This window comes from Carassius carassius, chromosome 26, assembly GCF_963082965.1.
Source record: "Carassius carassius chromosome 26, fCarCar2.1, whole genome shotgun sequence".
NCBI classification, from domain to species: domain Eukaryota; kingdom Metazoa; phylum Chordata; class Actinopteri; order Cypriniformes; family Cyprinidae; genus Carassius; species Carassius carassius.
This window is the reverse complement of record NC_081780.1, coordinates 15,960,601-16,071,913: the sequence shown is the minus strand read 5'-3', so window position 1 is coordinate 16,071,913 and position 111,313 is coordinate 15,960,601. Positions and strand designations below refer to the sequence as shown.

The 111,313-nt window shown below is 37.0% G+C and overlaps 2 protein-coding genes across 8 annotated transcripts; both read left to right on the top strand.

The window, feature by feature from the left end:
- Nucleotides 1–377: 377 nt before the first annotated feature.
- On the top strand, nt 378–54,947 carry usp6nl (USP6 N-terminal like). 6 transcript variants are annotated; one of them, XM_059511378.1, is made up of 15 exons: nt 378–833; nt 11,755–11,840; nt 34,959–35,032; nt 39,450–39,532; nt 41,050–41,089; nt 41,970–42,050; nt 44,855–44,962; nt 45,389–45,498; nt 46,680–46,728; nt 46,908–47,028; nt 47,185–47,279; nt 49,778–49,843; nt 49,970–50,069; nt 50,297–50,449; nt 52,945–54,947. In XM_059511378.1, the coding sequence occupies exons 2-15, from the start codon at nt 11,837–11,839 to the stop codon at nt 54,333–54,335; spliced, it is 2,475 nt and encodes an 824-aa protein (XP_059367361.1). In that variant the 5' UTR covers nt 378–833; nt 11,755–11,836; the 3' UTR covers nt 54,336–54,947. The 6 variants fall into 6 exon arrangements, with proteins under 6 accessions (XP_059367361.1, XP_059367360.1, XP_059367362.1 ...); XM_059511377.1 differs by lacking the exon at nt 378–833 and adding an exon at nt 5,037–5,240; XM_059511379.1 differs by lacking the exon at nt 378–833 and adding an exon at nt 5,645–5,688.
- A 3,794-nt stretch (nt 54,948–58,741) lies between these two features.
- Nucleotides 58,742–110,480, top strand: LOC132105892 (carboxypeptidase M-like). 2 transcript variants are annotated; one of them, XM_059511372.1, is made up of 9 exons: nt 58,742–58,890; nt 59,855–60,059; nt 67,742–67,839; nt 81,614–81,783; nt 93,956–94,143; nt 95,142–95,312; nt 95,543–95,695; nt 99,033–99,181; nt 109,697–110,480. In XM_059511372.1, exons 2-9 carry the CDS (start codon nt 59,894–59,896, stop codon nt 109,943–109,945), a joined length of 1,344 nt encoding a protein of 447 aa, XP_059367355.1. In that variant the 5' UTR covers nt 58,742–58,890; nt 59,855–59,893; the 3' UTR covers nt 109,946–110,480. The 2 variants fall into 2 exon arrangements, with proteins under 2 accessions (XP_059367355.1, XP_059367357.1); XM_059511374.1 differs by lacking the exon at nt 109,697–110,480 and adding an exon at nt 104,051–104,237.
- Nucleotides 110,481–111,313: the final 833 nt, after the last annotated feature.

Sequence of the window (111,313 nt, the reverse complement as noted above, 5' to 3'; positions counted from 1 at the left end):
CTATTATAAAAAGTTACAAAATAAACTTAAGTGTTCCAAGTATTTTGAAAACTCCAGTTAGAGAAGGTGCCAGGGATTCAGTGCTTGAGTTTGTTTTTTGAATAATCATACAGAGAAGGGATAGTGCACCCAACAATAAATATTCTGTCATCTCCTCAACCTCATGTCACTCGAAATGTGTATGTTATAAATCGCACCTTTTACAATGAAAGTAGATGGGGACTTTGAAGATCGAGCTCTGAATGAGACAAAAAAACACCATAAATGTAGTCCATACTACTTGTGTGGCTATATTTCGTGCCTTCTAAAGAAATACTATTGCTTTTGTGCGAGGTTCAGAATTGATGCCAAAATTTGTATTTTTGGGTGCACTGTCCCTTTAATTCTGAGATTCCACTGAAAACCGTGGTTCTATAGAGAAAATAACATCATAGCACTTTGTTCTTCTGTTGAAAATATTAAGAGGTTTTTGTTGCAGAATATTTTACCACAAAGACACATCTTACTTCACTTTACCGGAGATACAAAGCAGTAAAAGTGTGAGTCAAAACAGTTAAACTTAAAAGTTTCATGTTGGTGCGTTTTCAGACATGACGCTGTCGAAATATGTTCCATCAGAATCACTTCACAAAAAAAGCAGAACTAAGAGAGTCCGTGTCACTGTGTGTGAAAACTGAACTTAGGGCTATGTAAGAAATCAGAAAACTTTTATCAAAGACGTCTGCTGCTGGAACACAGAAGCATCTCTTCAGACAACTACAAAAGATTTTCTCTGGCTCTGAGCTGAAGGAAGAGTATAGAGAGAAAGAAAAAAATGGATCTGACCGATCATGGTAAGACTAAACTAACCTGAAGGATGCATTTTATGTATATAATGCAGCTACAAGGTCGATAATGTGGTTAGGATAAAGCCAAATGTATTCGTAACACACACACACACACACACACAGCTTTTCACTCAGTGCTTTGAATATTCTCATTTTGGCACATTAGGAAGTTATTAGGGTATATGCAATCTACCAATTATGTTGTTACGTTTTTTTTTTTTTTTGACCAGTAAAATAATTGTGAATTCCGTCAATTATGAACATGGTCTTATATTACAAGGAAGTAGGCCTATACGTGAGGTGACAGGTAGCCTATTTAAAGTGAATATTTTGAAAACAATTCATGCAGGCAGACAACAAAATACTACTGAAATGTATAAGTTGTCTGTTAGTATCACGGTTTCTATTAAAAAATAATAAAGTAAATGAAAATAAGCACTTTCAACACACGGTGTTTGTTGCCCTTTAGTGGTCACCGTGCGCAAGTGCAAGTGAGAATGTGGGCATTGCCATATAATCTGGTAAATAGGTACATTCTAAGTGCCTAATAGTTTTAAATGAAGTCTTTATGTAAAACTGTCCAAAAAATAACTAAAAATCTAATAATAATAGTCTGGTCTCTGTTATAACGCTGTGACATATCAGTAATCGTTTATTACCATAGTAGGCTATATCGTAGTATTATAGCAAGCATTATAGAGGCCTACCTTCTTAACGTTAAGCTTAAATTAACTATACAAAGACAAAAAATGGAAGTGCAACACACGACCAAAGAGAAGACGCTTGAAGACGACGGCTTTTCACCGCTGGATCTGTCTAAACTACAGTAAGTTGTCAACTACTACACTAACTAATGTTCCGTGAAGTTATCACTAAATTAAGGATTGTGCGGCACTTTCTCACCTACTATGTAAATGCTGACAGAAATATTGGCTATATGATTCCATAAACCCATATAGCCACACACACACAAAAGAGGAAGAGGATTCTAAGGGTGAAATCTTCCCGGTGTTTAATGGGACACTGTTTTTTATTGCGTCTTTGTTACAAATTGCATGTAAACAGTCAAACGAATGATTAAAAGCAACTAACCTTAACCAAACACGGTAACACTTTGTTTTAAGGTGTCCTTGTTACACGTTACATGTACTTACTATTAAAATAACAATAAATAATGCATAATTACATGCAAGTAACCTTAAGCCAAACCATAGCCTATAAGTACATGAATATTATTCAATATGCCTTAATTGTATAATTACATTGTAACAAAGTCAAAGTCACCTTTATTTATATAGCGCTTTAAACAAAATACATTGCGTCAAAGCAACTGAACAACATTCATTAGGAAAACAGTGTGTCAATAATGCAAAATGATAGTTAAATCATTGTTCATCATTGGATTCAGTTATGTCATCTCTGTTCAGTTAAATAGTGTCTGTGCATTTATTTGCAATCAAGTCAATGATATCGCTGTAGATGAAGTGTCCCCAACTAAGCAAGCCAGAGGTGACAGCGGCAAGGAACCGAAACTCCATCGGTGACAGAATGGAGAAAAAAACCTTGGGAGAAACCAGGCTCAGTTGGGGGCCAGTTCTCCTCTGACCAGACGAAACCAGTAGTTCAATTCCAGGCTGCAGCAAAGTCAGATTGTGCAGAAGAATCATCTGTTTCCTGTGGTCTTGTCCTGGTGCTCCTCTGAGACAAGGTCTTTACAGGGGATCTGTATCTGGGGCTCTAGTTGTCCTGGTCTCCACTGTCTTTCAGGGATGTAGAGGTCCTTTCTAGGTGCTGATCCAGCATCTGGTCTGGATACATACTGGATCCGGGTGACTGCAGTGACCCTCTGATCTGTATACAGACTGGATCTGGTGGCCACGGTGACCTCGGAACAAGAGAGAAACAGACAAATATTAGCATAGATGCCATTCTTCTAATGATGTAGCAAGTACATAGGGTGTTATGGGAAGTGTTTCCGGTTCCGGTTTACCTAATTAATGCAGCCTAAAAATCCTTTAACGGATTTGGATAATAAAAGCATATTAGTATGTTATGTGTATGCCAGGTTAAAGAGATGGGTCTTTAATCTAGATTTAAACTGCAAGAGTGTGTCTGCCTCCCGAACAATGTTAGGTAGGTTTTTCCAGAGTTTGGGCGCCAAATAGGAAAAGGATCTGCCGCCTGCAGTTGATTTTGATATTCTAGGTATTATCAAATTGCCTGAGTTTTGAGAACGTAGCGGACGTAGAGGATTATAATGTAAAAGGAGCTCATTCAAATACTGAGGTGCTAAACCATTCAGGGCTTTATAAGTAATAAGCAATATTTTAAAATCTATACGATGTTTGATAGGGAGCCAGTGCAGTGTTGACAGGACCGGGCTAATATGGTCATACTTCCTGGTTCTAGTAAGAACTCTTGCTGCTGCATTTTGGACTAGCTGTAGTTTGTTTACTAAGCGTGCAGAACAACCACCCAATAAAGCATTACAATAATCTAAACTTGAGGTCATAAATGCATGGATTAACATTTCTGCATTTGACATTGAGAGCATAGGCCGTAATTTAGATATATTTTTGAGATGGAAAAATGCAGTTTTACAAATGCTAGAAACGTGGCTTTCTAAGGAAAGATTGCGATCAAATAGCACACCTAGGTTCCTAACTGATGACGAAGAATTGACAGAGCAACCATCAAGTCTTAGACAGTGTTCTAGGTTATTACAAGCAGAGTTTTTAGGTCCTATAATTAACACCTCTGTTTTTTCAGAATTAAGCAGTAAGAAATTACTCGTCATCCAGTTTTTTATATCGACTATGCAATCCATTAGTTTTTCAAATTGGTGTGTTTCACCGGGCTGCGAAGAAATATAGAGCTGAGTATCATCAGCATAACAGTGAAAGCTAACACCATGTTTCCTGATGATATCTCCTAAGGGTAACATATAAAGCGTGAAGAGTAGCGGCCCTAGTACTGAGCCTTGAGGTACTCCATACTGCACTTGTGATCGATAGGATACATCTTCATTCACTGCTACGAACTGATGGCGTTCATATAAGTACGATTTAAACCATGCTAATGCACTTCCACTGATGCCAACAAAGTGTTCAAGTCTATGCAAAAGAATGTTGTGGTCAATTGTGTCAAATGCAGCACTAAGATCCAATAAAACTAATAGAGAGATACACCCACGATCAGATGATAAGAGCAGATCATTTGTAACTCTAAGGAGAGCAGTCTCAGTACTATGATACGGTCTAAATCCTGACTGGAAATCCTCACATATACCATTTTTCTCTAAGAAGGAATATAATTGTGAGGATACCACCTTTTCTAGTATCTTGGACAGAAAAGGGAGATTCGAGATTGGTCTATAATTAACTAGTTCTTTGGGGTCAAGTTGTGGTTTTTTGATGAGAGGCTTAATAACAGCCAGTTTGAAGGTTTTGGGGACATATCCTAATGACAATGAGGAATTAATAATAGTCAGAAGAGGATCTATGACTTCTGGAAGCACCTCTTTTAGGAGCTTAGATGGTATAGGGTCTAACATACATGTTGTTGGTTTAGATGATTTAACAAGTTTATACAATTCCTCCTCTCCTATGGTAGAGAAAAGACACCTTAAAATAAAGTGTAACCCCAAGCACTAACCCAATAATAAGTAGATATCAATCTATATTACGCAGTACTTATTTGTGTAATTAGTAGCTGCTAAAACGTTTAACCGTGTTTTTAAAGGGAGAGCTGTATTCAGTTACATACTTTGGTCACCAGATGGCCACCTCATTACTTCATAAATTGTAAAAAGTAAAACGCTCATCATGACACATAATCAAGACAGGCAACATTAAGTTATAAAAACAACCATTTATTAAAACATAATTTCAGAAACATCAGTAACAACAGCCAATATAATCACATTTTGTGTTGCTTTATCTATGCTATGCATGATTATATAGGCTATTCAAAAGAAAAACGATATTGAAGTATGATGGTGATTTTTGCTTGACATAAAGCCTCTGGCTGCAGTACTTGTTATAATTTATTCATAACACAATTTATATTAACATACAATTAATATTGATATTCTCGTGACATTTTCCTGTCTAAATAAAGTTATGCTGAACTTGGGCACCTTACATTCATAGTAACTGAAATGGAATGCACAGGAAGCGCTGGGAATCACTGTGATGATGTGGGCACTGGGCACTGTTTGGCGGGCGGCGCGCGAGCACCTGAGCCGCTGCTACTGCAGGGGTTTCCATCGCGAGCGCACGCACGCACTCACTCACTCACTCGCACTCACTTCAGCGGGAACACAGCGGGCTTCCTGATGCGGGACCATGTGTGTTTTCCGCTCACAGAAACGGCTGAAGGGATGTAAGCGGAGCGCGGACGCGAGCGACGAAGGTAAACGCGTATTACTGATCAACTTTGATCGGGAGATATTGATCTGGGTGAAGTTATGTTTGTTTTCTGTGCTAAAGTAGCGCTAGCAGGGCAGTTTTAGCCCTTTGGAGTCAACCGAGGCAGTTAAAGGGTGTTTAAATACCGGTAATAGGGCTATATGCTTGATTTTATATGTTTATGAACTCTTCCAGAGAGAAATACTGCGTTATTTGCTCTAAAGTTGTTTATAATTGTATTCAAAGAGGCCTAGCGAGCCAAACGCTCGGGTGGCCTTCCAGCAGCAGGATTGATGCTGATGGGCTGTTCGCAAACACAAATGACGCGCGCTGATTGGCTGAGGACACGAATGCAGAGCGGTGATTGGCTGAGCGCGCTGTCTATCACGAGGTGTCCCGAACGCCTTTAAATGTTTTGGTACATTAATTTGTGGAGATGCAAGGAATTTCAGGTTTGAAATTTAAAATACAAACGCATTCGGGGTTTAAATCACTATTTATCCAGCATATTGTACTGTAGGAGAACACTGAAATAGGTAAGTCAGCTTACAGTGGTATTATAATATATTTATTTTTTTACTGATTATTTACAGTAGTATTCTTTGAAATACCTTTAAGAACAATGTAAATAGTCTTAATGTGGAAATAATAACAGAGCCATGATTGCTAAATATAATCTTTATGATGCAGTTACAGCTCACCTCATGAGTTGCTGTCTATTTACGTATATTACATTACTAATTGATCATAATTGATATATTTTGTGAGTGTAGTTTATATAATCCAGTGCTGCTGGTCCTATTTAAAGGGTTTGGGTGAGTGTGTGTTTTCATGTCTCACATTCTGCTGAGCTGTGCACGTGCGCATGTGCTGACCACACACATCACTGTCCTCTTATACGAGCAGAGCCCTACCAACATCAGCTTTCACATTGGCAAGAAATTTGTCTGCTTAAATATAATAAATAAACACTAGAAAACAATGGCAAACAAACTATACATTAGTGTTTATGCTTAAAACAATTCGATTTTGTACTTAAATGTCCAAACAATTGCTTAGATAGAATTTACTAGATGATTATAATGTACTTTATTGATCTCATGAGGGAAATTGTGGTGCATTAGCGGTCAGACGGAGTTAAAGCTAGAGTACATTGCAGATTCTTATACATATTTTATGAATGATCGATACAGTGGCAAAGAACAAATTATTCATATATTTATATCAGTGAATGCTGAGCATAAGATATTATTGAATAGTAAACCTTTCAATTTTGGTTACGCAGAGCAACATTTAAGTACAGCGCATTTGATTCCCTCAAAATAATGAGGACAAACTGAAATAAGTAATTTATCTAAATGCACTGCCTTTTTATATTTAAAAATGTAATTATGTAAATATATTACTAGCCTATATGTATTATATTATATATATAATATTATTATTATTTTTTTTTTCTTTTTTTTTTTTTTTTTCTGGAAAACAAGAGAATAAGTTTCTTTCTGCTGTGTGTGAATCTTAAAGCACTGTCCCAGATGAAAATGATGTTGTGGTTTGCTTTAAGACTATTAAAAAGAAAGCGTAGCTCCAGACAGTCACAGCAGCAGTACCCCTGAAGCTTTCATTAGTCTCCTAACTGCTGTCAGTGAAGTAAGAGGGAATGTAATAGTTGAAACACACAGATGTATGATTGGTGGCTTCAGCTGGAGAGGTAGAGGGGAGCTGATGAGGAACTATACTGGTTTAGCCCACAGATAAGGATAGATCACTTCCTGTGTGTGGGGGAGGATGTGCCATGGCAACAAACTGGAGCAAAGCTTTCATAGCTGGTACATTAGACAGTTCTCTGGTGGGCACTGGTGTAGGAAGCAGTTATCACTTGTGTGAAACACTTCCCCCAAAGCCAGAAACACAGACATTGCCATTGTTGTCTTGTTACTTGCCATTTTGGGTGAGTGATATAGCTAACAACATCTCTGTGTTTTCTGCTTTTTTGTTATTTATTTATTTATTTGCTTGCAATAAACAGTTTGTTGTTGTTGTTGTTGCTTTGCTTTAATCTGTGTATTTTGTTTTGTGTGGTTCTGTTTTATTTCACTTTGTTGTGTTCTTCATTTTTATGGTTTTTTGTATGGTTCTGTTTTGTTTAGCTTTGCTCTGCGTTTTGATTTGTATGGTTCTGTTTTATTTAGTTTTGCTTTTTTAAAGTCGGTCACAATAACTCATCTTGCATTGTTGCTTCAACACTTGTTGACATGTAACAGTAATTTGGATTGGTCTGAGTTTCTTAAGGCAGGCAGTGTGTTACATTAAGCTTGTCAGAGAAATTGTAAGGTAAGTGAGCCTGACATAGTAAATTTCATTCATTACCAATAAGGGTACTAAATCAATTATACATATGCTTACCAACAAATCAAAGGTTTATCAACAATGCTTTGACATGCTCTTTCAAATAAAAAAATGTCATTTTAGGTAGAAATGGTTGGTTAAGCTAAAATGGGACACAATTTTCAGCTAAAATGGGGCTGCATACACACACACACACACACACACATTTTTACACAGAAACTGAGAGTGAAAATAGGTTTATAGTCCGAGATATGTATGCATATAAAATCAAGTCTTAAAACAAAAATACAAACACACAGACTACCAGTCAAAAGTTTTTGAACAGTGAGATTAAAAAAAATTGTAGATGTTGAAATATTTTTGCTATTTAAAATAACTCATTTCTATTTTAATGTATTTTAAAATGTATTTTATTCGTGTGATCAAATCTACATTTTCAGAATAATTAATTACATGATTCTTCAGAAATCATTCTAATATTCTGATTTGCTGTTCACAAAACTTTTTTTTTATTTTTTTTATTTAGGAGTCTTTGATGAATAGAAAGATTCAAAGATCAGCATTTCTATGAAATAAAAAGCTTTTGTAACATCAGACACTATACCATTCAAAAGTTTGGAGTCTATATTAAATAGTAAAGATATCTCAAAATGTATTGTTTTGCTATGGCACACTAAAGGCAATATCACAATAAATAGCACAATAAGAGCAATGCCAATTTACTGTTAAAAATGAAATGATTTCAGCAGATATTAGCTGTGTTGTTCTCTTTTTATATTGGCCCATTTTAACTGAAGAGCTGGTCCATTTTACCTGAATGTGGTGCCGTAGCTCAAGAAAGTGCCTGCCGATAATCGAACTCTCATAATTTCAAAATAGTTATACTTTTTGATCTCAAGATCTCATGCATAGCTTATTTGATGGTATTATAAGTCATTTACCAAAACATGGCCCATTTTAACTGTCATCACCCTAATTTAGCAGTAGTTTTCATTTTTGATTTTTACTTTATTTACTTAAAATGGAATCTTGTAATCTTAATATTAGAATTTAAAATGAAATTTTAATACACACATTCACACAAATGTCTATTGGCATGAACTTCAGGAAATGAAATGGGCAACTAAAAAAGTATATTAAAACCAAATTATATTCTAAAGTAAATAATAACAGACTTGAATGACAAATGCTCAATATATAGCACAAAGACTGCGAAAAAAGAGAAAAGAATAGAGGCCCACTTGCATAAAGACACAGCGCTGAAGGTCTTCACATTCCTGAGCTGCTGCCCTGGCGCTGAGGGGCGGCTGGTGCTGGTACTGATGCCCACTGGCAGAGGCGGTCAGCCCACACACACAAATATACACACATATTCAGATCTTAAAAATGATTTGGATGTGTTGAATGTATGAGGTTAAGTTCACTTTTCTGTAGTTGTTACTCTTTGTGTCATGCTATTGACAGCACAGAACATGTGAACATATGGCTGCAGTAATCCCAGCATTAAGATCAGAGTTCTCCCTCTCCCTGTCTCTTGCTCAGCTGGCTGCTGTTTTCATGTCTTTTTGACTTCCATGTGATCTGAAAAATCTCAAAAATGAACATTCTACAACTTTTTTTCTTTTTCCATGGAAGCCAAAAGATGTTTTGAAGACTGTTCAAGCTTTTACATGCAATGAAAAAAGATAGTGACCAGACTAACCAAACTAAAAGAAGGAGAAGAAAGAACAAGAAGTAGAAGAAAGAATGGTAAAAGTTGGTGCAACTTCTACTCAGTATTACAAAACAGTAGTTTTGTGTGAGGAAACGCAGGGAAATTTATGCCTCTGTTCATGTAAAAATGTTCTTCCCACTTTGGTTAATATAAGTCCAAAGCTATGCAATACGTTCATGTAAATTGTATTAATTTAGCTTTCATATGGTTTTCAGAAACATATACAGTTTGTAACAGTGCAAATTAAATCTATCTATCTATCTATCTATCTATCTATCTATCTATCTATCTATCTATCTATCTATCTATCTATCTATCTATCTATCTATCTATCTGTCTGTCTGTCTGTCTGTCTGTCTGTGTGTCTATCTATCTATCTATCTCTATTAACATGAATTATTAAATATCATAATATATCAACACAATTATTAAGTTTACAAATATGGTTAAGTTGCCATGTAATTTTAGTTACTTCATACTGAGTTTGCACTATACGTGACTTTCAAATATTTATGGTATAATAAAATGCATTAAATAGTGCACAAGAAATTTAATGCGGTTATTATTGTAGAGTCGACTAAAACTAAAACCGCAGAAATAAAAAAACTATAGGCATATATAAAAAAAACACTAACATTTTCAAATTAAACTTAAAATGGAAATATCAAAATAAAAGCTAATTGAAAAGAATCACTTAAAATGTAAAATTAAATTAAAAATGTAAAAATAAAAGCTGATTCAAAATAATCACTAAAACTGTAAAATTAAAATCAAATTTAAAAATAAAAGCTAATTCAAAATAATCACTAAAACTTTAGAATTAAACTTAAAATTTAAAAATAAAAGCTTATTCAAAATATTAATAAAAACTATTATCAGTTCTTAAATTAAGACTGTTATGCTTTATTATGCTTTTTTGTCATTTCTGGTCACTGTTTACTTTTATTGTGTGGTAAAGACCGAGGTTTTGGAAAAATGTTAGGCTAAGTAAATAATGACTTTATTATTCTTATTATTCTTTGACTTTATGACTTAATGTTTTGATGAGCTATTCCTTTAAAGTTTGCTCATCCCACAAGCATGTGATGGGAGATCTTGTTCCTGTCCCGGGTCGGCCCTTATCATTTCCTGTCACCTCCACCCGGTCTGCATCATCTTATTACAGTGATTACCTCCCCTCGCTGCTGTCCCATTACTATCCTCCATCCACATACACACACACACATAATGAACCTGATCATTACTCTACTATGGTGAATGGTGACGGCAGGAGGCAGGGGTGGTGTGTAAGTGAGAGGGGTTATTAGTCATCCTAAATGAAGGAGTGAGACGGATAAAATAAGAAAAGGCAGGAAGGGTGGGAGTGGCATGACAGCGAGCCTGATACTACAGTCCTGATATCATCACTGTGTGTGTGTGTGTGTGTGTGTGTGTCTGTGTTTGTATTTGTATTTGGTGCAGGGTTAGAAAATAAGCTTTCATGGATCTTATGTAATAGACCACTTTTTAAAAAGCTTTTAAGCTGCTGTTTATTTTTTTCCCTCCTATCCCAGCTTAATGAATATGCTGAAACTTTTATAACCAATCAGATTACTTTTGCCAGGTGGATGATTAAATTGGTGGAAATTCCCATAGAGTTACACTTAAGGAGGCATTTGAGCCATATCTACAGACTGCAGAAATTTAGAAGATACATTTCAATTGGTTTGCTAATAGCCCCCAGTAGACACACGCATGTCGCATATGTATCTGTGTATAAAATCCTTCTGAAACATGTTCTTAGTTCAAGTTTATATTTGTACTTTATTCTATCTATATGTTCAAATTATCATAAATTAGTCCAGATAGAGTCACATGTATCACAGTAATGAAAATCAAATGTATAAACAAAATAAAATGTATTCACAACAGCAACAAATACTGCTACTACTAATAATAATAATAATTCAAAAAGGCATCTGATCTATGGTTCTTAAATAGACTTTATGCAATTTTTTATTTCAAACTATAATTTTATGTATATGTTATATAATGTATAGTGTTTTTCACAATACACATTGTTTTAAAGCAGCATTACAAAAAAATCATGATGTTTATATTATATTGCCGTGTCAACGTAGTTAAGAACTGGGCAATATGATAGTTTACATTCTGTGACGATATAAGCATGGATATACAAGTAACCTTGAAAAGCTTTTAATAAAGTTAATCCAAATTTATTCTTAAATATTTCTTGTCTATTTAAAACAATAATAATAATAATAATAATGTTGGATGTAGGAATGTTATCTTTGCTCTCTTTGGGAGTAAGATAGCACTGCTTCACCACATTCGGCTGGCCGACGGGAATGCTGTGGTTTTCTACAGGATCATCAGCAATTGCTTGTCATTTTTACATGAGCATTCACAATGGCTTTTGTGTTTTGTTTGTGTGTTATTTGTTGGATATTTATAGGTCATGAGTGCCTTGAGGAGAACAGCTGTTGAGAAGAACCTCACCTGGACCACACAGCCCTACCGACTCCCAGCATCCCAGTATGAGTGAGTACATATATCATAAGCATAACATTCTCTGAACAGAGACTCACCTTGTGTTGAATAATCAAGTACTCAGCAGTGATAAATGTGTGATAAATTAAAAACAGAATTTGCATTTATTAATGGCAGCGGCTATTAGCACTACTGCCGTTTATACTACTTAATGCAAATAATGGCAATTATCTGCACTTCAGTATTGTAGTACAGTATAAAACAATATGCAATAATAACATATTGAGTGTAAATTACAATTTTAATCCTTTTTTTACTTTTTTATTATTTCCTTTATTTTATATATATATATATATATATATATATATATATATATATATATATATATGGTGTATAATCAGAAAATTGGTTGCCTAAGGCAAATATAAGATATTATTATATTATACAGAATTATAAAATTGTGGACCTTTTTTTGAAATTGACAAAATGAAATGAAATTGGTAATTTTATACCATTTAACTTGGTACAGTGAGTCAAAAGAAAGATCAAAAGTAGTAGTTTTGCTTCTCTTCTTCACTCATTGTTTTAATGGTTATATTCCGATAAATGGTCAATTTTATGATTCTAAACCATTTTGTCCAAATTAAAATCCAAATGTAAAATATTTAAAGTAAAATATGTTTTTAACATGATAACTGGATGACACCTGCTAATGCTTATCAAAACTTGTTATAGTGAGTTCATGTTACAAGAATGTAGCATGCTGCATTTATTGTGGCATTTTGCACAATATTACTTAAGCAATATTCTGTGTATTGTGTTCTATGATAAATAAGCACAAGCTAGTGTACCATTCTGTATACAGACAGAGATCAGAAATGAGAGCAGAGGTTTCCGGCTGTGACAGTAAGTAAATGTGATGAGACGTCATAGCATGAAGGCTTTATTTGTAGATACATTGCTCTACAAATCTGTTTTGAAATCAGCTTGAGCTTCATGAGATCTAGTTAAAGAACGTCCCCGATTCACATCAGATCATCTCCGATCCTTCAGTAAGTTCCTGTAAGAACAGGGTTTTATGGGAGTTTGACATGTAATCTCACAGATGGTGTGTTTTAGAGGACGGGAGTGTATTTAAGTGTGTGCAGTTGCTGTGGCGACTATGGGGCGATTGGATTGGTCAGCTGCCATGTCGGGGGGGCGGCTGAGTTGAGAGATTTAACTGGATTACACAGTGTGTCCCTTGTGGAGTCCACACCAAACCAGTAAACAACACTAATGGTGCTACATACTCTCTAGCCAGCTGGACTTTTCTTTTTCTTTTTCAGTAAAGCAAACGATAGTTATCTGATGGCTCATTGACCCTAACTTGATTACACTTTGACAGCATGTTACAAACCTACAGAGGAAGTCAAACTGAAATAGTATATGATGAGCACTTTGCATGCTTAAAGGGGTCGTTAAATTAAGAATGAAAATTGTGTCATTAATTACACACCCTCATGTCGTTCTAAACCATAAGACATTTGTTCATCTTTGAAACACAAATGAAGATATTTTAATAAATGTTCAAGTTCAAGTTCAAGTCTGCTTTATTGTCAATTTCGACATGTACAGTACATACAGAGAATCGAAATTGCGTTACTCCCCCGGTGCCCCCCGGTGCATACAGATAAAATTAACATTAAAGCCTAAAAATCTAGATGAAATATAAAATGTAGATACAACTATACAATAAGGGAATGTAAAAAATAGATAAATAAAATAAAAAATAAATAAATAAATAAATAAAGGGCATATAATAAAATTAAAAATAAAGTTAAATAAAGCAGCGCAAGGCAAATGACAGATATAGTGCAAATCAATGAAGTCAACAACAGTGCAGATAAAAGATTTTTAGTGCAAAAAAATCCCTTATTAAAAATCCCTTATTAAGTCTGATTAAAGTGACAAAGGGCTCGAGCAGTTATTTTATTTAACTGACTGATGAGGTAGTGGAATGACGTCAGTTCCATGCTGAATGAGGTAGTGAGCAGACCAGTGCTGCACAAAGTGACTAGTGCATGCCATCATATAATTAGTGGGGGGGGGGGGTTCATAGTTCAGTGGTGCCTGAGGCAGAAGAGGGGAGGGGGGCAAGTTCGGTAGGGAGTTCAGCTTCCTGACAGCCCTTAGTGGATGAAGCTGTCCTTCAGTCTGCTGGTCCTGGCCTGGAGACTCAGCAGTCTCCTCCCTGATGGCAGCAGACTGAAGAAGCGGTGTGATGGGTGAGTGGGATCACCTGTAATGCAGAGGGCTTTGCGGGTGAGACGGGTTCCATAAATGTCCTGGAGGGAGGGTAGAGAGACACCAATGATCTTTTCAGCTGCTCTCACTATGCGTTGCAGAGTCTTTCGGCAGGACGCGTTGCAGGCGCCATACCACACAGTGATGCAGCTCGTCAGGATGCTCTCGATGGTGCCTCTGTAGAAGGTGTACATGATGGGGGCCGGGGCTCTGGCTCTCCTCAGTTTGCAGAGGAAGTAGAGACGCTGTTGTGATTTCTTGGCCAGTGTTTTCTCTCCCTCTCCTCAAATTCCACTAAAACTTTCATGCTTCCAAAAATTTTGCTGTTCCATAAGCGCCACTTGCTGGCAGCGAGTGAATTTGCATTTTCATTCAGCCAGTCTTTCCTAAAGCATAATTTCATTTGTATCTTTGATATCCAGTTGTGCTATTGTTTGTAATTTGTTGATTTGTTCTTATTTACTGATTGTTTACTTGTCTTTAATAACGTATGGACTTTATATTGGTTAGGCTAGTAGTTTTTGCTGTGGTATTGATATTAGACTTGAGAACTGTATATAAATGTTTGGTGTCATATCAGTTTATTTATTAGAGTGAAGATATCATGGGTCAAAAACAATGATAACAGCAGCTATTTTATTATTTTGTGGCAGGGCCAGTGAAAATATTGTCAGGGCAAGTAAAAAGTGGATTTGTTTTTATTTATTTTTTTCAGTTTACATTAAATTGCTAAGTGAAACATTGATTAAAAACACTTTGGCACCTTCAGAACATCTGTAAAGCAATAAATACTTTTTTTTTCTTTTACAATAGAAAAGACAATTTCCCATATCTTGAGATTAATAATTTTCAATTTTTTTTGTGGAAATAACTTTTCGGCTTTTGATATTGCAGCTCAACAGTTCTGATTGTTTTGGATGGCTATTGGAATTTGTCTTGGATTATTCATTCTTTATTTTTTCTTAAATGGACAAATGATGGTACACTCAAAATATCCTGTTCAATTAACTATTAAATTGCAACTATGGCAAACAATGTGAGCCAGTTGTCAGAGCTGTGGCCTAGCTGACTGCTGCTAATGTAGTGACCAATTCCTGGACTCTCCATGTGATTTGTTTCTTTGTTTGAACCACCAACTGCTATATTTAATGCTGGCAAAAAGTTCTGCATTTAATAATGGAGGTGCACTAGACAGTGACACAATGTGTTTAGTTGCGCAGTACAGAAAAGGTCAAAACAAATGAGATCCAGACATTCTCATCCAGACTCGATTAGATTTCTCAGACTGCCATTGTCAGTTGGTAATTTGCTCTGTAAACAATACCAAAAGCGGTAATTGTGTTCCACTAGACAAATAACAACTTACGGGTGTGAAATGACACAATTGTTTGTTGGGTGAACTATTCTTTGAAAGCGATTCTCAAACGTTTCACCAAAAGCTCTACACGTTCTGGGAATCAAGCCTTTAAGGTGTATATCTGTATTTAAAGCTAGTTACACACCCCACTTCCTACACCTCTCCACTTCTGTTTGCTTGTCTAGTGCTCTACACCTTACGGTCTCAATTCTTTCATCTTCAGCATCAATCAGTACAGAAATAGAGAAATAACACAAAGGCCAGTGACGGTAAAGGCACTTGAAATAGCCAGCCAACCACACAGGAGAAATGTGCGCGTGTGTATTTCCTCAGCCACTCTTGAGGATGTGGTGTAGACAAAATAACCCAGGGAACGCAAACTGCAGCCTGTTTACTAGCTTCCCTGTTTCTTCTGATCTAATTTCAGCTGCTGTTTTTGAGTAGAATATTGGTGGTACTGACAATTTTTTTGAACTTGCTTGTGAGATGTTTTGGTATTGAGGGAGAGAGTGTGTGTGTGTGTGTGTTTGTCGGTGTGTTTGTGTATGTCTTTTGAGTGAATTACCCTCATTACCCCCTGCTCGTACCCCAGTGAGTGGCAGCACGAATGAGAGAAATGACTCATCCAGGATGGACTGAAAAAAGAACCTGAAACGAGGAGAAAGATGCTGTTTCATTTTCCCCCTCAGCATGATCATGTTTCTTAATATATAAAAGATTTGGTCACAATTTATGATTGATGTGAACGATAATGCACTGTGACACAGAGCGGCTTTACCAGCTGCTGACAGAAGATTGGTTTTATGGATCAGATGGCAACAAATGCATGTAGAATGCTAAGAAAAAATTCTGAATATTATGATAATTATGCTGTGCGTTTATTACATCCAACTAATTAGCGTTTGTTCAGCATCAGATTAACATTGAATTATGAATCACTGACAGAAGCATAATGCTGTTTTCTTACTTGTTGACATTAATAGAAAAGCTAGGAGTAATTAGTTGCTTACTGTTCCAAATTGAAAGAGCTCCAAATCTCTTGGATATGAGTATGACTCGTATCCCTGCTTCATTGTAAGACTGTGGGATCTTTGCCAGTTTTAAGTGAAAAATAATTCAGATTGCTTAAAGTAAAAACACAACTCGCATGGTTCAAGGTGTTATTCACTCATAGTGAAAAAGTCAAATATGAGTTACCCACTGAAATTTTATACTAAAGGTTTGGGGTTTGTTCAGATATGTCTTTGATAGTAATAATTGAATTGATGAATTGAATTGATTATTATTGTACTTTTTGGGGGAGGGGTATGAATGAATGAATGAATGAATGAATACACACACCAAGATGCCCTTGTTGAGCATGTGGGTGTGTTTGAACAACTAACTAGATGGATGATCATAGGAAGGAAGTCACTCAGGAATGTGATTACATTTCATGGTAAACAGTGGAACATGAGGAAATGGATCCTGTGCCCTTTTGCTGTGTGTACACACACACACACAGCTCTAACCTTGACAAGGGAAGTAGTTGTTGTTGTTTTTTAAAGGTAGGATGAGACAGTCACATAATTTCGAATATAAAACCTAGCTCTTCTGGTGGGATCTTCTGAAAGGTAGGCATCTTAATTGTGATTTGTGTCTTTTTATGGAAATCCCAAAATGCACTGTAGTTTTTATGAGCTGTTTTGTTGTGTTGTTGATCAAGTTTTAAGAAGTTTCTTACTTTGCTGCAAATGTTTGGTTCAAGGGTGTGCATGTGTGACTCAGTGCATACTCATGAACTCATAGGTGCATGATAGTGAAATGACAGTTGCTCACTCACTTGTAAATTCCTCTTTACACGGTCACTTCCCCAGATGCTTTGATGGACATTTACTATATATGTATAGTATTTTTTTTATCTTTGGTTCATCAAAATAGCATCTTTTGTGTTCAGTATTTGCAAGAAACCTATTCAGGTTTGAATGACATGAGGCAGAGTAAATGATGATTAAAAAGTTTTTTTTCAACTATTCCTTTAATACTGATTGTTATAGACAATCACCCTATAATCAGTGCAAAACTTTCAACAAGCAATAAATAAATTCATAATTCCAGTGGAACAATCACAATTAAACAACCATTTCATTTGCATGTGAAACATAACACTGAGGATGGGAAAGTGGCAAACAGGATATGACAGACTTTTCTGAATCCACTATACACCATCTCTCTCAATGGCATTTGTCCAGTGGTAGATCGTGAATAAAAGAGGGGAAATTCATGCTGGGCATTTTGAGAGGTGCATTATGATCCGTCTTCATCACATACACTCTGGTCGCAGTGCGGAGCTGTGGGATGTTACTGTGCCTCTGCATATCAGAATCAAATGAATCCACGCTTCTTCATGCATTATTAAAGCTTAGCTGAGCCATGCACTTTTCACTTCATTCAGCTTCTACAAATCCAGTACTGTTATCACATCAACATAACACTCCATCATGCTTGTTACTTTTGACATGCTTAGGGTCTGGACTGCAAGCCATACTTGTTGATTTCAGATCATTTCTGCTCTGTCCGCACAGATCAGTTTTTCAGACCCAACCAGAGATCCCCTAGTTGAAAGAGGTGCAAGAATCAGACTCCTTAAGGACAAGATGTAGACCAATACTAGGCCCTCTAAGAGCCAAACCAATAACATATCCCTTAAAGGATTGCTCAACCCCAGGAGTAGAGTATGACTCCTAACCCTAAGGTTGTGGGTTCGAGTCGACTTCGGTGCCCTTGAGCAAGGCAGCGAACCCCCAACTGCTCCCCGGGTGCCGCAGCATAAATGGCTGCCCACTGCGTGAGTGTCCACGGTGTGTGTGTGTGTGTGTGTTCACTGCTGTGTGTGTGCACTTTGGATGGGTTAAATGCAGAGCACGAATTCTTAGTATGGGTCACCATACTTGGCTATATGTCACGTCACTTTCATTTACTAGACCCCTCAAGGTCCATATATAGACCAATCCCAGACCAATTAGAGACTCCTTAAGACCCAAATCAATTTTTGATCTCTCAAGACCCTGATATAGACCAAAGTTTAAACTCCTTGGAGGCCCAGAAACATAGACAACAGCCTAACCACAGCCTTGTCTACAACCCAACCCAATACTGGTCTTGAGTCTTAAAAATTCCCACCAGTAAATGCTAGGAATAAACTGTAACCTACCTTGCCTGAAAGCTAAATCAAAGACCCTGGTCCAAACCAAGACACTGTTTTTATACCAAGTCCAAGGCATTGTTTTTGTGATTCTATGTTTCATAACCAAGACCCCAAGATCAAGATTATGGCCAGAAAGTTGTCAGCTGCTAAAGATAGCTGGACAAAGACATATTCTTGGGTTAGAAAGTCTTTAAGTCAAACCCATTAATTTCACACAAGGCCATAGTGACAGAGACCCACAGATTGACTTGTCTCTGTGTTTGTTGTTTGCTCATCAGTCTGACTGTAAAACATTGTAATTGACGCTCTTTGTAGGGGAACATAATCTTTTAAGGCATAAAGATCAATACCACAAAATTACCAGAGTACCAAAGTATATGTCTGTCTCCCTATCTATCTGTCTGTCTTCATCCCTGAGCGGTTCTGAACAAGATTTCAGAGTTCTGAACTGCATAGCTTAGTAACTCTAAGGGACATTCCAGGAACATTGTAAAAGTATTATTTACTGGTTGCAATAATGTTGGTCTGCAGTTTGGTTAGCACAGGTTTGTGCAGTACTCTATCTACAGTCCCTCGATAGCTGTGGTTAAATCCTGTCACATGGATCTCATGGTTTAAACATGGTTCACTAGTGTTATTTTGTGGTGAGCAGTGGTGATGTAATGCTGATGTATTGTTGTCAGGCTGTTTTGTGTTTTTGACGCTTTTAGCACATTTCAGGGAGGTAGAGGGTAATTAGATCCAAATGAGGCCATTATGTAGAGATTGATTACATCGTAAGTTACATGTGCTGCTGGATGTCTGAACAAGACTCATACACACTGCTGCAGCAAGCCATGATAACACACTGTCCTTCAGCAAGACCGGGCACTGTGAAATGTAAGGTAGATGAATAGCATGCTTGGAGGTGTGTGTGTAATCATTTAGGCATGCATGAGTATTTGTGATTTAACTCTGGGGTTTGGCATAAGATTATACCAGCGCTTTGCAGGTTTGTTGTGTGTGCCTATGTGTGTTGTGTGTTAAGACTTAAATTACTAAAAATTACATCAGCAGCATTTACCTGACTTCAAATCTCTCTCAAATATCTGTTTAATTTCTCTGTATTGTTGGTTGTTGGCGTGCTGTACAAAAATGACTCTTGTGAGAACTATTAGAAAGAATGATAAATGGTCACATTTATGAACACAGTTAGGCCTGTTGTAATTATGTGTTGGCAATCAAATAATGATAATTCAAATAAGTTTTTTATTATTATTATTATTTGTTTGTGTTATATAAAAATTTATATGTAACTCTCCCTTTTCTCAGATGATTTATGTTTGTGCATTGTGAATGCAATATACTAAATCTGTCTGTCTGCATATCTCAGTCTGTTTGTATGCTTGTCTCTATCTATCTCTCCGTCCGTCTGTCCGTACTTGATGATGTTGTGTCCACAAAATAACTTGAAGACTCAAATGCAGCCAAGTTTGTGAATCCAAATCACGCCCGCGATCATATGCGTGTAATGTGCTGCTGTCAATGCGGGAGAGGTGCGTCGGACTCCGGGCTACTTTTACACTGCTGCCGCAGGTTATTATTCAAGTTACAAAATAGAAATAAATAAGTGCTGACAGCAAATGACATTGTGAAAATAGGGGGAAGTATTAACAGTTAGCTAAACATCTACAGAAAAAAATATAACTGTTACCGGATTAACCTGGCTGCCTTCTCACTATACCCTCTGCTTTGCAACACAGTTAATGATATCCTAAGGATAGGATTCATTGAATTTTGTGACGTAGAAAAAAAAAGGCTGTTTCAAACCGCGATTCTGTGACTGCCTTTGGCAAACTACAGTTTTAAAGGGTTAGTTCACCAAAAAAGAAAAAATTATGTCATTAATTAAATAGATTTAGTCCGAGTACTTTCAGTCCCTCCATTGAAGCTGTGTGTATGGTATACTGTCCATGTCCAGAAAGGTAAGAAAAACATCATCAAAGTAGTCCATGTGACATCAAAGGGTCAGTTACAATTTGTTGAAGCATTGAAAATACATTTTGGTCCAAAAATAGCAAAAACTAGGACTTTATTCAGCATTGTCTTCTCTTCTGTGTCTGTTGTGAGCGCATTCACTGCAGTGTATTGATATCCAGTTCGCGAACGAATCACTCGATGTAACCGGATCTTCTTGAACCAGTTCACCAAATCGAACTGAATAATTTTAAACGGTTCGCGTCTCCAATAAGCATTAATCAACAAATGACTTAACTTTTTTAATGTGGCTGACACTCCCTCTGAGTTAAAACAAACCAATATCCCGGAGTAATTCATGTACTCAAACAGTACACTGACTGAACTGCTGTGAAGAGAGAACTGAAGATGAACACAGAGCCGAGCCAGATAACGAACAATTGACTCGTTCTGAATCTAAAATATCTTAAATTGTGTTCTGAAGATGAACGGAGGTCTTACGGGTTTGGAACGACATGAGGGTGAGTCATTAATGACATAATTTTCATTTTTGGGTGAACTAACCCTTTAACCCTCTGGGGACGGATTGGGCGGTACCGCCCAAAATGGCATACTTTTACAAATGTGTAGTTATCTCAAAAACTATTAATGCTAGAGAGATGCGTTTTTTTTTGCCGTCTTCCTCAGATTCCACTGAATATGTATATTAAACACGCTTCCCTTATTGCGCAATACCACTGCGTAAACAGGCCAATGAAAACTATTATGTTAGGCAGATTCAACACGCAACAACCAATGTAAAAACCGCTGGGAGGAATATCTTTCTAACCCAATCAGAGGAAGGTTACCATGATTTATTCTAGCCATTCAGAGGACTCTGTAGCTCTGCTGTAGCCTTGTAAAAGCTGGGCTGGACTATAGTAAAACGACCTCCAGCCAGGTGTAATCAATAACCGATCGGAGAATCAGCATGAGGTGGAGAAAGCAGAAAGCGATCGGAGTGTTACATAGAGCGATCGGAGTATTAGCGAGCACAAAGAGATAAATTCGAGAGAGATATAGCATTATTACAGAATTGTTTTATCAAAATGGCAAGCAGTAAAAGATTTAGGGCAGAACAAGCTCTGGAACAATTACTGGAAAGTGACGAGGGGAAATCTGGAGCAGACAGCTTTTACACAGATGACGAAGTATTTTACCAGGATGGGGAAGGTCCATTTGAGGACTGGTATGTAATTTCAAATAACCTCTTTATCATTATAATTTATTATATCATACATCTTGAGTATGTATATGTTTGGGATTTTTAGTCAGATAGCGATTGAGGCATGAAATATTTGTTTTAGTGTACCATACTACTCTTTCCCTGTAAACTCAGTTCAAGAGTGGTGTGAAATTTGTTTCAATAGACTGACTTACTCAACTAAGTAAACTGCTCAGGTCAAGAGAGGTGAAATGTGTTTTTAGTGTACAGTGGAGTTTCATAGGGTTACATGAGTTTATAGGAGTTATTTTTTCTACATTGAATTTTGACACAAAAAAAGCTTCCAGTTTGATTGTGTATTTGCTCTGATGCAGGATGCAGACAGGACAACTCGCCGCACACCCCTACCCATTGCTCCCTTGGACCCAGCAAACCCTGCACACAAGCCTGCAGATGTCAGAAAGTACTGTGAGCACTGCAAAGCAAGCAAAGTGTACAACAAGACCCCCTGGCAGTGTGGGGCATGCCATGTGCCCCTCTGCAACTTCCTGGAGAGGCCTTGCTTTGCTCACTGGCATGCCTAGGACTGTTTGTAAAAAAAAGTTAATTATTTAATTGTTCTTTACACATTTGCTTAAACAATAACACATTTCTGTCAAGCAAAGAGTTTGAAAAAAAATTTTTTTTTTTTCAAAAACTGTTCTATATTGTGTGTTTTTCAGTAATAAATGACAAAAAAAATCTCATTTTCGTTTTTAAAATTCTCTAGTTTATTGTACAATTTTTCACTCATACTTCCTTTATAAACATATTGCATGCATGCTTATGGTAGCTTAGGGTCTTCTGAATCCATCGATACCAAATACATGGTGGTCCATCATCATTTCATATGGTTTATAAGCCGAAATGTAAAAATAGAGAAAACAGACCAAAAAGGGCTTAGTCCCAAAAATAAAAAAACGCCTAGGACTGTTTGTAAATAAAGTTAATTGAATTGTTCTTTACACATTTGATTGAACATTAACCCATTTCTGTCAAGCAAAGGGTTTGAAAAATATATTTTTGGGTCAAAAACTTTTCACTTTTGTTGTGTGAGGTAGGATTTTCAGTAATAAATGACAAAAACCTCATTTTTGTTTTGAAATTCTCTAGTTTATTGTACAATTTTTCACTCATACTTCCTTTATAAACATATTGCATGCATGCTTATGGTAGCTTAGGGTCTTCTGAATCCATCGATACCAAATACATGGTGGTCCATCATCATTACATATGGTTTATAAGCCGAAATGTAAAAATAGAGAAAACGGACCAAAAAGGGCTTAGTCCCCTAAGGGTTAAGGAGAAAATACTCAGCAATGGTGTTGACAAATGGATTGGCACATGGTTTGTCTAAAAGCATATTAAAAACAACACATAGACAAATAAACAACATAAAAAACTTGATTTTCACCACAGGGCAACTTTAAGGCATCTGAATCATTTAGTTTCCAATCCATAATGTATCCTAGATTGAAGGATTCCACAGTTACAGTCCCATCTGTATGATATTCTGAATATACGACCAGTATTTGCATATTCACATGAAATCCTAAAACAGGAGGAACAGAAGAGAGAAATGATGTGAGAGAACGAAAAAAAGAGGGAGAGAGTTGAGGGGAGGGGCTGTTGTAACAGATGCTCTCTAATTTAAAGCTGGAACGAGTGTCAGTGGTGAGTGGGGCTGTGAAGAATAAACGAGAGAGAGAGAAGAATAGAGTAGAGCTGTGTTATACAGCTTGCCCTAGCTGTATTGATTTGGATGCCAGAGACCCTGATCGAGAGAGAGAGAGAGAGGGAGAGAGAGAAGTGTAGCCACTTTTTCAGATGGTCTCTCCTACCTGAAACACAAACATACTGCGGTTACAGGAAAAATAACTGGACAGTGTCTATCTGCAAAAGAGTGAAATAAACAAGAGAAGAACTGCAGATGCCCGACTCTGCTTGGAAGAAGACCGTGGGAAAGGCAGAGGCAAGCAGCAAGAAATGATGTGAGGAATAAAAAAGACAGATGCGGACCCTCGTGTTTGGACTGGTGGGATCTGGATTGCAGAAAGCAAATTCTGCAGGATTAATTTCTGATTTTAACCCACAACACTGCTTCTGAGCGGATTTGTGTAGCGTTTTTTTCGATGCTGAATAATATATCAATATCATGTGATTTTATTTATGTGCTATGAATTAGTGGTGTGTTTCGATTGGTCTTGCGGACCGAAGCTGCGTTTGGATTCATTTTGTACACAAAATGAAAGGTAGAAACTTGGAAACTAATGGAAAAAACGAGACTAACATCAGGGAAGGGATAAGGGGTGGAGACAGCCCGTGATAAAATGAATGGAAGAATTTTCTACTTATAGTATGTTGGCTGTAGAAATGGAAATCCCACTTTTCTATTAGAAGAACCAGTCATCTTTTTTAGAGTCATCGGCTGCTTATTTACTCTTGAACATGCATTAGCTGGACCAGCCTGAAAAAGGATTTTTTTTTTTTTTTTTTTTGCGTTTGGGCTAAAGATTTATTTGATGTTATATTTTATAATTTTAACAAAGAAAAGTAAATAAATAGTGTTTCAAGATGATAGGAGACTTAATGTTCAAAGGATTTACCAAGATCGCCACCAATTAAACTAGAGTGACAGTCGCACTCAAGACTATTTTGTTTCTAAATTCAGTCTAGTAATGATATTTTCAGTCGTTTTTGTGTGTGGGTGGCAAGAATGAAGCTCTTTACGCTTTGTTCTGCACTGACCCCACCCCCCATCACACCTTCTCTTTTACGCCTTGGCCCCGCCCCCTTCTGATCATGCAAGTGCTGCAGATTGTTAAGGAGCTGGTGTCGCCCTCTCGCCGCCGCGCCAGTAGCCGATTTGCAGGTGTGTATGTGAAACTCTCCGTAAGAGTGTACATTTGTATGTGTTTGGAGTAACTGATTCTGACAAGATTTTGAAAAGCTTGCCGTAATTTTAGTGGTTTTGCTTTAGTGTATTTGAAAAAGTTGTGTATGTCTGTGAGGTTAAGAGGACAAAGTCAAGGACAAAGTAAAAACTCATCTAAATATAAAAGCCGCTTTGTTCTTTTAAAATACACTCACCGTCATGTTGTTCGTGACTTGCATTAATTTTCAAAATAACAACTTGTGCCCTTGTTTTAAGGAAATCGTACGTACAAAATAATAATTTGTTCTACTTCCTGTCCAGATTAGAATGATTTCATGCAACTAAGCAAAGATTTTGAGAATGTTTCTATAGCACATTGACAACTCAAAATAAAACCCAATTAAAGTGTCTCTGTCCATAACATAGCAGCAACTGGAAGTAGAACAAATTATTATAAGTAAAAGGTTTACTTAAGCCGAGAAAACGAATAAGGAAATTGTGTGAACAATTAACTTTTTTTCCCCCTGCATGTCATGTGTGGTACTGCATGCCTTAGTGTTTACCATTCTATTATTAGTTATAGAAAGGCAAATTCTATAATACTTTCTAATATACAGTACAGAATCTTTGAATTTGAATCTTTGAATCTTGAAACCTTCTGTAAAATGCTCTGAAGTGTGCATGTGTAAATTGCAGAAAAGCATGTATTCTGTATTATTCTGTATTAAGTCCATCTGGGTGACTAGGGGTTATGCGCATTAGACTGTATTTGTTAAATTGGTTTCATTGCTTCCGGTTCAAGAGTTTTGCATATGCTTCATTAAATGTGAAGCTGTTTTACTCAAGATGCCTTAAAATTAGATACAAAGATATCATTCAGAAATTGGCCAACAAGAACAGATTTCTGTTCACGCCATTGTTCATTGGCCAAAATTCACGTCATTATTCGTTGAAAATCTTCCCCTGCCACAGTTTTCAAAAGAGCAGCATTCACATTATTCAAAATTAATTTTTTATCCTATTGTGTTCTATGAAAGACAGAAGGTCGAATGAGTTTGGAACAACATGATAATTTAACTGATGACAGATTTTCGACTGAATGTATTAATTTAAGACATGGACTGCACCTTCCAATCTGTGCATGTTTATTTAAGTGTGTGCAGTTGCTTCGCAATGGAGCATCCACTCTTGTGAAACACAGCAACCTTGAATCAACTAAACAGAAGTCTGATTTGCATTGTTCTGTCTTCAATTTCAACCCTTGATTTAGCAATCCACGCAAGTCCCCTGCAACCTGCGCCTATATAGCTCATGGTTACATACTGATGTTTGTCTCAGGGGTTTATTAAGAAAGTATGATGTGATATCTCCATGTTAGTGTGAAATGAGTTCATTTCACCGTTTTTGCATGTGGGGGTGTGTTTTTTTTTTTTTTTTTTTTTTTTTAAAGCTATTCGACATTTTTATATTGTTGTTCACTTCCTCTACCAACTTCTCCATTTATTAGCCTTCCTTTGTGTTTGTGTGTGTGTGTGTGTGAGTTGTAAAACAGGCACCTTTTGTAGACCACTGGATTTAAAGTTACAGTTCCTGGTTGATAATGTCAGCTTATTTATGTTGTTGCATTTGCAAACTCATTTCCTATCATTTTTTTACTAGCTTCCTGGCAGTTGGAGTCTGTGTTCCTTTCATGCTGTTAAATCTTGTATCCTACACTCAAGAGGATTTATGTACAAATCCCATACAAGAACCATTTTTTGGCTCCCCAAGGAACCTGTTTGTAAACACCTCTTAAAATAACAATTGTATTCTAGTGTGAAGAACATTTTAATAGTCTGAAGAACCTTTTTCTGCTTTTTCAGTAAAATTACCAATAATCCCTTGCAGAAGAAGAGAAGTTGGTTAATGGTTCTCATTTGACTTTTTCAGATTTCAGAAATAATGAATTTTAGGGTTATACATTTAGACTGATATTTATTTATATAACATGTATAGCCAATAATATGCCATGGCATATGCCATGGTTGTTCTGTCATCTGATTGGTTAATCAAGCCAAGTGTTTAGTCTCAGGTCAGTGGTGTAACATGAGAAAATGTAGGGGTAAATAATTTATCCACTGCTCTTCTCATCCTTTTCTATTTCTGGTTCTGTTCGTTCTTTTCTGTTCTGACTTAATCTGTAATAGTCTGCCTCCTTTTTTCTTTTCCTCCCACACTGCATTATTACTACAAGGAAAACTCAATCAGTTATTTAAATATGGTAACAGAGCCAAAAGCTAAAACATGTTGTCATCTCAAAGGCAGATTGTTCAAAGGAAACGTTCATGAGGTCTTAAACTATATTTCATTCAAATATAAAAATTATGTGATGTGGCATTTTTTAGGGGAACTAAACACAGACAAATGAGACAATTGTTGACAGCATAGAGCCATAAGAAGAATGTGGATGGTGTCTCATTTTTGATTTTGAATTTTGACTGCACACTTAGGTATCTTGACACATTTTGAGAAATATTTGATTTTAGGAAACTGTATCGGACACATGTTAAGATATACCTAAGAAGTTTACATTTCAACCACTAAGATATGTAATGGATGATCTCTGTGTGTGTGTGTGTGTGTGTGTGTGTGCGTGTGTGTGTGTGCGTGTGTGTGCGCGCACATTCTGTTAAGTGTGTGTGTGTGTGTGTGTGTGAATAGCTCTTGTTTGTTAGTCAGTCTGGTATGTAGTGTGTGGGTCTGAAGCATGACGTGTCTCTGAAGTAAACAAACAGCTATATTGTCAGGACGCATCTCGTTGCCTCCTTTCCCCCTTGCTGTCATCTTTGCCCACCATTCCTCTTTCTTTTCTCCATTTCTTTCTCTTTTCTCCATCGTGTCTTATTTGACTCGGAGCGATAAGAAACTGGATTTCTTTAATTTAGCTGCTGATAGTTGACTTTTATCATGGCGAGTACAGAAAACTGATATCGTGTTAGTGTTGGTGTGTGTGTTCGTCACACTCATGCATGCCAAAAATCTGAATTGCGACACAGATCATGAAGAAATTGAGCCTGGTAAGATCAGATGACATCATCCGTCTCTTTTTAAACTATAGTTCTATCATTACATTTCATTATGATGTCAGTTTTTAGTTTTACCTACTGCTATTTTGACTGATTTGTTACAGAAGTCTGCAGTTTTCCACTTTAATAGGTTATTGGTAGGGATGTCCCGATCAGTTTTTTTTGCCCTCGAGTCTGAGTCAGAGTAATTTGATTTTGAGTACCGTATTTTCCGGACTATAAGTCGCACTTTTTTTTCATAGTTTGGCTGGTGCTGCGACTTATAGTCAGGTGCGACTTATTTATCAAAATTAATTTGACATGAACCGAGAGAAATGAACCAAGAGAAAACATTACCGTCTCCAGCCGCGAGAGGGCGCTCTATGTTTTCAGGGAGAGGCTACAGGAGCACTGAGCAGCATAGAGCGCCCTCTCGCCGCTGTAGATGGTAATGTTTTCTCTTGGTTCTAAATGAATGCGACTTATAGTCCAGTGCGACTTGTATATGTTTTTTTCCTCATTATGACGTATTTTTGGACTAATGCGACTTATACTCAGGTGCGACTTATAGTGCGAAAAATACGGTATCTGCCGATACTGAGTCCCGATCCAATCCTTCTATAATACATTAAAAAGAATAAAGAAGAGCAAAAAAACAGATCCAGGATGTTCAATAAATTACATTTTGAAATATATTCAAATATAAAACAGCTGTTTTAAATAGGATAGTAATTTTTTTTTTTTTACTGTTTTGCTGTACTTTGGATCGAATAAATTCAGGCTTGGTGAACAGAAACTTACTGTTCAAATTTATTTAATTGGCTTATAAATCTATAAATGCTGGACAATAACAATAATGATTTGTTTATATACTACAAACACTGTTCACATAATAAGGCAGAATAGTTTCTATACTGTAATAAATGCTATGTCAATTAGCACTGCATTGTTCATATACTTTATTTATCACCTGCTAAAGGTTACTTGAAAAACAATTTATTGTCGTGATGAGCGTATATGAATGTCTTCGCGTTTGCATAAGTTTCTGTTTTCCTGTGAAAGCCACAGCGATAGCTGGACGCTTTTGTCCATATTAGGAAGTTCCTGATATCACTATCAGCACAAGAGCGCCCTTGGGCTTCGAGTATGAATGAAACACACACCGCAGGAGAGTTTAGCGCTCTGTGATGTTCATCTCGCTGTATTCTGGGTCCGAATGAAATATCAGGTCATGCGCAGACTATCCTGTCTCTTCGCACGCATTGCTGTTTCTGTGTGGAGTCAAAAGGGTCTAACTCTGTGCCACCGCATAACTAAAGATGTGAGAATATATATATCCGAGTCCAGATCAGGAGGTAACGTCCGATTCTGATCGAGTCTGAAACCACGCGATCGGGCCCGATTTCCAATCAGGTGATCGGATCTGGACATCCCTAGTTATTGGTCTATAGATGTTGGAATAACTGATGAATGTTGCATTGAATAACAACTTTATCCATGAATATTTAAAAATGAAAATTCTGTCGTTAATTACTCACCCTCATGTCACTCTAAACCCATAAGATCATCAGAGCACAAATTAAAATATTTTTGATGGAATCTGAGAGTTCTCTGACCCTCCCATCGACATCAATGCAGCTTTAAGTTCCCAGGTCCAGAAACATAGTAAGGACCTCTGTAAAACAGTCCATGTGACATCAGTGGCTCATCTCAGCTATGAGAATAGGCTACTTTTTGTGCACAAAGAAAACAAAAATAATATAATTTATTTAGCAATTCTTCTCCCCGAGTTATGTCTTCCACCATTTTGGAGAGTACGCAAGCACATAATCAGCGTTGCTTACTTTCCTGGGGGAAAGTTTGCACTTGAACGTAATTGGCCCAATAAGTGTAGTATACGCTTAGGGTAAAGTGTGTGTATGCATTGTTATACTCTAGAAAATGGCGGAAGACAGTAACTCGGGGGAGAAGAATTGTTTAATAAAGTTGTTAGTTTTGACTTTGAGCCACTGATGTCACATGGACTGTTTTACCGAGGTCCTTACTACGTTTCTAGACCTGGAAACATTACAGTTGTGTTGTTGTCTATGGTAGGGTCAAAGAGCTCTCGAATTTCATCAAAAATATCTTAATTTGTGTTCTGAAGATGAACAAAGGTCTTACAAACTTGGAACAACATGAGGGCGAGTAATTGATGACAGAATTTTCATTTGGGGATAAACTAACCCATTCATAAAATATTACTTTTCAATATGTTTGAATAACTTAATGTTTAATATGTTAAATCAGAAATAGGATCTAGAAATTTGTGATTGGACACAATCTTGATCTCTTGTTTATATTTGCTCCTTATAGCTGTTCTTTTTATCTGTTTATTAAAAATAAGAGCAAAAAGCAGATACTGACTCTGTTCAAATATGTCATAAAAGATGCAAACTGTGGTGGGTTCTTATGTTTTCACACCATCTTTATTCCTCAATATCTACATTTGAAAGCAATGTGTCACGGTAGAATCATAGCAGCAATAACCACATGAGATTGATCTGTCAAAAATTCGATTTGTTTTTCAACCATGTGCACCCTTGGTCTCTGCTCCATCCTTTCATTAAGGATAAAATAAGGATGAAATGATGTATGAGTCGAGAGGAGAGAACAACAGGCGGGAAATGAGCTTGTCACCAATCAGGCCTGACATTACAATTACTCACTTGCACTCAGATGAGAGAGAGAGAGCAAAAAGAGCTCAGTTTGACTGAGAAAAAGTGTAATGAGTCTCTGAATGCTAATATCTTCAGCACAAACTCATAGTGTGTGTTTATTGCACAACAGTAAATAAAATAACTAATGTTAAACTAATGTTTTTGGCAAAAACAGCATGTACTTTAACTGCGTATTAGGCATTTGCTTTGTCATGGTTGAAAAACTAAAAAATATTACTCCAGTTTACTTTGAATGAATCAAATGTAATGTTAAGTTTGTTTGGCCTCCCATAAATATTCAGTTTGCATAAATAATTAACTTAATTAATTATTATAATAATAATTAATTAATCATTGATTTAATAAATTGTCATATTAATAGACACAATGTTTAAATTAATTATGTGTATTGTAACTTTTAACTCAGTACAATGCCTTTGACTTTCATTAAAAATGCTTTGAACACTTAATAATTTAAATTGTACTGGTAATACATAATCTACATAAATTGTTGATAACAAATTAATTTGTTTGAGTTGCAATTATTACTGGCATAGTGTTTTATTCTTTAGATGGCTTTTAAAACACAGTGTATTATAATGTTTAGTCAAAAAAAACTATACTTCTATTCTAAATGCATTAAACATGATTTTTATGTTTTTTACAAACAAAGGAACAAGCTGAAACTATATAAAAGAACATTGCTTTTAGAGCTCTGATTTGTACAGTTCATCTTTTCCATCGTGGGCTGAACTTGACGTGCAGAAGCTATGATTTGAATGATGGCTTGCTGTTTGCGGCTCGATGCCGCCCATGTACAAGTGTATGAGTGAGCTGTAATGACAGACGCTCAGCAGGGTTGTGTGTGTTAGGAAAGTCATAAAGACCCAGACCATTCATTGACATCACACCACTAAAAATACCACTCCGAGGAAGTTCTGGGTATTTTCACACTAAGGCAGAAGAACATTCTGCAGGAACTGGGGAGGGAGTTTTAAAAGAGGGGAAATTAGAAATAAGTTGATAAAAATAGCCAGGGAATGTCTGCCTGACTGACTTCCTTTTAGAGCTGTATGATTCTTGGTTGAATGGTGTCAGACAGTGTCTCGTGTGTGTGTGTGTGTATGAGAGAGACAATGCTGGATGGCTCTTGAATCTGAGTGGAATCATCTGAGAAGGCAAAGACGCTGGAGTGAAAGAATGAACAGAAGAGCATGTGTTAGTCTTACTGCACACTAGAGAGGTGTGTGTGTGTGTGTGTTTGTGGTTTATTTTGGCTGTGTCCTCAATAACTACTGTACTGCTCACATTACACAACATTCTTTATCGTCATTTTTCTTGTCATCTTTAGGAGTACACTTTGATAAACATGTTTAAGTGATTAATGTATTGCATTCTTAATGACCACATCTGTACACAGAAAAAAAAATCACTGAGAAATCACTAGTACATTTTATACAGTTAGAAAAAAGAGACAAAGAATGATTAAAATTAAATTATATGTGAAGTTCTGAAGTCAAAATACTGAAATAGTATTGTAAAATTTACTAGTTTTTTCTTTTATTTACAACTTTAAAAAAAAAAATTTACATTTCTTCCTTGCACAAAACAACATTGTACATTACTTTGGTTCTCAAATGGTGTTCTTACCCTCCAGTGACCTTCGCTGGTTAGACTCTGGTCTGCATGCAGGTGGTGTGGCTTTGGAGACTAATTTGCAGGGAGGGTGGGATCTTATGCTTTTAAAGCTAACTTGCTATTCCTAGCCTCTCTGAAATTGCCTTCCCTAGCTTTAAAGTGTTAAGCTAATTTTTGAGTTTCTCATGCATATATTTATGCACATTATAGCTGTGACATGTTCCATTTTGAAAATTGAGCATAGCATCATTGCTTCAGTCTTTCCTCCATAATTCACACTAATTGCGTCTCTAGTAAGCTTGCTGCAGTATCTGTGCTAAACAGTGCAGCTCTGGAAATCCTAAGGGAAGATGAGCAGTGATTTCTTCACTCTTATCCATGTGAATGAGCGCTGTTAATCTGACAAATGACCATTTTCTCGTGTACGACTTGTCTGCCGCAGAGGCCTCAGAGAACATTCGCTCATCTCTAAATACGCTTGTGCTCACATACGCTCAGCGTGAGCTGTCAGACTGATGTATGGAGCATGAACGAGATAGTGTTGAGCTGAAACATGGCGCTGAGTGAATGCTTATATGCCGTGGAGGCCCCAGAGCTTTAAGACCATCAGCCATGTAAGCTACTGTCTTGTTTTCTTGTCTCTTCTCGTCTCGATTTGTCTCTTACATACTATCTTTTCTCTTCTTTCATATGCTCTCTTCTCTTCTTCTCATATCTTCTCTTCTCTCATATAATCTTGTATCCTCTTGTTTCATCTCATTTGTCACAAACTCTTCTTTTCTCAGTCTCTAATCTCATTTTCTCTCACATACTCTTTTCATCTCTGTTCAGTTGTCTCATTTTGCCATTGTCTCCGAGCTTCAAAAGCTCTTAAAAAAAGTTGGTGTTCTGTTCCATGTCGGATTGCATGCAGATAACATTGCAAGTTCTCTTTCGCGCTTTTAAAAACACTTACAAATCTAATAATCATTAATAAATCAAGCATGTCCCATTGTGCTCATTTCTTTTTTATAATCCTTTTTTTTCTTATCTAGTATTTTCTCATCTTTTCTCTTCTGTTCTCTACTTGTCTCATGTTTTACATACTCTCATATTTTCTTATATTCCCTCACATGAGAGAACATCACATCTGGTTTCTTTTCTCACATCTTTTATCATCTCACATACTTTCTTCTATTGTCTCCAATGGTTTTAACTCACATTCTTCTGTTACAAACATTATTTTTCTTATATACTTTCTTTTCTCTTCTTCACACACAGTCTCTTCTTATCTAGTCTTCACTCTTCTTGTCTAATCTCATTAATTGCCTCATGCTATTTCATTTTGTCTCATCACATCACATTTTGTCTAATCTCATCTGCTCTATATGTTTGTATTAATTCTACTTGCATCTGTTAAATACACAGAACACACACGGCACACTCACACAAACAAACCGCATCCTTCCATAAAATTTCCATTGACTTTAAAAGCCTATATTTCCAGGAAGGGAATCTGGTTGGCTTTGACCCAGCTGCTGAAAGTTGGTGGAAGCCTTTCTAAGTAAGTGTTGCCTGCGAAATACACTCAGAAAGGGAACCAAGCCAAACAGGGAGTGGCAGTGTTAACCTAATTCCTGGAGAGGAAATGATTGGCCACTCCATGTGATTGGCTGTAATTTCATAGGCTTGCTGCATGAGAAAAATAGACACTGCACTGGCAGCAGGACACATTGAATACACAGAATACCCATCCTACATCAACATCCCCATGGTAAAGCTCTTCACAGGAGAAAGTTTGATTGTGTGTCAGCACACTGTATATTTAACATCAAAGTCCAGACTGGGATCCAGTAGAGTGCTTTATTGCCCTCAAGCACACAGTATTCTCTTATCTCACTCTAGTTCTTATTACGTGCTGCTTTTGTGAGAATGTGGGAGCCAGGTTCGATCCAAGCTAAGCTTTGTCAATAAGCATCACTGAAATACTGTGAAGTACTACAGAAAATCATTTCTACTCATCCCTCAGTTTGTATAATATAATATACAATAAGCTCAGTTGCTGCTCACCTCAATGTGTTTACTGTCTACGGAACAATATATTCTGGAGTGTTATTAAAGCAGAAATGCCATGCTTGTGTTTTTGAAATTATTTGTGGAAATAAACATTAATAACCTTCTTAAGCAGAACACAAAAGATATTTTGAAAAATGTTGGTAACCAGTTTTGGTGGCCATCGACTTCCACTGAATGAATGAATGAATCAAAATTCTCAAAATATCTACTTTTTTTTTTTTGAGTTTCATAGGCTGCTAAATAAATAACTAAATAATTGAATCAAAAAAATATATATTCTAAATTAGATAATCTAAATGATTGTTTTTTTTTTCTTTTATCTTTGATATCATCTGTGGCAAAAGCTCTTTTAAACTTACCAAATGCTGGGTTGTGAATTATTGGCTTCATCTCTTTATTGCTCTTGCAAACGAAAAAGACTTGCTATCTGGTCTCTAAAATTTCTTTAGAAACTGAGGGACACAGCTACAATATCTTCTGTGCATATTGCACAGAATGCACACTGTGTATAATGGACATGCTGTCCATAGAGTTTGTACTGAACCCGGAACCCTCCTATAAAAGCAGACCACAGTTGCTTTGCTTTGGATGTGAATGACGCAGTTTGCCCTTGAGAGCCACATACTGGCTCAGATCTATTTGAACAGCAACTTGTTGCTATGCTGTAGTGGATAGAAACGAGAGAATGTGTGTGTGTTTGTGTGTGTGTGTTTCAAAGTGCAAAGAGGTCTTTTCTCTAAATTTCTGTAAGCCAGGCTTATTAAAGATGATTCACATAGTGGACAGTGAAAATTGCAGCTAATTGGTCTCTCTCTGTTTCTTTTTCCAGCGTCTGATTCAGAGCAGGATGCTGCAGTGAAGTTGGAACAGGAGCGAGCTGAGATACTCGCCAAATATGACAAGGTTAGAGAAAACAGCTGCCATTCATTCACCAACCAAATACCCTCCAATCCACTTCCAAGAAAAACAGAAACACAGTAAACATATACTCTGATCCAAGCAGATATCTCCTCCCATCATAGCAGTTTCCATCTGGAAGATTCTCTGTATTCTCATCTGTTGCTAAAACATTGACTGTCAGATTTTTAGACAACATTTCTGTTCTGTTTCTGATTTAGAATGCCACAGAGAATAGGGCATCAGTAGGGTGTTATTATTATTATTATTATTATTATAACCGCTGTCATGTGAAACACCTGTTCACCGGCCGTTTTGTATATCACTCATGTTGGGAGGCCAACTTTAAAAACTTAGGTCACATCTTGCATTGTATTGTGTATCTTTCCAGAAGATACACTTGTTAAAATACATTTTTGTCAAGTATGTAGGCTTACAGGAAAGAAAGTGGCACTAAAAGTAAAATTAAACCTTATATTGCATGAATGCAATAATGATCGTGGTAATAGATATCAGCTCAGAAAGTTATGACTTCCAGTGACTGTTGTAAGAGTAATGTGTGTTTTCACTAAAGGGTTTCGTGATTTTTTTTTTTTCCCCTCATGAAATCTCTCGCGCGTGTCCAGTTTGTAAATTGATCGTTTAAATTGAGTGTAATCTGAGCTCTCATTATGGCACTCTAATTCTGTAACGTGTCTGTTAATTGGATTGTGATAAGCTCCTGTACACTGGGATTTGTCTCTTGATTCAGAAAGCATAACACGTATGCTCTTATGATTTATTTTTTGTTTTTTTTGCGTACATATTTTTTCACCCTCTCAAATATTAGTTTTACCATTTAAATGTTTAAATTTTTGTAAATTAGCTCCTAATACCCTAAAACGTATAGTAGTTTGAGCAAAAATGAAAAGTTTTATTCTTTATTAGGTTTATTTTAAAAAAGCTATTTATTAACCTTCATGTTATTCAAACCATGTATGATTTTATTTCCGAATAATAACTTCAGGGTTTGGTTATTTATTGGTTGGTTTGGTTTGTTTGATTTGTTTGTTTGTTTTGTTGGTAACACTTTAACATAGGGAACAATTTTCACTATTACGGTAACTAGTTTTGTTAGCATACCTATTATTAACGTATTGGATTTTTATTAGTACTTATAAAGCACATATTCTGTATGACTGAGGAGCGAGGAATGTGTAAACCAGGAATGCACGGATCAATCTGCTTTTAATTCAATAATCCACAGGAATACACGGGGCAGACAGGAACACAGAACACACAAAAGTAGACATACAATCTCTGACAAAACATGAGCTGAATGGACATGGGCCTATAAACACAGGATGATTGGGAAAACACAGGTGCTAGGAATGACACAATCAACATGGGACACGGAACGCTTTGTCTGGTTTGGTGTAGTTTAGTTTTTTTTTTTTCTGTTTGGTTTGGATTTGTGTTTTATGCATTGTTAATGAAAGTAAAAGAGCACTGGAGCTTTCAGGCTCCAGAATTAGCAAACAAAACAGCCAAAAAGCAGTGCATGTATGATTCATGTATTATATTTTTCAGAAGCCAAACAGTATCTTCTACGCACTCACTAGTCTTTTAGTCTTTTACTCACTAAAAATCTCATGAATTTTAATAGACATGCATAGAAAAAGTTGAGATGTCTCATTCATAAAGAAATTGCTCAATTCAGTCAGATTTAACAAAAACAGTCTGAATCATTTGTTCACAGACTGATTCACTGAATTCAACTCACTGATTTATCCTCAGAGTTAAAAGGGATGAATTTAGAGCCCAACTTCCTTCCCAACAGTAACAGTTGGACTGTCAGCACAATAAAATCCTCTCTGAGAAGATAAAAAGCATCGCATGATGGCATTTACAGCTATAAAAGCAGCGCATCTGCAACAAAATGTATTATGTATATCTCGTAACTTCTGTTGTTTAGGCTCTAGATGTGGGTGTTGTCATGTTTTCATGGAACATTTCAGAAGGAAGTAACAGAAGGGAAGTGTGAATGCCACTGAGCCAGGTAGTGGTGTCATTTAATCATTGTTTAACCTGTTAACCTGCACCCTAGGCGTCCTCAACTCCCCATGTTTGCACGTGTCAATATTTACTAATAGATGAAATTAGTCCCTTTTCTTTTAATCTTGACAAACTATATATCACTATGAAGATCTAAGCTTCAAGCATCGACGACAGATCGCGGTTTTTCAATGGAAAGCTTATAAAGACTGTATTTGCTACATTTGTGTAAGCAGTACACATCAAAACATGAAGAATGAAAATGCAGTACATACCAGATCCGTCGTAATAACGAGTCATAAACACATCCACAGCTGTAAATCCCGGTTTAGTTAGAAAGGTAATGGTTTTGAAGTGTACAGTGTCACAGACAGAATGAGACGATCCACAAAAAAAGTGAAAGATAGGCGAAAGATTATTTATTTGAATTTTGGCACTCTCTCGTGACGTGTTCTGACGCACCTGTCAGCTGATGGAGGCGGAACTTATAGCGATCGCCTTTTTTCTTTATTTGTTTTATTTTTCAACAGTTTTTATATATGTGGGAGTGTGTTTTATGTTGAATGTAAATGTATGATTACCATCCGTTTGAGTGCAAATCAGCTCGCTATTACTGTGTATTCACAGCTATCACGGCTATAGATGAACGGCATCTATATGAATAGAGAGTGGTTTATTGACTATATTTATGCGCATTATAAAAAAGTACAGCCCAAAGGGTTTTCTTTCCAAAGACACCAAAATTATCTGTGTAACAAACATAAATAAGGAACTGTTAGAATTTTACGTTAGGTAGGGCACTTTCAGCTGTGAGTCCCATAATGGGGAGTGCTGGCTAACAGGTTAAATGACAAATGTTATCCAAATATCAAATGTAAACTTGTTATTACATGTAATATTGTTCTTGTGAGGTCATTTTCTCAAGAGGGATAATTGAATGCAGAAAGACATGAGAAAAAACATTTGGGGGGGGGGGGGGTGTACATCCTTGGCGCGTGTCGCAGGCCGAAATATTTCCCACAGCCATGTCACTGTGACATGCTATTATCATATCCCACTCTAGATTTATGCCTGTGCCACACACCAGAGGGTGAGACAGAGATAAATGATTGTGTGTGCTTGTGCCCTTGATGTGGCTTCTCTCTATACCAGTTCATATTTTGTCTCCGATTCTCAATTTCTTTCATGCTCATTCTTTTTATGGCTCCCGCTCTTGTTCTCACTTCTCCCGATTGATTCCTCCTGTTCTTTTTCTCATTCTCCATGCTTCCCAGATCTATTAAGACCTTCACATTTGCGTTACATTGAAATTTGCATAGATTTTCTTGCCAACATGACAAAGTGCACATATTGCGTATATAGACAGTTAGTTACTGGCCTGACAGGTTAAAGGCTTTTGGGATGAATGGTTTTGTCAGTGGGTAAAGTGCTCCACCTTTCTTTTCACATGTTTATGTGACACATCTGAAATGTGACTCAAAAAATGTCATTAGTCAAAGTAGATGTACGCAAAGTGTTGAAAATATGTCTATATTATGTATTTATTATTATTAAACTGTTCTCTTATTACCATATTTTATAATTTTTTATTTATTTATTTAGAATATAAATGCATTTTACAAAGTAGTAGGCTACACTATTTTAATATTGTATGTTTATCGGTTATCTATCAAAATCATCGTTGGCTTATAATTATAATTATGAATTTTAACATTGGTGCATGGCTGATGTCAGCCTAATGAACTGAGTGTACATTTTTTATCCCACCGCCTTGTTTTCATTGATAAGCATGGTTCTGCAGGCCAGTCTTAATGTTTTTTAGTTTTTTTTGCAAACGAAAATAGTTCTAAAAGCAGCCACAGACTGGAACTGAGCGTGAAGAGGAGCATCCGATTTCAATCCCCTCTTCAAGCGAAGTAATCAATCTGCACCAGCTCCTCTAACAAATCTTTTTATTATTATTTTCTGCTCTCTAAAGACATACAAAACTAATTTTAAATGAAGTCTCTATGTCAAGTGGCTCAGAATTAAACTGCACTGTTAGACCTTAGAAAAAGTTTGTTTAGAGAGAAAAAAAAAAAAAACTGTATGAGTGGTCAGAACACGACTGTGAACACACTGTACTGTTCTTACTCAAGGATGATCTGTTTCTGCTATAGGCACCCCTCTCTCTTTTACTTCTGCTGTTTGAATTGTTTATTTGTGTTATACTGAACCTGTCCACCCCTCATTACCTGCCTAAAATATGTATGAACAACAAATTCACAGATCAGTAGAACCATACGCTTTGAGAACTCAAGCCTACAGCAACTTCACACTAACACACACATACACACTAAAACAGTGTCTCAACTGTGTACTCACAACTTTGTGTTATTTGTGCTTTCAGGGTAAAGAAAGTGTGGAGGTGGCGCCGTGGGAGGAGGCCAATTTTGATCTGTATAAAGCGGTGGACCGCTTCGGATTCCTGCAGTAAGAAGCATGCATTATTCTGTTCTGTGAGATCTTACATGAGTGAGGAGATGCAGGTACTGGAGAAACCCAGCAGAGAGCTCAAAGAGTCTGAGCTTTCACTGTACACCCTTATCTTGGTGTCTGTCTGCTCCTTTGGCCTCTCCTGTCTTCTCCGTTCTACTCTCTTCTCGCCCTGGCAGGGAGGTTCGTGGCTTACCCAGGCCCCTTAAACAGCAGTGCACTATACCATATTTATAGAGTGCCACATGTGTCTGGCAGATCATGACTCTGTAATTGTAGGGGCAGAGAGACAGGAGGAAAGAAAAAACGGCTACAAAAAAACGTAGCACAGAGAAAGAGGCTGACAAAGATTGAAAGACAAGTTGCAAAACTGGAAAGGTCCAAGGAAGTTTATGCAGATATGAGATAGGCAACACATGCCAGTGTTTCTTTAGTTTTTTTTTTGTTTGTTTTCTTTCTCTGTATTTTATTTATTTATGCTCTATTTTGCATTGTTTTTGATTTTTGTTATTTTTATTTGATCTTAAGTTGTTTGTTTGGATTTGTTCATCTGTTTAAAGTTTTAATTGGTTGCTTTTTTTTGTTTTGATTTTTGTTTGCATTTTTTATTTTATTTTTGTGTATGTTTTTTTTTTGCTTTGTTTTACTTTGCTTTTTGTTCCTGTTTTATTTATTGAATTTTTGACCTGTATCTTAAGTTTTTTGTTTCTTTTGATTTGTTGTCTTTTGTTTTGTATTCGTTTTGCTTTTCTGTTCTGATGTTTGTTTCCATTTCTATTTTATTTTTGTATGCATATATTGTTTTGCTCTGTTTTACTTAGCTTTTTTGTTCTTGTGCTTTATTATTATTTTATTTAGTTTGTTCTGTATCTTAAGTTCTTTTTGTATTTTTGTTAGCTTTTTTTCCTTTGATTTAATGTTTTTGCTTTATAAATACCATATAAACAAAGGGTCACTAATTACAATGATTGAATTGTCATTAACATTGAATTTTAACTAACGTAGCTGTCTACGTAGACCAAAAGGAAGCTCACTACGGTTTGCAACAGAGCCTAATGTCATATCACAACTTCCCTGGGTTACCTCATGGAGATCCCAGATCAGATATAAAATGGCTGCTATGGAAACAGTCATTTCCTGTTTGTGTAGCTGACTAAGATCTCGCACTTTGAACAGATTCAGGGGTGGGGGTCACGGGGGCATCATTACCAATAGTGATGTTTATTTATCCAGCAAGTGGACTTCCTGTGGAACAAAGTAATTCCTTTTTCAGTAATACATGCAAGATTTGACGTCAGCAACATAAACCAGTGTATGATTTATTAATGCGATTTCTCTCCCTGTACGGCCATCATGTTATGTGAACAGTGGGCAGACATTAGTGGCTATTTGAAACCATAAATCTCTGTGTGTTCAGTAGTCTAACTAAATACTCTTGTTTCAACAAAAATGAATTGATTTTAGTCCAAGTGTATATTTCCCTTCTTTAATCTGATGTGATTTGCCTTTCACAGTGAGGATGAGCTTCCAGTGTATGACTTAGTGGAGGAAAAGGTGAGTCAACTGCTGTATTTGTTGTGACACCAAAACTGTGATAAGTTTAAAGCCAACTTGATACTTTCATAGTGCATCTGTGAAAACTTCACAGTGTTTTATCTGGAAAACTAAAGCAAATACATCAGTAGAATGAGAAAAATACTTTTAAATACAGTATAAATGTTTTATCAACCATAACTTTTTATCTCACAATTATGACTTTTTTTTTCTTGCAGTTGTGCGCATTGAGATAAAAAAGTCACAATTATTATTATTATTATTTTTTTTTGGTGGTGGAAATGGTCTTCCATAGATTTCAGCAGGGTTATGTTTTGTAATTTATCACACTAAAACACTTTACTACCGGTGTAGAATTGCTGAATATATAGTATATAAAATAAATGCATGTCATTGGATTAGTTGCATTAACTGTAAAAAAAAAAAAAAAAAAGTTAGGGCACCTGTATGACCTTGAGCAGAATGGATTTCATATTTCTACTAAAAATCCCTTTGTCACCAGTTGGTTAAACTTAAATGCCAAAAAATGAATCAGAAAAGTGACTTTCTTGATTGCATATTTATCATCATGACAGAAAGCACTTAAAGTGTCGTATTGTAACGTAATAATGAGTTTTAAATTGGAGAAACAAAGTAACATCCCTGCCTCAGAGGCCATTATGTTCATGTAGAAGAAACAGCAGAGCAGATATTAAAAATGACTTTTTTTGGGGTAACTTCCTAAATTTTAATATGGCTGTTCTAATATTGCATTCTAGATCTCACTGAAATCCATTTTCATTAAAGTCCACCTAGTGTTGCTTTAGATGAAACATTTAGGTGTGCTTTTGTCTCTTTTGTTTAATTTATTGTACTGTGTGTTTGCACACTGTCTGCTTAGCAAAAACATCTGGAAGTGGAGAGAACGACAAAATGGCTGAAAATGTTGAAGAGCTGGGAGAAATACAAGAACAGTGACAAGGTGCGTGTCCTTCATAAACAGACTGTAACTCTCTGAAGGACTTTGAGAAAGTCAGTTTCTCAGTCTTTCATCTTGTGTGTGTAAATGGCTGCAGTTCCCTTTGGCTGTCTCTGTCCTGTGTATTGGGCGTCATTGGACCATTCCACTAAGTAAACCACTATCCTGCTTCAGCTGAACAAAATCCATCGGTTTCCATTCATCTATGTGTTTGGACATCTTCAGGCAGCTGTTAGTGTGTTAAATTGCATTTCTGTCCATTAACAGTGTCTAGTGTGAAATGAGAAATCTTCGTATTGCCCGAGGTGGAGCGTGACAGTTGTGCAGTTTATTACTCTGAGTAGAACTAATTATTACTTCTTTTTATAAGTCCAATTAGTTTGATTAGACTGTCACATTGCGTCTGAACTAAATGAGCATAAGCAGCATGCTGCAATGCATCAAAAGCACAACAAAACTGTCAGTTTTTTTTTTTTACTGCATAGCTACTCTAGCCATTTGTTTTTATGCATCCATCAGAAATTAAACTTCAGATTACAAATATCTGTATGCTATGAATATATTTAAATAACCGTGTTAATGCAAAACGTTTGCAATTATTTTATAAATGTTGATTTAAAACAATAAAACTATTGTGAAATGACGCCATTTCTATTAACAGATGTCATTCGACTTTTTTCCTCTCGTGATAAGTCATGGCAGCGGATGTTCATGATCATGTGATTGACAAATGATCATGTGACTTTTAAGTACCCCAGATGACCTTTAAATGCAGAAAACTGTTTCAATTGCAGTTTTGTGAAATATTCCTTTTTCGAATTAGCCAGAAAGCCGCCTAAAAGCGAGCGTAAAAACATTTTTTGTGATATATGTACAATTTGTGATATATGTACAATTTGAATGTGTGCAATTTCAGCAATTTTACATTTTTATAATTAAATTATTTGTTTATATAAATCCACTTTAAGATACCCTGCTATATAGTTTCGATCTGCAGGTTTGTTTTGGTTCTGATTTTACTGTACTGCACGCACTCACTCTAAAGACAAAGCGTTTTTATTTTATTAATTTTTTTCTTGTAGAACAGATGGAGTTATTGACTTCTTGCATGTCCGCAATTACAAAACCAATCCCCGTCAACAAACACACAAGCCAACACGCACAGAGACACCTGCTGATTTGTCATGTCTCATTTCATTCAAATAAACAAACAGTCTTAATCGCCTCGTTTTGCTGAGAATGGAGTCAGAAACACACACAATCGTTAGGTTTGTGGCTGTGGGATATGAGCCCACTGCTGTCTGTCAATAATCAGCTCCTCAAGAGCCTCTCGAAGATTATTAATATCATCGTTACCATTATAGTAAGTGAACTACTCAGCACCCATCAATTCACACACACATACACACATGGATTGGCCCTGAGGGCGGAAGAGACGTTCAGGAAATCATTTAGCGGCAGTTATTTGGACAGATGAGTGCAGGAAATGGAAGAGTGTTCATTCCTCTCTTTCACCTCTCAACCCCTTTACAGTCATACATTCTCTCTCTCTCTCTCTCTCGCTCTCTCTCTTCCTCTGTTCCAGCGGGTGAGTTTATTTGTGGCTGAGAGACGATTCACGCCGGCCATTAGCTTTTGTGGTTTCAGCATTTTGCTTTTGAGCTTTTAATCTGCTCTCTGAAGGGAGTTTAATCTTTACTGACTGCACAATTACCTGTGAGAGACACAGACACACAGATGTATTCCATTACTCTGTTACTGAATATGTTTAGACAGAGTTATTATCCATATTGAGCGTGTCCTAATAACCAGGCCAGCAGTATCTGTGGCTACATCATTGAAGTTATATTATATATTGTGTATATATACCCTGTCCAACCCCCACATCCATTTTTTTTTTTATCATTTGCCTATTTTTAATCATGCTTTCTCCTACTCTAAGTTCAGTTTAACAAATTTCACAGAAAATCAGCTCAGGAAATCTGGAAAGTCCACCAATTCCATCTGAGTCTTCTTCTAGTCAAGACAAAGAAACAAAGACATCTGTCTCTGATATAGTTGTCTATATCATGATACCCAGATTAAATGGCATGGTACTTTTCTGTATCATTTTTTTTTTTACAAACATTTAAAATATAATAAAAGTAATAATTAATTAAATTATAAAATATTCATTATAAATTAAATATTAATTCATTAAAATAAAGTAAAAAGAAAAAAAGTGGCATAAATGGTGTGACATCATAATAAAAAAAAAAATCCTTAGTTTATTTAATCTCTTTTTTTTGTTTTGTTTTTTGTTAAAATATTATTTGTTTAATTTAATATATTTTCTATCCATTCATTGAACAACTAATCTAAATCATGTGGTGCAACCAAAGTTAAAATGTTGAAATAAACATTAAGCAGCATAATTATTTTCAATTGCTCATAATAAGAAAGTTGCTTGAGCATCAAATTGGCATATTAGAATGATTTCTTAGATCATGAGAAGAAGACTTCCTGCTTAAAATTTTGCTTTGCCATCATAGGGTTAATTACATTATAAAATATATGAAAATAGTAAAAAAAAAAAAAAAAAAGACAAAAAAGAAAATAGTGTTCAAAAAAAAGTTATTTTAAAGTGTAGAAATATTTCAGAATATCACAGTTTTTACTGTATTTTTGATCACCAGTCTTGGTGAGCATAAGAGGCTTCTTTCAGAAAAATTTAAAACAATATTTATGTTTTAATCATTTCTACAATGTGTTCATGCACATAGTTGAGGTTTGGAGGTTTATTGGATTCTTATCATGCTTTTGTGTAGCTGGTGAGGAGGATCTATAAGGGAGTTCCGCTGCAGCTCAGAGGTCAGGTTTGGTGTTTGCTGCTCGACGTCCCCAAAATCAAAGAGGAGAAAAAGGACTTCTATGAGGTAAATGCAGTTTCTCAATTCAAGCATAGTCATGGCTTTTTTCAGAGCTAGTTTATTCCACAGAAACGTGTGTGTGTGTGTGTGTGAGAGAGGCAATCACAAACTCTTTGCTTAAATATGACTTTCCAAAATAGCCAACCCCTGAGGCTTGCGATGTTACACTTATGTGGTTTGACACACACACCACAGAGGGAAATATCACTCCAAACGGACAATAGCAGCTTTACTAAAGCCCTGCAGCATCCAACTGGACAGAAAACATGATTTTCAGCCTGCATTTGCTTTTAACTGAAGGTGTTTGTGTGGCAGAAATCATGCTGTGGTCTGTGAGCGTGTCGTTAGATGCATTTGTGGCCTGCAACGTGTTGACTATATAGTTAGTAATATTTATTCTGAACTCCATGAACTGTCTCTTTCTTTCCCCAGAAACTGAAGATCAGAGCCAGGGGACTGTCTCCAGATGTCCGTCAGATTGATCTGGATGTGAATCGTACATACAGAGATCACATCATGTTCATGCACCGCTATGATGTCAAGTGAGCATCCAAACACACACACACACACACACACACACACAGAAGAGGTTTAAATGCTGTTGGCCACAATGGGCAATGCCAGCTGACCACTGAGTGCTCCAGGCCCCTCAACATATTGCATCTAGGCCTCTTGGCACGAACAGCACAAGCTGCCCACTATATAGGGTACCTAGGCCCTTTGGCACTTAATGCTTAAAATGATCACTGAATCTTAATTTTAACATGCATGAACAAATGTATAGCAATATAATGCATCTATGCAGCTTCTTCACAACTTTCTTTTTTATTGTTATATGCAATGTGTAATGTATTTGTTTGGAGTGTGTGTGTGTGTGTGTTTTCATGTGTCCAATGATTATCTATTATATTACAGAAATAAAATAAACAAATTATTTGCTTTTATTAGGAGCTTTTTTTTTTTTTTTTTATCAGTTTTTTTTTTTTTTTTTTTTTTTTAAAGTTTTTATGAGCAAGTATTCAAACATTATTGTTTTGTTTTGTTTTGATTTATTTATTTATTTATTGTTTTTTATTGTTATGCTTTGCTTTGTTTTATTTTGTTTTGTTTTTCTTAATTTTAAAAAATAAATTCAGTTAAATACCCAACAATTTATTAGCAAACTGTGGTGTTTTTCTCAGGCTTTCGTACTGAATTGCTTTGCTGATGGAGGCTTTTTTTACGTAGAGCTTTAATCTGTGTCTGTGTAAAATATATATATTTTTTATTTCTCCTCGATGCTTCCATTTCTCATGGCCATAAAACTGCTACATTTAACCAGCATGTGAAATGGAAAAGTTGCGAACGCAATGGCGCGAGAGAAAGATGCCCACACCCCACCATTTCTCTTCGAGTTATTGGTGTATTGAATTGTGACAGGGCTAAAGCGCCCATATTGACTGATGTGGCATTTACCTGTGGAGATTTGAAAGGGTCAGATCATTCTCACAGTGTGACCTTAGATATCCATAAGAACTAAAAACAGCAATGAGACAATGAGAGAACATACAAAAATGTGCTAAACCTAATGACCCATGACATATAATGCAGAAAAACAGACCATAATTGTTTGAGGGGGCGTGTCTGCACACACACACGATTTACCACTAAATATCAGCACTTTTTGGTGCGTCATGTTCCATTTTGGTGTGATTTACTATTTTGTGCTGTTTGTGTGTTTTAGACAGCAGGATCTGTTTCATGTACTCACAGCATATTCTGTATATAACACGGTGAGTAAAAAATGTCCACAAATATTGCCATGTTGATTCCAATTGATGACACAATACTAAATTAAAATGCTACCTCAGTACCAATAATTTTTATGGGTATGTGCTTGTGCTTGATTTATGTGTGGAAAGAACCTACACACTATGGATTCTCTCTCTCGTGTGTGTGTGTGTGTGTGTAGGAGGTGGGCTATTGTCAGGGCATGAGTCAGATCACTGCTCTGTTACTCATCTATATGAATGAGGAAGATGCTTTCTGGGCACTGGTCAAACTGCTGTCTGGACAGAAACATGCCATGCATGGTACACACACACACTTTTACTCATTTTAGAACAGTAGTGTTCAACTGTTGCTCAAAACCACTGAGCTACAACATTCATTTTATGTTCTGTATATTGTAAACATGCAATTTGCTTATGATTTTTGTTCTAAATGTAAAAAATGTTGTGTTTGTCTAGGTTTCTTTGTACCAGGGTTCCCTAAACTCATGCGCTTCCAGGAGCATCATGACCGGATCCTGCAGAAGATGATGCCTAAGCTCAAACAACATCTAGTAAGACAGACAAACGCCTCCAAAACATCATGCAGTACATTCAAAAAGTGGGACATCTGAACTTTAAACCACTTCACTTGTAATACATCACGGTACACACTACTTGCATATAAGACTTTTTAATAGTGTTGATATTAGTTTTGTCCTGATTAATTTTGTCCTGCTTGTCCTAGATGACATTTTTCTCAGTGTCTGAAAAGCTACATATCCAGTCTTATTTTTGGATTCATATTCCATCACTTCTGGTCTGTAATCTTTATTTGTCAGTGTAATGGTGTCTTTTTTCAAGCAAACTTGAGCAGCTGGCCAACGCTGAGCGCTGATGTAACAAAGAATTCACAAAGAAATGCCAGCCTGGGATTCATTAAAGGGCAGAGTAATTAATAAAAGGCAAAATTAATAAATAATGAGATGGATTAATTAATGAATTATTTGTGTGTGAGAGAGCGACAGTCTTTGATGTGAATGGATTAGGAAGAGGATAAAAGAGAAAGATAAGCTTTCACTCAAAGTGTGTGTGTGTGTGTGTGTGTGTGTGAGTGAGAGAGAGAGAGAGAGAGAGAGAACACATGGCTTTGTTCCAAATGGTATGCTGTACAACCATAGTACTTGCACTTGTTTTTGCAGTATGTACACTGTGCACAATATGTGAATCTTCTGCATGCATAGGATACCTGGATGACCTACATTTGCAGTATATAGCTATAGAGCTCTCAGTGTGCTCTTAGTTTAAGAATGATGAACAAGTATAATTTTTTCTCCCTTAAATATTTGATCAGATTGCCAAAAGTGGCTCAAATAATTAATGGAGAAAACTGATACTTTATGTAAAAGTATCTACTTTATGTAAAAGTATATATATATGCATTTTTTTTTTCACATAAAGTTTAAAATAAATAGATAATGTGGCATATGTTGTACACTAGTACAGGTGCTTCTCAAGTTCATTTATTTCAGTAATTCAACGCAAATTGTGAAACTCATGATTAAATAAATTCAGTTCACACAGACTGAAGTAGTATAAGTCTTTGGTTCTTTTAATTGTGATGATTTTGGCTCACATTTAACAAAAACCCACCAATTCATGATCTCAACTAATTAGAATATGATGACATGCCAATCAGCTAATCAAAACACCTGCAAAGGTTTCCTAAGCCTTCAAAATGGTCTCTGTCAATCATTGACACCCTTCACAAGGAGTGTAAGTCACAAAAAATGAATTGCCAATAAGCTGGCTGTTCACAGAGTGCTGTATCCAAGCATGTTAACAGAAAGTTGAGTGGAAAGAAAAAGTGTGGAAGTAAAAGATGCACAACCAACCGAGGGAACCCCAGCCTTATGACGATTGTCAAGCAAACTGGATTCAAGAATTTTAGAGAACTTCACAAGGAATGGACTGAGGCTGGGGTCAAGGCATCAAGAGCCACCACACACAGACGTGTCAAGGAATTTGGCTACAGTTCATGTATTCCTCTTGTTAAGCCACTCCTGAACCACAGACAACATCAGAGGAGCCTTGCCTGGGCTAAGGAGAAGAACAACTGGACTGTTGCCCAGTGATCCAAAGTCCTCTTTTCAGATGAGAGCAAGTTTTGTATTTCATTTGGAAACCAAGGTCCTAGAGTCTGGAGGAAGGGTGGAGAAGCTCATAGTCCAAGTTGCTTGAATTCCAGTGTTAAGTTTCCACAGTCTGTGATGATTTAGGGTGCAATAACATCTGCTGGTGTTGGTCCATTGTGTTTTTTGAAAAACCAAAGTCACTGCACCCGTTTACCAAGAAATTCTGGAGCACTTCATGCTTCCTTCTGCTGACCAGTTTTTGAAGATGCTGATTTCATTTTCCAGCAGGATTTGGCACCTGCTCACACTGCCAAAAGCACCGAAGATTGGTGACCGGGGTGTTGTTGTGATTGACTGGCCAGCAAACTCACCAGACCTGAACCCCAGAGAGAAACTACGGTGTATTGCCGAGAGGAAGATGAGAATCAAGAGACCAAACAATGCAGATGAGCTGAAGGACACTGCCAAAGAAACCTGGGCTTCCATACCACCTCATCAGTGCCACAAACTGATCACCTCCATGCCACGCCGAACTGAGGCAGTAATTAAAGCAAAAGGAGCCCCTACCAAGTATTGAGTACATGAACATACTTTCCAGAAGGCCAACAATTCACTAAATGTTTTTTTTTATTGGTCTTATAAAGTATTCTAATTTGTTGAGATAGTGAATTGGTGGGTTTTTGTTAAATGTGAGCCAAAATCATCACAATGAAAAGAACCAAATACTTAAACTACTTAAGTCTGTGTGTGTTGAATTTATTTAATACACGAGTGTCACAATTTCAGTTGAATTACTGAAATAAATGAACTTTTCCGCGACATTCTAATTTATTGAGAAGCACCTTTATGTAGCCTATAGTATATATGTGTGTGAATGTTTTTTAAGTGTGTTTTGATGTCATTCATGTACAATACCTGTCCTTTGCTTCCCTCTACAGGATAATCAAGAGGTGTACACCAGCCTGTACACTATGAAATGGTTTTTCCAGTGTTTCTTGGATCGGGTATGCACTCTTTAAATGTTATTTAAGTAAATCCAAGCATATCATTATGTTATGTTGAATTATTATCTGTTGTTCATTTTGAAACCTTACTAATTTGACTGCATTAATATGTGTTTTATTGAATAGACTCCATTCACACTTACATTGAGAATATGGGACATCTATATTCTGGAAGGAGAGCGAGTTCTAACTGCAATGTCCTATACCATCCTCAAACTCCACAAAAGTAATTACTCTGATATTATAAAGATAAATACAAATTATTCATAATAAATACAAATGGATGATCAATGTGCAAAATAAACCCTGAAAGGACTTGATCAGGATAGACTATAATAATTGTAACTAGCTATAGTTAGTGTATTAGTCTTCTTATAATTCAAAGATTTTGAATGTCCCATTCTAGTTGTAACTACTTGTATTCTCATTGCTCTCTGTGTGTTTGTGTGTTAGAAACCCTCTTGAAGTTGTCCATGGAGGAGCTTGTGAAGTTTCTGCAGGTGACTCTGTCAAAGGATTTCTTTTTTGAGGATGACTTTGTGATAGAGCAGCTTCAACATTCCATGTCTGAACTCAGACGATCTAAACTGGAGCTGCCACTTCCAGGTACTTTAAACACACACATGCACTGAAATCATAAAATGAGGGACACATCCTACTGCACATACTGTCTCCTGATAATCTCTCTCTGACTCTGTTCCTTTATCTCACGCACAAACACACACTCATTCACTGCTGCTATGTACTGTTTGTCTAATCTGCGTTCTCTCCCTTTCGCTTCAAACATAGCCTCTGCTTACACTAGTGGTTCTGGGAAAGGGGGGTCCCAAGCCACCTACAAAACCAACCGGTGGGCAAAAATGCACTGACTACTTTATCTGTCAATCAACCAATCATTCGTTCGTCTAGCCCCACTGCACACGTCTCTTTCACCTCGTTTGTTTTTCTGTCTTTCACAAAACCTGGATTTGGAGGGTTTCATTTATTTAAAATGTTTGTTTTGAGAATGTCACAAAAATGTGTTGAGGTGTATGTTAGAAACGTAAAAAAGACGGTTAAAATGAATACATTTAACTTAAGCAAATAAAATAACACACTTGTCAGTAGATAAAAGTGTCCAATATTAACTTTTTGCCACATCTGACAATGGAAAATTAATTAAGTAGATGATGAGAATAGAGAACCATAGATATTTCTTATTTCGCTTTGTGTCTGTGTGTGTATATATATATATATATTAATAAGCTGCCTACCTTGTCATAGTTGCACCCACAACACAAAGCCTGTTTAAAAAAAAAATCTAAAAATAATAATAAATAAAAATATTCTAAGCTGACAGAAATGCTGATAATAAACACACTTAGAATAATTCACTACCAAAAGTGAGAAATAAAAATACTTTTAACATGGGTATTTTTGTATGATAGAGTATTGCATCATTAGCTAAACAACATGCTAAATATAGAAATCAATTCGGAGTCAAATCTTCTGTTCGATTTGACTTGTATGAGAAACCATGAACAACGAGTTCTGATTTAAAACGTACATGCCATCCATTGGGTCAGCTTGGCAAATCTTAATTTTGGACCCGAAATATGATAACCAGCACCTTTGGAAGTGTTAATGGGTTTGTGCGTCTTTGACGTTTGCGTTCCTCGAGCCCCTTCGCAATGCACACCAATATCCGCCCTAACCATCAGTATCTGTTTGTAAACGTTCATCACTCCCTTGACGTTTTCTTCTGTTTCCTTCACTGCGAACGTGAATATTGTGCACATACTGTGTGTTCCAAAATGTTACCTAACACATCTTTTCTCCACATGGTTTATATGTTCACAGTCAGTCTTGAACTGTAAGTGTTGTGATAATATTTTCATTCATATTTTTAGCTTCTTGACTCCTCCGTGTTCCCAGTCTGAGCTTTGATTTGACACCAGCCATGGATGTTTGTGCTTTGGTTTTATTTGAAATAAGCGTCAACTGTAACTCTTGTTTTATTTGGCAGTTTGGTTTTCTAAAAGACATTCAGCTGCATGAGTCTTGCACTTCAGTGTTTGTTCATATTCTGATGGTTTAAAGCAAGGGTCTCCAAACTCAGTCCTGGAGGCCCAGTGTTCTGCAGAGTTTAGCTCCAACTTCCCACAACACACCTGCCTAGAAGTTTCTAGTATGCCTAGTAAAACCTTGTCTGTATCCGAAATCGCCCCCTAAACCCTCATTCACTATTCCTTATAGGTCACTAAGTTATCTTACTTGGAGTAAATTAAAATGAGAGAGTGAATTTGGGCAATGAGTGCACCGGCAGGACTGCCACTTCTGTGTAGTTTGTGCTTGTTTAATAATCATTCAAACTGTGAAACTGGCAGCTCCAGTAGTAAGATTTAAGGATTTATCTTTATCTCTGTCATGGAAATCATGTATAAACCCTAGTTAATTTAAAAACCCAGTTTAATAATCAGTTTTCAATTAATTTATTCCTGTGTTAATTACACTGTATTATGCCATGGATGAGTCCTATGTAAAATGAATGGATGGATGATTTTTTCTGCAGGCGCTGTGTTCTGGTGAGATATGGCAATTCATTCGCACTCGACTCTTACAGTGCATTATGGGTATTCTCTAGCTGTTGAGCGTGCAATGGTTGTACACTTGCTTTTGCATTGCATTGTAGGAATGAAAGAGTGCACTCAAGAATGTCCACTACAGTTTCGAACACCACTACAAATGGCTGTTTCTTCAAATAGTGTCCTATTTGTGCGTGAAGGGGGCGATTTCGGAAACAGGCCTAGATTCAGGTGTGTTTAATTAGGGTTGGAGCTTAACTCTGCAGGACACTGGCCCTCCAGGACCGAGTTTGGAGACCCCTGGTTTAAAGACTCCATGAAATGCGGTTTTCCAGAAGAGAGCATTTTATTGGTCAGAAATTTTTATGTGCAAGAGGAGTCATCAATGTTTTGAGCTGTTTCAAATGAAAAGAGAGATTGCACATTTTTAATGATGATAATTTTTTTTATAAAGTTTCAATTTCATGGGGTCTTTAATACTTGACATTTCTGTACAAATGTTAGCACTGATTGGCTATTCCTCTATCACATGTGCAGGTAAGGAGGATGAGTTTCCTAAGAAACCATTAGGTCAACTTCCTCCAGAGCCTCCAGGATTTGCGAATCATGTGGCTAACGGGCAGTCGGTCAGGAAGACAGTTGAGGGACTTCCCCCTCGTGGTTCAAGCCCTGCCACAAGTATCAGTAAACAAGCAGAGTCTGGTCCGGTCACTGATGGAACACCAGAGAGGGACCAAGAAAGTCGGCCACCCAGCTCCCTGGACAAGGTGCCTCATCCAGACAAGAGAGAGAGGAATGGACGTGGTGTGGACACTCAAAAGGAACGGGTCCCAACCCATAGCAGCGCAACAGCTGGTGGGAAGGCACTGTCCAAGAACCAGGCAAATCACAACTCCAATGCTAGATCCAGTATGCGCAGGGACATTGGACCTCGTTGGGTCAAGCCTTCAGGGGACAAACTAGAAGCAGTCAAGAATGCAGCACTTCGGGAAAGCCAGTCGAGTCTAACTATGGGTGTTCCACCCTCGCCCAGCTCCCCAACTCCAGAGGAGGCCACCGGGGAACAGCGTCGACCCCGTTCACAAGCATTTGTTCCAGGCTCAAACCGTGCCTCCAACGCCTCGCAATACGACAATGTCCCAGGACCAGACGGAGGGGTTATGGAGAATATAGAGCTTGAGAAACCACCCTCTCGCCCCCCCTCCCGACCATACGCCGGACCTTCTTTGAGACAGGGAAGTCCCACCTGCCCCCCTAGTGATGGAACTGGTGTCTCTCCCTTTAGAATGCCCAAACAGAGCAAACCAGAAACCCGTGCACCTTTGCACTACCCACCCGGCATGATTCCTGTATACACTCCCTACATTTCAGATTCTCAGTCGGAGGATAGACTATATGGCCAGCCATTCACTGAGCAACTTCATGCAACTACGGGACGTGGCTCGTCTAACCCTTCACCAGAGAAAATGCTGATGAACAACAGCTACTTAACCTACCGACGGCCACCCCCAAACATGCCCCCTCTCAGGATTGCTCCTGTCGAGCTTCCGTCCCAGAAAGACAGTGTTGAAGAGGGTGGGTATAACATGCGACAACCCACCCGACTGATGGGCTCTCCAGCTTACCCGCCCACAGAACTGCGTTATGAGCCACACAGACGGAGAGAGGGCTGGTATGGGGACATGGGGCCTCCACGATCTCCTGTGGGACTACCTCGATCTCCCAGCTTCCAGAAAGCTCAGCTCTCTCCCATTCACCCCGTTCAGGAGTTTAACTTCGCCCCTGCAAATATCTCGGATGCTGTGCTCCATTTCAGAGGACCCTACCAAGAGCACTCTGGAAGACAACAGCTCCCCCCGCTGTTCGGAGGAACACACTACAGGCAGGCGCAGGAGGCCTTTGCAATGCAGGAGTCCATGCTGCTCTAAGAGGGACTGAGATAGAGGGATACACTGTATGAGTGATGGCTAGCAAGCAGTTTTGTGTTGGTTTAATGTTTTTGCGTTCGTTTTTGTTTGTTTGTTTGTTTGTTCATTTGTCTGGCAAGTCTTACCACACAAGAGTTGCCATTTTCAGGCATTTGTACTGATGACTGAAGAATTTACTGTTGCTTTTGTTTGTACATTTCTGTCCGTAATATAACCATTAACTGGCGATGTGAGTAATATAACAAAGCTTAAATGTGCAAAGAGAGATTTTTTTTTCTTTGGTTAGCACACTGAGATATTTAAATAGAGGGTTATGGAGAGTCTTTTTCATATGGACAAACTCAGTTAATGATCAATCATCTATTTTTTTAATGCATTTCAGACATAAGCATGTTTTAGAGGACACTTTATTCCTTGATTGTGAATATATTTTATAAGAACAAAGATTTGTCTAGGTTAGATATGTAAATTACAAACAGCTAACAGTGAACGTAAACACTGTTGGACAGAACATTTCAATGCAGCACTACAGTGTTCAAGTGAAAGTAAAAACCTTGTTTGTAAGGTTTGTTTTTTGAGGTTATATATAAAATGCAGATATGTAATCTTAAATTGAAAGGGAATATTAAGAGGTATGTGCGTTCTCAAAATCTGTTGCACTGACCAGCAAGTAGATCTAATATTTTCATTTCATTGAGGTAACAGATTAATAACTGATTAATAAAGACCAACAAATACCAGAGCTTGATGAAAATTTTGAAAGCTTCCTTGGATGTAGCAAGCAGAATATTACAACACTGTTTTACTGTCATTAAGAGAAGTCTTTAACAAAGGGTGCATTTAAGTAAACTGGGGCAGTTAGAGTGGCACAATTTACACAAATTCATCTGAAGAATGTATGTCTGTGACGCCTAGTGCAAGTTATACAAGTAGTTACTGTATCAAAAATCTATCCAATAATTCAATAATATGGCTGGTAGTTTGTAGCATGCAGTTGCTGTGTAAAGTTGGTTGTACCTGTGCTGTTACCCAGTGGAATTCTTTAAATTATCAATTTATTATAATTTTTTATTTTATTTTATTTTACAACAGATTATCAAATTTAAGTTTAACAAAAACATCTCACTGAGGATCTGTTGGTAAAATCAGTTGGAACCTTTACCAGCATTGTTTCCTCCAACCACATGCATATTAGGTAGACCTGTGTTTATCATTTTATCATCTTAACATTATTCACTAAACATCACTTGCCATGTTCCTTGACGTATACTTGTTTTATTTTATTTATTTTTTTATGGCCAACTTGACTTGATTATATGGCATGACAATACTACCAATTCATTCATTCATTTGTACACACAGATATGTTTGCTACTGAACATGTAGTAGATGAATTATTTCCTATTAAAACACACACTCCTTATGTATCCCTTTGTTATCTTGTCTGCTATTCAGAATCCTATCAATTTATTCCCATGTCTTATTCATGGACAAGCAAGCTAATTTATTCACTGCTCTAGCACCGAATTGTTTTCTTGAACCAGGCTTGTCATTGCAGTATAATAAGTAGTTCAAATTCGAAAGACTGCTAAATATTTGGATGCATGCTCTTCTTACAGCCACCAGATGTCTCTTTCTGCTTAAACATATTGTGCTATTTGATACCAGAGATCTATTTCAAACTTAACAATTCATGAAGTAGGTAAGGCTGGTGCAGGATTTTATTCAGAACAAAGCTCAATATAAAAGTTTAATCTTCATTATATATGACTTTATTGACTCTACTGAAAATAAACTGCAGGCCCAGATGGCAAAGCCTGAGTTTTTCACCCACTAGACTGAACATTTTGGTCAAAACCTTTTCAATTTAAAGAGTCATGGTCTCAATTCTAAGACAAACTTACTAATAAAGCTTCCATATGGAAATGTTTCATAGTTATTTTCAAAACAGTGCATCGCGTTGACAACTAGACAATATGTGTTGCCTGGGCATGATGATAAGAGTGATTGATGTTTTTTATTTCATGATACAGACAGGCCATTGTTTCCAGTCCTCATGACTTCTTTATCTCTGCCGAACATAGATATGGAAACTGTTCAGTTTAATTATACAGCTGTTTCACTCATTTATTATGAAAACAGTTAACTTAAGCCACATCAGGAAAATTTAATTTCCTAAAAGCTAAGAACAGAGACACAAGGTGTTGAAATGAAACTGTATATGTGTATACTATTTTCTGGAACAAAGAGGAGATGACTAGAGGAGAAGATTTTGCCTTCAGGTCACTGGAAACTATTTGTTGTTGAGTGTTTAAAATGACATAATTCATGGGCGTCCTGTCAGCGTTCACTAGAGGATTGATCTGTTGATTATTGCTCTGTCCAAATTTGTTTGACGCAACCCATTGTTTAGAAAGATTGACCTAAATATGAGCTGGCCAGTGGCCAAATAAAGAGCAAGGCCAACCCAAAGAAACAGAAATCAGGTTTATTCGCTGGTCTTACTGGTCAAGATTAAGCTGATTTTTCTTTTTAGAAATTTCATTTAAAGTATTTGAAAAAATGTGACATTTCATAGATACCATAACTGTAAATGACATTTCATTTTGTTGGTTAATTTGGCTTATTTATTTTCTTAAGGTACTGTACTTGTAAACTATGTAACATACATAACTTACAACCTCTTGTCAGATGTGGATGTTTACAGACACATTCCGGTGAACACCTCCAGACGTCTGAGCACACAGATAACCACATGCATAAACCCACTTTTGCACACGCAGCACATAATGATGTGCAAGAGCTATTATAGGGGGTTTTACATCGAGACTGGTATTGTAGGCTTGAATGGATACAGATTTTAAGATTTTTTCAACTTCATGCAAAAATCCCAATCGTGTGGAATGCTGTTGATATGACTGGATTTTGTCCATGAAAATTCGTCAAACAAGGATGAATATGACCATTTTTAGGAGTAAAGGTATGGTCACATTTGCAAGTGTTTGTGATGTCCAAAAAAAATTGTTTATTGTCAATAGTTTAGCAATGTAGTCTGTGAAGCGTAGCTCATGAAGAAGTCGTTTTCAGTCCAAGCAGCTTTTTTGTTGGTCAATGTGCCAAATTTGCATCACAAACTTGAACCTGTTGTGAAATCTATGCAAAATTCCAATCACATGGAATCCTATTGAAATAACTGGATTTTGCTCACGGCAATTTACCAACTATGGTTAAGGTTTGGGTGCGTTTGCAAAATTTTGGTGACATTTTACTGGCAAAAAAGGGTGTAATGTCAATAGTGTACAAATATATGAAGCACAGTTCACATGGAAGTCACTTTCAAACCAAGCAGCTTTCTGTTGGTCAGAGCGCCAAATTAGAGTAACCAGCTGGAGTCCTTTGCGAAATCTCTCTGTGGAAATCTTTTACCCTCCAAATTCAAAATACACAGTCGCATGGATCTCTTTTGAAAGGTCTGGATTTCAACCGTGTCTGTGACCGTACCTTAATGGTAGGCTACTGTTAAAGATTTTGGAGTTTTTGAGGAGATTATAGATCAGTTAAAGTGACATCCTTCTTTAGACATGACTCACGTATGATGACATGTCATGGGCTGGAATTCAGGGCACCTTCCAGTATTGAAAAAAAAGGCAAACACTGTACTTGTGTCACCGGTTTTCTTTAAAAACATAGGTCAAGATTAAGTTTGTTGATAAAGGATCTTTTCCTTGTAGGGCGCTCTTAAAGTTTATTCACTTAAAGCTTAAGCACTGGTCCAGTTTTTAGATCAGGAGGCAATGCAAATGTCAAGTTCATTTGTAACTACACTGTGATGTATTTATGTGATCTTTTGGACAACATACACATCTGCTTCTGATTAGCCTAAAATGAAGCATTTTGGCAGCAAAGCATTTTCCTTCCGTTCTTCTTTGTGTTCCTCTCTTATATGGTGTTTGTTATGTTGTTCATAGCAATTGTTAAAATTTTGAATGTAGTTTTTTTTTTATATTTTATTGTTTTATTATATGCATTGTTTTTAAGCTTATGATTTTCACCGAAAATAGTCAGTAGTATGGTGATTGGTGAGGGTCATTGTGACAGTCAGTAGCAGCAGAATGTGCAAATTGGAATGGTCAAGATTTCACGCACGCAGTACTGGAATATGCAAATAGCTTTCAGATGATACCTGTCGCTGTACGTGTATGACGTACATTTGAAACTGAATGTTAATAAACAGATTAATAAACAGTAGTTCACCGAACACCCCAATTAAGTTATGTTAAAGTGTCATTGATTCAGACAGTGTGCGTGTGTGTGTGAGTGTGTGAGTGAGCGCTCCGCCTCCTCTCATTAGTCACTACAGTTGCACCAAACACACACGAGGTTGGAGTCGGTTAAACTCACTGCGGTATGGAACGAGACACCTTCATTTCATCAATGACGCGAGCGGGACGACAACGTATGCACTTTATTTACATCATCTTGTAAGATATTATGACAAGAGAGTAACTGGACGAACAGGAGAAGGACCTAAACAGTCCCAGGGAACGCGCGAGAGGTAAGCTGCTCGTTTACTCTCATTATTACTAAGTACAACGTCTCGAGTTGTTTGGGTAATTAGTAGTCTACTTTATGAAGTAATGCAGTTTGTTTCTTCTTTTATAAATCATGTCATGTTTTATTTATAATTGAAGAGCACAATGGTGGTTTTAATTATTTGTTGATACTGTAGTCTGTTTATACACACTGCTATGACTTTGTGTGCATACATATATGCTGCACCACAAATATGTAAAGAATAATGACCTACTAACCTTATTCATAAATTTGCAATTATGACAATCATAGGTGCCTTATTGTCCTCAGCAAATACACACAAAAAAAATTATCCTAGAAAAGGCTGACATTTAAAAACAAACAAACATTAACCTTGACCTGAAAGCATATTACATTACTGCTGTTTAAAGCATATTAGATTACTGCTGACCTGTTAGGTGCAACACCATCATGTTGTGGATGTGAACACAAACATGCCATATTTTAAGTACCGTGAAATACTATGTGAATATAGTAAAGTCAGTACAATTGTATTGATATATACGTGTTTCAATGTTGCCACCACAGTGCATTTTGTAAGGATGAGGCATAGATAGATGGATAATATTAATTATGGTAAGTAATGATGCCTACAAAGCAGGCACCAAAAACAAATTAGGCAGATATAATGCTCAGAATTATTTTAAAAAAGGGCAATTCTGAATATTTGTTGGTTATATTACATAGACAGCATTGGGTTCTTCTGTCCATACTGTATATCAAATTATTTCCTAGTGAGCTGCCTATCGAGATTGCATTTTTGGAAATTAGTACACACCTGGCATATAAAGAAACATGTTTATTGAATGTTTTTCCATCCCTCAAGGCTTTATAAATATGTATCCATATTGACAGACAATATACTCCAGTTAAATGAATCAAGATAAGGACACATAACGTCATTGTCTTCTCTGTTTGTTTTCTAGAAAAGTTTTCCACACTCTTCAGTTGTGTCGGCTCAAAGGATGTCCGTCTTCACGCTCTGCCTGTTCTTATGGCCCTGGCTGTCATCCATTCACGGTCTGGAGTTTCGCTATCATAACAGCATGGAAATGGAGCAGTATTTGAAAGACGTCAACAGGAGGTTTCCTGATATCACACATCTACACAGTATCGGAAAGTCCGTTGAAGGTAAACAAGCTGTGGTGCGGCATTAACCTGACAATATTTTCCTATATTTATCATCCATGAGTTGAACTCTTCTCTGCCTGTACAGTATGTATTCTTACATAAGAAGAGCACACGGTGTGATACAGTTTGAGGACAGGCATATGGTCGCAGATGCATGCAAGCAACCGGTTCAAACTTATAACCTGGCTGTCCATCAGAGAGCTTATTGCGCAACAAATATTTTTATTTTTTTGTATGAGTCTACAAACAGCAGCAGCAGAGTGCTTCTGCAGGTTGGAAAAAACTGAACTAGGTAACTTTTAATTTGTTTATTTATACATGCATAAAATGGTTAGTTCTGGTTAGGTAATCCCTCGGCAGTGGGACTCACTGTTTATATTGTTTGTGTTTGTAAGTTCAAGACCGAGAATGTCAGTCTGTGTATTAAGACGTGGTCACTCTAGACTTGTGGGCATGTGACTTTTTTTGGCGTGTCATTTATTGGTTTTATTGGTTTACAAAGATAGCCAGGGTACATAAAAAAGTAGCAATAAAGTTAAAGCAAAAAGTTAAGATGTTTAAACTTAATAATAATTTTAAAAGATATTAACACGTTCAACAATTTTTTGGACAGACAAATGAGTTATGATGTCCTGCTCCATGTTGCTTTGGAATGAAAAATCAATGGAATGAAAAGTGTAGGATTTCCAGCTAATATTTTTGTAGGTTACAACCACACAGCGGTAGGTTTTTATTTTTTATTTTAATTAAAAAAAAAATTCAGGTTTACAGCATGTTGCTTGGAGATGTACTTATGTTAATATAACCCTTATGTTTGTTTTTTTGTCCACCCCTGCCCTTTTTTTTAAAACGATTGTAGAAAAGCAATATAATTTGCTATTGAGGTCTGAATAGACATTAATCAGGTTAGATGCCATATTGAAGGAAACAAGGCTGTGAGTTTCTAGATCAGGGGTGTCAAACACAATTCCTGGAGGGCAGGAGCCGTGCAGACTTTATACTGTGTTCCAGGCAGGTTTAGTCACGACTTCAAACCCCGACTCACGATTTTGTAGCGTTCCAGGCGAGTCACGCAAAACTTCCTGAGCGTTAGGAATTGTAGCTAGATTATTCATTTTATTGCAACGTTATATTGTCCTAAAATCTATTTTTCAACGTGTACCACTAGAATAAACACTCCATCCGTAGGCAATATTATCCATAGGGGCTGTCACTGTTATTTCGCGGGCTATGGGACGTCAGAGCTCGGAACTGGGAGTACATCAATCTAGTACGAATTCACAGGTGGGAAGTCACAGGTTTGACTGCTGTTCCAGTGCACTTTCACAGGTAGAAGGTTGGAAAAACACTGGTAACGGGTTGCCTGGAACGCGGCATTAGATTCAGATTAGATTTTTTTTTTTTTTTTTTTGTCAGCTGAACAATTGGTATGTTGTTGAACAACATTACAATCCATTGAACGCACAGTACTTTTACCCCTCACAGCCTCGTTTTTTTTTTTTTCTGTCCAAAGTTAAATGGTTAAATACACTGACTAAGGCTGTGTATTTACAGTCAAATCAACAGCACTCTTGCGCTTGTGTTTTTCATGAAATAAATTTGGATTTTTTTGTATTGATGGATTTGTAAGCAGATGCCTTTTTCAATTTTGTGAGTTGATGTAAACTGACAGTTGTTTACATGAACATTGGCCTCAAATATTATTTGGTACTTTTTGTGATATTTGAACATTACTGCATTAGATAACAATGTTAAATAAATTTGTCAATGAACCTTCCACAAAACATTTCACAAAGAAGTTTGTTAGGGTTTAAATGATAAATCAACAGATATGCTGTTTAAGATCAGGTCGAAAAGTATCCTTTCTGGTTTTCCTAAAGAAAGGTTTTTTTTAAAATACACTTATGGTTAAGCTTTATGCATCCACTGAAAACTAGTTCTGAGAAATGCTATTACATCATTTGTTTGCTTATGAAGGATGTAGATTTAATTAATTTAAGGTTTTGCTCAAGTGTCCAAATACTGTTTAGGGCCACTTGTAAAGCAATATTGGGAACTCATGAAGAATCTCTCACTGGCTTCGAAATTCACATCAGTATATCTCTAAACATGCGGACTACTTAAAAATATCGGCCCCTCTTGAATCGTCCTATGTTAAGGTGTCCAAGGCAATCTCCTCAGCCCTTTCAATACTGTTAAATGTTGGTCAAGTCCTTACTGAGATTGAAGTATTAATCAGTTTTATGTTGCAATTACATAAGCATTTATGCATATTTAAGCCACAGTGTTGTTTTTATACCTTGAACTTTTGAAAGAGTGGAGTTAGGTTTTAGGTTGATATACTTTTTAAATACTTCTAAATTGTTTAATCTGTTGTTCACATCTAAGTTAATTTAATAATTTAGACACTACATTCGATTAGGATCTTGGCCTCTGACTGAACCCCTTGTTTCGTAGTTTCTGAGTGACAAATACCAAACCACTTGAAGTGTAGCAAAGTGGTTCATATTAACAGTGAGATAGAACAACTCACTTGAATAGACCTCACACTAGTTTCCCATGGTTCTACTCAGGTGCTCAGAAAGACCAGCCAGTTTTAGTCTGTTACCCCATCAAAAGGATCCAGGGCAGCTACAATGCTTTGCTTCAAAGGTCTTACTCTATGCCTATACAGTCATATTGAAAGCATTTTTAAAGCAGTCTGTATTGTCTGGGGATGTTTGAATGGATAGTTTGCTCATCCCATTTGTTATTTGAAAAGGAAAATCAGTTCAGCTAAAGATTTGCTGTTTTCCACAGTCAGTCAATCTGTCAGAGTTAAACAGAGCCGGTAAATACTGCCCGCACAGGAGCACAATGCAGCTCCTGTGTTTAGAGATCGGTATAACAAATAAGGCTGACCTTTGATTTGCATGTGGGAAACAGACAAGATGGTACTTTTAACAGTGAAAGAAAGTGATTCTCAGGCATCCTTTCAACATTTAAAGGTTAAGTTTTTTTCTGATTCATCCTCAACCTGTTTGAATTTGCCTTTTTGAAGCATAAAACTTTACCACTTTAAAAATTTTAAACTAGACTGAGTGAATGAATACACAATACTATTCAAATGTGTGGGGTCAATAAGTTTTTGAAAAGTTTGTTCAACCAAGGCTGTATTTATTTGCTTAAATACAGTAAAACAGTAATATTAGGAAATACTTAATAGAATTGTTAATTGTTCGCAGAAATATATTAATCTTATTGAATGGTAGTGTTTGTATAAACAAATGTAAATTGACTTATATTTTAATGCGTTTAAAGAACTAAATTACTATAATTATAATTATCTATCATATCTTTATTCCAGCAAAATCTACCAATCCCTGCAGTTGAAACCCCTTGGTTTTTTTTTTTAGTTACTCTAAGATTACAGAGTGATGGAGACATTGTCTTATATTAGAAAGTGCTGCTAGTCAGTGACATTTTAACTTTATTCGGTTTGTGGATCAGGTTGCTCTCTTGGCTCAGCACAAAACCATCGTGTTGAATACATCCACTGCCAAGTCTCTATCCCAGTCTCTTCTGTCTTTTTCACCAATTGATTTAGATTCTAATATCACACTGTATGTGTTCTCTCAACCTCTGTATCTATGTGGGTGGTTCTCCATAGGTTTTAGACCAAATCTCGTTTTCTTCATCTCTAGGCTATCGGTATGCCCCAAGGCTGACCCTTGGGACCACTTTAGTTGATTAAAACCTCAAGTAAACCTCTGCTTTCCCAGTTAACAATCTAATTCTACTGATGCAAGTAGTGCCCATAGCTAATCCAAGGACTCTGTGGTACCATATCTTTTCATTTAGCTAATAGATTTTCACTTCAAGAAAGCAACCCTTATTGAAGTTGTACATCTCTCCATCTATTGGGAGCCTTTGTTACTGGCTGATTGTAAAGCCCATTTCTCCAATCACTTCAGAGATTGTGTAGTCATTGTATGCTCTTGCCCCGTCAGGCTAACCCCTTGTTTTAATCCCAACTTGTCGCCCATTGAAGGCCAGGAAATAAGAGACCCGAGCTGACTAGAGGTAATCTAGGACACCAGCTGCTTAGCCTGGAAGGACATCCTTGTTTGTTGAGTGCCCCCGTCTCGGCCTAATCAGTGTTACAATTGCCCACTGGGGCAGGAATGGGAGGTGGGGGCTGGCTATGATTATCTCTGATTTAATGTTTCATATCCTTGATTAGTTGGGCCTAATTAACTAATGCTGTTCATCACATTGACATACTTAAATATTTACACTTAATAGGCAATTTATTTTCAAACTTTTTTACATTTTAATCTGGACTACAACATGCCCTAGATATTGTTTGAAAGTGTGAAGATTCTTTATTGTCTGGTCAAACTTTACATTAGGGCTTCATTAGTTAACATTAGTTAATTCATTAGTTAAACTGCCAATTAAAAATTATTCTAAACATTCATTAATCTTAGGTAATGTCAATATTAGCACATTATTAGGGAAGTCGTGGCCTAATGGTTAGAGAGTCGGACTTGCAATCGAAAGGTTGTGAGTTCGAGTCTCAGGTCGGCAGGAATTGTAGGTGGGGGGACTGCATGTACAGTTCTCTCTCCACCTTCAATACCACAACTTAGGTGCCCTTGAGCAAGGCACCGAACCCCCAACTGCTCCCTGGGCGCCGCAGCATAAATGGCTGCCCACTGCTCCGGGTGTGTGTTCACAGTGTGTTTGTGTGTGTTCACTGCTTTGTGTGTGTGTGTGCACTTCGGATGGGTTAAATGCAGAGCACGAATTCTGAGTATGGGTCACCATACTTGGCTGAATGTCATGTCACTATTATTAAAATCAAAAGATGCAGTTTCAATTGTTATTTAATGAGCTAACATTAACTAAGAGTTGAATTTGTATTTATTTTTTAAAACAAAGATTAATAACTTCTTTAGCAAATGTAGCTATTGCTCATTTTGAATGTTAAATCATTAAGATGAACTAATTAGATCTTATTGTAAAGTGTTACCTGTTGGTCTTTTAGAATTATTTTGCACTTTAATCTCTGTAAAATTAACTATAAATTAGTGGGTATTGCTTTATTGTTTTTAAAATGTTCAGTTATTTTTGTTAAAAAAAAAAAATTAAACCTGTCAATACTTTTTTGCAAATAAATTTAAATATCGTGATAATACTGTATATCATGATAAAAGCATTAGCAATTAATCGCAACTTGAAAATTTGATACCGACATATGCCTAATGTAAACATTATGAGGTCAAAAATAATAATAATAATGAATGAAGCATACATAAATTGCTCACAATATGATCTAAAACATGCATTTAGAAAATAGACGGGTGAAGTTTCATTTGATGCCGACTTTAGGGGTCAAATTTTAATCCTATAAAAATATCCAAGATCACACCTACTCTTCTGTTGCTTTGGGAATAAAAGGCCAGGTGTATTTAAAAGCAGGTCTGATTATTGGAGTAGTACATTGGAGCATATTCGACCAGAAGATCATCGACGTTGCTAATGACACCGATGCTTGGCTGTAAATCTGCATTTTTCTGGAGGTTGTGTGTGGACAGGACTCACTGACAAAATGTCATCAAATAAGTGCAGACAATGCTAAAATAAGCTGTTTAAGTTCTATATGGATATGTGTGAATGTAGCAGCAATATTGACATGCACATTTGAGCATGTACAGGATGCTCTGAATTACTGTTAGAAGTCTGCGTTCTAATAGTTTGACCCATTCACAGAATTTGACACTGTTAGATTTACAAGTAAATTATGAACTGAGACCTCTTGAACAACTGAATAAATTGTGCATTCAGCCACAAATTATTCCTAAATTGTTGGTATCCTGCTATATTTCCTGTTTCAGGGGCTGTTTTTTATGATATTCTGTTGTCTAATAATACATAGGGGTGAGTGGGGTAAGATGAGCCATTATTATTATTATTATTTATTTTTTTAACCTATGTGGTTGAATGCATCTATAACAAAGGGTTCTAAAAATATGGCTTCTTGAGCCTCTGGCTCAGTTTGCCCCAAGTTAGAGTAAGCTGACCCGAGTCAGTGGGTAAGCTGAACCATCTGGGTATAACTGAATATCTGACTGAATCTGATTCAAACCCCTGTGAAATTTTACAGATGATTTCTCCTTAATGTCAAATTAAATTTTTACAAAGAGTCATCGTTCTTTTCTTAAAGCTAACTTGAACAAAATAAAACCAATCAAATTATTTTGCAATTCTGAAACAATATGTACAACACCAAAGTTTTGACTAAAAAAACTGACTAAACTGAGAGTTTGCGTAAAGTTAAATAAAAACTGCACCTCGAATGAAGGAATAAATGTCACTGAAACTAATAAACATTTTAGTTAAAAGATTATTGGAATGGTAGCTTTTCTGCGTTGTTGAACAGGCCATTAGAGACTGTACATGGAAAGGTAGCCTATATATAATTATAATGTAACCATAATTATATTTTAATTATAAACTAAACCAGTTGCGTATTATCACATTAAAATACCAGTTTATACTTCAGATTTAACTCCACTTCAGTGCCTTATGGTAGGGTAAGTTAAAGTCCTGGTTTAACTTACCCCACAGTATTTGGCTCACTTTACCCCATAGCTGGCATTTTGGAAAAAAATAGCTAGCTTACAAATTCATGCTAATATTTAGCCAAATGATTTGCAATATTTTGTTGCTTTATCACCTATATGCATCATAAATATATTTAGACCTGGACAAATTTGCTTTGATGTAACAGCCATTACATCGGTTATGCAAAAATGTTACATAGTAAAAGTATATGCATGGGTGCCTTACACTCCTCCCACTTGTCTCTCCTTTTCACAGTCTGGCAGAAATTGTGTGACTCAAATATATCGTCACATGACAGTAAAAGTGAACAGTTGCCAAGATGCAGGAGGTGGGTCAATTTTCCCCACTCTCCCCTATGTTTGAACAGAAAAGTTAATCCAGTAATTTTACAGGAATATAATGTATACAAAAGTAGCTAATCTGTTGGAGAACCTGACATTTTTTTCTAAAAGACTGTCAGCGAGACTAGGTCCACACCTTAGATAACTTTACATGGACCACACACACCACAGCTTACTTATGGAGGTATAGTTCCCCTACCTTTACCTCCTGGGTATGTTCAGGATGGCTCACGATAATCTTTGTAAAGGTACACAATGGAAATGGAAAGCTACATTAAATTGTAGTAATATTACATGTTTGAATTTTGATCAAATTCACCCTTGGAAAAAAAATCCAAAAAAGACAGAAACAGTTATCTGTAATGGTTTAGAAGACTAAATTTCCCTTTTAAGCCCATCTTAATGATTTATCTCCATTTTAAGTTGTCCTGACGCAAGCATGCTTCAACTTGCACAGTGAATATGAGATCTCTATATTCAGTAGTCCTCCGAGGCAGAGACAAGCAGACGGAATGAATGAGTCCTAGACATGAGATTACATGGGATTGGGTTGGTAGGTTCCCGCCCAAGCTGTGCAAAAACATTATTTGAGTATCTGGTTAACTGAAAAAACAAAGACATTAATCATGTGACCAGCACAAGATCCACAGCACTTAATTCAGTTGCAAATGTACTGAATCTGATTCAAACATTTGTTTGCAGTTGATTCACATTTACATTTTGTCTCTCTAGGAAGAGAACTCTGGGTCTTAATACTGGGTCAACATCCCAGAGAACACAGAACGGGCATCCCGGAATTCAAATACGTGGGCAACATGCATGGAAACGAGGTAATGTGGCTGTTTAACTTGGTTATTTACTGCAAAACCCAGTTATGCTTTTACTAGGTCTTGCGTTGTGAGCAGGACCTTTTGCGTTGACGGGTTTCATATCACTGAACCGCTTCTAAAGAACTCAGTCTTGCGTGTCTGTTTTCTCTAGACGGGGCTAAATTTGGAATCGGAGGCTTCTTTAAATAGATCCAGCTCTGCATTTTAGTTTTGTTTCTTGTGCTGGTCTGAAGTGGTGTATTTGGTAAGGGGTGTGTGGGGGGAGAAAAAGCATCACAGTCCGAGGAACCAGCTGGGATGCCAATGAAGAGAAGTGGACTGTGAGCTTCACGGGGAGACAAAATTCCAAGGTGGGGTGTATGAGGGGGATCTTTTCACGTGTGTGCTCCACCCCCATGCCTATTGTGAATTCAGTACTTTCTGTCATTGTGAGGGGGACTACACTACATTTGCTGAAGAGAAACTGTGGTTTGAAGTGCTATTGGATGAATGGGCTGGGAGAGATTTTGGAGAGAGAATTTTGTTATTGGCTAAAATGTAAAAATACTATATTATATCACAGATTTATTTATACTGATGACCATCCTCCTTTTATGAAGTGGCACATTCCTTTGTGGAACCTCATCTCAAAAGAACTGAAAAAAATTTCTTCTGTCGGTTTAACTGAATAAAATATGAGATTTCCATCATGCTGTGTTTTTATCCATCAGGCAAAATAATTTAACACTTGGAATATTAATGTGACATTGATATCACAAACACCGTAGAACAGAAGGATGTAATGGAACATTTAAGCCTGCTGTGTTCTGTTCCTGTTTCTGATAAACTTGCCATCTTCCCAAATCCTCATTCAGTCTCTTTCCTGGTTTGTTTTCAAGGGTACTTTTTAGAATGTTATTTAAAGGGGTCATGAACTGAGAATTAAAAATTCCTTGATCTTTTGATATAAGAATTCATTGTGCTATTAAAACGTCCTGCAAATTTCAGAGCTCAAAACTTTCTCGTTAGTCTAAAATTTGTCAAAGCGACAGGTTGTTGCAATGTGCCACTTAATGAAGTGATCGTGTGGATAAACTCCACCTCCGCAGAAGATCAATGCCTGCTTCTGCATCATTGCCTGTTTAGCCCCACCCACCGATTAGCACACATAGTAGGTAAATGACAAGAGCAGCAAACCCAAGAACAAAATAATGAACTTCATTTTTAATGAAGTGCCAGACCATATCAGTAAGAACTTAGTCCTTTGTTCATTTCATTGTACCGGGGATTCGTTTACAAACAAGGCACGATTTGACGCAGGATTTTGCTGTGATGCTGTGCCGAATATATTGGATCTGACAGTACTGTCGCAACACAAGTGTTGAGTAACTGTTTTTATTATGTGATCACTATTGCTTTGTCTATTATTACAGGTTGTTTGATATGTACTGAGTATTTATCCTTTTTTGACCTAAATCACAGCAGTGTCAATCTATGAATGACGTAGGCTGTCAAACATACACAACTGTTTGCCAATTATAGCAGTAAGCATGCGCTTTCGAGTTTAATAAATCTGCCATGCCTATTCAGACAGAGCTTTTCAATGAAGGGGGTCCAAACAGGACAGAAAATAGCCTATTACTTCTAAAATAATGTTTGTTTGTTTTTTGCTGTACAAATCTTGATAACATTTGTAAGTGGACCTTTAAACTTTATATTTGAGTTCAACCAATGGTGTAATTTTAGGGCAAAACACCCAGATTATCTGACCAACAGTTGAGTAAAGGTGGCACTAATCGGCTGAAATAAATGTTTGGGAAACAATCATTGGTGTGGCTTTCTAAGGCAAGTATTTCTGGGCTGTTTGGCCAGTGAGCAACCAGTCAGAATGCTTTAAAACACACTTAAGGCTACTTACTCTACATGCTAAAGGAACTTCTTAGCAACCACATAAAACCACCCTGGCAATTAGTGTTGCTTTCATCAATGAAAATTAGGGCTGTAGCTATCGAATATTTTAGTAATCGAGTATTCTACCAAAAATTCCGTCGATTAATCGAGTAATCGGATAAAATGTGTTTTTGCCTAATTAAAGTGTAATATTAATAATGCAAGAGAAAATAAGACTCCTGGGTCTCTTAAAATGAACAGCTAAGTTTCCTTTTTTAGAAAAAAAATATTTATATTTTTTAAATGCATTGAATGCAATGCATACATCAAAAATAAACATTTAATTATTACCCATTGTTTCTCTGTCTGTACTTGTACTGTGAACAATGACAATAAAGTTGGCAGATGAATTAAGTGCATTTAAGTGCCATTCAGTTGTGGTTTTAAATAAAGCATTTTCTGAGATGCACATTAAACATTAAACACATAAAACATTCATTTAATTTATCTTTTAATTATTTAAAATTAACCTAACTTTTTGGTAAACAAAGGGGATTTACTATTAAAAATAAAACATGGAAGAAATGTTGTGAGATTAAACCTTAAAAAAAATAATGTTTTTTTTTGTTTGTTTTTTTAGTAGGCTATGTACATTCTGCTGAACAATAGTCTTTAACCGGACTTTTATTTTGACGGGTTGACGTACATTTACAGTTCTGTGTATGTGATGTGACGCTAGTTTTACTCAAATCAAACGGTCAAATGCTCATGAAGTGACTGTCAGTGCAGTTCTGCAGATGTTGTTCATGTGTTCACGTCCTTATTTAGTGAGACAGCAGAAGCTAAAATTACCGGAGCGTCACGCACGCTTCAGTGTGTTTAATAAAGAAAGACGCTCTTCTGCTCCATTCATTAACAGAGACACGCAGAACATGCAGGATTCATATTTAAATAGACTGTTCCGGCTTAATATTTACAGATATTAGTCCATATCGTGATTTGATGTAAGTGCAATGACCTATTTTTGATTAATTCAGTCAAAATGTGGCAAATTCCGTGCCATTCCGCGGTAAACTGTAAATTCAGTTTTTATGACTGGATTCCGCGATTCCCTCCTCGTTTTCTGCATCGTGGAAATCATAGGGCCCTAGTTGTGGTATGCCAGCTCTATCTTGCAATGGACACACACCACGACGTTCTCTTTACGTTTGCCCGCGCCCTCAAATCAAAACACTACTGACTCCTCGCAGTATGCGATTTCGGATGCAGCGCTTGTGTCTCCTTCCGCTTTGTGGGTGACGTAAACGCGTTGTCACTTTAAAAAAATCATCGAGAAAGAACCTGCCGTGAGATTTAAAATACATTAAAAGAGGCTTCGAGGCAGAGGAATTTGCCTTGATCATTTTTTGTAATCGAGTAACTCGAGTTACTCGAGGAATCGTTCCAGCCCTAATGAAAATTATGACAAAATATCATCGCCAATGAACCTTTATCATGTGACGAAGGTGATACGCAACATAAATGCTGCTCATGTGATGCTGACTATAATTCAATATTGTTGATGAATAAAAACAATACTAAATGTGGTTTACAAAATAAAAACTATGCTAAAATGTCTCTTCATTTTCATTGACCAAAACGAGATGAAACTAAATGTTATTTCGTCTTGTTTATTCATGTTGCTATTTTGCAGTATTTCTCTTTCCCGTTTCTCACTTCAAGGGCTGTGTCAGGTCGAAAAAATTAAAATGACAGCTTCACACAAAGACTAGGCTAAAATTAAAGCAGGCCACCAAAAACAACACTACTGGCAACCACTCACAACATCCTAAGACCTTGGTGGTCTTTTGTATACTCTGATGCTTTAATGTGTATCAAAGGTACCTACTGTACATTTCTCTAATGGCTTTTTAAATTTGGTCTGTCAAAGCATCACTTGTCTGATGATAGCTGCGGCTCCATGGTGTCATCTAATTAGACAACATAATGTCTGGATGTTTAAAGAGGATCACTGTTCAAATCACTCAAATGCAAGGAAGCCATATGAACATCCAAGATGGGAGATGCATTTTAAATAAACATGTAAACATTACTCGGATTAGTCTCACAAACATTGCCCATCAGCATCCATGAGTCATCTCACAGTGAGGTGTGCCAGCCCATTGATAAACCACTAAAGTGCTCCTAAGATGGTCTGAGTCTCTTATGACCCCATAAGACAGAACATGATCCTATTGTATAAAACTGAATGACATAAAGTCTCTTTAAACATTTAGCTAACAAGAGCGTACAGACCGTAAACACAGACAGAGCTAGTATGGATTACTGAGGGATGAAAGCGTAGAAGAGATGGGAATTGTCCATTACATCAGTGCATTACTGGGAATAAAAGTAAATAATTGCATTACTTTGGGGACCTCATTTATGACATGAAAACAGATCAAACGGATATGTCAGAGGCATTTTTGCAACATTAATTAATTTATAAAATGTATCTGTATTCCTGTTGCTCAAACGTTAGCAACACCAAGGTTGTGTGTTTGATCATTAGTTTGATTTTACAGAGAACTGTTTCTTTAATTCACTTTGGATGAAAGCATTATCCTAATACATAAAGGCAAATGGTTTCATGAAGGATTTGGACAATTTGTTTTGCTCGTGTTTTACAATTGGCTGATGGGCTTTTGCACACTAGCAATGTTTGGTGTGTTGCTAAAGTGTTCTTGGGGGTCATTAGGGCATTGTTCTGCCATTTTCTAGGGTGTGTTGGTTGATTGCTAACCAACACTAGCCAAAGAGCTTTAACGCTGTCTGAAATCTCCTTAATATAGTGCACTATTTGAAGGGACAGTCTTTTTTCCTTGTTTTTTTTTTTTCTTTTTTTGGTGGTGTACGAAAAAACAGTGGACTCTTACAATACCATAATGCACTGCATTTCTGAGTGTACAAATTATGAACATTCAACTGCTCCAATACCCATAATTAGTGGTCGACCGATATGTTTTTTGACAGCCGATGCCAATATCTTGGAAGACAGGTGGGCCGATAGCTGATATAAAGCCGTATTTAAGAAATTTGAAATAATTTGACAATGGATTAAAAATAAATGTGTAAAAGCAACATATTTATACTTTAGATGACAGTATTTTTCACAAATAAATATTTTATAAAATTATTATAAAAAAAAGTAAACCCTGTAACCAACCGGGCACTCAGTATTTTGGGAAGTTTGTGTGCATTGGGAATCATATTTTTCAAATAAAGCCAGGGTAACCCTCATTTTCCATACAGCACTCAGTGAAAATGACATGAATTTGACAGTGGGCAAATGCATAAAGCACAGCATAATTTGAAATCATAGAGTTTATAGTTTAAAGCATTCAATTCACACGGACTGACCATCACGCAGAGAACACGTGATCATGCTGGATCAAAATGCACACTTCATAAGATCTCTCAGCTGGATTCGACTTAGTTTGCAAGGTTTGTGAAATGTTCATTAGTCATTCAAAGATTTGTTTATATAAATTCGTATTTGCTTAATGCTCATGGCAAATGAGAAAGTATTATGTTTGCCTTTCTATTACTAATGGACCTAATATAAAATAAATGGTTATAATACTTTCTGCATACATTAATTCCTTTGTTTACCCCTTCAATCTGATTATTAGACATAACTGTTAATGACAATGATGAACAAGAGAGAGAGCGTGAGCACTGTGTGCGCTCAGGCGCTTCTGCTCTAAGTGCTGTCAAAATAAAAGTCGACCTAGCAGAAAAACTTATCGGCCAATATATCATACAATATCAGCCGATATATCGGCCTTGGCTATATATCGGTTGACCACTACCCATAATGCTTTGAGGATCAAGGCTAATGATTTCCAGTATCCTGCCAGAAGATACTGTCCACAGCAGAATCAGTTGTGTTCATTTTAAATCCGTTTACTTATGGTTTGACAAATTTTGAGATCATTTTGTTATTATTGAAGCTTAGATATTGTATTCGATATTGTATTAGATATTACTAGATATTGTAAGCACACTGGCAGAGTTGGAGAGAGGGAAAGAAATGTGAGAATAATGAGTCCGTACAAGTTTCCTGCTGACATTTTGGAATACTCCAGGGTTTTTATGCTTTAACATCACAACATGCGTAATAAATGTAATACTCTTGAGTATAATCAGCTTTGAGAAATAACCATCTTTACAAGACCCGTTTAAAAAAATTTAAATAAAATAAAATCTGCTTGTGTTGTTGGGTAATTGGTTTGCATGTAAACCAATAAAACAGGTTAAACAATCAACTTTTTTGTAATTATTATTAGCATGATGTGTGCATTTAAATGTGATTAGTGTCAAGATTTACTCACTGGATTTCATTTACTTCTGCACACCGTATTAGTAGACTAATTTTATAAAGATACAGCCCCTGATATTCTAGTCTCTATAGCTTGGGGCCCTATGAAATCAGTTTTATTTTATTATTTATGCATTTTTTTCTGGACTCTTTTAATACTGGTTAAATTGCATTAATCAAAAAGCAGGTCTAATTCATTTAAATATTTAAAGGGGCCATATGACATTGCTAAAAATACAACCCGAATTCCGGAAAAGTTGGGACGTTTTTTAAATTTTAATAAAATGAAAACTAAAGGAATTTCAAATCACATGAGCCAATATTTTATTCACAATAGAACATAGATAACGTAGCAAATGTTTAAACTGAGAAATTTTACACTTTTATCCACTTAATTAGCTCATTTAAAATTTAATGCCTGCTACAGGTCTCAAAAAAGTTGGCACGGGGGCAACAAATGGCTAAAAAAGCAAGCAGTTTTGAAAAGATTCAGCTGGGAGAACATCTAGTGATTAATTAAGTTAATTGATATCAGGTCTGTAACATGATTAGCTATAAAAGCTTTGTCTTAGAGAAGCAGAGTCTCTCAGAAGTAAAGATGGGCAGAGGCTCTCCAATCTGTGAAAGACTGCGTAAAAAAATTGTGGAAAACTTTAAAAACAATGTTCCTCAACGTCAAATTGCAAAGGCTTTGCAAATCTCATCATCTACAGTGCATAACATCATCAAAAGATTCAGAGAAACTGGAGAAATCTCTGTGCGTAAGGGACAAGGCCGGAGACCTTTATTGGATGCCCGTGGTCTTCGGGCTCTCAGACGACACTGCATCACTCATCGGCATGATTGTGTCAATGACATTACTAAATGGGCCCGGAATACTTTCAGAAACCACTGTTGGTAAACACAATCCGCCGTGCCATCAGCAGATGCCAACTAAAGCTCTATCATGCAAAAAGGAAGCCATATGTGAACATGGTCCAGAAGCGCCGTCGTGTCCTGTGGGCCAAGGCTCATTTAAAATGGACTATTTCAAAGTGGAATAGTGTTTTATGGTCAGACGAGTCCAAATGGCTAGTTGGAAATCACGGACGCCGTGTCCTCCTGGCTAAAGAGGAGGGAGACCTTCCAGCATGTTATCAGTGTTCAGTTCAAAAGCCAGCATCTCTGATGGTATGGGGGTGCATAAGTGCATACGGTATGGGCAGCTTGCATGTTTTGGAAGGCTCTGTGAATGCTGAAAGGTATATAAAGGTTTTAGAGCAACATATGCTTCCCTCCAAACAACGTCTATTTCAGGGAAGGCCTTGTTTATTTCAGCAGGACAATGCAAAACCAGATACTGCAGCTATAACAACAGCATGGCTTCGTCGTAGAAGAGTCCGGGTGCTAACCTGGCCTGCCTGCAGTCCAGATCTTTCACCTATAGAGAACATTTGGCGCATCATTAAACGAAAAATACGTCAAAGACGACCACGAACTCTTCATCAGCTGGAAATCTATATAAGGCAAGAATGGGACCAAATTCCTACAGCAACTCATAGCCTCAATGCCCATACGTCTTCAAACTGTTTTGAAAAGAAAAGGAGATGCTACACCATGGTAAACATGCCCCGTCCCAACTATTTTGAGACCTGTAGCAGAAATCAAAATTGAAATGAGCTCATTTTGTGCATAAAATTGTAAACTTTCTCAATTTAAACATTTGCTATGTTATCTATGTTCTATTGTGAATAAAATATTGGCTCATGTGATTTGAAAGTCTTTTAGTTTTCATTTTATTAAAATTTAAAAAACGTCCCAACTTTTCCGGAATTCGGGTTGTAATAATGCAATTTATTTATGCAGTTAAAGGTTCAAAAAACACATTTTCCACAATGTACATTGCTCCTCTATGCCCCGCCTTGCTGAAACGAGTCAATTTTTACAAAGCTCATTATTCTGAAAAGTGAGGTGCGCTCTGATTGGCCAGCTATTCAGTGCATTATGATTGGCCAAATTACATACTGTGATGCCATGTGTCCCAGCTTGGAGCAACAAGACAAAAATAATACAGCCCATTATTAATGAGGCATTTGTCACATCCAGTGGGGACATAATTATGGATTATAATGACTTATATTGTCTTTTTACGCATGATGTTGCGTATCACCCTGTGTAAACAAAACCATGTCTGCATTTGTGATAGGAGAAACCGCAAACAAGTGCTACTCTTCTCAAAACTCACGTTTGAATCATCAGTGGCAAATTCTTTGTAAAATGTACTTAGAAACAGTCAGAAGCACCAGACTGTCCGTGCAAAGATGGAACTGCCCCAGTTTTTAGAAATGGACACCGGCATTGTAGCCTACTCTCCCAGGAAACGGTCCTCGTCCTCCATAAAATATGCTGCACACATTTGAATATTTGGGTTGAACCGTTCTGGAACAGTGTTGTAAATACCACTTAACCACTGATTTTTAGTTGATCTTTTTTTTGAAAGACAAACAAAGTAGTGTCACTTTAACAACGAAACGCATGGCTTCTCCACAACATGGCGGCAGCAACAACAATACTACAGCGAGAATAAAAATTACGCCGCCTTTCTTTGCATGAACATTTGGGCAGCGTTATGCAAATCTTCCCACATCGTGACGTAGACATGTGGGGCCTTGTTAGAATTAACCATTTTAGGTATGTGTGGTTGACTTAACTGTTATAAAGAATATATCTTTGGATTTGAACCTTTAGTCTTTGCAACTTTACAGATCTTGTAGCACTCCAAAGAGAAAGGAAAAATTTTAATCGCATCATATGACCCCTTTAAGATCGTTTTTTTTTTTTTAAAGCTAAAATTAAAATTAATTATTCTAACTGCTGTGAGAAAAGGCTATAAATGATCCGCCACCTGCAGGATCCTCACATGTGATAGTCTTGTAGCCGGGGCAACTTCTTTGTTTACAGATATGACGTAATGATTAAGCAGCATGCTTGAAAACGGCAAAAACCTACCCGTACCACTCAAATTAGAAAACATTATTATAAGCTTAACATTGTTTTAAACACTGGCTGGTCATGTACTTGCTCAAATATTGATTTCGAATCATTTTTAACTCAAAGTTACAGACTGCAGCTTTGAAGGTCTGTTAAAAAATTACACTAAGATCCTATGAAATCTTTTATTTTTCTCAATCCAGGTTTTTTTTTTTTTTTTTTTTTACCAAATTTTGTTTTCCATTTTAAATTTTATTGATTCCTTTTTAATGGTTTCATTAAACTGATAATCAAAAACATCTCTAATTGATTCTATCTGTCGGTCCGTCTGTGCTATACCTAGATATGGTTATTTGATTAGAATTTTTTTTTTTTTTTTGCTAAGTAAATTCTGGTGAATATTCTGTGACGAGTGGGGCGGGGCCGAGAGATTTGGAAATGAGCGACACCTGCTCGACCCACCGGTCTCGCGTCCCACGGAGGAGATCGGAAGGATACAAAAGAGGAGCGACGACAGTGAAGGACGAGAGAGGACCAGGCCTGGGCTTTATTTTGTGTTTGCTTTTGTTTGTGCGCAACAGTCGTCCGTGAGGGGCTGTCGCCACGCCGTTTTGTGTGTATTTGGTTATTAAAGTTTCATTTGAATGTCCGCTGGTTCCCGCCTTCTCCTTCCCGTGATGAAGTTTGTAATCTGTTACATATTCCTTTAAAATAATGTTCTAAAAATAATAGTATTAGCAGTGGTAGTAGTGCTATCATTAGGTAATATCTTTGTGACCGTTTAAGTTAAACTTATGATGGGTTGCTGCAAGACCTTGAAGTTTTTGTTTGTATAGGTTCTCAAAAGAAACTGTAAAATACTCTCTCAGAAAACGACGCATCTGAAAACACTGCGAGCATCACACACATTTCAGTATGTGTGTAGTAAACAAAGCCTCACTTCTATGCCATTTATACACATGAGAAATGCAGAACATGCAGGTTTCACATTTAAAGATTTTTTTTGGATTAATATTCGCAGAAACTTGTCTATATCATTTTGATTTTAATTGTACTGATCTACTTTTGATTTATCCATTTAGAATTATTTTACTGGATTCCGCGATTCCTTCCACATTTTCTGCATCGCAGAACTCACAGGGCCATATTTTATGTAAGTCCAATGGATCTTTCTGTCCACCCAGTGAAAATCATAAATGCATTTGCTTAGTAAAATTATTTCTCAAAAAGCCACATCATTTAAAGTTTAATTTGTATTTAGCATAATTTAATATCAAGTATAATAAAACTTATTGCTAACACTGGGTCAGATGACCTTGGACTGTAGAGTCAGTGCAGTGTGACTGACTTGTCTTTTCCCAGCTCTGGTTTTACTTCCATCTTAAATTATTTCTCTGCACACTCCTCCGGCCAAACCAGACACGGGCTGCATGGAAGCATGATTGTGAATATACAGACTGCTGTATAGTCCGACCGGAGGTTTTCAACAGTGGCTCTCTTTTTTCTGCTCTCTCTCTCTCTCGCGCTCTCTCTCTCTCTCTCAGTTTGACCCTTAATCTTATTTAAGGATTGTACACATTTTAAGGGAGTTATGACATGCCCGAATTTGGGTGGCCTTGACAAGAATCTGGGGGACATAGTGTGTATCTGTTTATCTAGGACAATTCTTCTGTTGTCTATGTGCCAACTGAGACACACGGGCTGCACACAGATGCCAACTTAAACAAGCAGCCCACATGCCTCAGAAATAGATCCATAAATATTCTCCTCTAGTTTAGTTAATAAATCCACTACAGTTTTTATAGGCTTCTCAGTAAAGTGAATGTTTTTCTAGACTCACAACTATCATCAGTATTTAGTCTAAGTCTGGCCAAGAACTGCCTACTTGGACAGAAAAAAGCCATTATTTGAGTATCGTGTATATTTTCATATTTGCATGACCATTAATCTTTTTTAAAATAGCAGTTACAAGTTATTGAATGTCAACCATTACACGAAGTTTTTTTGCAAATGCTTAGTTTTATGCACAGTATTCAGATGGTCAGCAGTCTGAAACAGTGTCATATTTCACAATCACTTAAACAAAACATTTCATAACATAAAACGATAGATGTGGGGAATCTGCAGCGCTCAGCCAGATACACTCACAGCAGTATAGTATGACAGCGAAATCCTGTTTGAATCTAAATTCCTCCTTAAATGATTAAGCTGAAGCCCTCCCCCATTTCCTCTCTCACAGGTGTTTTGTTTCACCATCAAGTGTAAGCTTGGCCTTAAATGTATCACCTCACAGGTGTGAAGGATCTGTCTGTGCCCTCACACATGTGGTGAAAAGTTTTGGTGATGTTATGGTGTGAGCATCAGTGCTCCGTATGAAGATCGTCATGTTTTTCAGGCCTGGCGTTGGGCCATGTAATCACGTCTGGAGCGCTGAGGGTACAGAGGGTGTGACGTTTGTGTTGGTGTGGGTCTTTTGAAGAGGAAATGGTAAACAGTTCTTAGATCTTCTCATAGTTCGCTGTTTTCCCTCACAATAGATGGGCCACCATGTAAATTGTATGTTAAACAAAAACCAAACCACATCAATAAAGTTTCAGCCACTTCAATGACCTTGCAGTAATGAAATTTGCAGTAATGTAAACTATAAAATAACAAGTACAATATTTAAGAACTTCTAAGATGTGTCAATGAGACGTGAAACCATACTTTACCATTTCCCCAGAAGAGTATAATTGCTGCTGAAACAGATGTTTGTTCTGAGACGAGTCAGTGAGTACTTGTTGGAGACAGCTAGAGGACACAACATATCGACATTAGTGTATATTTTAAGCTCTTGGTTTACAGAATTTGCTTGGAGATCTTATGGAGCAATTGTTTGTTTCTTATGTCCTTGAAATCCGAATTAACCGATGAAGGAACAGGAAAAACTGAAGGGAAGACCATTAAATCGAAGTATCACACAAAGTCCTCAAATAAAACCATTAAAAAGATGACGATCTGGTTGATATAGTTGATAGAAGTCTAATCAGTGAAGCCTTTTTCTATCAAATGCTGATAATTAAAAAAAAAAAAAAAAAACACAAACAAAATGAAAGCATTTAAAAAGAGAAAACATAAGAATTTAATTAGAATTCTATATATAGGTTCCATGAAAAAGGATTGTCCTTGGCACAAATGGAGGCAGTCATTTCTCAGAAAGAGTACAACGACATCCACACCCGACCGATACCATCTGTAGTCTCAATGCTTACCATGTTGTCTTACAGTATATGAGGGCCTTGGGCTTCAGTTTCTGTGAGTAGTGTTTGGTATACGTAGCTGCTCTGTAAGATGTGAATAGGAGTGCAAACACTCCACACCACATCAAAGTGCCCCTGATGGCCGTGACGTCCAGAAGACACCACAATGATGTAGCATGAATGATCCGTTCAATGATGTCTTCCTAGGAAAGGAACCGTTCATTTCCTGCTGAAGATACTGACACAGGTCTTTTAAATGTGACGTACTAATGTAATTTTGTAAGTTTATTCGGTAAGAAAGATGTTTGTTGTAGTGAATTTCAATGGGGCAGTAAACAAAAAAATATAATTTTGACTGCCATGTACTAAACTTAAATCTTGAAGGTGCAATGGGTGATTGTCTTCAGAAATTATTTTTTGTTATACTGGTTGAAACTCTCTTCACATCCTGATAGCAATTATTAAGATAAGTGAATTTGAATTATTTAGCTGTATTTATATATTCTGTAGAAGGCGTAGTACCAATAGATGTACGTTCAATCCTAACACATGCTGTGCAGACAGAGCTAGAAATGGCAGACAAACATGGACTTGAATTGGGAACTGCTGATGTAGCCTGTTGTAGTAATGTTGTCTCTGGTATTCTGGTCTGTGAGCATAAAAGCATTCAGGGGGCATGGCTTTGGACGGCGATTGCAGGGAGGGTGGGACATTCGCTTTCAGTGTTATCAGGTTAATGTTAGCATTTTCCAAGATCTCCTATTGTACCTTTAATTTGAGATTTGTCCTAAGTAGCTTCAAGCATTTAGACAGTTACTTGATTTCTATTGTTGGGAATTCTGGGTAACCTGTCCCACAGCAGAATCTCAGTGGTCTGTAAGGACCACCCATTGGACCAGCGGCGGAATTCAGTGGCGTAGGCAAAGCTAAAATGCAGCTTCTGTAAAGCGCACACAATTCATCAAGATTTAGTATAAATTTGACTCTATTTCCGTGCTTAATCTGACTCCAATTTCAATTGTCTTAATTTCAAAATCCTTGTTTGTTTGAAACATCATAATTATGATTTATTGTTAGTTATTTTGAGGTTTCCCCCATCGGTGTCAAAAAAAGTTTGGATTGCCTGAAATTTGGTGTCTATTTTAGTTTACTTTTATATTTTTTGTTGTATTTATTTTGTAATATTTATTACTATTTTTGTGTGTTTTTTTTATCATGTTATCATACAGTTGCTTATTAAAAACAAACCACTAAAGGCCAGGCATTACATTAAGTTTACCTTGCATACCATGTTAACATGGTTTGTTTTTGAATGTATTTGTTTCTCTGTGTTCAGGCTGTTGGCCGTGTGTTACTGCTTCAGTTGATCGATTATCTGACCAGCAGTTATCTGAGTGATCCGCTGGCGACACGTTTGTTGAACAGCAGTCGTGTGCACATCCTGCCATCCATGAACCCAGACGGCTTTGAGTCATCTGCTCGGGAATGCACGAATACAAAAGGCCGGTAAGTGTGAGAGAGATGCCAAAACAATGGCCAGCATGCCCAAAGTTTAACATAGGCATATCATTAAAATCTGGAAAGAAGTAACAATTAATGAGACATCAACATTATGTCCTTCATTTTTGTACTTATTGCATCCATACATGTACTTGCTACTACCTGGAGATATTTCTAGTCTCAGGCCTACTAGGGGCAATGTGGTGTACAGTTTCATTCTGCATGGACTGGGTAGAGTTTAACATTAAGTTTGTACAATTGAATAAAAGGATAATCCGTTTTTCCATGATCACCCTTTTAATATTCAGAAGAACAAAATCATTTGTTCTGTCAAAAGCTGAATTTATTTTCAGTATATTTCCAAGTTGTCAGAGCCTGTAATGGTCTGCACAGAGAAATCATGCCTCGGATGAGACGTTTAGATACAGCACGATTTTCCAACAAATCATCCAAAACCTTGCAGATAAGCAGGATACAAAAGCAGAAAACACATGTATTCTATCGCATGAGGGATCTTACTCACAAATACAGGTGCGCAAAGAAAAACCTCCATTATAGCAAACAGACTGAACTCAAACTGTATGACCCACAGACTCCCAAACAGTGGTTTTCCTGGAGGAAAGGGGTGTCATAAACCCTGAAGCAATGGAAAAATAACTTCCTTGGTCTGTCGCCACAACCTGCTGATATACAAAAATCTACCCACGTGGAAAAAATGGTGAAATCTTCAATCAGAAGATATGAAATCTCCTATCTGGATGACTGAGTTTTATTCATCTCTGTGGATGTAACAATGTGGCTTTTGACCAGACCATGCCAACAGGATGACAAAATGCTGTACAATCACTTTGGTGTCTTTCTGATTCCAATGATACCAATCAAATACAAGTCAGCACCTCATGTTGTCCTTTTTTGTTCAGAGAAACTAGTTGATGTAGATTGATTGTATGGAGGCAAGGTGTGGAAGTTCAAGTTACCATTGGGTGATCTCAATCTGTAATCACTCCGCATGGTTAGAAATAAAGCAAACTTAATCCATGAATGCATGAATGTTTTGCTAATTATATTGCAAGAAATCAGTCAGAAATCATAGGTGGAGTCCTATCAAATTTGGTAAATGTTACATTGTTGTTATATACCAATCTGTGAGCCACAGAGGCTGTTAAGTGATCAAATTGAGCTCAATTATACAAAAGAGCAGTCACACAGAGAGAAGGCCAGTTAGAAAAACTGCCGACTGACAGCACAGCGACTTGCCAGCCTGCCACAATTAAACCTCTAGAAGTGTGAATGCACATTTAAAAGGTCGCTGTCTTTATAGGCAGTTGATAGTGAGGCAACCCACTAGGCCATGTGAGATAAGTTCAGTCATATGTCCAACTCCGTCAGCCCCAGGATTTTGGCGGCACACCAGACCTCATCTAATACCATAGAAGCCACATCCTTGGATATGAACAGTCCCGCTCCTGCAGCCTGAGACCACATAAGCGCTCCTGCTCAGATGGGGCGCAATTGGAAACAGATATAATCTGGATTTGATGATATGGTGGGCAAGCTCAGAGAGGAGGAGATTGAGCAAGAGTGAAAAGCGAGCGGGTATGCTACAACAGCAGCCACGCAGCTGTGCACACTGACGATGATGACGATGGTATTTTTATGTGCTGCGGTTCGCTCTTATTGCCGTGGCTTTTAGTACGAGCTTCCTGTGAGGTTTGGCAGCCCTGCATGTACCACTGCTCTCAACCAACCGAAACAAACAACATGACCCGTCAGTCGCTGCCACTGTCTCTTATTTTGTTCAGGCAGAGCTCAACCTATGACATTTCACATGAGGAACAGATGGGAAGCACAAGCAAATGTATCATTTTGATTTCAGTTCTGAATCCGGTTACTTAAATAGATCATGAAATGCAGTTTCAGATTTTACATTTTCTCAAGATTAGTTCAGAAAGTTTACCAAGTTTTTTTTTGTACCAAAACAGGTCAGAGATTTGAAAAAATGGTCAGCCATTTTGCACAGCTTCAGTTATTTTATTCCCGTTGTAAGCTCCTTGAAATATGCCAGCTTGGCTGTTGTGGACTAAAGGACCACACCTGGCCGAAGTTTTGTAATCACAATATCTGGGGGAAACACCAGGTTTGTTTCCTGCTCCGCTGAGGTTCATCCATTTCCCAGATAACTCACCAGCTGAGTTTTCTTTTCTAGGTTCAACCAGTTAGCCCCTTGACCCTGCTTACCCACTGAAATGGCTTTAGTCTGCCGCCTCATCTGTTCCTCCATGAACTGTCTCTTCTGCTTTGACGTTGCCTTCTACCATTGATTTGATTTTGGGATGAGTCCAAAGTCAGCTCTCCCTTGTTGGACTTGAACTACCAAATCCGCACAGATTTTTTTTTTTTTTACTGCTGCCAGTCAGTGAGGGTCATAACCACCCTTGCTTTTGTACATTTGAATTCTTCCTTCAGACTTTTAATGGGTAGTTCCAGTTTGCCACTCCCATACAGTAACACAGCACTTAAGTACTGTGGAAGTCCGAAACCCTATTTGACTTGTGCACTTATCACCCAGTCCAGCTTTTGTCTTTGCTGGGGGGAAACTTGTACTGTTAAAGGTTACACAAGTCTAGGGAGAGTGTAGTCACCACAGTTTAGTTGCCCTGGCAAAAAGGTCTTATTGATGTTCTATGTACAAGATGGAACCTGCCAGTTGTTCAAACTGCCCAGTGCCTATGAGCTTTTCATCGTACAATCTACTCAAACCTTTCACTGGCCTTTCTGAAACCGTTGGTACAGGCATTTCATCATATACTCTTTGATCTGTGACATGACTTTTAACAAGAATGAGGAACTAATCTAAAGGTGTTGGCCAGATAAAGAAACAAGTGCAGTTGCCTTTTCTTTTTCTTTTAAAGGTGCCATGTGCAAAAATTGAGCTAAAAATATTTAAAAAATTACCTACACGCATCAAAAGTATGAGAAGAAATAAGGGCGATGATGTCATAAAAAAAATGTAAAGTTATAGTGCTGCAGAGATATCAACCTTAATTAGCAGTATCATTACTAGCCCCGGCCCGACAGGTGTCGTAATACCAGTTTTGGCCATGGGAGGCGGTATGCGGGCAACATAACCACCAGCCAACCTGCAATACACGAATAACTCGCACGGCTTGTGGGCGTAATCTAACCTGATGTCAATCAAGCGGAAGGATGGTTGAAGCCCTTGGCAAGAGACCACCACCCGCTACAGGGAAACAACCACGCTCGGAAACACAAATCAAATCCGATAAGAAAAGGAGCCGAACCAGAGTAAACATCGGCACTGCTTTCAATCGCTGGAGACAACTGATGGACCTGAAAGAAATGAGGTTCGACACAGAACTTGCAACATTTCTTTTGGATTGGTAAGTTAGATGCTGTTAGTATTTCGCTAGAAGTTTGTTTTATATGTTTGTGTATTTTTTTTCGGGAAGTTATAACATAGAAATGTATCGAAGGCTGTTCTATAAACGTGCTAATGTTAGCGATGGCTAACCGTAGCTGCGTTTGATAATTAGCTAGCTATAACTTACCCATATTTTTATATCATAAGTAACCTGCTCTATCTAGTCTGTTGGTCTCCGTGTCCTCTTTGCTTTGTGATTTTTCTGTACGTGAGAAAATTGATGTGTGGCGTGAAAGTGTGTGAAAAGAGTCAATTGCGTGTGTCTCACGGTGAATGCTTGAGAGTTGGCAGCTCTGGTTACGTTGGTTGGCGCTAGCTTGGTCAACATCAGCTGTCTGATGTTGACCAATGATGTTGACAGAATGCTGTCTGTCAAATTAATTTAATTCCAATAATGTGTATATACAACTCAATGTAATATGAACAAAACGAATATGAACATATTCGCTGGTAAAGGTGAAGGGGAGTAGCTTGAAGATGTCATGTTTCAAAATCACTTGACATCACCCAACGTTCCTCTGGAGGCAAAACGTCCTCTTATAGCAGCGGTTCTCAATTCCAGTCCTCGCGCCCCACTGCTCTGCATATTTTGCACGTTTTTCTGTTAACACACCTGATTCAGATAATCAGCTCGTTAGAAATGAACTCCGTGCATGAACTGTGTTCTAATTGTTCATTGCTCCCTACTCTCTGAGCAGGGGAAATCTGTTGAAGTTTACCTCACATCGAAACATTCATTCACTGATTTGTGCTGTGCAGTGTCTTTAAACATGGACAACTGTGACATCATATACCTCTGTAAATAAATACAATTTAAATTCACGTCTTGCACACTTCAATGCACTTTGATTGGAACATATAGCTACGTTCACTTCGAACTGGAATCATGGCTGAATATCCTGTGATGTCCACTTCGCAGGGCACTTATGTTCGAATAGAACAAATGTCTGAAGCTCTAAGAGAAACGGTCAAAATGTGCAGAGCAGTGGGGCTCGAGGACTGCAATTGAGAACCGCTGTCTTATAGGCTTCGGTTATGCTCTAGTGTTGTTGTGAAGGTAGGGGCGGAGCATAGAGACTATGCTGTTTCTCGTTTGTTACTCTAGAGTAGACCAATTCACTTTATTGAGGCATACTACCCCCATCTGGTATGGAATGTGGAGTATGACTTGATTTTTTTGCCAGATATGACAGATGGCACCTTTAAGCCATCTGTATTTTATCAGATGTATTAACCAGTGCTGGATTGCTATTGTATTAAAAACCCATTTGTAAGATTAAAAATACATTTACTTTTCCTTTCGGGGACAAAATGCTTGGCACTGCTGTATCTTTCAAAATATCGAAAAAAAATAGTATGTTTAGAATAATTCACCAAACCATCAGTTGTGAAAGGTGAAGAACAAAGGAAAATTTTCAACCGCTCAGGCATGTCATTAAAAATAAACTTCAGCCATGTATTTGGGGGTGCATGTTTCTTTACATCCAGTGACAGAACAAAACAAATTTTGCAGTAAGGCTGTTGGATGAAGAATAAGACCGTCAAACTCACATATGAGTTACAGACCATAATTTGCAATATCATGTTGTCATCCTTTAGATTGAGAGGAAATGTGGTTCTCAAAGGACTTATTGACAGGAAATGACATTCTGCTAAAATCATTTGGGTCTATTTCCAGATGCTGTTGTACTGTGACTATATTTGGTAGCTAATGAAATCCACTGTGTTGTCAGATTTATGTCCAATATGGCGTAATTTGACCTGCCGATTTAAGAAAAGACAACATTTGAGGGTTTTAGACGTTTAGGGTGATCAAAAGATCCACAGATGTTTTGGTCTGGTGTTTTTCTTTTTTTTTCACTGCTGAAAGAAGCGAGCACGCACAAGAATGGTCAGTTTGTCACTGGCACAAATCAAACTCTTCTGAGGTTTCAGAAAAAGTACTATAATTTGATGCCGAAAGCACAGCTGGACTGCAGGAATTTTTCCTCAGGCCGAGTTTGAGAGTCTGCAGCAGAACGCAGACACTACATCTTGATTCCATCTTTAACATCTCACACACACCATAACACAGAGAGAGAAATGTCTTTTAAAGGGCAACACAAAGTCTCTGCCTCATTTTAAGTTTTTTTTTTTTTTCATTCTGTCTAATTCCCGTACGGTGTAAACCGTGTGGCTGGCTCTGTTTGTAATGGGATAGTGGGTTATTACTTAATGAATCCTACACAAAATATAGTGTCCTCCACTATTTTAAAACCTACTACTAATAATAGTAATTATTATTGTACAATTGAAACTTCACACCGCATACAAATGGCATAAAATTATCATTTTGGAAATCTAGCTAAAGCATTATTTTGTCTCTTTTAAATCAATCTCTTGTATTAATGTATTTTAGAACTTTTGAATGACAAACTTGTATTTTTGAATGTACACAAAAGTAAACATCAGTAACATTATTTGAAAGTCTACACGAGTTGTACAAAAGCCAACTGGCCGTTCTGCTCTTTTGTTGGTTCCGCTGAAGATTTAAAAATAACATGAGATTTGATAAACACTGACTGAATTCTTGGTAAGCTATTCCTATTCCAGTAACACTTTAGAATAGGTAACACTTGTTAACTATTAACTATGACATTTCTCTCAATAAATTCTTAATTTGATGCCTATTAATAGTTAAGGTAGATTAGGGATGTAGAATAAGGTCAAGTAGAATAAGGCATTAATATGTTAGCACAAATACATGGCTAATATTATAGTAATATCTATGTTAATAAGCAACTAATAGGTGTTACCTATTAGTTACCTAAAGTGTTACCGCTATTCCTTTAAGGATCAGTGAAACGGCAGAAATATTTCTGTTCTGCACTGATCACTCCACAGCCACAAAGCACAACATAAACACCATTAAATGCCTTTCACTCAGAGATTATTGACTCTCACACATCCAGATGCCCTGTGACAGCCCTGATACTCCTCCAAATTATGCTGACAGACTTTGAGTGCAGGCTGACAAAGATTTTATGGCTGCATGTGTGCATGTTAAGAAATCTTACTCTGTGTGTGTAAAGTTGCACTGATATAGAAGCCATCCTAATAAATCAGCTCCAAGCTGTCATTACATATAAACAGTGGTTGAAGGAACGTAAACCCCACCATGTTTACCTCCAGTATCACTGTATATATCTGAGATGGAGCAGTGTGTCAGTTTAGGCTGACCCAGGATCAGCTACTCTAACAAAATCCAAAGCGTTTAAGAGAAATGGCAGGAAAAGCATCAGACAAGATAAAGCCATCAGCGATCCGTTCATCAAACTAACACCTCCCCGCTAATGGAAACCTCAAGAGCTGTTTTAGACAAATAGTTTATGGAGGTGAAACTTAAATGTTTTTATGACCAAATATGTTTCACGCCACATCGATCAGCTTAAGCGTCCACCATGATTTAGATTCGAGGGTCTTAAGAGAGGAATCAGGTGTCTGGATAAGGCCGGCAATCAGCAAAAGAAAACAACTCAAGTCCAAACGGAGCCAGACACACAAGGGAATCTGAGTGGATTTATGATGTGCTTAATCAGTTTTCCAAAAGCTTTCAAACAAGTTGAAGAGCTTCAATATTTGTGAGAGAACTTGGCATAAGCAAGCTCATCTCTGCCATTGAACTACAACAGCCACTGATGACGAGAGAACTGGCCAATTTTTAAATACTTTTTTTGAATTATTATTATTGTATTGTGAAAGCAGGAAGAAACAGCTGTGTTCGAAAGCCAGCAAAATGTGGTGCGCACACACATCCTGTTTATTGTGCCTGGGTTGGTTTTTCTATGCATTTTGACGTCGACCACCCAAGAAGACTTGATTATTGAACCTCAAAACCTCTGCACAAAACCCAACCAAAACAAGTAAACCTGTTTGTTTGTTTTTCTCCATTGTCATTGGCTTCTGAGTTGCATTAAACTATGACCTTGTCTAAACCACAATGATCCCTATATAGTACAAAGTAAACTTTTTATTTTCAGAGATATTATAAACTTATTTCCAATTAAATCATCAAAATGTAACTTTTGTTGATAATTGTTTGAATACCAAATCAGCATATTATAATAAAAATAAAAAACATTTTATTTTATATAACAATATTAATATTTCAGCATGAGTGCCTGCATCCAGATGTGCTGGTATAGCTCTGCTGCATTTGTGACCAAGAGAGACTGTTTGAAAGCACTTCAAAGCATTGCAACAGTAAGCATATAGGAATCCCTGAGGGAAGCACTTCTGTATAGCGTAGAGCATGCGCTCCGCTTGCTGGATTAAGAAGGATCGCTTTACACGTCATGGCGAACACACTAATCCACCCGCACAAATTTAAGACCTGTCAGAGTCAGCTAATGCGAATGACTGTCACCGGCCTGTTAGTTTTCTAGTTAGCTTTTTGATGTTTTCATCCTTTAAAATTTTGGTGTCAGCAAATGATAGTCAGGTGTGCTACTCATATATGTAATGAAGTGAGTCAACATCAGTAAACAGTGTTTTTGGGTAATGAGTTATTGTAAAAAAGAGCCTATTGTGAGGATCTACGAGAAGAGGGAAATGCTAGTGAAAAAACACAATTCTAAAAGTTTTGGGGGTTTGTTCTCTGTTGATGACTGTAGATTACAATTTGTTTTTAATGAGCAGTCCACTTTAATCGATTGAATTCCTGTCATTCACAAAGCTGAACACATCCCCAATCGCCCGTATGCTAATTTCCATTCAATCAGTGTAACACATTTTATTCATAAATTAGCATTGAAATTATGAAGTAACTGTTTAAAGAGTTTTAAGAGTTCTTGTTAGATTTTGCTTAACATGATGGATGTCTGAGAAGGGTAGTAAGACACATTAGTCCATTGCATTGTTCTCTCAGGTGTATATACTAGAAAAAGTGAATCCTTCTCCTGTATGAGAATGTGAAAGGTGATAAGCTGTGCCGTTTGTCTTAAATGTTCTCATTTCAATTGTGTGCTTTACTTTTTAACATTAGTCTACCCTCCATACACCATAATTACCAGGCAAATATTAAAAAGGAATACCTGATAAGTACTAAAAAAATCATACCCTTAACTCTGTCTTTTTGAGTATAACGCCAAAGCTTTTAGCATTTGCATTTGGCAATTATCTGCCATTCTTCTCCTCACCTCTGAAGCTCTGTCAGGTTGGATGGGGATTGGCAGACATTTTCAGGCTTCTTTAGAAATGTTCGATTGAGTTGGGTTCTGGCCACCCAAGGACTTTCAGAGAGTTGCCCATTTTGTTGTGTGCTTAGGGTTTTTGTCTTGTTTGAAGGTAAATCTTCTGTCCAGTGTGATGTTCTAAATGCTGTGGACTAGGTTTTCATTAAAGCCAGCTCAATATTTTGGTGCATTTGAGCTCTGATTCCACTTTAAGTCCATCAGTCTCCACTGCATGATGCTGCTACCATCACTTTACTAACAGGATGATACTGTGCTGGTGATGAGCAGTGCCTGGTTTCCTCCATATAAGTGTTGTCACTGTACCAAATTTCAGTATTTGGTACCGATACCAGTGGAAATCCACGGTTCTCTGTACCAATTTCGGTACCAAAGCAAAACACAAAAATATGCTAATAAAAAAAGCACACTTTATATCACTAAAAATAAAACCAATGCCATTCTTTATACTTATTTACAATTGTTTAAAGTTTTTCTACAAGTAAAATAATTATGAAAAACGGTAAACAAGTTTCACCCAAATTTAATTTGTCTTTTAATTAATGAAATGTACAAAAAAAAAATTTGGTAAATAAAGGGGATTTGCTATTAAAATTAAAACATGTAAGGAATATTGTGATTTATTTAAAATTGTATACATTTTTTAACAGTATTAGCAGTATCACATACATTTTACTAAATAATAGTAATATTTCTAGCCCAATACTGGTCCATATGGAGATTTGATTAATTTATGCCAACTTTTACCGTATTTTCCACACTATAAGGCACACCTAAGATATAAAACATATACTTTCAATTCAAACATAATGATAAACAAACGTTAAATATAAAAATACTGTATTTAAAACAACTAATTCATATATATAGTCGGACGCAAATGTCATATCGCGTCTCCTGTGACAAATTTCTCGCTTCTCCGCATGGAAGTTATCAGTCTAAATGTTCTGCAAAATCAGTCAATGGTGAAAATCAATGGTAGATTTAATTTGAAGTCCAGCAGTTTAACACTAATATTGGATATAAACGAACACGTTTAATATAACTTTATATATTTAAGTTTATATATTTGGAGTATTCAAGTTCAGTTGAACTGATGCATCAGTAATACAGCGCTCCGGACCGCGTGCCCCATGACGAGACCAACGCACCGCCACAGAAACAAAAATGAGATGCATTCTAACATAACTGTGGCATTAAACTCAGTTAGTGAGGGCTCGTTTAAAATATTGCACATATATAGGCTGATCAGATTACTTGTTAAAGTGCAATGAAATACCTTATATCGGCAGACGATGTACGTCTGTTTGTGGATGAAGACTTTGTAACAGCCAAAACTATGTATTTTGCATGCATCACATTATAGTGCAGTATGCATGAAAATAATAACAAGCGGCAGAGCGAACTTATCATAGTGGTTCTCACGTAGTCCTTCTACGTCATCACCACATAGTGAGTGTTATAAGTTAAAGTGATCAGTCTTTAAGAGAAGGACTATGTGAGAACCACTATGGATGATAAGTTCGCTCTGCCGCCTTGTTATTTTGTCTTTACTTTATTTGTAACGCCAAGAAAGAGTTAATCTCTCATGTATGAGAAGAACGCTTTCCGTGTACCAGCCATTAAATGTGTAGGACACCAACTTCTCATTTTCTATCCCTTTCATTTCATGGATTTAATGAGTTATCCGAGTCAAAGCATTACAACTTATTCTCTCTAATTCTCTTTTGCGCGCGCGGTTTGTGTGTGTGAGAAATGCGTTGCTGAAGTGAAATAGTTGGTCAGTTTGATAGCCGAATTATAATATGCTGCCTAATAAAAATAATAATAGTTGTCGTTGTTATTATTATTATTAATAGATTAATAGGAGAATGAGCCTAATATTGTCTTGACTATCGACAGAGAAATCTGCTTATGTCTATCTCTGACTATCGTCGATTCATGATTCTATCGTCTATCGGCACAACCCTAGTGCATTGAGTTTCAAAATCTGTAAAAAATGTTGTTGTGCGACTTTGGTAAGTGTTCCGCTTGGTTGACTGTTGGACCATTTCCTGCCGGGAGAAGCGTCTCTACAATCACCATTCAACTGAAGGCAACAACGATAGCACAAGACAAGAAGATTGAACACTTTCAAGGAGAAAATATGATACATTTTAATATGGACGGTCATGGAATTTGCTAGTTTAATTTTCATGACTGGATTTTTAGATTCCGTCCGTGATTTCTGCTGCACGTAAATCATAGCACTGTTTGCGCCAAGAACCGGGTTGACCGGGTACTCGGTACCACCGGTACTTAAAGAAACCTGGTAAACTTTTTTACTTTCACTTTTTTTGGTACCGACTTGGTACTGAAGTACCGGGTCTTTTGACAACACTACTTAATATATAATGTGGCTCATGAAACCAAAAAATCTTGTTTCTCACAAGGCGCGTTTCCATTACACTTCAAATTGTGCAAATTGAAATTGGGAATTGTAAATGCATGAATTTAGCAAAAACTCGCAAATATTGCAAACGTTTTTACATTCGCATGAGGTAGTTTTTCAGGCAATGCGAAAAATGAATAATTTGTAAAACTGCAATGTTTTTTTTTCACATTTACAGGTCAAATGGCGTATGTAAAAAGTCATAATCATTCAATATACTGTAACCTCCAAGAAACACTTCATATGTGGCCGCTCTCCAGTATAAGGGGCTTTCCCTACCATTACTGCTTAAACAATTTACGTCTGCGGTGCAGTGTGGCTCTTATACGGCCACTGAAGCTGATTGCGGCCACTCTAGTCAATGCTTGTTTATTCCTTACGTGGTAAAGTTGTGGCCTAATGGTTAGAATGTTGGACTCGTGATCAAATGGTTGAAAGGAATTATAGGTGGGAAGAGTGAATGTACAGCGCACTCTTCACCCTTGGTTTTTGCGCAAATCTGTAATGTAAACTCGCCTACAGTCTTAAGAGTCCTTTTCTTTTTTTGCAAATTCATTCACCGATGAGAGGATTGAGTCTGGCCACACCATCAAGAAGCCCAGATCAGTGGAGTATTGCAATAATGTGTGTCCTTCTGTAGGTTTATCCTTTGTCCACATATGATCATGAAGCTCAACTAGAGTGACCATCGGCTTCTTGGTCACCATTCCAACCAAAGCCCTTCCTCATCGATTGTTTAGTTTGGCCAGGAGGCCAGCTCAAAGAAGAGCCCTGGTTGTACAAATGTAATTGTAATAAGGAGATAATGGAGGCTACATGTTTTGTGAGACTTTAAAGCAGTTTAGCATAAGGCAGCAATGTAAAGTGTGATCCAAAAAGCATATGATGCACAATTTTATTGCAACATTTGTGTACAGTTAAAGCATATAAAAATACAGTGTGAAATAATCAGAAAAACATTGAAGTGTAATTTCTGTGTAATGATGAAATAAGAGTTTTTACAGTATGAGCTGTAATTATTTCTGAAAAGATTTTTGAACATATTTTATGAGGAGTAACCGGTTTCCCCCACAGGTATAATAAGAACGGAGTGGACCTGAATCGCAATTTTCCGGACGTGTTTGAGAGTACTACAGATCGGGAAAGGGAGAAGGAGGTCAGGGCCGTGATGGACTGGCTAAAGACAGAAAGCTTTGTTCTTTCGGCCAATCTCCACGGAGGAGCAGTGGTGGCCAGCTATCCCTACGACAACAGCAACGGAGGTCGGTTGCCAATGTAGCCATATCTGTTTTATTGTTTTTTGTTTTTTTTACTTGATAGAGGTTCATGTTAACAGTATAAAGCTTACTGTATCATTTTTTTAAATGAAAACTGCAAGTCCTCTAAATTTTTCAATAGAATGAAAATGTTAATGAAATGTTGTATACAATGCTTGATTTCTGTATGGTTTATAGATTTTCAGCAAGTAAACCATCTGTAAATGTAACTTACATTTTTGCATAGTTTGGTTCTCTAAAAAGTATATTTAAAATTTATTTTTATGTTTTTTTTATATATATATATTCGTTAGTTGTATAATAGACCTTATGTAGCTCTGCCCCTTTTCAGCACTGTGCTTGCCTTCTGTTTACAGTTTATTTTTCTGCGTCATGAAGGTGAGGTTGTAGTGAGATTTGACATCTGCTTTGAACATTACAATGGTCATGATATTGTGAACTGTACATTAAGAAATTCTACTTGATCATCTTTAACAGCGATACTATAAAGCTACCACAAAAACAAAATTTGAAAGAGTATTGTAAAGATGATTGTGTTTCTCTGGTGCATAAGGTCTGTGTATGATTAATAAAGGGCTGATGCATGGAATATGAATATTTGTTGTCAGCAGTCACATTTAAACGGTCTTAATTTATTTGTAAATTGTGTACCTTTGACAAACTGTATTTTATTTATCGATTTATTAAGTTATAATTTTTGCCTTTAATATACTATGCTTTACAGGATTGAAGGCATGAATCAATATTGGGAGGTTTTGAAAGCTACATGCATTTATGGTAATGAACATGCAGTAACAATTTGTGGGGCAGGCAGACCAGTGTTTTCTGTCGTAACACATTATAGACGGATATAGTGTTTTAAAAATAATGAAGTTATGTCTTGGAAAATTTTGAAAACAACTGTCTTAATGATGAATGGCATTACTGTAGGAGTTATTTTGAGTCCAGCCACGTGTAACAGTATGTCATTGACTTTGTTTCAGGAAGCGAGCTGCAAGGAGGCCTCAGCATCTCCCCTGATGATGACGTGTTTGTGCACCTGGCACAGACCTACTCCTACAGCCACAGCGACATGCACAATGAAAACAGCTGTTCCGACTTGCAGGACTTCTCCCAGGGCATCACTAACGGATATCACTGGTATCCTCTACCAGGTAAAAGGGTTGTAAGCATCAGTTTAATAATTGTTTGTGACCGTTTGCCTGCAAACATAACAAATATTTTGATGTTGTAATTGTAATTACATTTTGGAATATGATTGTAAAATAAAAAAATATAATTAATTTAATGACACTTGAGATGCTGAGGATTATGTGTTGCTGTTTGTATCAATTATCAGTTACATACTCGTGTGTGTGTGTGTGTGTGTGTGTGGTTCTCTTAGGGGGAATGCAAGACTATAACTATGTGTGGGCACAATGTTTCGAGCTTACACTAGAAATCTCTTGCTGCAAGTATCCTCCAGAGGCGCAGCTTCCCGGCCTATGGGCGGCCAACAAACCCGCACTACTGGCTTACATGCAGCAAGTACACCTTGGTAGGCAGACAAAACACATCTCTACTCACAAGCGCACATGTGATGTTTTCTAATTGTATATAATGGAATTAGGGCTGTGACGGTGGCTGATTTTTACCACCGCGGTAGTAATGGACCAACAACCGCCGGTGGCGCGGTGTTTGAGAAAAAAAAAAAATATATATATATATAATTTTTTTCCAGTTTAACGTATTCAAATCATTTTACGTAGGGGCGGGGATGGCCACCCACTCACAACTGCTGCTTCTGTCACTTTTTCTCAAGACAAGAAGTAAATTTATTCAGTCACAGAATGACTAAACAGGAGACGTTTCAGACACGCGCTCCACTTCACTTTATTATCAGGTGCAAGTTAAGCCATCGTGGACGGTCCTGTGCTCAAAGGCGGCGCATAAACTATGTGCAAGCAGTGTCGTGGTCAGTTAATTCATGGAATTACCAAAAAAGGTGATTAAAGCTGACTTAAACTGTGCATGCATGTAATATATTTTATATATATTATATACAGGATATATTTATATGTATGCACGTCTAGAAATCAGCCCATCTCACTCATCTAACACATCCTATTTAACTCGTCAGTTAGTGTTTATTTGAGCACTTCTGTCAGTGAACGCCGCCTGCAAAACACTAAAATAAATATCAAAGAAATAATTCAGTTAAACAAGAAAGTAGCCTAAATACCTCCTATCTAACGGACGCGAGCGACGCAGCGCGACAAAATACTCATTATAATCAGTGATGCTACACTGGATGCAGCACAACATGACATGATAAATTCCCGTCCGGTCTGTGAGGTACTGACACAGAATTCAAATGTCCTGTATAGACACTAGACAGACTAAACCTGTCGCAACGCGGTTGTGTTGCGTCCGGTTTACTTTTCCGCCACCAAGCAAGCTCAATAACTTAGGCCGGCGACACACTGGATGCGTGGCGCAAGCGTCTCAGCCGCGTGGCGTGGCGTGTTTTTAATTCGGCTCCCATGTTAACAGGTTAGAGCTTGCAGACTGCCTGCGTGAGACGCGCGTCTCAAAACGTGTGCATGCTAGAAATAGAACCGACGCCTATCTTTCACGGGACACGCGTGCGTGTTGGAAGCGTTTCCGGGCAAAATATAATAGGAAAATATGTTTATATGTCATTTTGTACACAAATACATATTAATTCATGACATTTTGATGTTTGAAAGTCTATAGGTTGACATAAATTCAGATATAAATGTAATTAAAAAAAAAAAATAATAATTATCGATTTTCAAATATTGCACCTGTCAAACATAGTATATTTTGCCGTCAAAACTGTTGACGGTGTCCATTATCAGTAGGCGTAGTTGTAGGTGTGTAAAAAAAAGTTGATATTGTTGTCATGAAGACAAGATCCTGGTCTGTCGGCGGCCTCCCTCTATGTCACCTACAGCAGCAGCAGCGCGCCAGCGCCGCGTCAGTCACGCTTCTGGTGTGAAAAGACACAGAAAACGCCACGCTCCTGGGACGCAGCAGACATGCCACGCTCACGCCACGCAGCCAGTGTGTCACCGGCCTAACTCTTCATCTGAACGCGCTCTCTTTGAAATAGGAATCGTTGCCATATTTCTTGTTACCATCGTTTATTCATCGCTGTCTCGTTTGTATTTGGCCAGTTTGGAGAAAGCCTCACCAAACCTGACCAGCCAGCGTTTGCGATCACGAGAACTTGTGCAAACGCCGATGGGTGACATGAATGCAGATGACTCCAGATCGGTGAGGTGGTATTTGCTTTCCCAACAAGATCCATCGCCCAACACTAAATTAATTTGCTGAATGCATAAACTGTATTTTCCTGCGCTCAAATCTGCATATCTAAAGGAATGTTTGAGGTAATTTGTTAATTACCATAGACATAGAATTTGCAACTATTACAGTTATTACACTTATATACAAAACTTTGTATTATGCTTGCTATAGAGTTTGTGACGTCGCGTGCACTACCGCCGGTGGCAGTAGACAACCGCGGTAGCAACCGACCACCGCGGTGACGCGGTTGTTACGGCAACCGTCACAGCCCTAAATGGAATATTACCATAGTGTGTGTGTGTGTGTGTGTGTATGTGTATATATACACACTGAAAGGAAGAGATAAAACATAAAAAATTAATAAAATGAAACAATTGAATTAACACATTTCTGCAATTAAAATTAAAACAATGGTGGAAAATATGTTAACACTTTAGTATAGGGACTCATTTTCACTATTAACTATTTGCTTATTAGCATGACTGTTATTAACATATTGGCTGTTTAATAGTACTTAAAAAGCACATATTCTGCATGAGTATAATCCCTAAACTTAACAAGTCCATTACTATTAATAAGCAGCTGATTAAAATGTTCTTGAGGCAAAAGTCATAACTTTTTTGTTAAAGTACAGTAGTCTGTCTTGATTTGATTCTCTAAATTATACCTTATATAAATGTATTATCCAAAATTTGTGACACTGCTACATTGTAAATGCCATAAAGGCTGGAACCTGTGTGTTTTGTATTGCATAAATCATAGGACACTATGAGGAACCAAACAAGTTGAGAAAACGTAAAAAAAAAAAAAAACGCTCATTCTGCTGTTTGAAACTGTGCAAAGCGGTATTTCTTACCATATTTTTTCAATGTTTAGTCTTAATTGTAAAACGCTGGTTATTAGTGTATACGGTTTACTGCACTTGGATATATTTTTTTATTTTCCTGTAGCTGCTAATGAATGGAAGTCAGGTCCATTTACTGAAAACAGTTTACTTCCAGACTGCAAAATAAGTTGGTTAAATTAGGGCGGATGGATTGTGGCACAATAAGCATTTACTGTTACAGTCAGGACATCTCACAGCTGACTCACAGGGACAAAAGCACTGTCCACACCCAATGTTGACACAACAGTCTCTATAATCCATCCGCAAGCAAACAGCGGGATCGGAAGCCAATACGCTGCACCACACCTTTTAAACAACAGGGCAAAAAAGATGTTAACAAACTGGAGCAGTCAGAGTGTTGTAATACCTCCCAGAGATCACTAAATTGTTTACAGTCAAGTAGTGGTTGACCCGCTTTTAAGATGGGCCGTGCACCTTTCAGCCAGCATTTGAGGTCATGCAGGTGTATGTGAAACATTATAGGAAAGGAAGAGAACAAATTTTCCATTTGACAAACCTAATTGTTTCTGTTTACTTGCATGATGTGATATTAGGTGGCTGTTTAGAGAAAAGATGCCACAACAAATAAAAGTACCTTTGTTATGAAAAGCTCAGTCAAAGATTCATTTATTTTGCATTGATTGTGATTTAATTTTTTTATTTATTTTTTGCACAGGGGTGAAAGGAGTAGTGATGGACTCATACGGGAAGCCTGTCCAAAACGCTGTAGTGGAAATAGCAGAGAGAAGAAACATTTGTCCATTCAGGACGGATCGTAACGGGGAATACTACAGACTGCTGCTGCCCGGAAACTACACCATCAAAGTAAGATCAGGCTTCTAATAAAGAAATTTTTATAACTGCTCAAAGCATTGAGTAATCAGTTTCAACAGTGTGATTTACTTGTCTTTTTTAACAACAGTATCACAAAACGACTGTATACTTAGGAAAAGAGTTATTGGTAATTGGCCTTGTTGAACCGTAAGCATTGGCAACCTTCTCTGAGCACCTCAGATGACATGAGTGGGCTGTTTTCACGTCCTTCCGTCCGGGAAATAGTGTTGTCAAAAGACCCGGTACTTCGGTACTTAAAAAATTTAAATGTGACGGTACCAGGTTTCTTTAAGTACCGGTAGTACCGAGGTCCCGTTCAAACCCAGTTCAGCGCTATGATTTCCGCGAAGCAGAAAACGAGGACGGAATCTCAAAATCCAGTCATGAAAATGAAACTTACATTTTAATATGGACAGTCATGGAATTTGTCAAAGTTAGCATAAATTGATCAAATCAAATCTCCATATGGACCAGTATCTGTAAATGTTAAGCCGCAAAAGTTGTTTGAAATATGAATCCGTGTTCTGCTCTCTGTCTCTGTGTGAATTAATGAATGACAGAGACGTGCGGGTTTGTTTACTACATAGACTGAAGCGCATGACGCTTGCATTAATTTCAGCATCTGAGCTTCAGTGTTCTCTCTCCATCAAGTGATCTGAACTTTTCAGTTCATCTCAATGGACGCACAGCGCACCTGTATTTGATGCTCTGTAAACTCTTTGTGAAGGCGCACGACTCACCGTCGCTTTACTGATAGCGCTGTTTCTCACACATGCAAAGAGAGAGAGAGCGATAGTCTTACCACGCTGAATCGACACGCTATATGTAAACTATTCTTTGTTGTCTTCTCCTGTCAGAATAATGGAGTTCATTTAGAATTATTCATATTCATTTTCGAACAAGCAGAAGATATACCGGTTTCTCCGGTAGTGGGTGGAGCTAATGAGCAAATGGCAATTTAATTGGCTGCCGCTGATTTAGTACCGTCCCTGTTTTGATTTCAGCAAATCAGTTTGACCGAACGCAGACAACGTGATTAATATTCATGAGCCCAGCAGCTCATCAATTCATAGTGCATTGTATATACATTAGTATGATAGTAGAATTAGTAGTAGTATTATCTTTTAAAAATAATTAATATGATCTATTACTATTTTTTTTACAGAAACCCTCAATGACCAAAAATATCTTAAGCATCACCACCAGCCTTAAGTTCAGTTAAAATGATAAATATGCATTCATTAGGCCTAAAATTAAATTTTAACATAAAGGCATTGTGCTAGAAATATTACTATTATTTAGTAAAATGTATGTGATTACTGCTACTACTGTTGAAAAAATTTATAAAACTTTATTTTTTTTAAAGAAATAAATCACAATATTTCTTCCATGTTTTAATTTTAATAGCAAATCCCCTTTATTTACCAAAAATAAAATGTGTTTAAATTTAATAAATTAAAAGACAAATTAAATTTGGGTGAAACTTGTTTACTGTTTTTCATAATTATATAACTTGTAGAAAAACTTTAAACACGATTGTGAATAAGTATAAAGAATGGCATTGGTTTTATTTTTAGTGCTAAAAACTTTTTTTTTAATTAGCATATTTTTGTGTTTTGCTTTGGTACCGAAATTGGTACCGAGAACCGTGGATTTTCACTGGTATCGGTACCGAATACTGAAATTTTGGTACCGTGACAACACTACCGGGAAATGTGATTCATTGAGAAGAAATGAATTGTGTTTGTGTAAATTTGGGGCCAAAGGCTTCATTACCTGAGACTAAATAAGAGTTTTAGATTGTAAAAGTGATTATCAATTAAAAGGAACCTAAGAAATATGTAGAGTAAGGCATGGATAAAGCAATAGAAATATTAATGTAAAGTAGTAGTGAGAATGTATGTGTAAGAAGATTGTATTAATTTTCATCATCCAGGTGGGTAGAAAGGAGTTACACTTAATTGAAAATATTTCTATGAGTATTTTTACTTTTACTGTTATTTTTGTGTAGTAGGGATGGGACGGTATGAAAATTTAATATCACGATTATAGTGACTAAAATTATCACGATTATCAATATTATCACGGTTTTGTTGAAACGAGATGAAAGTGTTCAAAAATAGTTGATGCTCACACTGAAAACATTTCAGCAAGTTTTATATTTAATAATCAACAAACAACTAATAAAACAAGCAACTCTATGCACTTAATTTAAAGAAAGATTAAATTATGTGGCATTTCCTTCCTTACAATGAAAAGTGTAGAAGCATAGAAAAGTCACTGACTTTCGCCATTCCTTCTCGAAAAAAAACAAAAAAAACATTGTGCGCTGCGCTTGCGTCAGACTGTTGCTGGCTGGACATGATTTAATAGTGAGTTATTAAAACCGCGATAATCAAACACTGTTTTAATGATAATTCATTTTTAAATGATATTACTAACCTTCAGCACATTTTATCACGGTTATCAATAAAACCGGTTATCGTCCCATCCCTATTGTGTAGCATCAGTTATTTCACACGCACAAGGATGTACTGTATTCTGTGACACAAGTTTATTGTTAATGTTAGTTTATGAGTAATGCAATCAAAGTATTTGGGTAAATATGCGTTGAGTGTTAAAGAGAGGTCAGTGATACTTTAAATGGGAGCCTTATCTGTGTTTTTAGGATGAGAAAACGGAGAACCGTAAAAGTACACATTATGAGAAAGTTGTTGAGGGTTGTTTAATGGTGTGAAAAGGTTTTTTTTTTTTTCAACATGGCATTTCTAAACGTTATACTTTATTTAGGAAGTTTGGAGTGGTTGTAATGCAAATAGAAACAATGGTGTATCCCTTTTTCTTGATGACAGCCTTAAGTCGTTTGTGGTAATTTGAGGTTGATGTCTCCAGAGTACTTGCAGTCTATTCTTCCTTAGCAAATCTGTAAAGTTACTCCAGATTTGTCGATGTCCTGGCATGTACTGTGGTCTTCAGTGAGCTTCACTGTGGGAACGGTGTTGTTTGGGTTGAGAGCCTCTCCCTTCTTTCTGCAAACATTGGCATCATCTCTATGGGTAAAGAGCTGTAGTTTTGTCCCATCTGAACAAAGGACAAGTTTCCAGGATGCATAATATTTCCCAGGTTGTCCTTTAAACTTAAGTGTAGTTTGGAGGTGTCTCTTCTTCAGAAGTGTTTTTTTTTTTCTTGGTCTGCAACCTTACTGTCCAATGTTGTGTGGGCTTCTACTGACCATCTTTGTTCTGAGACATCAGTCCCAGACTTGGCTAAATGATTGACTAGTGTCTTGGCCAGTAACGTGCGGTGAAATCTTGTCATGGGTAGGCTGTGACCTATCAATGTGTGGAATATATGTTCATATATTCATTCAGTTAATTTAGCAACCCAAGTTCATATCAGGCATCATCAGATCGCTGCCTGCATTCAGCAAAGTCAGTCATGTGAGGCTAATGCACAATCAAATATAATGATCAAATTAATGGACACATCTATCTTATGACTTATACAACAAACAAATGTTTTGTGCGGGACACAGAGAAGGAGGCGGCGCGGCAGCCTAGTCACTCCATCAAAATGCGCAAACGCGCACAGACAGCCACGGCGCACACACACACTTTTGGTCTGGTGACGGCGCACCAGGCTACAGTCAGAAAACATTGCGTCAGCAGTACAGCTTTAAAGGACAAAAACAGCTTATTCGCTCCTACAAACTGCTAGGCGCACACACCGACACGCAAGTATACTAGATGCTAGTATTTGGGAAGCGCGCGGATTGAGTGAGAGCGAGTAGATCACGTGACATGAAGCAAGCTCGGTCTCTGCCTCAATGTTGATAATTCAAGACAGCATGAGAACCGACTGCGCATGCGCAAATCTACATAAACTACGTTCTATGGACCAAAGAGGCACCGCTCACCTCTGCCTCAATGGCCATGGCTTTTGAATTACCTGCATGAAACAACGGTTTTTAGGAGCAAACAATGGCAAAATGAGTATATATATTATGTGTATTCCTGAAAATTGTTGTTACAAAAAATAATATTTGGAATAAAATTAATGCAATTAATAATGTGGTGAATTAATAAAGCTCTTGGAATTAATAAATGTAATGTCAACATTTCCTTTGGTGAGGCACTGCCTACCCTGACCGCACGTCCCTGGTCTTGGCAGTCATTCTTGGGTCTTTAGAAAGTTCTCACAAGTTTTCTAGTTTTTAGGAATTTATAGCTTCCTGCCACTGTTGTCTGCTGAGTGGGTCTCTTAAAAAATCCCTTGATAATACTTGTCACAGCAGTTCTGGACACTTGAAAATGCTTTAAATGTGTATATGCTTGTCCTTTTGTGAGCACATTAACAAATCTTTTTGTCAAGTCTAAACTAACATTGTTTCTGCCATTATGACTACATATTGTTTTACTAGTTGTTTTGCAAGATCACCGTGCAATTTAAAGGTTTAGAATTAAACAGGTTAATTAGGCAAGTTTGACTAGTTAGGCAAGTCATTGGATAACATTGGTCTGTTGCGTAGCCAATGAAATGGACAATTTCTTGAGGGGGCTAATAATATTGACCTTAGCGCACGTCAGATCCATATATATTTGGACACTGACACAATTTTCCTAAATTTGGCTCCTTAAACCACCTGAATAGAATTAAAATGAAACCATCAAGATGAAATTGAAGGGCAGACTATAAGCTTTAATTTAATAAAGATAGATGAGCTTAATTCCATAGCTGAGAATATATCTATATATATATATATATCTATATCTATCTATCTATCTATATATATATCTATATCTATATTGTCATGGCTTTGCCTGGCTCCTCCTGCCTGTGTGCTGCGACTGTCTCTTACAGGTGAGCTGGGCACAGGTGTCTGGAGTTGTGCTAATTAGTTCCTGGTCTGGGCCTTTAAAGACGCTGTAGATGAGACCGGAAAGGGGGGACTGCCGCTGTTCCATTTCTCCCGCACCAACTAGGATTTTGTTCTGCTTATTCACTGTACCTCACTATACTGATTGCTTACACTTTTATTTTTAAAGCCATCTTCATTACTGACTGTATCAAATTTATTTTGTTAAATTCTATTGATTTCATAAATCTAGAATCTATTGCTATTCCGTGTGTGGTCTTTCCCTACTCTGTTGCTTGCTTTGAGCCAGGCATGTAATAATATCTCTCTCTTTCTCTCTCTCTATATATATATATATATATATATATATCCATCTCTCTATATATATTTTTATCTCTCTCTCTCTCTATATATATATATATATATATATATATATATAAGTGCTGTCAACGTTAATGCATTCGATTAATTTTTGTTAATAATTCGATTAACGTGTCAAAATATTTAACGCAATTAACGCAGCATCCGTATTTTCTGCCATCCGTTGGCTAGCTTTACATTATATGATCACTCTCTTATTCATTTAAATGCTTTTAAACATTTCAAGCGCGGCAAGACAAAAGAGAATGCGCTGTCTGTGAATGCCCTTATGTGACACACACACACATACACACACACACACAATGCATAAACAGGGCGCCAGAATCCAGTTCTCTTAAGCGCTTGAACTAACAATAAACATCCCAAAGTGCCAGTTTTGTCGATTATCCTCATAAGAGCAATCTTAAATGATTCATATAAAGTCTAAAATGAACAAAAAGAGTTGTGAGAGAATGAGGCGAGATCCGCGTGTCTGTCTGCTCTTAAAGGGACAGCAGCCAATAAAGCTTCCTGTCAGTAAAGTTAAAGAACAAAGGGAACAGAGAAAATGACTCGCTGCTCTTGACTAAATAACTTTTGTAGCTTTAATAAGGATTAACTATTTAATTTATAGTTTATGCAGTGCAGACTGCATATAACTTTATTAAATTTCTGTTTATTTCCTAACTGTTAAGACAGGAAGGGCAGGAGTAAACATGACATTTATTATGGGTTTATGTTAGCATTGTTTTAAGTTTACTTAAATTAAAAACTGTTATATTTTTGAAGCCTAATAATAAATGTAAAAAAAAAAAATCAGTAGCTGTATTAATATCAGTAATACTGGCCTTCATTCATAAAAAGATGCCATTTAAACAAGTATTTAAAATATACTGTCTTTGTTGTTTCTACATTAAAAACGTACAAAAACATTTTTTATTGCGATTAATCACAGAAAAAATGTGTGATTAATCTAGTTAGATATCTATCTATACATCTAGATCTAGCTAGATCTCAATATCTAGATCTCTATATCTAGATCAAAATATCTAGAACTCTGTATCTAGATCAAAATATCTAGAACTCTGTATCTAGATCAAAATATCTAGAACTCTATATCTAGATCTCTATATCTAGATCAAAATATCTAGATCAAAATATCTAGATCAAAATATCTAGATCATAATATCTAGATCATAATATCTAGATCATAATATCTAGATCAAAATATCTAGAACTCTATATCTAGATCAAAATATCTAGATCAAAATATCTAGAACTCTATATCTAGAACTCTATATCTAGATCAAAATATCTAGATCAAAATATCTAGATCAAAATATCTAGATCTCTATATCTAGATCATAATATCTAGAACTCTATATCTAGATCATAATATCTAGAACTCTATATCTAGATCAAAATATCTAGATCAAAATATCTAGATCAATATCTAGATCATAATATCTAGAACTCTATATCTAGATCATAATATCTAGATCAAAATATCTAGAACTCTATATCTAGATCAAAATATCTAGATCAAAATATCTAGATCTCTATATCTAGAACTCTATATCTAGATCAAAATATCTAGAACTCTATATCTAGATCAAAATATCTAGATCAAAATATCTAGATCTCTATATCTAGAACTCTATATCTAGATTAAAATATCTAGATCAAAATATCTAGAACTCTATTTCTAGATCAAAATATCTAGAACTCTATTTCTAGATCAAAATATCTAGAACTCTATTTCTAGATCAAAATATCTAGAACTCTATTTCTAGATCAAAATATCTAGAACTCTATTTCTAGATCAAAATATCTAGAACTCTATTTCTAGATCAAAATATCTAGAACTCTATTTCTAGATCAAAATATCTAGAACTCTAGATCTAGATCAAAATATCTAGAACTCTAGATCTAGATCAAAATATCTAGATCAAAATATCTAGATATTATAGATAGAGATCTAGATATTATATCTAGATACAGAGGTCTAGATAGATATAGAGATATATACCTCATTCCTGATGTCTTAACCAATTGATGTGTTTGTTACTACATACCTCTTGTAAAATTCAAGTCAATCAGATCATTGCACACTGTGATGAGTCTCCATGTGTTTACACTGTCTGGTGGCCATTTTGAAAGACCTGGAACGTTTCTTGTCTGGCCAAGTCTACTCTGGTCTTGTTTGCACATTGTGGTGAACCCTCCTGCGACGTAGTCGCTTGATTGAAGACCTTGACCGTGACATGTCTATCTGCTGGAGAGTGTTGTTCACAGGGCTGGATGTTGTGAAAGGATGCTGTGATCATCCAGGACTTTGTTGCTGCCATCTGTGAGTGGGATTTGTTTTTCAAGTCTTGTTTCACCTGCATGGAGAGGTGTTCAGAGCGCATGATGTGGATTCACAGCAACAATTACACACAGTATAACATAGCTGTAATTCCTGCATGTTTTGGTCAGCAGCTAAAATAAACATTGTGCGTGGGGGTCAAAGACTTGAGTTTGATGCCGTATCATACAATAACGTTAGTTTAATTCCTACAACTGAAGCAGAAGGTGACCTTGTGTTAAAAGAAATCAAAGGTACCCTGTTGTATATGGATGTTTTTATTAATTGATATCAAGTGTGTTAATGCAGTTGTAGCATAAGAAATGGATTTGTTAAGGTGTTTGCACATGGACATGAAGGGTAGGTAATAGCGAAAATGGCATATATGGTTCAGGGAGTGTATTCCTTGACTAATTCAATGTTACTATATCCATTCCACTTTCAAAACAGAGACCTATTCTTTTGTTCTTATCCTTACTATTATTTATCTCCCTATAAATTACATAAATCATTTAAAAGTATAACATTCCATAATCTATTTTGTCTCTGCTACCTGTTATTCAGGGTGCACTTTAATTGCATGTTCAGGTGTTTGTGATGAGGTATGTATGCCAATATGTAATTTAATGAAACCTACAATTTCTTGCAATTACATAGTCATAACTCACCAAAAACAATATAAAGGAAAACCATACATTTCAAAACTTTATAGGGTTAGTTCACCCAAAAATCATAATTCTGTCATTAATAACTCACCCTCAAATCGTTCCAAACTCGTAAGACCTCCGTTCATCTTCAGAACACAGTGTAAGATGTTTTAGATTCAGTCCGAGAGCTCTCAGTCCCTCCATTGAAACTGATGTTTTTCTTACCTTTCTGGACATGGACAGTATACCGTACACACAAAGTAGTCCATGTGACATCAGAGGGTCAGTTAGAATTTGTTGAAGCATCGAAAATACATTGTGGTCCAAAAATAGCAAAAACTATGACTTTATTCAGCATTGTCTTGCCTTCCGTGTCTGTTGTGAGCGCGTTCACTGCAGTGTATGATTATCCAGTTCGCGAACAAATCATTCGTAAAAAAGTTAACAGCTTAAGTCATTTGTGGATTAATGCGTATTGGAGACGCAAACAGTTTCAAACGATTCAGTTCAATTTGGTGAACTGGTTCAAGAAGATCCGGTTACATTGAATGATTCGTTCGTGAACCGGATATACACTGCAGTGAACGTGCTCACAACAGACACAGAAGAGAAGATAATGCTGAATAAAGTCATAGTTTTTGCTATTTTTGGACCAAAATGTATTTTCGATGCTTCAACAAATTCTAACTGACCCTCTGATGTCACATGGACTACTTTGATGATGTTTTTATTACTTTTCTGGACATGGACAGTATACCATACACACTTTCAATGGAGGGACTGAGAGCTCTTGGACTAAATCTAAAACATCTTAAACTGTGTTCTGAAGATAAACGGAGGTCTCACAGGTTTGGACCGACATGAGGGTGAGTTATTAATGACATAATTTAGATTTTTGGGTGAACTAACCCTTTAAGGCGGGCGTACACTGGGCGAATGCTGATGGTTGGAAGATAGTATGTCCACGCACATCACGAGTGAGTTTATCTGAAAATCGTACGGACGAGGTGATATACGACACGATTTTACAACCTGCCAATTTCCGAAGCAATCACACGAAGTTGATAGGCTAGTTCGACTTGAAGCAGCGCTGCTTCAAGTCGAACGCACCTAATCTAACTGCTCTCCCTCTCTCATAACTGCATATAAAGTATTGATACGAGCCGTGACTGTTTCCTACACATACAGGCTCTTTTTCAGCACCAGGACGTCTGGTCACCCTAGTGTTTGTCATCTATAATGACATATTACAACATATTATAACGTAAACCTGGTTTATGAAGACACTTCCTGTGCCCTCGTAAACCAAATGGCTTTTAAAAAAAATAAAAAAATAAAAATAAATTGGTGTTTAAAATTTTATAATGCAAAAAATGGTGTGCACATCCCAAACATCCAAATAGGACGCAGGTGCAAGACAAGAGAATAATATAAACATTGTGCCTGATGAAAACCTGAAGGTCGAAACGTTGCTTGATTAAATTCTTCTGGAGCAGTAGTTTTCAGTGTGCAGACTTCACTTCTTTATTTATTTTTTTTGTTAAAATTTTAAACATGCATTTTTCTGTGAGGTATGTATGGGGATAGAATATACAGTTTATAAAGTATAGAAAACCGTAACATCCATGGAGAGTCCCCGTAAACTACATATGCGTGTGTGTGAGAGAGAGAGAATTAAAAAGCATGGTACACGCTGCTAGAAACATCATACAGTGTTTGCTGTTCCTGCCAGAGTTCAGTGAGTTTATCCTCTTGGTCAATAGTCCGCCATGGCACTGCCGTCTACGTCTTTCTTCTTCTGTGGTTTTCCTAGTTCGTGATTGGTCAACTTCAGGTAGATCAACAAATCAGCTCGTTCAACCGCACACGTCACGAATTCAAACCAATAGCTCACAAACTTTTTAGACATGTTTAAAAATGATCAGGAGGTCGGGAAGTGCTTGTAATTCCTCGTACATGATACGAGCCGCGACCATATGAACACACGATTTCCACACGATTAAATAAAATAAAAATCAATCGAATGCGAACTCGTACAGCAGCAAAAATCGCACCGTGTATGTCCGCCTTTACCAAAAACAGTGCATAGCACATTAAACAATGCCTAATACAAACAAAAATACATGGGGACACTTGCTGCCGCCAATCTGGTCAAAATATAACTTCTCTTCTTTTTACAAAAATTGTATTACTCATGCAATATAGACTGATGAATAGTGCACATTTACACCTTAAACATTTCTTTTTCATTTAGACACTGAATAACAGCTTCATTTGCTTTTGTTTCCTATCTTCAGGTGACAAACCCAGGACACAAAACCCTCACCCAGACAGTTCAAGTGCCATATGGTCCTAGTGCATTCTCTGCACTCACACAAAACTTTCTCCTGCAAAACAGTGACTACAGCTCAACAGCAACACAACTGCCCCAGTCCTGCACCACCCCAGATCCGGGAATCCAGGAGAGCGACAGTGCCACCCTGCTGCCCAGTGTGTTCACTACACTTACCTTATTCCTCCTCCAAAGACTGCTGATGCTGTCCTGAAGGAGTACAGACTCTGAAACATTAAGGACAAACTCATTTATGCTTTTATTGCACATTTTTCCTACCTTTTGTAAAAGAGATTGTGACAACATATCTACAATTGTCAAAACTGTCTACACACATGCAGCAGGTCAAGAATATCCACAAGCCGCTGTAGTCATTATACTTTTTAGGACCAACATACAAATCCTTGACCAAAACCCTCAACCACTTGACATTTAGTTTTAAACTAGCCTTGTTTGATTTAGTCTCATTTAAAATGCTTATCAATAGTGGAAAACAAACTCAAGAAGAGTATCAAAGTTGAAGGCTGTGTATATGAAGAAATATAGCACACATACATTTTTATTGTTGGACCAAGTTTCTAGTCTTGACCGTTTTCTTTGCAGTTATTGTTTAAAAATTTGCAGATTGTGTCAAGCTAATAACTTCATTTCTACATTGACAGTCTTTTTGCAAGCCAAATGAAAACCAGTGCTCTTTCTACCTCACATTAAAGACTGACAGTCCCTTCAATAAACATGTCAAACACCAAGATCTGCTGTCTTTTTTCCACAAGTCCCCTGCAGTATGTGTTCTGTTTTTTTTAAGCACACAATTTTTTTTGCCTACACTAACCACAGACGTTTTTAACTAGCTTGGCCCCTACCACCCTTAAAAACAGTGACTACAACTATTTAAAGTGTTCCCTTTCCAGTCCAAACTAAAGTTGTTCCGATTCCGATACTAGTATCGGAAATATCCCCGATACCACAACAAATTCTGGCATCGGCAAGTACATGAACCCATAGACCGATCCGATACCATTTTCTTAAACGACCTAGTTATGACCGCTAGCTTTGCCTAACCGCTGCACAGTTCTTCTTCGCTGCTCAGAATGCATTGAAAACACAGGAAGTTGCCACAAGCAACCCCTGTTAAGAGCAGCGAAGAAGAAACGAAAACGCGTTAGCAGCACTGATCCATATATGACATGATCGCTCATCGCGTTCTAAACTGCCAACAGACAGTGAAGCCGCTTCTATATTATTATTAGCAGTATGTCCGCTGTTTAGCAGTATTTCAGACTGGACCAACCAGACAGTAAAACGGCGACTAGGGATGCCACAAGTACTGGCACTTTCCTTACCAAGTCGGTGCTGAAAATGTAAAAATGTGATGATACCAGCGTCTCTGTAGCACCGGTAGAAAGTTCGAGTATATTCGTTACCCGCAGCTGCGTTCAGTCACTTCTGTGGTAGTCTAAGCGCAGGGTTCCAGACTGTAGCTGAATATATATACTAGTGTCTGTGAATATTAAACTGCAAAATACTATTTAAATATTACTCCTGCAAATTCTATATCTCTGTGGGTGACGGGCGCAGATGT

Excerpts from the sequence above, each read along its gene's own strand:
- usp6nl (XM_059511375.1), top strand. The coding sequence starts at position 24,621 with ATGCAAGTGCTGCAGATTGTTAAGGAGCTGGTGTCGCCCTCTCGCCGC. Across the intron at positions 24,691-34,958 it reads CGCCAGTAGCCGATTTGCAG|CGTCTGATTCAGAGCAGGAT; the intron begins GTGTGTATGTGA and ends TTCTTTTTCCAG. Across the intron at positions 46,729-46,907 it reads CATATTCTGTATATAACACG|GAGGTGGGCTATTGTCAGGG; the intron begins GTGAGTAAAAAA and ends GTGTGTGTGTAG.
- LOC132105892 (XM_059511372.1), top strand. The coding sequence starts at position 59,894 with ATGTCCGTCTTCACGCTCTGCCTGTTCTTATGGCCCTGGCTGTCATCC. Across the intron at positions 95,696-99,032 it reads CATGCAGCAAGTACACCTTG|GGGTGAAAGGAGTAGTGATG; the intron begins GTAGGCAGACAA and ends TTTTTTGCACAG. Across the intron at positions 99,182-109,696 it reads CCGGAAACTACACCATCAAA|GTGACAAACCCAGGACACAA; the intron begins GTAAGATCAGGC and ends TCCTATCTTCAG.